General features: G+C 48.1%; 4 protein-coding genes, 2 long non-coding RNA genes and 1 pseudogene across 11 annotated transcripts; 3 read left to right on the top strand and 4 right to left on the bottom strand.

The window, feature by feature from the left end:
• Window positions 1-10,948: 10,948 nt before the first annotated feature.
• On the bottom strand, window positions 10,949-18,631 carry TAMALIN (trafficking regulator and scaffold protein tamalin). 2 transcript variants are annotated; one of them, XM_073213503.1, is made up of 8 exons: window positions 18,265-18,622; window positions 16,139-16,188; window positions 14,478-14,532; window positions 14,271-14,373; window positions 13,045-13,138; window positions 12,854-12,920; window positions 12,575-12,641; window positions 10,949-12,155 (listed from the first exon to the last, which is right to left on the bottom strand). In XM_073213503.1, exons 1-8 carry the CDS (start codon window positions 18,514-18,516, stop codon window positions 11,671-11,673), a joined length of 1,173 nt encoding a protein of 390 aa, XP_073069604.1. In that variant the 5' UTR covers window positions 18,517-18,622; the 3' UTR covers window positions 10,949-11,670. The 2 variants fall into 2 exon arrangements, with proteins under 2 accessions (XP_073069604.1, XP_073069603.1); XM_073213502.1 differs by having other exon boundaries at window positions 12,575-12,673; window positions 12,854-13,138; window positions 18,265-18,631.
• On the top strand, window positions 16,456-86,274 carry LOC118967233 (uncharacterized). 2 transcript variants are annotated; one of them, XR_012121490.1, is made up of 4 exons: window positions 16,456-17,725; window positions 36,705-36,799; window positions 81,813-82,004; window positions 83,454-86,274. It is a non-coding gene; the product is annotated as an uncharacterized lncRNA (long non-coding RNA). The 2 variants fall into 2 exon arrangements; XR_005054127.2 differs by lacking the exons at window positions 16,456-17,725; window positions 36,705-36,799 and adding an exon at window positions 78,413-81,093.
• On the bottom strand, window positions 26,334-59,003 carry ACVR1B (activin A receptor type 1B). 3 transcript variants are annotated; one of them, XM_036992115.2, is made up of 9 exons: window positions 58,807-59,003; window positions 43,133-43,372; window positions 42,101-42,346; window positions 38,975-39,205; window positions 36,352-36,519; window positions 35,166-35,322; window positions 33,839-33,963; window positions 30,950-31,080; window positions 26,334-29,448 (listed from the first exon to the last, which is right to left on the bottom strand). In XM_036992115.2, the coding sequence occupies exons 1-9, from the start codon at window positions 58,895-58,897 to the stop codon at window positions 29,323-29,325; spliced, it is 1,515 nt and encodes a 504-aa protein (XP_036848010.1). In that variant the 5' UTR covers window positions 58,898-59,003; the 3' UTR covers window positions 26,334-29,322. The 3 variants fall into 3 exon arrangements, with proteins under 3 accessions (XP_036848010.1, XP_017517626.1, XP_073069602.1); XM_017662137.3 differs by lacking the exon at window positions 58,807-59,003 and adding an exon at window positions 57,434-57,584; XM_073213501.1 differs by lacking the exon at window positions 58,807-59,003 and having other exon boundaries at window positions 43,092-43,221.
• Window positions 64,111-64,211, top strand: LOC118967323 (U6 spliceosomal RNA; annotated as a pseudogene).
• A 2,466-nt stretch (window positions 86,275-88,740) lies between the features above and the next one.
• Window positions 88,741-101,784, bottom strand: ACVRL1 (activin A receptor like type 1). The gene is made up of 10 exons (XM_036992178.2): window positions 101,652-101,784; window positions 97,094-97,162; window positions 96,309-96,560; window positions 95,874-96,085; window positions 95,532-95,631; window positions 95,015-95,161; window positions 94,448-94,723; window positions 93,676-93,873; window positions 91,016-91,146; window positions 88,741-89,766 (listed from the first exon to the last, which is right to left on the bottom strand). The coding sequence occupies exons 2-10, from the start codon at window positions 97,155-97,157 to the stop codon at window positions 89,632-89,634; spliced, it is 1,515 nt and encodes a 504-aa protein (XP_036848073.2). The 5' UTR covers window positions 97,158-97,162; window positions 101,652-101,784; the 3' UTR covers window positions 88,741-89,631.
• Window positions 101,713-119,868, bottom strand: ANKRD33 (ankyrin repeat domain 33). 2 transcript variants are annotated; one of them, XM_073213500.1, is made up of 9 exons: window positions 119,768-119,868; window positions 117,142-117,244; window positions 114,694-114,943; window positions 114,341-114,470; window positions 114,027-114,167; window positions 112,278-112,965; window positions 105,710-105,823; window positions 104,715-104,788; window positions 101,713-101,825 (listed from the first exon to the last, which is right to left on the bottom strand). In XM_073213500.1, exons 1-8 carry the CDS (start codon window positions 119,859-119,861, stop codon window positions 104,740-104,742), a joined length of 1,569 nt encoding a protein of 522 aa, XP_073069601.1. In that variant the 5' UTR covers window positions 119,862-119,868; the 3' UTR covers window positions 101,713-101,825; window positions 104,715-104,739. The 2 variants fall into 2 exon arrangements, with proteins under 2 accessions (XP_073069601.1, XP_017517608.3); XM_017662119.3 differs by lacking the exons at window positions 101,713-101,825; window positions 104,715-104,788; window positions 105,710-105,823 and having other exon boundaries at window positions 110,884-112,965.
• Window positions 115,419-119,773, top strand: LOC140843611 (uncharacterized). Its single transcript, XR_012121491.1, has 3 exons — window positions 115,419-115,558; window positions 116,068-116,131; window positions 117,177-119,773. It is a non-coding gene; the product is annotated as an uncharacterized lncRNA (long non-coding RNA).
• Window positions 119,869-128,485: the final 8,617 nt, after the last annotated feature.

The following is a 128,485-nucleotide window of genomic DNA, read 5'->3' on the forward strand; positions in this document are numbered from 1 at the left end:
ACACTCCCATAAATGTCCAGACACAGAGTCACTTTGGGACTGTTCTCTGCAGGCTAGGCAGGGCCTCCTCCAAGGAAGGGCGGGGTAACCTGAGCTGCTCGCAGTCCCTCAGATCACTTCAGGGGCAGTCAGCTGATGCTCCTGGGGACCGTTCATCATGCCCCGAGCCTAGCCCAGCACTGCCATGGCTATTTCCAGGCCCTGGGTATGGAGCAGCTTATGTAACAGGCTGGAAGGCAGAGGCTGGGCTGGGGGCACCTGAAGCAAGGGATGGGGGATACTCCCAGCTCCCACTGTCAGGCCAGCTCCTCAGCACCTCCATTCTACCTGTGGAGGTGAGGAGTTGGTGGCTTATGGGCCTGGGTGCAATCACTGTGGACAGCCTGGCATCTACCAGCACACTTTCCCACCCCTCCCTGCCATTCTGGCCCAGAAAATGACCTAGCCTCATTCCTTCCATGAATTTGAGACACCAAGCAGCCTCTCACCCATTCAGCCCTGCATGGCCTCTGCTCTCTCACCCTCCCCTGACCTGAGAGGAGGAAGCCTGTGTGTTTGTGGTTGGCCCTCTGAGAGAACCCTGTACCCATCTCCACAGCCCCTCTCCTGTCTCTGTGGGGACTGGGAGCTATTGCTCAGTGGATAAGCAGGGTTCAAACACATTTGTTCCCATCATGGCTTTAGGCAGGCTTTACAGACTTGCCCAGCCTAGTTTTCCACCTGGGAAATGGGAGGATAATATCTCCTTGTCCTGTGGGGTTGTCACTGTGAGAGATTAGGACCACATTCCGAGAGGCAGATCGCTCAGGCCTGACCTCCAGCCCTGTCTGGGTGGCTTCGGGCAAAACGCCCTGCCTCGGTTTTCCTCACATGTAGAGTGGAGACAGTGACACTGGGTTGTGAGGATCTGATGAGTTTCTGTGCAAAAAGCACTTCAACCGTGCCCGGCTCAGGTCAGCAGCATCGGAGTGTGTTGGCTATAATTAGATGTTTGGAGATCACTTTCCTCAGTCTTGGCTCCTAATAAACTCTTGGTGAAATCAACGGTAGTTGTTATTTTTAAATTCTTCCTTCCCCTTCACTATCTTAATCCCCTTCAAAACCCACCGTTCAGCCTTGCAATTCCCTTTAAGTGCCTTCTAATCTCTCCTCTTTTGTTGCTATTTGCTGCCACTACCAATAAAGGTGTGACAGATTATATTTGTCTGGTGTTTACATTCACAAAACGTTTTTCACACACTCCTGTCTGGGCCTCACCGCAACCCGTGAGCAGACAGGGTAGCTCATGTCATGGTCCTTATTTTGCAGAGCTCAGGACAGGGTGCGATCTGTCCAGAGCCATCTACTGCTAAGGGATGTGTCCGGGACAGCCGTCAGGGTATTCCGACCTCAGGCACCAGAGCACGCCAGAGGATGCAGCCAGGGCATGCCAGCAATGCGCTGCCAGGGCAGATTAGTCCGGGGCGGGAGGGCGGGGGCCTCCTGCTTCCTGTCCCAGCGAGACTGGGCGCGTGCAGAGTGGGAGGAGAGAGTCTGTGGACTTTATAAATCTCTCCCACCCCAGTCCAAGCCCCAAGAGACCCTCAAATGCTATGTGGTGGTGCCCCCTACTGGGAAGACATGGCCTCTACTGGACTGTGACCTCTGGAGGGATAAAGGCTAGTGATGGATTTATTCACATTCACAAAAAAAAATATGTGTAGACCCTGCTACGTGTCAGGCGGTCTTCTAAGAAGTACAAAGGTGGGAAAAGAAAACTCAAAAACTCAAAAAAAAGAGAACTACCTTCCCTGGAGATACATTGGCAGGGGAAGGGGAGATACAGATAAAAACAAACAATGCTATAATGCTATATAACAAAAGGGCTATGAAGACAAATACAGCAGGTAAATGGTGAGAGAATTATAGCCAACGAGGCTGCTATTATAAAGGAACAGTCAGAGAGGTTTCTCTGTGGAGGTAACAATGCAGTGGGAACCCTGGGGGAGTGAGGGAAAGAGCCCTTAAATGGGGAAAAGGCTGGCAAGGCAGAGGAAGAGTTGGAGTGCACTTTGAAGGGGAAATTCTGGGTGCACTGGAGAAATAATGAGACCCAGGTGACCAAGAGCAGCGCTGGGGTGGGGCAAGCTCAGAGACGGAGAGCTCTCCCTTTCTTACCAGTATGGCACATGGAGAAGGGAGAACAGCCCGCTACAAGAATCACGTGGCTGGAGGAGTCCTGCTCAAATTATAAGCACAGTAACATCAGCTAACATGCTCTGAGCTGGCTATGCCCAGGGCTTTACCATAAGCCTGTAAAGTGGGTATTCCTGGCATTATCACCACTTTGAAGATGAGGAAACTAACGCTGAGAAAGTAGAGGTTATGTGCTTTGCTCAAGATACAAAATCATAGAGCAATGACTTGAATCGGGGTTTGTCTGACACCATGACTTACGCACTTGGAGGGCAAAAAGGGCAGGACATGAAAGAGTATGTAGAAGGTGGCCACATCTGTATTAAAATACATTTATGTGTTTATACAGAGAGAAAAAAAAGACTGAAAGGCAATACATCAAAATGTTATGATCCCTAGGGATGAATATACATACCTCTCCTTGCACTGTAGTCCAGGGACAGACAGAAGATGATTTCTCCCAAAGAAGGCGGGAAAGAATGCTCTTAACATTGACAACAACCACACTTAATACGCAGACTCTCCTTTTCGGTACCAAGTGTCTTCTTTCACTGTCCTGCATTCAGTCTTCGGGACTGCTCTTTCTCAGGGAAGCAACCGGAGCCTCAGAGAGGCCGCGACTCTGCCGCAGGTAGGCTGTAGCATAACTGGGACCAGGACCGATATCTGCATATTTGGGGTCCTCCAGGTGTCAGGTCGCGGAAAGAAGAGAGATGGCAGAGAGGTCAAGGAGGATCAGAAACCAGGCCAAGGGGCAGGAAAAGACGCGACGACGAAGAGATGAAGCAGTTCCCAAATATGACCAGCAGAGGGCAATGCCGCCCTAAACTGCGCAAATCTGCCGGGCCACGCCCCCCACCCCACCCGAACCAGACCAGCCCTCCCGAGACCCAGGCAGCTTGGGTCGAGTTCTGAAGTGTCTGCGGAGAGTAAGGATAGGGGGGCGGTAGGTGCGCGCAGCAAGGGAAGAAGGGAGAACCCGCAGGAGAGGCTGCCCGGAGTGGCTCTCTGTAACGGGGTCAAGAGTGGCGCGCCTGCGGCCGGAAGCGCAAACGCTAGAGGGAGCTGGAAGTGCGCGGCGGCGGGCGTGCGGGGAGCAGGCCGGGCGGGGGCGGGGGAGGGGGGCAGAATGTTGGTGGGACTTCCTGCGGCGGCGAGATTTGCTGTTCTGGGGAGGCGGTTACTCACTCAAGCTTTGCCACCTGCTTCCCTCCCTGCTCCCACCCTCCCCGCTCCCAGCCAAACACAACCCAGAGTCCCCATCTCCACCCCCACCCAGCTAATAGCAGCTGCACCCGCGGGCTGCAACCTGCCTCTTCAAAGCGGCCCTCAGCCTCGGAGCTTCAGGGTGGGCGAGGCTGTGTGTGTGGGGTCCCCAGCTGACTCCAGTTCGTGCAGTGGAGCGGTGCCCCGACCCCACCCTTTTCAACCAAGCCCAGAACTTGAAGGTTAATCCTGAAACGTCTCAGGCAGCTCATGGAGTTCCTCCCCCAGCAGCACCGCCAGTCTGGTCTCCCCATGCTCACCCCAAACTACTGGTCCAGGCATGAACCCTGAGGAGCAGGCCCTTGCATGGAAGCCCTAGCCTGCCTGTCCCTTGGGCCTGGCCTCCTCTTTCCTCACTCCAGCCCACCCCCATCCCGCCAGCTCTAGCTGACGCTCAGCCAGCAGGTCTTGGATATGCAAATACCTGGTTACCTTGCTGACCCGACTCCAGCCATGCTGGGGACACACAGGGGTGTGATGGGCTCTCCCTGACCTCCCAGAGCTCCCAGTCTGTGGAGAACACTGCTACCACACCACGAAGTAGAAAGTGCCAGTGGGAGGCACAGGTCCTCAGCTCCCTGAGCATGACATGACCTTAGGGGCACCAGAGTTCTGTCAGTACTTAGAATGCCAAGGTTCTAGGTGGGAGGGAACTCAGAGGCTTCTAGAATCTTCATTCAACATTCATTCAGTAAATCCTTATTGAGCATCTGGGGTGTTTTAAAACATTCCAGTGCTTCAGCCCACCCCAGAACTCCTGATTGAGAATCTTAAAGAGAAGGGGTAGAATCCTATCTGTGGTTAAATATCCCACAGGCAATTTGTTGCTTTTGTGGGTAACCATTGGTCTTGGCATTCACTTAATGAGAGACCAGTTCCTCAGAGAAAGTGGGGTTTGATCCAGTGATCCAGGCCTCCAATCAAAGTGAGATTTGGAGACAGCTGCAAGTGCTATGCATGTTGTTGTTTATGTGGCATGTTGTGTTGACTGATAATGTGAATACTGAATCTTCCTCACCTCCCTGGAATAAATCCCACTTCATCATGGTGTATAATTGTTTTAATGTATTGTTGTATTCAATTTGCGAATATTTTGTCAAAGGAGTTTTGCATCTATGTTCCTCAGGAATACCAGCCTATGGTTTCTTTTTTGTGTGGCATCCTGGTCTGGTTCCGGTATCAGGGTAATGCTTGCCTTGTAAAATGTGTTTGGAAGAGTTCCCTCCTCTTTGAAAGTTTGAGAGGGATTGGTATTAATTCTCCGTTGAATGTTTAGAACTCACCAGTGAAGCTGTCTGGTCTGTGACTTTTGTTTGTTGGGAGGTTTTTGGTTACTCATTCAATCTCCTTGCTAGTAATTGGTCTGTTCAGATTGTCCCTTTTGTCATGATTCAGTCTTGATAAGTTGTATATTTCTAGGAATTTGTCCATTTCTTTAAGGTTGTCCAATTTGTTGGAGTACAATTGTTCATAGTCTCTTATGCATTGCATTTCTGTGGTATCAGTTGTAACATCTCCTCTTTGATTTGTGATTTTATTTATTTGAGTCTTCTATTGTTCCTATTTTTCTTAATGAGTCTGGCTAAAGGACTGAAGATTTGATTTACCTTTTCAAAGAACCAACTCTTAATGTCATCTTTCCTATTGTCTTCTTAGTTTCTATTTCATTTATTTTTGCTCTAATCTTTATTTCCTTCCTTCTACTAACTTTGGGCCTTGTTCTCCTTTTTCTAGTTCCTTGAGGTATAAAGTTAGTTTGTTTATTTGCAACTTCTTGTTTTGTCCAGAAGGCATTTATCACTATGAACTTTCCTCTTAGAGCTGCTCTTTCTGTATCCCATAGGTTTTGGTATGTTACATCCCATAAATTTTGGTATGTTACATTTCCATTTTGTTTCAAGGTATTTTTTATTTCTCTTTTGATTTCTGTGACTGGTTAGTTGTTCAGTAACATGTGGTTTAATTTTTACATATTTGTGAATTTTCCAGTTTTTTTCATGTTATTAATTTCTAATTCAGAACACTATGGTAGGAAAAGATGCTTGATATTTCACTTCTCTTAAATTTATTAAGACTTGTTTTGTGGTCTAACATATGATCTATCTTGAAAATGTTCCATATGCATTTGAGAAGAATGTGTATTCTGTTGCTTTTGGATGGAATGTTCTGTAAATATCTGTTAAGTCCATCTGTTCTAACTGTTGTTTAAGGCCAATGTTTCCTTATTGATTTTCTGTCTGAATGATCAATCCATTGATTTAAGTGGGGTATTAAAGGCCCCTACTACTATTGTTTTGCTATTTCTCCCTTTATGCCTGTTAATATTTGCTTTTTTATATCTAGGTGCTCCTATGTTGGGTGCATAGATATTTACAATTGTTATACCTCTTGTTGGATTGACCCCTTTATCATTATGCCCTTCTTTGTCTCTTTTGACAGTCTTTGTTTTAAAGTCTATTTTGTCTGATATAAGTATTGCTACTTCAGATTTCTTTTGGTTTTCATTTTCATGGAATATCTTTTTCCATCCCTTCACTTGCAGCCTGCATGTGGCATTACATCTAGTGTGTCTCTTATAGTCAGCATATAGAGGAGTCTTGTTTGTTGTTTTAAATCCATCCAGTTACTACTGTATGTCTTTTGACTGGAGCATTTAGTTCATTTACATTTTAAAGTAATTACTGATAGGTATGGGCTTGTTGTCATTTAAATTGTTTTCTGGCTGTTTTTGTATTTCTTCTCGGTTCCTTTCTTCTCTTACTCTCTTCCTTTGTTCTTTGATAAATTTCTTTGGTGCTGGATTCCTTTCTTTTTCTCATTTGTGTATTTACTACAGATTTTTGCTTTGCGGTTAAGATGAGGCTTACAATGTAACAACTTATATCTGTTATAGTCTGTTTTAAATTGAAAGCAGCATAAGTTTGATTGCATTCTAACCCCCAATATTTTATGTTTTTGATGTCCATTTTATATATTTTTACCTTGTGTATCCCTTAACTAATTATTGTAACCATAACTTTTTTTTACTTTTGTCTTTTAACTTTCATACTAACTTTATAATGATTAATACACTACTTTATATTTACATTTCCAGTGAGATTTATTCTTTCATATGTTTTCTTGTTACTAATTGGTACCCTTTCTTTTCCATAATTTTTACTTTTTGCATAAAGTTGTGTGTTCTCTGAACCCCAGGAATGGAAAATTCACTGAGGTTTAGGAGGTTTCCCTTACAAGAATTGCAGTTTAGCACATGTGCCTCCATCTACCTCCCCTGAGCCCCCATCCACAGCCTTCAGACCACATGGGGTTCCACCCAGAAAAGGACTGTTGGGTTGAAATCAATTAAGGTTGATAACTTATAAGTTCTGAACTTATCATTCATACATTCAGATACCTGCTTTCAATCAGTGTTGCCTGAATGCCCAGTTCCAGGCACAGCGAGGCTGCAGAGAGCGGCAGATGGGTTGTGTGGTCCAGGGGAGGTAAGAGTGGGACAGGGCCGAAAGCCTGAAGAGGTGGACTCTAAGGAGGAGAGCTGCCTTCAGAGAGCTTTGCTGATTGGGGAATCATACTTTTGCCAGGTCTCCTGACGGTAAGGTCAAGACTGAGAGAGGTGCAGTGCTCTGAGGTCACCACCAGGGGTCAGGCGCGCCTGCTCTACTTTTCAGTGTCTTTCTCATTTCTTTTGGCTATTATTCCATCGGTCCACTGCCCCTCCTCAGCAGCATCTTTCTCTCACTTCTCTCAGCCCATTACTCTATCCTTTAGGTCATCCCATCCAGGCACCCACGCAGGATCAGGCAGCCTCCCAGTTAGACAACCTGACATTTCTCCTGACTCTTAGGGAATCCCACAGCTTCTCTCACACCCCTAACTCCATGAATGAATGACTGGTGAGCAGAAAGTGCCTCCTACTATCTCACCTCTTCTCCTGCTGCCATTCAGCTCAAGTTCTCTGCTTTTGTCTTCAGGCAAAATGAGAGTGGTTTATAGGTTCACTTCTAACAGGTTTTCTTAATGTGTGTCAACAAAGCTCTTCTAGGAGCCCAAGCCCCTAGTGTGGCCCCCAGAATCTAGCCCCAAGAGTTCTCCCCCCTTTGATGGTAATGTTCACACCTCACCCAGGATAGCATGCTATCCATGGAGCCTTGATCCCTTGAACCTGATCTCCTTCTTTTTCTATCTGGCCCATCTCAGACCCTGCTTCCTCAGGTCCCACCTGTCATACACCATCTATGCTCCCAACTTCTTTCCTCCCCATAAATGAGTTCCACGCTTTAGAGGTTCCGCTCTTCTAAATGATTCCTTACTGTCTTGACCCTGTCCTTACACTCCTTCCTCCAGGAAACCTTCCCTCTGCCTCATCTAGGCTCTAGAGACACATATAAGAGAATGCTGGCTCTGCCAGCTACCAGATATGCTACCTTAACTTTTTTAATTCTTAGTTTCTCCATCTGTAAAATGGGGCAGTGATCCATTGCTCTCAGATATGCTGTGAGGCCTCTGTGAGATGATGAATTTGGAAGTGCTTAGCACAGTGCCTCTGCCTAGGAGGTGCTCTGGGAGAATCCCTTGTGCTTTCCTCCAGGTACAGCTGCCACCCCTGATGCCTCCCAGCCCTGGCCTGCTGATGGGAACCAGCCCTTGTCTCTGCACAGTGGCTGCTTCTGCTTCCCCCACTACCCCTGGGCAGAACCCTGGCCCATGCAGAGGGGAAGAGCCAGGGGTTGCAGGGGCACAACCATCATGCTGAGGAAACTGGGGAAGATGTGGGACTTTGTGGGAACCTCAGCCCAGAACTCTATCTGCAGGGCTGTATCCTCACCCTGCCATGCCTGAGACCTGGAGTGGCCTGTACTCTCCTCACTAGGATAACTAGGAGCTCCTTCTGGCCTGGGGGTGCAAAAGGCTCCCACAGAGTCCCTGAGGTTTTGAGAGGACCAGAAGGCTGGTGGGACGTGGAGGAGGAGACGCAGGGCCAGGGAATACCGACCACACATTACTCCAAGTCCCTGCTTCTTTCCCAGCCACCCCCACCCCTCCACCAAACACGATCCCTGGGTTAATTTTTAGCATCACAGCTCGCACATTAGTCACTCCCTGTCACCCACCTACACGGCAGGAGGCTGCTGTGCGGGTGCTGTCATCGCATCTTCCGAGAGGTGGGATCCAGCCCCGCCCTGGGCACCCTCCTCTGGGTGCATGTGGCCAGCCAGGAGCCCCTTCAGCCTGGATGAGATGTGCTGACATCACTCCCTAGACTAGCCATGTGGGGGGAGGGGAGGTACAGGCTGGCAGAAGAGGGGCTGGGAATCTATTTGGGGAGGAAAACCCAGGGAGGCCCTTGCAGCCCAGGAAGGTGTAGGCTATGCCCAGGCAGCTGGTCTCCTGGCAGCCCTAGGCTCTGGGAACAAAGGTGTGAGAGGGCTCCTCCCCTGGACAGGAGCCCCTGGGAGCTGCTGTTTGTCATCACTGCAGAGCAGCTGTTCAAACAGGGAGCTTGGGGAGGCTCCATTTTCTTGATCAAATGTTCTCCCTCCCCAGGACCAGGGAGGGCAGGCAGCCAGGTGCAGGTACCTTGACTGGAGCCGACACCCAGCCCCAAAGGGACTTCCTGGGAGGGGCCCACATGTGCCAGCTACAGATGGAGCAGGGGAGGGGCCTCCTCAACCCCACCCCCCAGGGCTGACTGGCAGGGAGGTGGTGAGGATCCTTATGCAGGGGTGGTCTCAAGGAGACATTCCTGTTTATTGATCACCTGCTGTGTGACAGGCTGTGTAGACCCTGGAGGTACAGTGTAAACAAGGCTGAGTTTCCTGTCTTGGGAAGGCAAAGGGATAAAAAAGAAGTCAGTATAATTACCAATTGGGAGAAAGTGCTATAAATTAAAAAACAAGAGCTTAAGATAAAGAATGAAGTAAAGGGAAGTACTTCTGCTAAGGGAAACCTCTCTGAGAAGGTGTTTAAGCTGAAATCAGAGGATGGAGGAATCAGTCTTGTAGAGCACTCCAGGCAGAAAGAACAGCAGGGACAAAGACTTGAGGCAGGCAAGAGCTTGGAATATTTGAGGAACAGGGCTAGAATAGTGTGGCTTAAATATGGCATGTGACATGCAAGGACAAACAATTTGCACTTAAAGAGAAAGGCAGGGGCAAATCCTGGAGGGCCTTATACGGGGCATCCCAGTATAGTTGCAGAGGTTGTGTACTGCACAAAGGCTCCCAATTGCCAAATTGTTTAGCCTGTGTGGCTGCCATCAACCCAGAGGAAGGGATGTCTTTTTGTAATTTGTATGCCCAGAGGGACAAGATATTATGGACAGGCCATAGCAAAGAGTCTGGATTTTTATTCTTTTATTCCAGGGGGAGCCTTAATGGGTTTTAAGCAGAGGAGGGTTGTGATCCTTTTTGGAAAGAGAGCCCTGACTGCTGTGTGAGAAGGAATGGTCCAGGGACAAGAGGGGAAGCAGGGAGGTCATTCCAGAGGCAAGAGCAGTGGAGCAGAAGGGAAAGAGTAGGAGGTGGTCTGGCTGGGGGAGGGTCTACTTAGACCTCTTATGGCCACTCCTTATATGCTGGTTACTGCCTGTGAGGACCTAATGACTCAGGAGGCTTAAGTCTCAGGCTGCAGCTCTGCCCTTACTTTCTATGTGACCCGAGGCACGTCACTTGCCCTGGGGTTGCTTCAAAGACCCAGTGATCACCTCTTGGAGATGCTTTGAGCACACACTGTTGAGGTTCCACCATGTGCAAGTAGAGGACAAGATATAAAGCAAAGAAAAAGACAGGAAAGGTCCCTGAGAGCTGCTGCAAGGATTGTCCATACTAATGGGAAGGGGAGCCAGGCCAAAATCAAAACCCATACAAGACCATTTGAGGGCTCTGCCACAGCAGAGGGTGTGACTAGTTTAGACTGGGTGGGAAGGCCTTTAGGAGGTTGAGCTGAATACTGGGGGAAGGGGATCTGAACACCAGGTACAGCAAGGTGGCCAGATCAGGGAGTCCGGGGAATCAAGATATTGAGGCAGGCAGGGGGCAGATACCCCAGCATGGGAGTTAGAATCTTATTCTGGGAGGACTGGGAAACCACTGAGTTCTAGAACAATGGAGTGATCTGTGATGGGGCCTGTCTCAGGTTGGGTGGATGATGGCTAAGGTCTCCTCTCTAGGAGACCCCAGACGCCAGGAAGGGAGGATGCCAAGCACAGTGTTTTGCACAGGGATAGTTAGGGACTTTAGATAAGCCTTGGCCACCACCTGTTGTGCACATTTGAGGGGCGCTCAAGATGCACTTAAACAAGAGGCCCAAGTTCTGAAGAGGGTGTGGGGCCTCTCGTTCAGGCCCATACATGTAAGTCAGAATCCCCCAGACTACTTCCCTGGCTGCAGGATCCAAGCAAATAAGATGTACAATACAGTGTGTGTGTGCTGGGGGCGGGGTGCGTGGAGTCATAGCTTGCCAGAGCCCAATCCTCCCCCTCAAGCAGTCACCACGCTGACACAGATGCAAAAAACCATCAATTTTATACAGTTAGTGGTTCAGAAGCAACAATATGCAAACCGGCGGAACAGTCTGTGCTGCCCCCACCCAAACTGGATGTGGCCATTCCTGTCCCCTGAGGGGCAGAGAATCCAGGACCCCTGCCCAGCAGGACCCAACTTAGTTACGGGCCCCTGGAAGGGGCCAAGCCCTTAGGGGTCAAGGCTGGGAGGAAGAGGACCAGCACCTGAGGCCCCTTCAGGGGCCTACTGGTTAACTGGAACAGTGTATGTGCGTGTGAAGGATGGGAGAACGACTGTCCATAGGCCATTTGTCCCCAAGGCCAAGGGTGGGGAGCAAGTAAAGCTGAGGAGAGGGCTTCGTGGGACAGGGATCCCCGCCACACATGGTGGGAGTTTTCCTGGACATCCCACAAGGCACTACTGACCCAGATGTAGGATGAACAGCCCATCTTTGCCCCCAAACCTCTTGCAAACCGGAGCTCGCCTGGTTCTCCCTGCCCCGCCTAACACTGTGGTTTAGGGTAGGAGCAGTAGAGCGGTCTGGGGCCTGCATTCGTGACTCAGCAGAGATAGGCCAGGAACCAGCCGTCTGGGGCTGGCAAGGACCCTCTCCCGCTGCTCTGGGATCCTGGGGTCCCGTCCGCCTGGGTGTCTGCCTCCCTCCCCCGCCCCCTTTTTGCTGGGACGAATAAATAAATAAATACCATCCCCCGCCCGCCCGCCCCTACAGCTGGCTCTCCTCCTCCTCCAGGGAGCGGTTGAGTCCGGGGATGAACTTGAGCAGCCGCCGACGGAAGCTGCGGTACTTCGTTTTGCGCAGGCCGGGGCCGCACAGGGCCTGCTCACGGGCCTCAGTCCAGAGCGCGCCCAGCGCGCCCCCGCCCCCGGGGCCTGCGCACCGCAGGCTGGCGCTGCGGCTCAGCATCGCCCTGGGCCCCGGGGCCGAGGCAGGAGGCTCGGCGGGGACGGATGAACGGGCAGGTGGCGGTGGCGGCGGCAGCGCAGGTGGGTCGGCGCCCCCGAAGAAGCACGTGTGGTAGACGGCGTCGTCCGCGTCGCCCCCGGCCCGCCGCGCGCCCCCACAGGGGGCTCGGGGCGCTGCCAGCAGAGGCCCGAAGGGCAGAGAGCCTGGGAGCAGACCCGCCCCGTACAGGCAGGAGCGCACGGACTCCAGAGTGTCGTAGATGCTCGGGTCCTTCACCACGAGGCCTGCCAGGGCAGAAAACACAGTCAGAGCGCCTGGGCAGGAGGGCTCGGCACCTTCCTACCGACCCTTGGGCAAGTCACAACCTCGAGCCCCACTTGCCTCATCTATAAAACAGGACCTAGGCACTCAAACCCTTAGGAGGACCACTTATACAAGAGCCATGGAAGGGATCTGAAACAAGCTCTTCGAGTCTTAGTTTTCCCATCTGTAAATTGGAGATGATACTATCTAATAATTACCTTCAGGGGGCAATGGGGGGCATAGCCTAAAAATGTGTGCCTCAGCACAGAGCGGTGTTGCACCCAAAGTAAGTACCTCAACAAACCTTTCTACACAACTGAAGTGACCCACCAGTTCGGAAGCAGAGGATGAATGATGGTGTCAGTAGGGGCACAAACACTTGTTCCCCCAGCCGACTCACCGTGCACCAGCCGCTGCTCCTGCACCATCAGGGACCTGTATTCTCCCCACTTCTCATACAGGGTTTGCTGCAAGACACGCCCCACTTCCCTGTCAGGAGCTAGCAATAAATTAGCAGGAGGTGGGCACAGACCAAGGGGTCAGGGAGTGCACAGAAGAATCCTTAAGGTTAAAGGGAGGTTCCGACAGATAGTGATGCCCTAAAAAAACAGTGGGACCTGCAGGGGCAGGGGCCTGGGAAGAGGAGAGCAGAGACCAGACATTCCCCAGGCTGCTTTACCTTCAGGTACTGCAGGCGTGCCTCCAGTTCCGCTTTCCGAATCGAAGTCCCATACAGAGTTTCCAGTCTGAGGGGGTTGGGGAATCAGAGGCCCAGTGAGTCCGCAGGGCGAGGAAGCACCGACATCAAGACTGTCATCAAGGCTGTCAGGGCTAAAGGAAGCCTGCCGGCCCACAGACACCTGGACATACCTGAGAACGTTGCCAGAAGCCTTGATGATGTCAACAATCTCTCGATGCCTGATCCCTTCTACGTTCAGGCCGTTGACACTGGCGATGGTGTCACCTGCCAGGCAGAGACGAGGTCAGTATCTGCCTTACACATGGGACACAATGGAAGAACTCCAGCCCCCTACTCTAGCCAGAAAGGGCAGGGGCAATAACTCCGAAGAATACTCCTGAACTCCCTCCCCAACTCCTCATGGTTCTGGGGAGACCTTGTCCAGACCCAGCACCCCAGTGCAGGGGCCAGAGCCCACAGACACCCACACCCTAAGCTCTGTCCCCAAAGACTGCCCTCAGAGTTGGTTACTTCTGACCAGCCCACAGGCTGTCAGGAGACTCAGCCACGGCAGGAAGGGGGCTGGGTGAGTAGTACCAAGCTGGGAACTGGCCCCAGACCTCAGCTTCTGATACCCTGTATCACTACAGGGCCTCCTGACTCAGGGCAGGGTAAGCCACCACATCTGAGGGCACATTTCCCATCTGTAAAAAGGGGGTGTAGACCTCTACTGTGGCTACCTTGGGGATCAGGAGGGAGTGGATATGAAACTACTTTGCAGAGTTGCAATATACCTCTTGGTAACTGGGATCTGCTGGTAAGCGGGCAAGGAAGTGAAGGTTTAGGGAAGAAGTGGTGATAGAACTGGGGAAGGTCAATTGGTGCAGTCTGAGGCTGCCCCTTCCTGGGACCTGGGGACTCTATAGATTTGACCAATCCCGAGGGTGTCTTCCTGGAGGCATCATTTCCTTGTTAGAGGAAGTAACACAGGTACCTCAGAGTTGGGCTGGGTCCAGGGGCAGGATAGGACCTGATCCCCAGTATTAAGCAGATCTAATGGGAAGTTTCTCCTTCTCCAATTCCTGCCCTTGCTGGATTGCCACAGTGCTGGCGGGGAGGCAGAACAGCAGCAGTATCTGCCATTTACCAGGCCCTGGCTCTCTGCCCAGGGAGCCCCTCACCACAGTATGATGTGAGCATCTGTTATTCCCCCATTTTGCAGATGAGACTGCTCAAGATCACACAGTAAATGGACATTTGCCTGGATCCAAAGCCTGGATTCTATCCACTCTCTCTGGCTTTCTCAAACTAGGAGGAGGAAGGGAAACTGATTTCAGAAGAGACCTCTTGTGCTCTCTGCTTGGGAGTAAGGTCATACCCCCTTCCCAGAGCCCTGTGTCCTGGACTCAGGCCCTACCTGGTGTGAGCCCAGCCAGCTGGGCAGGGCTGGACTCATGAACCCGGCAGACAAAAGTCACCATCTCCACACGCTGCTCCTCTCGGTGGTGAAGGCCGTAAGTCTGCAACAGACAGGGGGCTCCTCAGCCAGGGGTGGGGCAGGGTCCATCCACCCCTCAGACTGGCCTCGCAACCCCTCACTCCCCCTGCACCCAGCTTCTCCCACCTGGATCTCAAAGCCGAAGGTCTGGTTCTCCTCCTTCTCCAAAGTCAGCACTTTCCTACAGGAGACACGGGCCATGTCATCAAGACTGTCAGGGCTAAAAGAAGCCTGGCAGCCCACAGTGTGGCCCTCCACTGATGCTGGAGTCTGCTCCAGAACGTCCAGGCAGGGCTCACTGCCTTCAGGGACAATTTGCTCTCATCACAGGTTGTTGGAATGTCCTTTCCCAAACCAGCTGAAATCAGCTTCTCAGAGTTGCACACAATCAATCCAGCCTCCTGTGGAGGGAGGCACTGGCGATGGTTGGCCCCCAGAGGGAATGGACTAGATGTTTTTCAGCCACACCTCGGCTTTCTCGTGAGCCCCAGCGTGCTGCTTACTGAGTAGCTCAGGCCCCAAATTCAGCCCCAGCCTACAGCCGCCTCTGCTCCACAGCCTTGGGGAGAGGGCTGGCCCCACCCCCAAAGGCCAGTCACGAGGCTCAGCCCGGACCACAGCTGCTCCTCCCAGCTGCGGTGGGGCCAGCCCACCAGATGTGAGGGGGGAGGGGAGCCTCGAGGCCGCCCCTTCCCGCACTGAAGGCCTGCCCACTGGACACAATGGTCTGGAGCCACTCCAGATCCTCGCCTGCTGGGGAGCCCAGAGTTTCCTTTGCCCACCCCCACCCCCTTCCTTCCCGCCCAGCCAAAGGCAAAGTTAAAGTAGCCTCCGGAGGCCCCTCCAAGTCTCACAGCCTCAGAAAGGCCCTGGACACCCAGGCCCCTGGCTCCCGGCCTGACCCAGACACCCCCAAATGCTGAGCAGCAACTCCCCGCCCCAAGCTGAGCTCCTGTCACTGAATTCAGGCCTTTCCCTGTCTGTGCATGCTAGGAGGGGAGCAGGGTGACTGAAAGTTGTGTGTACCCCAGTGCTCTCTGGTTTTCTGGAAGGGTTGGCAAATACTTTCTGCAAAGGGCCAGATAGTAAATATTTTAGGCTTTCTTTGTGGGCCCCCTTTGGCCTCTGACATCTATTGTTCTTTGTTTTTATTTTTATAATGCTTTGGAAATGTAAAAACAACTCAGCTCAAAGGCCAAACAGGTCAACCTGGCCAGCAGGCCATAGTCTGCTGATCCCTTTTAGAAGAAGCCTGGCCCAAATCAGGACGGGACATAAGCACAGTGGGGCCTGAGGTCAGCACCTACTTCTGCCCTCACCTCAGATTCTTTTTGAAAGGACCACCACAGAGGAGAGCAGTGCAGGACTGAGATTCTGGAGGCAGGAGCAGCCAGCCTCAGGCAGCTAGACACAGCTTGCTCATGGCTGGGGCGCTCAGGGTTGCCGGGGCCGGGAGGGCTCAGGGAAGCCCAGATTTCTCCTACTCCCTCCACCTCCCAGATCCAGCTCTTCCCAGGCAGGGTAACTGGCAGGGACTGGGGGTGGGTTGAGGAGCACCTGATGACTCAAAAGTCCCTACCTCTTTCTCTACCACCCCTTTCACACAGCCCACACCCCCACCTGCCCCCACTCCTAGTGAAGAAGCCCTACTGAAAGGGTAGGAGAATGATACCCCACCCCTACTCCCACCCCATTGGACTGAGATGCTGTGTCATGCTGCCCCCCACAGCCACCCCAGCACCTCACCCTGTTGAACCAGTGCAGGGGTTGGGGTGGTGGTGACTCACCGCTGCTGTTCAGGACTCTGGCTGAGATTCTTCCAGCGGAATCCTGAGCCCTGGTGGAGAAGACAGAGAGGAAGGAGCAGGTGAGAGAAGGGCCATCTTTGGGCAGAAGCTGAGAGCCCTACTCTGCTTGATCCCTCACCTGTGCTCCAGACCCAGCCCCTCACTTTCTGTTACTGGTCTGTGTGGTCCTAGTTCCACACCTGCTTTTGTGCTGGTCTAAGTTCTTGCTGAGTGCCACTATTAGTATCACTCCATAGCTTTCTCCCTAGGTTCTACCTCTGTAACTGGGACTGTGGGGACACACAGTCTTCCAGGGCTCCAGATGCATGAACCTCTGAGCCATGTGCTGTTTCCCAGCCTTGGAGTGGGGAATGGAGTTCATTAATCCAGATAGAAGAGCCTTCACTCCAAGGGTGCATGTCTGCAGGGCATCAGGCCTCCAGACCCTGTAAGCTCAGACAGGGACTCTTTCCAGATGGTTCCAAAGGAGGGGAGGGGGCTCCTGTGCTTGCCTGTCAAGGCAGTCCAGAGACCCTCTGCCAGTTGGGTCTCTTCTTCTGATTTTTCAGCCACAGACAGTGGCTTGGAGGAGTAGGGGGTCAGGGGCCAGGTCTGGAGGGCCAGCGGTGCTAGCCTGAACTTGGGAGGGCAGGGAACAGGAGAGCCAGGCCTCGCCCCCCAAAAGTAGTTTACTTCAGGGACCAACTGTGGGTCCCAGGTGCAGGTGGCCAGCTATGCTCAGCTCTGTGGGATGTCCCAACATTGCTGTATATTTTGTTGCTTTTTAGAACAAAAAAACCTTAGATCTCAAACTTGTCCTCATGTCTCTACCTAAGGAGAGAGATGAGAAGTTCTTTATCTTGGGGGAGGGGTGACAAAGTTGAGTTTCTTGCCACTTTAGTGCCCGTGAGAAACTAAAGCAGTCTCTCTCCCTCCCTAAATTATTGGTCCATGGATGAACCCCTGTCTCAGACCAGCCCGTGCCCCATGTGCCCTAAACAACCCAGAACTTCCCCAGTTGGTGCCCCCACCCTGCCCCCGCCCCCAGACTGCCCCAAGGCAGATAGAGAAGGGGGCCCTCTTTCTCCAGAAGCAGAGTGGCGTTAAGGGTGGGGACAGTTCCCAAATGGGCCGGGGAGGAGGGACTGGGCAGCATAGAGAGACCCCTTTGTCTTTCAACCCAATTTTCATAAAATGCAAATTCTCAACAAGCTGTTCATTGTGTGGGGGGAGCTGGGGGCCAGGGGAGAAGAAGGGGGGGTTGAGCAGGGAAAGGCCACTAGCCCTCTCCCCTTAACCTGGGTCCTGTGTCCCCCTTTCTGAGTGCTCTGGTTCCCCTCAGGCCAGAGGAAGAGCCCCGCAGAGGGGGAGACTCAGAGGGCGGGCGCGGCTCGAATCCTTCCTGCCCCGCGGGTGCCCCGTGACCCCTCCCATCGCGTCCGGTCCCCGCCGGAGTCCAGGGAGCAGTGGCCTTGAACCCGGCACCTCAGATGCAGGGCAAGGAGGCAGGCCCAGAGCCCAGGAATCCGGGCGACCCCTCGGAAGGGTGAGCTCTTGGGATTCGGCGGCGCCGCTCATGCTTCCTCGGTGAGAACGCACGCGGCGCGTCCACCCGCCCTCCCAATCCCCCCGGGCTCTGGGCCCTCAACTTCTCCCGGCGAGCTGCGGGACCCCAGCCCTAGGCCTCCCCACTCCAATCGGGGAAGCCCGGGCGAGGGATCTTGGGGGCCTCGAGACACCTGGACGCGGAGAGACGGGACACAGGCTGGGGTGAAGGGCAGATGGGCCGGACAGAAGAAGGGGGATGTCCAGGAGGAGTCCCGAAGGAGAGCAGCGAGACGGGGAGGCGGCGCGAGGGGAATGGAGTGGGGAGCCACTGAGATTGGGGGCGGCGTGGAGGCGGTGACCGCGGGGGCGGGAGGAGAGGGCCGAGGGGACTCGGCAGGTTCTGAACGTGTCCGTGGGGGGCAACGGGCTGGGGAAGAATGTGGGGGACCCAGTAGACCCCGAGGAAAATGTTGTGGGGGGTCAGCAGACACAATGGGGGACGTTGAGGCCAGAGCCGGTCCCGAGGAAGGGACGCCGGAGGGGACCGAAAGCAGGGGGGTTGGGGGTGGGGGACGCACCTTTCGGCGGGGCAGGGTGCCCCCGGACACAGCGAGCGCGCGATACAGCTCGGCCGGGTGATAGTCCTCCAGCGCCGCGTACAGCTCGTCCCCAGGAGCCCCAGGGCTGGCGGCTGCAGCCCGGGGGCCCGAGGCTGGGGTCGGGGACGGAGCGGCGGGAGCGACTTCCGAGTCGGGAGCCCGGGCGGCGGGGTCCGGGGCGGCTGCCGCCTCCTCCTTCTGCTGCAGCTTCCTGAGTCGGCGGAGGGTCATGGCTCCGGCGCCCCTCAGAGGCAGCGCTGGTTCCGCGCGGCCGGGACACCAGCGGCTTGGGGATGCCAGCCCGGCGGGCGGCGGGTGTCCTCCCTTTATAGGATCGGAGAGCGGGGCGGGCTAGGGGCTGGGCGGGGAGCCGCCTCCGGGTGGCTGGGCTCCCGGAGAAGCGGGCCCCGCCCCCCGGGGGGCTGCGGTCCCAGAGCCCCGCCCACGCCGCCCGAGGCCCGGCTCCCCTGGGGAACTCCTGGGGACGAGAGCGCTCAATGGGGGAAAAACCTAGCCTGGCGGTTGAGGGGGCAGCGCATCCCAGGGCGAGGCCACGGGCCTCCGTGACACCTGGCATTGCGGGAGTGGGGAGCTAGCGGGAAGCGGAGGGTGCCTCTGTGAAGGGGCTTGTGCACGAGATTGATTTGAAATTTTAGGGATGGGTAGCTTTGGAGATTCATGGAGAATCTGGTGGTGGCGGACAGTAAGGGGTCATTGTGAAGAGGTTTGGAGGTTCAGAGTAAGGTTCTAGGAGATCCAGGTTACTACAGGAGGCTTGAAGCAGAGGAGGTGCCTGGGCAGGGGGAGGAGGAGGCCCCTGAAGGAGGGGAGATGCTCCGGAACTAACTTGCTGAAGCTCCCAAGGAGTGAGAACGCCAGGATTCTCCCTTTTCACAGCTGCCCAAAAAAAGGTGAAAGAGGTGGCCACCTTTTCCCGTATCAACAAGAAAGTGAAGTAGTGGAAACCCAAAAAGCATGCTTAATTCTGGCCTGTGCGCTCAGAAGGTGGGGAGAGATCCTTCCTGGATAAGCCTTCCTCAGCTCCCGATGTTGGAGCTGATACCCCTTTCCAGTAGACAGATCCTTACTCTGGCTTGACTCACGGAGAGGGGGATGTGCCTGAGCTGAGTGGGTGCTCATGGTTGGGGACTGTGCTCAGACATCCTCTGACTCTGTCTCAGGGACCATCCCCGGTGCTGTGCTGCAGTGGCTGCCAGGCCGTGGGAGAGGAGGGGATGGCCTAGTTGAAGCCTCTGTCGTCAATGGTGCCTGAATAAGAAGTGAGAGGAGGAAGTGGCAGGCCAGGCCTGGCGTCTAAAGAGCGGATAGCCACTACAGGGCGTCAGCACCACAAGCTGGGGGGCGCCACACCCAACATCAGTCACTGAACAGAGGCTGGGGAGGCATCGTCCCCATATGTCCCTTCTCCTCCAGTCTTCCCAAATCTGTTAGGCCTTTATAGCTGACATTTATTGAGCATTTACCATGTGCCATGCACTGTTCTTTGTGTGCTTTTACATACATATATTAACTCACTTGGTCCTCATAATAACCCTATGAAATAGGTACCATTATCATCCCTTGCAGATGAGGAAACTGAGGCCCAGAGAGGTTAAGTAACTTACTCAAGGCCACTCAGTGGCCTAGACTCAAACCCAGGCAGCCTGCCTCCAGAGCCCGTGTGACACTGTGTTCTTTGCTTCTTCATTCACCCTACTGGGCACTGGGGTTACAGAGGCCTTTGGTTTGGTAGAGAGCTGAACATGGACATGTGCTGTTGGATGGATGGTACGCGGAGTACAGAGAGGCAAGTGGCCATATCCACCTGAGAGGCCAGGAAAGGCTTTGTCTCCTACCCAACTTAGTTCACGGTCTCAGTCTCCTTGCTTCCTTGTGATTTCTCCTTGACTCTCCCTGACCCTTCCTCACTCCTGATGCCCCGGGGGCCCCTAGCCCCTATAGGAGGTGTGGGTGGGAGGGGATGCTTCTCCACCCCTCCCTGATAACACAAGTCCAGATGGCTGGAGGCTTGTTGGGTAGTGGGCAGGGGGTGGACTGGGGACAGCGGAGAGCCAAGACTGGGCTCCCTTAGTGCCCTCCTCTCCCTCCTCCCCACTTGGCACCACTAAGTGGCCATCAGCTGAGGGGCCGAGGGGGTGTCGGTGGGGAAACATGGAACTCTATTGTGAAGCATTAGCCCAGATGGCCCCCTGGCCCGTCTGCTGCCTGCTCCTGACAGATGGCATCTGTGATGGGGGTGGGGAGGCGAGCAAAGGCAGAAGAGGGGATGGTTTCCATTCTCTTCACTCCTGTGCTTATCCCTAATGGGACTTGCCTCTTCTGGGACGGATCCCTGCCCCACCTATCCCAGAGGGTTACCTAATAGACGCCTTTCTGTCTGAAACCTGCAGAAGTAGATGCCAGGGGCCTCATAGCACCTGTGTCTAACAGCCCTGTTGAGACGTTTCTCCTTCAGGCTGATGTGGTCTCCTTCCGAGACTTCCCCTCAGTATGAAGGTCAGGCCTCCAAGTGAGAGGCCACCCCACAGAGGGAGGCACATGTTTTCGCCTCCTGCCAGGCAGGGTGCCCTAGAGAACCCTAGAGTAAGGGCGGGCCCAGGAAATCAATGTCTAGTAGGCTCATTGCATGATTTTCTCAAATCCTGGAATTTCAGGGCCAGAAGGGATATTATGTTGTCTAACCCTATTTAACAGGAGGTTAACTGAGGCCAGGGAGGAAGCAATGGTGGCAGAACAGGCACTAGAACCCACTAGATTCCAGGTCTCCTGGCTCTGGAGATGTTTAATTGAGCTGCAGGTAGCTCCCCTGTGAGCTTAGAGATCCATGCCTGCTTCCCTTTTCCCCATCTCCCGTATCCCTAGAGAGGTGATGGGAAACCTAGGATGCCACATTATGGGGTGGTGATGCCCTCTGGTGGCTGTGAGTTTCTTGGTGGAAAATCTTCAAACCAGCCTCTGAAGGGCTGTCTGTCTGGCTGGTGCCTGCCTCCACCTGGAATCCCAGCTGGGTCTCACGACTCCTCTCCCACCTGCGAGGCTGTGTGTGGCACTGAGACACCAAGCTCCACTCTGGTCATGGAGCTCTGGAATAACACACCAGGCACCTTTAGGAAGTTGGTTTTTGCTCTCAGCCAGGGATGCCTACAAGTGAAATTCTTCAGGGATGGGCCGACAGCCAGTGGGCCTTCCTGGTGTAACGCCACATGCCAGACAGTACACGGGGCCCTAAACCTTTGCCTTTTATCACCCTCCCCGACTTCCTCCTCCATCTCAGTCTCTTGCCTAGCATCTGCTCTCATCCTATCTTCTGCAGCTCCTTAAAGCTTGGGGGTGGTGGGGAGCATGCTGCATGCCCTGCAACAGTGTACTAGGACACCTCCCCTCTGCACTCCTCCCTCTGGAAGGCCTCCTTGCAAAAGCCCCACAGCTCTGGCTCCTCAAGACATCTGCACTCAATCTGTACCTTATTCCCAGAGCAAGTCCCTGTCTTTCTGAATGAGCTTCCCAGGTTTTGCTTCCTTTTGCTCCAGGTGCACTGGCTTCTAGCTCTCAGGACAGGGCTTGGCCTGTGGTGGGGCACAGACAGCAGGGGCTCAACTAACGGACAAGGCCTACATAAGACCCCTTCTCTTTGGAACAAGCCCTTGAGCTCAGATACATAGCAGTCAACAGTCCCCCATGGAGGAAGTTGGGGAGCTGAATCTTGTGCCCACCGATTTGCTCAAGTTCTAGGGTACCATCAGGAAGTCAGGGTACATGGGGAGATAGTTCCAGAAGCTCAGGCCCTCTTGAATCAAACTTGGTGTCAGAGCTCTCACGTGGTCCTTTCATCCCAGAACTGGCAGAAGGGGCTCCTTTCTGGGTATTACCACGGCTGCTCAGCTGGGGAGGGGGAGAGATGGCCAGGGCCTCTGCTGGCTCTCTGGTCAGGAATGAGGGGCTCGGCCCCCAGCTGCATGACAGTGAGGGAGGCATGACAGCCGGTGGGCAGCTGACTGGGCAGGGAGGGATTGATTTTCTTAATGGCGACTACTGCCTGACAGTTTCCACGGGATAGTGTCTGTGTGTGGTGCTGGGGCCCAGAGTAGCCCAGCCCCAGGATGGATCCATCACAGCCCAAAGGACCGATTCTAGGGGGTCTGGGGTAGGGGAAGGCAGATATGGCAACTTATTAGGGTTGGATGTGGGTAGGTCCTGGTTCTAGCCCCACTCAGGGGCCAGGGGCCATCTTACTTCTGGGTGCAGATGGCAAGGTGTCTCTGACTTGAACAGGTTAGACGGGCAGAAGGAAGGGAGGGTTAACTCTCCAGCTTTCTTTACAGCATCCACACATTACCCATTAGACACAGGCTGTTATTCTACCTGCCTCATTTTAGAATGGGTACAGATGTGGGGGCAGAAAATGACAGCTCTCAGGGCCCCCGACTTCCCTTCCTGGAGCGTCTCTCTTTCGGTGAACACAGCTGCTCTGGTGGTCCATCCCTGGTTCCCTGTCCCAGGGGAGAGACTGTGCACCAGGCTGAGGTTCTCCCATCTACTCCAAACTGCAATGACTCCCCTCTTTCCCCTTCCATTCATACCGGAACGTGCCCCGAACCTGTGCATTCTGCACCCTCTCTCCTTTCCTCCAGCTGCTCCCGCTGTACCACTGCCCTGGCCTCCTACGGTCTGCACTGTGATCTTTCCCAAACACAAAGAGGCTCACATCACTCCCCACTGTCCACTACAACAGAAATGACTAGGAGATTGTAACTTATAGGACAACTCCATATAAGTATGATATTAAGAAAAATTTGGAGACCAAGTCCAGACTCAAGAGAAAAACTTACTCATTAGCACAGTCTGAGGTAGCTGCTACAGGGGATGTGATGGCACTGGTGGCCCCAAGGATGAAGTATTGATTTCTCAGCAGGTGACAGCTCCAACAGACTCCCTCACTGCACCCCTGGCTCCACTGCTTTATTCACTGCTTTGACCTTGGTGACATGTTCTTGAATGGTGACTTTTTGACTAAACCCCCTCCTTCTCCTCAGTCAGAAGGCTAATGCCTGCAACAAAATAGATGATGTCAACTCTCTTGACCCCAATCTGTCTGTCCTGTGTTCCCAGGGCATTCTGTGTCTGCCCCTATCACAATACATACCCCACTCCATTGTAGTTGTCTACCTACTAGGCCACCAGACAGGGAGCACGTGGAGGGCTGCGACACATGCTTTCTTTCCCTAGGCACCTCATCTGTGCTTTCATGACGTGTTACATATTGCTCTGTAATGAAATTATAGAACTTGCCTTATTGTTCTCTCCATACAAATCTTTCTCCATCTTGAAGGGCAGGGACCACAGATTGTTCATCTTTGTATTCTGCCTACTTCTTTACACACCAAGGTTGCTCAACAAATGCTTTTAAATAGAGCCTAGTCTATCTGAATGTCCTCAAGCCTTCCTGCCCCATGAGCCCCCATCCTGGGCTCCAAGGGAGCATTCCCAATGGACCGAGGACCATCTGCCATATTCCTTAAATCCCATCCTGTCTGACCAAAAATCTCTGGGTATGTTTGGTCAAACACATCTAGACATTGCTGTGAAGGTATGTTTTAGATGTGATTAACATTTCAACAGTAGACTTTGAGTAAAGCAGATTATCCTCCATAATTTGGATAGGCTTCATCCAATCAGTTGAAGGCCTTAGAAGATGGAGGTCCCCTGAGGAAGAAGGAATCCTGCCTCCAGACTGCCATAGGACTACACCCTATCAGTTCTTCCTGTCTGCCTGAAACCCCATTGTATCAATTCTCTAGCCTGTCGGCCTGATTTCAGACTTGCCAGCCCTCTAGATGATGAGTCAATTCCTGAGAATCAATCTTTTTCTGTATTTATACATACATCCCATTGGTTCTGTCTTTCTGGAAAACACTGACATGCCATCCCTGGTTCGAGCCAAAGCTTTCTTTCCACCCTCAATCCTTCATTAGGCACCCCTCATCTATCCCTGAGTCTCTTGAATTCTACTACACTAAATTTTGTTTCGGTTGTATTTAGCAAGCATGTTCTTGATTATAAAGATCAGAGGACATGGCCTGGTAGGCAAAGAAACTTAAGATGTATGAAACCCCAAAACCTAAGCTTGGTGATACACAATTCATATGAGCTCAGGTCTCTTGTGTCATGGGCTTTGTATGGTGAAACATTGTTAGTAACTTTCAAGAGCACATGAAAAATAGTTGCCATTCTGGTTTTCCAAATGGTAAAGCTGAACCTGCAATCCATAGCCCAGTGAATTTAAGGTGGAGGCCTGGCAAGATGACTGATTTTTCACAGGATATCTTTTGAACTAGGTTGGGATTCACTACAAACCACTTCACCTTTTCTTCTGATAGACAAGTAGACCAGAGATACAACAGCCACAAATACCTTGCCACTTCAGCAAAGCACCTGGGCTACTGGTGTTATCTTTGTCCATAAGAGAATTATGGCCAGGGCACAAAGGCAATTTAATTGCCCCAGTTTATTGGGATATATGCCAAACTTAAAGCCAACTTCTAGAGGTAAGTAATTTTCTCGCGCCCAACAGTCTTACATGGGAGAACAATGGAAAACTCTGGGTAATCATCAGAATTTTAAAATATTGACAGGTTGGAGCAATGGGCAAGTTCTCTGGTAAAATTTAACAGGGTAAACATGTAAGGTCCTGCACTTGAGTTCAAAATACTAACTTCCCTTATATAGGATGGAGGAAGGAGAAGGTAGCTGGATTTTACTCACCCCAACACATGAGATGCAGTCCTGGGATGTGACCTGCAGGTGTGAAGCAGTGTGCAATTCTTTTGCTAGTCTGTACTGTCAGCTCATGCCTGGAAGGAATGTTATGTGTCCTCTCTGGCCCCAGGCTCCAACTAGGTTCAGTGGAGAGCAGCCAGCATGGGGCAAGAACATGGAACCGTGGAGACAGGATGGTGGGAGGCCAACAGGCAGCAGTCTGTGGCCAGACATCCTGGACCCAAGGTCGTCTCCATCCCTGTGAACTACACGGGCAAATTATCTGACTCCCTTAATGCTCATTTCCTAATCCACAAAGACATGATACTAATGCCTACCTCATACTTTGTTTTGGAGATTGAAGCAGTTAACATACATAAAGCAAATTTTGGCACACACTGCTTAGCACACTGAGTTTTCAGTATTTGCTAATATTAACTGAAGAAACTCTAAGCTTTGCCAGTTTCATGATAAATGACAGCTGTCTTCAAGCACTGTAGGAACCTTATATGGAAGAAGGGATAACTGCTCTGAACCACCTATGGGAAGAAGTCACGGGGAGGTTGCCCAGTTCCACATAAGGACAAGCTTTCTCCTGAGCGGACGGCCTGCAGGTGGAAGTTGTGAGTCTGAGTGTTCCAGCACCAGGCCCACAACCACTTGGCAGGGATGCTGCGGAGGGGAGTGCCTGAGGGGCGGTGGACCACACACCCTCTAGGATCCCATCTACCCTTAAGAATCTTGACTGCACAACTTGCTATCCTGGGTTCCCTGGACCTAGAGATAGAAAGACATCCACAGCCATTTTCACAGTGAAAAATATCCCAGTGACCACTGAAGACTCCCATCTCAAAAGTCACCTAAGTGTCCCCAAATTCAATTTTGTGCCCCACTTCATGAGGGGGAGAACAAAACCTGAGGACTGCTCTCAGGCTGCCTGGGGACCAGGTGGTGTGTGACTGGCCAGGGTGAGACCCTCCTTTATCATGAAGAGGAAAATGCTGAAAGACAAATACAGGCAAAGCCCAAGAGAAGGTGTTCGGTTTATCTTCCGCTCCCGCTCACATGCCAGGCACTCCGTCTGCAATGGGAGAGTCTCAGGAAGACCCATGGCATTCAGGTCAGCTGCTCTTCCGCCCCGCCTCTGCTGTGGTGTTAGCATTGCCCCCCAGCGAGTGAGAGAAGAAACACTAGCGCTGCCCCGTCCCCAACAACTCCGCTGGCAAAACCTGGGCAGTCTGCAGATGTAAAACAGATGGCAGCAGAAAAGCTCTGTGAATAAAACTTTAATAATGTACAGCAGAAATTGGACAGGCTCATTCTTATATTAAAACAAAAGATCTCCTATATTACAACTTATTTACACTTGCATACTGAAGAGGTAAAGTGTCTAAGTGGCTATTTTACAGTCCTTTCTAATAAAATGTACAAAAACAAACAGAAGTACCGAGAATGCCGTTCGAGGGCCTTAATGGCGACAGTAAGAACGGGCTTGAACTTGGTCTGTGAATCCAGAATCCAGAGGTGCAGGTAGCCCTATGGATCAGGTTTAGCCTCAGGGGGCCCAAAACCACAGCTTTAGATTTTAATTTCTCCCCAGTTCTCTAACTCCTGATTCTTGGTGTTAAGAGTGGCAGGGGAGGGGCTGGGAACTTCCCCAAAAAACTGCTGTCTTCCCCAGAGGTGGAGGAGCTGGACTGTGTGGTAAGGACAGAAGGGCCACCTGGGGAATGGGCTAGTAGCTTGGGGGTCCCCGCTTCCAGGAGTGTTGACGGATCCCGGAGGCTGGTTGTGACTGGGGCAGAGTGTGGGTTCCATCACCATCTACAACCTGCCAGGTTCTGCTACAGGGCAGACAGGTGGGAGGCCAGCAGGGGTGGGGAAAAAAGGTCCCCCTAATGATACAACTGGTATTCAAGGGAAATCAGTCAGTAGCCGTTAAATTGGCCCAAAGGATTAGGAGAAGATCTCCTTTAATGCAAGAAAAGAAGCATACATCAGGAAAATAAATAGGCAGGCCAGGGGCGTTGGGGAGAATGATGTAAGCAGGGAGAGGGCTCTCCCCTCTTTCTGTGAGCTTTGGGAGAGAATTGCTGGGCTGGAGAGAGGGATGCTCACAGGCTGCGAACATAATATACCCCCTCTGAGGGCAGGAAGGAGACTCAGAATGAATGCAGTGATTGGGGTCTCGTTGCCTACCACCAGTCTCTCAGGTGGTGGGGGCGCACACTTTCTCCTCAGTGGTCTTCTGTAAGAGCAATCATTCCAGGCTCAACTATGAAAACTACTGGTCTCAAAACAGGCACCCACTAACCTGAACCAGCTTCTTCATTGCTCCAAGAAGTAGGACCCAAGCCTGTCTTGTTCACAGATGTATTTCCAGGGCCTGGCACCCAACAAACATTTGTTAACTAAACGCCTGGAGGAGGGGCAACTAGCTGAACAATGCACAAAGCCCAGGGCCTTGGCACAAAAACCCCTCAGGGAACTGGAGGGTGGGGGGCATAATGCAAGAGCAACTAACTTCCAGGGCAAGGAGGTGCTCTAGCTGCTGGGCAGGAGCAGGCTTGGGGGTTGGGGGAAAAGGACAGACTTTCCAGTGTGATGGCGGTGCATTTGAAGGGAGCATCTTTTTTTTTTTTGTAGGGATTTCTTTAAAAACAAGGAGATTGAGAGGTAATCATCACAGAGATGGTTTTCCTTTTATAAAAACTTAATAATATTAAAAAAAGTTAAAATCCAGACCCTCCCAATAAAATTAAAAAAAATAGAAACAAAATCCCAAACCACTCCAGTTAAAAGTTATGGCTTCAAAGTTATTATGTACCTAAGATACTCTGACCAAACCAGCACCCACCACCGTGCTTCTAGATGTTGTCAAGTACTGTATTCTGGCTAAATAACAGGTTTGGCTTGGGCTGTGCCCTTCGAAGGGCCCCTGAAGTGGGTGCCAGCCTCACATCTTCCCTCCACCATGAGGAGATTATCCAGGAAAAGACCCATGCAGATGCCTCCCTCCCACCCCAGCCTCCCCCCACTCCTTGCCACCTTCCTTTTCCCTTCCCCACCCTAAACCCACCACCAGCAAAAATATACATTGCTGTTTCCAGAATCTGGGATATGAAAGACATATGTGACATTCCAATCTGAGTCCCAGGATCTGGGCTTCAAATTCCTTGGCCCTTTCTTGGTGCTGCTGAGGGACGATGCCCTTGGGCTGGCTCACTTCCCATGACTGCCGCTGACCACAGCACCCGAGACTTCGGCCAAGATTCTTCCCCTGCCCACCCTACCCCCTCCTCACATTTGGACCCCAAAGCCTTGCCTGCCATGGACAACTGGGCCAGCTTTGGCTCCACAGTCTGAAATGGAGGAGAGCTGTGTTGACACAGGGTAGGCAGAGCAGCCTGCTGGGAAGGGAGCACCACCGAGGCATGAGGGGGCTGGGGGTGGGGTGGGGAGAGACCTCCGGGAAGGGCACCTGGGAAACTAGACACTGCTCACTACAGAATAGAGGCACCAGCACGCAGAGACAGCATGACAACCACACCCCCGACCTGCACATGCACAGAAAGCTCAAGCAGGTATTGTGCACCTACACACACACACACACACACACACACACACAAACACACACACACACACACCATGTGTAAGGGTGTGGCACAGACCAGGCACAACAAGGGACGCACCTCGGCACATGCACACACAGGCTGGACAGACAGGTGGCAGACCCTGTCTCCACCAGCACTCCCCCTGGATGTCCGTGCAAGAGCGGAGGGAGCTGGTGGCCCAGAGCTGCCTGTGAGGGGGCTGCACTTCCAGTTCCTCGGGGCCACCTCGGTGTGCTGGGGTTGGTCCCTGGAGGAAAACCCTCAGTGCTGTTTAGCACTGGCAACACGTGGCTTCTCCTGGGCCCTCCCAGGCCGCCTCTGTCACCACTCCTGGCTATCCGCCAGATGCACCGGGTTTTGTAGGCCTTCCCGCTGCACCCAGTTCAAGTTGTGGCATTGAGTTCTCCACACCATTCGCTCTCAGAGTCTCCATGCCATTAGGAGGTAAATAGAAAAGGTGTCTGTGTCTCAAACCCAACATGGGAGTGAGCGAGTCTCCCGGGCTCTGACCCTCTTACGGGCCAGGGCTCCTGGCCACAGAGGGCTGGGCAGAAATGAGAGGTAGGCCTCCACTGGATACTCAGCACAGCAGCTCTGGGAATGGTTCTCGAGGCCCAGGGCTGCGTGTAGCGGGAGGGGAGCAAGGTTAGATCTTCACATCTTCCTGCACGCTGAGCTGTGAGAGGGTCTTCTTAATGCGCAGAGCGGTCAAGCGGGCCGCGCCGTTGGCATACCAACACTCTCGCATCATCTTCCCCATCACCCGTAAGGCCTGCAGAGACCCAGAGGCCATGAGTTGGACCCTGCCCCAGGGAAGCATGTGGGATCCCTAGGCTCTTCCTCATTTCTCAGTGCACTTCTGACCCCAGGGCAATGCTCTGCAAGCTTCCCTGTCCCCTTTGTTCTCCCTTCCTTAGGGGACAGGTTGTGCAGGCAAAGGACAAAGCTGCAGCCTGGACAGAGAGACCTGCTCTGCAAGCAGTCAGCGGTCTCCATCATGAGTCATCTGCAAAGACACCTGAACAGCCTAGGATCTGAAAATCATTTCTGACAAGTTTGAGTATCCATTTTCATGGTTGTTTACTATTGTTTTTTTAAGTAGCATATGAACCAGGCACAACAGGGACACATCTTGACATGGCTGTAATCCCACGGCTCATATACAGAGACTGGGGCTGGTGAAGTAGCAGGAAAGTAGCCCCAGAAAAGCCATCTTGTCAGAGACAGAACGCTACACTGCCCTGCCAGGATGATACGGGTGACAGCTACGGTCAGGCCACAAGGTGGATCTGGAAGGCCACCTGTGGACCGCAGCTGGCTGTTGAGGCCTCCCAAGTTCCCTGATTGCTGCCCTAGGCCAGTATTTTTCAGAATTCCTTTCAGTAGTGGGGCTGAGAGTCCCAACGCATAGGGACAGCACAGCATTAACTAGAGTGGGGTGGGGCAGCTACAGGCCAGCTCCTTCAGCCTTTTCCTTGTCCTCTGAGGTAAACCCTAATCCGGGTCCCAAGGTACCTTATGGAAAATGGTAGTAGGAAGGCATCACCTAAAATGTGACTGAGGTAATTTTGTTCTTCAGTGCAGAGATGCCCTCTAGTGGCTATACTCCTTAAAAGCAGAGCCATGAGTGAAAAGGAGGCCCAAGTACATTTAGGTAGGCAAACTGGGTTCCCCCTGAAGAGTCTAAGACCCCAGAATTCCATGTGCATTTAGAATCTGCATCACAAATCTGTCCTCATTTCAATTATTTCCACCACATGTTGTCTCTTTCCCCCTTCATCTGCTCTCTCTCCCAAATTCCAATTATGAAACCCTCCTTCCTTCTGAGTTTTAGAAAGGCCATCTCCCTCAAAGACGTCTTTCCCCTAAGTTCAGTCCATCATTCTATCCCTGCTCTGAGTCTCGTATACGGATGCCTTTTTTTAACTCTTCCAGGAGCTCAGTGCACCCCGGTGGCTCCAGGGCCATTTTCTAGTCAGACAGGTCTGAGTGTTCCCACTCAGTTTTTGTCTCTGTCTCTGTTGACTGCCTCTCTTAACCTTGTCCTCAGGACCAGGTCTTTCCTTCTACTAGGCTGTCGATTCCAAAGGGGACCTTACAGTGCCCAGGATGAAGGACTGTGGCCCCTCAGGGCAACTGACACACTCAGAGGTATCCCTGGAAGTTGGCCCAGTTGCTGGGAAGCTCTTTTTCCTTTTTTTAAATTAGGAAAGCCTTTTCTAAGGTAGAGAAATCAAGATGGAAAAGGTGCAGGAGGCAGGGGAGCTTTCTACCTCATAACTCTGCCACCAGTTGGGGATGTTGGGACGCAGCTTCTGGTCACACACGACCTTTCGCATTTCCTCAATGGAAGGGTCAGACGGCACTAAGTCATAATATGGCAGCTGATACTCTTCATGGACTCCTGGGAGAACAGAAAAAACATCCACCTGAATTATCAATAGCAGAAGGAGATTACTCAAAAGGCAACAGCAGCACCCACACTGTGACTGGTAAGGATCACTTCCCGCCAGGAGGAACTAGGGCTCCTCGGAAAGGCTGGCCGATTCTAGGTGTGGGACAAAATACCAAGATTAGCCAGGACATTTTTTTTTCAGACCAAAAAGGGAACTATTAAAGACTACTGAGGTCACATCCACTTGAAAAGCTCCCAAGGAGCCAGAGATGAGAACATTTAAGCAACAACAGGACAAATAACTTCAATGGAAGCAAATACTTTAAATCCACTAGTTCATAATGATACTAACAAACGAAAACTCTAAAAACCTTAGTCACCTCTGTAGGATGATAGGGAACAAACTCACTGTGGTGAAAAATGGTAAATAAATGGAAAGAATCAAGTATTTTTCCTGCCTTTTCTAGTCAAACTATGCATCTTGGTAATCAGATGGACAATTAGGGGAAGTTTCTCTTTAGAGAAGAAATCTAGCTAACATATGAAGATTGACATAATCAAAAAAATATTGGCATTTTTCAACCTCTAATAAGTTGGGATTTGGACCATGATCAACAATGGCTGTTATCATCACAAAAAGAGAGAACCGGCTCTATGTGCCTTGTAATAGAGGGAGTTTTGAAAAAAAAAAAAAATATATATATATATACACACACACACATACACATACGTATACGACTCTAGTCATTAGATGTCACTATGATAGTAAATTCACAGGAATAGAACATGTGAACCCCATCAAGAGGTAACTGGCAAAATCCAGACAGGAAAATTTTACCAAATGACCTGTATTCTCCAATTAAAAAAAAAAACTGCAAGACAAAAAAAGTATCGAGGGGGAAACCTGTAGATTATTATTTTTTAAAAATTTTTACTGAGGTATTATTGGTATACACTCTTATGAATGTTTCACATGAAAAAACAACGTGGTTACTACATTTACTCGTATTATCAAGTCCCCCCCACACCCCAGGGCAGCCACTGTCCATACCTGTAGATTATTACAAGAGACCTAAGAGGTGTTTCAATATCAATCTACTGCAACGGACAGACATTATTTGAATGTGGATCTGAATAAACTGTTAAAAGAAAAGAGACAACTGGGAATCTCAACACCAGTGTTAAATGATTCTTAATAAGAATTAGTGTTCATTTTTTAAAGTGTAATAAATAGTATTATATTTTTGAAGTCCTTATCATTTACAGCTACAAACTAGGAAATTTTCTGTAATAAAAAGTTAATTTAAAAAATCTAATGTAACTTTCTCAAGTCTTTTCCCAGAAAAAGTCTGCTGTCCTGAGCTGACAGGATAGGTTTATTAATAGAACCTGACTTGGTAATTATCTAAAGGATAGCTTTAAGATCTGACCTAAATCTGCCAGAGTTTGAATCCTAGTTTATTAGTTGTAGGACCTTAGACAAATTACCTGTCTGTGACTCACTTTCTTCATCTGCAAAATGGTGACAATAATAGTACCTACTTCAGCATATAGCCGATAGTACCACGTCATCTTTAGTGACAAATGGTAACTACACTTATGGGGAATGTGAGCATTTAGTAACGTATCTAACTGTCAAATCATCATGTTGTATATCCAAAACCAATGTATTACGGTATACCAACAATATTTCAATAAAAAAATTAAAAAAAATAGTACCCGCTTTGCAGATTTATAGTAAGCATTAAATAAGTATTATATACAGTAAGTAGTGAATGTTATATACTTAGCCCCAACTTCTGGATGGTATGAGAAAGAAAAAAATTAACTTATTCACAGTTTAAAATCTATGTAACCAGAATTTTCTTAATCTGTTGCATGTGTATATTATGATCAAAATTTTAAAACGTACAATTCCATGAGTAATACCTGGATGCCTCCTCCATAATTTGGATCTTGCCAAACATACCAAGGTTGGAAAAAGGTGGTAAATACAGAAAAGGGTTCGCCTGGAAGGCTCATCAGTTCTTTTTAGCTAATTTAATTTAATTTGGTTCACTTCCACTGACATGGAATCTTTTACATCAGAGACAAATGGCTGAAGGCAGGGTTCTAATAGTCCTGCACTTGATCACGGGGCAGGATACTTGGAAGCCAGCATAAAATACTGGCATACTAAACTGATGATAAAACATGTTTTCTGCTTAATCTGATACTACCTTTTACTTTGATTCTGACATGAATGAGCAGTTGGAAATACCAAAGATTTAAGAAAAATATTTCAGGAGAAAATACTCGTTTTGAAAAAATGCTATGTATTAGTAAGCTTTCTCCTCCAAATTGAAGAATTATCACTATTACTTTATCAACGAACCCCCATGTTCCCTAGGAATGTGGCTTGAGAGCTGGTGTTAGAATATACCACCTTCATGTAAAGGAGACCCCCACATCAGTCTTGTGCTATTCCTGCCAAGGGCTTCCCAACCTCGAAGGACCTCTAAGGACCTCTAAGGACAATGTGTTTAAAAAAAAAAAAAAAAGCCCAATGAGCCTCCAGGAAGGGTATTACCACAATGTAAAACACTCTTTAACAAGCATAAACACACCCTTAGTACAGCTGCTTCCAAGGTTCCCTCATCTTTGATGAGGGCCCTAAGTGGGATAGGCTCTGGCACTAGGCATCCAACAAGCTGTAGAAAGAAAGGAGGCAATAAAACCCCAGCACCCTTAGGTCACCCAGAAAAGGCAAAAAAAAAAAAAAAAGTACCTCCAGAATTGCACCTCCGGGCAATCTCCCAATATACAAGCCCCAGGGCGTAGATATCAGCACATTTAAAGGAGTCAAAGTGCTTCATGTTTATGCTTTCATCAAGTACTTCAGGGGCCATGTAGCTGCAACAGCAAAGGAGGCATGATCATGCATAGAAGATGACGCTTCCTCCCTGTAAATCAAAGCCCTGACTAGGCCCCTCTGAATGTGGGAGAGTATCGTGGCAAGAAAGCCCCTTGGGGAGGAGTAAGTGATTAACTGCCAACTGCCTATGTTCTTTGAAGTATTCAAATCTAAATACTTCATCAGAGGTTTGGTGATACTGGACTACACTTGTTTGCACTTCTATTTTTTTAACCGTTAAGATTTCCTTTAAGCATGTTTTGATTTCTTGGCAGAGGCATCTGTACTGTGTGTCACAGGGCAATAATAATACATAACAACTGATTGCTACTGAGGTCTTGGGTTTTATAGAATGTAGCCATAGTGATGGGCTGAGCTTAAATTTCATTCTGAACTTCTATCTTACCTGATTGCAGGTACATGAAAATTAATTCTAGACAGTCATCAATGTCTCCCTCAGTTAATTAGTACTACTTGAGCCAACTGCCTCTCCCTGCCCCACGACACACAGTAAGGCAAACCAGGGAATCACCTCAGGCCTCACACTCTGGGGCCTGGGTAGCTGCAATCATTCAAGTCAAAAGGAAGGAAAAAAGCATCAGCACAAGTCAGTGAAATTCACTGAGATTCAGCAGATAAATAGACCTCCTCTTCTATCCTATTTAAAGACAGTTCCATTCCAACTCATGAAGTTAATCTGCAACCACAATTCCTGACTTCTTACTTCACTTCTGTATGAAGTGGGAAGCAGGCCCATAATCCTCAAGGGTGCCCCCTATTTCCACCCTAAATTACCTCTGCTCTCTAAAGCCCAAGTAAAACATGCATCCTGCCTCCTCAGGGGTCTCTGCACAAGCCGCCCCTTCACACTGGAACATTTTGCTTTTTCCTCCAGCCAAGCCTGGTGCCTATCCCCTTTCCAAATCTTGCTCCAGACTGTCTTTCTCCACTGACTTCCCCTGCTCAACACCACCCCCACCCATGTGTGTACAGTTCTATGGGGCTGAGCTCTCAGCACTTGTATCTGTTAGATGCAACCTGTGTAGCTTTCCAGTATGGGAAGTGGACGTTCAATTCAACTTTCAGCTGAGAGCAAGGACCACACTTCCTTTTTCTCTACCTTTCTCTAGTGCAGATGGGAAAGGGAAATGGGCAGCTCAGTGCAATGAAGGACAAGGGCAGAGGCTCAGGGCCTTCCTACCGTTTGGTCCCCACCCTCTGATTTGGGGCAATGTCAATGGTGTCAGTGACGGCATCATGACGGACAGCCAGGCCCAGGTCTGCAATGGCACACATGCCATTTTTCTTCACTAGGATGTTCTTTGACTTTAAGTCTCGATGAGCAATTCCAGGCTTCCCTGGCAGAGAAAAAGCAGGACTCTTTAAAAGCAGGCTCAGCAACCAGACTGTGGGGGTTCAAGTCTGGCTTTGCCTCCCACCAACCCATAATCCTGGAAAAGTAACTTAACTTGTCTGTACCTCTGTCTTCTTATCCATAAAATAAGACTAATACCAGCACCTACTTCATGGGAATGTTGTGAGGATTAGATGAATTAATGTAGGTTAAGGGAAGAGCTTAGAAAGGCATGTGTGTTCACTAATATGACTATAACTACCACTACTACCTACCTTCCCTGAACTATATGCTCCAGTGTAGACTTGATGAGGAACTCAAAGAAAGGCCACTGCATTGGCTAGGCTCTCAGAATCAAATGGACAAAGGTAGGGGCTGGACTGCTGCTCTCACCCCAGAGGCTAGGAACAGGATCCAACTTCAATGGCCACTTTTCTGCCACGGCCAGCAAAGGATGTTGCCCTGGTCAGCCAGGCCTTGGGGAGCACACCTGCCACCCAAGAGGACCCAGGACCTCCCAGAGAGCTGACATCACAGTGATGAGCAGGGAAGCTCAAGGTCTTTTTCCTGGAGGAAACCTTCCTTGATTAGCAAAGTCCAGGGTCTAGTCTGTCCAGAAGTCTTTAAGCAAGCTGACCCCAACAACTACTGTGGGAAATTACTGAACTGATGCCTCCACCGCGATAATCTTCTCAGTTCCGTTTTTTTTACGTGTACTGTGGGCTGCTGACATCACTACCCAATTAACATCAGCTCACCACCCAACAACTATGTCCAGCTACCAAGTGACAAATAACTTGACATTTACTTTGTGGAGCCCCTACTGGAGTTCTAAAGACAGAAATGAAAACAAACCTGCTGGACGTACCTCTTATTTTCACTCAATAAAGCTCAAACCTCTCTCCTTTAGATGAGACTACAGCTGTTGAGGTCCCACTCCCACTTTCTCAGTAAAAGTTCTGGGAACTAAACAGGATGGTACAGGCTTTTAAGGTGTACCCAACCTCACTGCCCCTCATCTGGGCCCACTCACCTTGGGTACCCACGATCTCCATGTGCAGGTGTGCTAGCCCACTAGCAGCAGACAAGGCCAGCTTAATCATCCCCTCGATTGTCACTGTGTACCGGTTAAGATAATCAAACAGGGAGCCGTGCTCATGGTAGTCTGAGACAAGCCACAGCTGCGTCCAGGTGCCATTATCTGCAGGGAAGTAAAAGAGGGGTTCTGGACCAGGGGTTCTTAGACTCTGACTTCCGGCTTCTCAGCGCCACACTTCCGGAGGCCCCTGCCTATGCGATCTTCATCTACAGCTGTCCACTAGCCCTCAGCTCCAGGAAGGACAGGAACAGTGTTCTTTCTCAGACCTGCTTCCTTATTTCTCATAGGTGGCTGCAGGATTCTGAAGAGTGCTCCATTACTGCAGCAAATTTGAAATGTGAGGCATCCAGAAGAGGGAGCACGTGCTTTGGGAATGTAACAGGTATCATTTCTGTCTGCCACACTGCTCTTATCTTGACAAGGTCCACTCCTCTGGTCCTTGGTGACCACCCTGGCTGCATCCCTGTCACCCAGGAGGAAGGTGTCACAGGTCATCCTCTGTGCAAGACCCACTGAGCACTGCCCAACCCAAGTACCTGTCCTTCTGTAACATTTCGTTTTGGTCCACTGCTTTTCCCAGGCTGTGAGCTCTCTGGGAGAGTAGGAAAGGGCTCCTTTATGCACTATTGTATTCCAGGCCAAAAAATGCTCTTCAGTGCATGAAGAACACACTTCCTAGTATTCCAGAGAGGTCACCTTATCCTGAGAAGAGCACAGAAGGTAGATAGCATGCACTATTACACACGGGGGTGGGGGGCAGTGTGCAGTGGGAATGGGCAAGGAAAAACAGAAAAACCAAAAGCTGGTAATCTAAGTAGGTTACCCTGCTGTCAACAGGGAGACTGGGAACTGGGCTGAGAGCTCCCAATTCCAGGCTGCCGCTGGCTCCAGGACTACACTGCCTGTACCATGTTGTAAAGGCAAGCATGAAGGAGGCTGGCTTTTCTCCTCTGCTGGCCCTAATGTGAGTTTTGACAGCCAGATCCCTACTCACACAAGCTGCCAGAATCAATAAAAGGGGTGGCTCCTGGAAAAGCATCCATCTTGGCCTCTCTGATTATGAATATTATCACCCAACACCCCCCTTACACTCCAACCTGCCCCAATGTCTTGAGGACCCTGGGAATAACTTAAAAGGGAGGACATCTTTTAATCCTTTGTATTATATGTAAGATTAAAATTTTATCAAAAGGTGATGCTATTTTAAAAGGTAAAAGCTTACTCAGGAGTGAAAAATTCTTCTTCCCTGGTGTTTGAGTCTAAGACTCTTCAGCAAGGTCTGTGTCGGGGGAGGGGAGCCGAAGCTACTACAGACCCCACACAATGTGAGGAATCAGAAGTCTGCTGTTGTTTTAGGAAGGAAAATAAATACTTAGCATCTTCCACAGGCTTTGTGGAAACTAACTTTTAAAAACTGTTGTGCCGCACTAGTAGACTGTGTCTCCACTGCCAGGGGACTCTTCTAAAATGTAAACCCTATCACCTCATGGCCTCTGACTTCAGGTGCACTACTGCCCAGGTGGTTGCTATCCCCTCTTCCTGGGAGCTCTGAGGGCAGGGACTGTGTCTTGTTCTCATGTGTGATGGTACAAGCAGCTGGCAGAGATTCTGGCCCATAGTAGTCAATAAATGTTACTGAATTAGTGAATGAAACTTCCGTCACTACTCCCGATCTCAGAATGAAATACAATCCTCTCCACAAGGCCCCTCATAATCTGGTCTCCACCCTGCTATAACACAGCCACGTGAAGTTACCTGCAGGCCCCCAAACACACCTTGCCATTACACGTGTATCTGGAGTGCTCTTCCCACCTGTTTTTCTTCATGACCAACTCCTGCCACCTTCACCTCAAGCAAGCTCACTGACCTCCCCATCTCACCCTCAGTTTGTGCTCATTAGAACAGCCTGTTTGGCCGACTCTGTTTCTTTGCTAGTCAGTGAGGAACGTGTCTGGGTACACACAACAGACTCAAAAACTAAAGAAAAAACCCAGGCTAGAGGAAGGAGGAAATCAGGAACATCAGGTACCAGCAGGCCAAAAGCTGCACTTGAACGGCCATGAGGGGGCACTGTGGAGGCGGGCAGCTCATCCTCCTGCTAGGCCTGGTCCCCAACAAAAGCCTGGAGGATGCCCTCCATGTCACAGAACATGGGCTGCACCTTTTCCGGGGCTGTCCTTGACCAGCAGGAGTTCAGGCCATAATTCTTTATTCCAGTGGTTTTCGGGAGAAACTACCCGGGGCCCCTGCAGGGACTACCCTTGGGGTGTGGCTGGGGCTGGATGCCTCAGGCAAGGGAAGGTGAGCAGGTAGAGTGAGAGGTCTGTCTTGCTTATCTGCTTAATAATTGTTTGTTTACTTGCTTACTGGCCTGGGGTTTTGTACAAGCTTTTGGTAGAATGAAAGTTTATAGACTGTTACTTCATTCAGCTTCTCTTTCTATGGGTAATAATTACAAGGGCAAACAAGGCTGAACTACTACATTTCCCCAGTCACCCCTTCCAACTGTGACCACTGTTGGCTTTGGGACACCCTTTATCCGAACCCAGCGCTTTACCTTTATTGTCAGCAGCAATAAACCCAAGGATGTTTTCGTGCCGCAACATGACAGTCTGGTAGATCTCTGCTTCCCGGAACCAGGACCGTTCTTCACGGGAGGAGAAAATTTTCACAGCTACATCACCACCCCTCCAGCGGCCACGCCACACCTCCCCAAACCGGCCCTTGCCAATGATCTCCTGTAAAACGATGGTTCGGGCCACTGTGCGCTGGACAAAAAGGGGCAACCCTGTGGAGCAAAGAGTGGAAAGAAGGCTGACATTGTAAATTTGCTAAACTTCATAACTCCTACGCTATTACCCCAGGGGGAAGGCCCTCACCACAGTGACTCCATTCTACACTGGTTCACCCACACGGAGGGGTGCCTTGGCCCCAGGTCCAGGTAACCCACAGAGGGCTAAGCCAGGCAGCGTCTGCCAGGGAGCTAACAGAGGAAGGGAAATGTGCATGATTAGCTGTTCCTTATCTCAGCAATTTCTCCTCTCAGTTAGTATGGTGACAGATTTGAATAGAAATGTCCAACCATTTACCAACTCTGCAGCCAGCCTCCTGTGGGCCAGTCCACCCACACTTGCTTCATGCTGATGATAGGAAAGAGGTCAGAAAGATGAAAGTGGGAATTTGAGTGCTGGGAGCTGCCCACTTGCTGTTCTGCTCACTGGCCACTAGAGGGTGGCACTGGGTGGCCCATGAAAGCCAGACCTGTGGTCAGGATATGTAAGGTTCGCACCTCCCTCCAGAGGTCAAAATTGTGCTCAAGGGCAGACAGCTCCAGATGTAGAATGGGTGACTACCCAAGCTTATTCTAAGATTAATTATACTGTCTTTATAGGACTCATTTATTGCTTCATTTGACTCATTCAATGACTCTATCCATCCAATCACCCTTATCATCATGACTCTTAACTCTCACTCCCTTTCCCTGCCCAAGTGAGTTTGTTGTCTATCTCTTAAGTCCTGAGGAGTCGAACTACCATTTACTGTATGCTTACTGTGCATTAGGAACTATGCTAAGAGCTTTCACTTCCTCACAACCACCTGTAAGGTGGGTATTATTATCTCCATTTAACAGATGAGACAACTAAGGGTTAAGGGGGAAAGTTCAGTAACTTACTCAAATTCATACAAGCAGTAAGCAAAGCAGGGATTAAAATCTAGGACTGTCTAACTCCACAGCTTATGCTTTTAACTACAGCAGCAGAGAACCACTAAAATGTATCTCAAATTAGATCCCTGCTCTCCGTCTCCCTCTATGCCTGGTTCTGACCCTTTTAAAGACTTCCAACTGGTTTTTCCACTTCCTATCTCACCCTGCTCCTGCCCTGCATACCTGCACACAGCCCTGCCTCATCCCACCCTCCCTAAGAGGAGGTTGGTAAATGAATGCATCCGCCATAGCACTGCCAGAATTCCTTCTACAGGAAAATATGAACATTTAGTTTCCCACGTGAAGACTCTTAGTAGATGCCTCCTGCCTTCCCAGAGAAAGCATAGCATCCTTACCACATGGGCCACCTGCCATTCCCCAACCTCCATGCAAGTCTCCTCACTGATCCTCAAAAAACTTCCATGTCTTCTGATCTTTTGCTCAAGAGGTTTTCCTTGGCCTGGATGTTCCCTGCCTCTGACCTCTCTTAAAACTTCCAACTCAGTCTTCAAGACCCCTTTAAGTGCATCCTCCTCTGTGAGACCCTTCCTAACAACCCTTGTCTTTTCTATCTAATCCTGGGCCAGCCTTTTTCATCTCTGTTTACCCTGTGTCACCCAGATGGTATTCAGCGTATATTTGCTAAAGTGAGTTGAAAGTCACATAAGCAGCATGGACTTATTACTTATTAAAAGTCACAGTATTAAAACTCCAACACCTTGGAAGCTCTGCATGTGCTGAATTAAGAAAAGACTAAACTATCCAGAGAAATAGGTATTAATCATTTACTCCAGAGGACTAAATAACTGCCATGGACCTTCCCTAGCTTCAGCTAGTCCTGATCTTAAAAAAGATTCCAAAAACCCAAGGAGCTGTCCTCCTGTGGCAGCAAATCAAGTTGCAGAGTCAGTCAGGTAGTTCTAATCACTGCCCTATCTCTGTCAGCAAAGAACAAGCCATGCATTTTCTCTCTTCCTAAAAATATGCAGCTTTTAAATATATCCATCATTTTGGCACTCTCTACTGCAGAGCTTAATAAAGGCAAAACCACTGAAATTGAAGAGATGTCTCAGCTCAAAGTACTCCTTGTATTTAAGGAGGAATGTCTGGCTATGACTGATGGCATCATTTCCCTACAGAATAGTCTTGTCACATGGCAAGGAAACATATATAAACACACACAAAATTCCCACAAATACGACTCGGTTTTAGTTAGAATGGCAACAGTGACCTTTGTGGATTTTTAAAATAAGACAGAATACCACCATCACTAAAACAACTGTTTACCTTCATAAAAAGTCTCTTTGTAGTCAAAGACACATCTGAGAGCTAGCCAAGCTATATGCTAAGACCTGAATAACCCCAATTATTTTTATCTTGAAGTTTGGTCTCAGGTCAAGGGCCAGTGTTTGGTTCAATTTTCTCATTTTACCTACAGGCCATACAGGAAATGGTGCTGATGCCATGCTGGAAGCCCAAAATGCCTTTATTTTAACCCCCACCAAAAAACCCTTGGGCAACTGGTATGAGTAATTGATTCACCAAGCCCCAGCTCTCAGCTTTAGTCAACGTCCTTAAACTCCCCTTGTGGTTGCTCGGAGATCAATGATTAGCTGTCACCACCTCATCAGAGCCAGGCACACTCCTGTTTCTCAAAAGGGGCCCTTAAACTGAGCACTCCACTGGTCAGGTGGAACCAGGTGAATTTTAATAGATGTAGAGTTACCGGACTTGAAGAGAGGCAGGGTTTCTGGAATGGAGTTTTGCACTTGACCCTTGGAATACCAGGGAATGAAAGATTTTCTGTGAACCCATTATCTTATTACATGTCAGACTCCAAAAGAAGGGAAATTATGAAACCAAATGACTCAAGGCTGGTAGAAAGCAGTGCAAGGCCCAGCCTTCTTCACACATGCTCTGCCCTGCTGGGACCCGGTGACGAAGGCCGACAAACACAATGCCTGAAGGACTCAGTACCTGAGCCAGACCCTGATGTAGAGAGATCGTACACCAGATCCTGGAGCGTCTTGTCTTTGGAGAGACACATCTCACACGAGGGATCTTCCATGTCCAGTCTCTGGCGGTTGTGATAGACACGCTGATGATAGTTAATGACAAGGAAAACGATGATTATGAGAAACAGGAGGAACACTGGGCCAGCAATAATGCCTACCAGCTCCACAGGGCCCCACATGGAAGGGTGCTCAGGCTCCTTGAGGTGACCTGGGTCGAGTGAGAGAGGAGAGGGAAAGAACAGAGTAAAAACAAGGGAAAGCTGTGGCCTTCTCTAACCCCAGCACCTCCCTCCAAGTGGAAATGCCCTTTCCCTCATGTGCTCAAGGTGCCCTTGCTCTCTGGTTTTACTGGGCTTGGCTATCAGCCTGGATGCTCTCACACGCAAACCTCTCTAGTTGAGGCACCCTTTTCAACATCAAACCTATAGCCCACTTTGTGACTTCATGGCATTTCACGGGACTACCCTCCCTTGGCCCCCCAGACACCTGTCATGGTATACTTCCCCTGCTCCGGCCTCTCTCCTGCCTCTGATCTCCCTAGTAATACCTTCTAAATGGCAGACCTGCAAAGGGGTGGCATCTAATACTTCTCAGCATAATCACTGTCCTTCTTTTCCAATTGTAGCCCCTCTTCCCATTTGGCAACACCCCCCCTCACCACAGAAGCTGCCCGCACATGGCTCTGGGGCAGTCTCCTTGGGCTCAGGCCCACACCCTCCCACAGAGTCTCCTGCCTGGCTCTTCAAGTCCTCACCAGCTGCCCAAGGCTGCTCAGGCATGGTCCCAAATGTGGCTTTCACCTCTAACTTTGTTTTCTGTCTCCCTCACCTTCTACTCTACAAATCTGACTTGGGAGGAACCTGACCTTGGGGAACATCAAAAAGGTACCTTTACCTATCAGCAAACAAAGGGATTGGGGAAGAGTAGAGGAGGAAATGACAGGGGTGCCCTACCTCCAAGATGAGCCAATAGTCCAACAAGGGCGTCCACTCACCACTGGGCACCCTCAGGTCGATCTTGTTGCAGAAGTCAGTATAGCAGCAGTGGGTGTTGCGCAGATCCTCGGAGCTCAGGCAGTAGAAGGGCTTCCCGGCAGGGACCAGCTCCACTTTAGGGATGCATGTGCGCACGTGGTGCTCCATCCCATCCAGGTTGAAAATGGAAACCATGCAGGCCCCATCTGTTTCACATGTGTAGTTGGCCTGTAGGCAGCTGGTGCACGCACACCGCAGAGCTGCAGGGAATTCAGGAGCAGACCCTGACATCAGTGGGGAGAGCTTATCCTAGTCCTTTTCCAGACTTAGAGAATAATCCCTTAACATACCGGATGTTCCAAAATAAGGAGCTTTTATAGAGATAGGGTGGGAAAGAGGATATCATCAATGGAAGCACAACCATTTCACCTGTTCATTCAGCTCACAAACAAGGCTTCCAGGCGCCCCCCCAGACCGTCTTCCTCTAAATGCTCTATTTTGTGCCTGTGAGAAACAGAAAGGCTACCTTTTCAACTATGCCTTAGCCTTACTACAAATTATTCTGTGGCTGGGAAAGAGGTCTTCTTTTAAATTAGATGCCTGATGACAAGAGGAAAACACCTTCCCTTTGGACATACTCCACCCACAACCACCCAGCGCTCCTTGAAGCCATCATCAACCCCATCCCCCTTCTCTCACATCAGACACGCCCGCAGTTTCCCAAATGTAGTCTGTGTGCTCTCACACGCTCTTCTGCAGCACTGCTTTTATTCCTAGCTACTTCCTACAAATCCTTTAAATTCAGCTTAAGCATCAGTTCCTTTGAAAGGCTTCTCCCGACTAGTCCAACAACATCCTCCTCTTCCCTTTAATCCATGGCAGGTGCTCCTCTCATATGGGGTAGAAGAATATCCTCCAGAGAGAATAATATTAGTGCTTACCTCATAAGTTATTGTGAGAATTAAAGGAGCTAAATGCATAAAAAGTGCTCAATAAATGTAACCCACTTTGAAAGGCTCCTGGATAGTACTTTTAAAATATTATATATATATATATATGTCAAATAGGTAGTGTATGCCATCATCTCTGGGACTAATGATTTTGCTGGGTGTGTATTACACGTAAGTGTGCACTGTTGACAGAAAATTACTGTAAATGAATTTGGCGCCTCTGAAAGCCAGTTCAGCAGCCCTGGAATCTGAAATCCTTTATTTATCCATCCTACAAGAATAGCACAGACAGCAGCAGTTGGTTCCCCCCTGCACTGTCTCCCAGGGGCCTAACTAGCCCTGGCCTCTTGGGACAGGCAGGAGTGTGGCTCTGGCCACTGGATACTTGGGTTGGGACTCACTGCTGAATGAAGCACTCACCCATCACAGGATGCAGATAGTAGAGCCCACCCAATTCTTAAGACTGGATGCTAAGTGAATACTATCTGGATACCAGGTGGGAATATATTCAAAGTAAGGCCCCAGAGAAGAGACATTTATGACCAGTCCCATGAAAACGAGCCTGTTGCAACTCCTTTCGGCTGTAAACAGTCTATCTTTGTCTCTTCCTCCAATACACTGGAAGGCACCTCTTGGCTTTTCAAATCCAAAGACAGATTCTAAATACCTCAGTGTCCAACCCCTCCTTCCCCAGGCTTTCTATAAATGACACACTCCCTTCACATTTCCACCCAAGGAAACAAAGAGAGCACGGACAGGTAAACGGACAGTGTGGGTCTTCACTGAATGGCCTGTGGTATTTTTTCACAGCATCTGATCAGGTCTCTTTCTTCTGGGAGAAATTCCAGAACACACAGCTATCTGCTGAAGGGCTATGGTAGTGTCATACTTTAAGGGCAGCCAATTTAAAGCAGGTACCATTTAGCCTAGGGTCCAAATTATAAAAATAATTGAAAAAGTAAATTCCTCCTAAATTTCAATTCCAGCTCTTTTCAGACACAGGAAAGACTCAGGATCTCCTCACTTTTCCCTCCCAAATACCTCTATTTGTTCCCCCTTTTATTCTTCTTGCTAACTTAAATTTACTTCTGCAACTCTGAGAATACTTGATCCAAGCCTCTTTTACTCACACTGGAGTCCTGACTGCTAATCCCAGAAAGCTAATACCCACTCCCCTTTGTGTCACTGGGGACATTCAGGCACAGAAGGAGTTCCCCATGGAGTGCACACCTCTCAGTACATGTGCCGTGATGTCCAGCAAAGAGAGCAGCATCAGCTCTATTTTGGGAAGCAAGAGGGGAAAACGAACAAGTCCAAGAGGGCTATTCTGAGCACAGTGGGACACACAGGCCAGACCTGCAGCCGCCTTTTGGAAAAAAGCTCGCTTCAGAGCCTGTCAATTAACAGGCAGGAGAGCCAGCAGTCTCTGACCCCAGATACTTATTCTCCTTTCGCTGGCTCACGTCCTCTCACAGTGATTCATTCTGGAGAATGAACACACCCACACGTGGCTCATTATTTTTGGGAAGTACTTAAACAATCTTGGTGTAAGACAGGAAAGAACAAAAGTGGTGAAATCTATGTTAGACGGGACGAAGAGCGGAACTGGGAGCAGGGCCATGTGGGTTTGTGATAAGGAATTGGGCAAGTCCCTGAATCTATCTGGGCCTCAGCCGCCCAGCCAGAAAATACCATTTATCTTAAAGAGATGGTATGAAGATTGGCCAAACATCCGCTAAGTGCTGTGGGTTCTCTGAAAAAGGCTCTCTCTGCACATATCTGTGTGTATCTCTACATTTTACAGAGTGAGTGAGAAGTCTGAAAAAGATATATTTTTAAGATAAGTCCACACCCCTGAAAAGGTTTCAATTACTATGGCTACAGCTACAGCAGGGTGTCATGGCAGGAACAGGTCAGAAAGCCCTAAGGCTCAAATACCAGCTCTAATATTAATCACATGACCTTAAGCAATTTAGTAACCTTCCTGTAACCCAGTTTCCTAATCTGTAAAGTGGGATGTTAATGATAACTTCACCTAACTATGTAAATGTTACATGAAATAACACATGTAAAAAGTGCTTAGAAAATAGGTGCTTAGTAAATTTTAATCTTTCCTCTCAATGTAAAAGTCAAACACACACACACACACACACAAAAAAAAAATGTGTCTTTTTAACCACTAATTAGGAAGTGGCAAATTACACCAAGACCACAGCAAGAAACTTTTGCTGGAGTCTCAGCTCTGCCAGTAACTAGTCGTGTGGCTTTGGGCAAGTAATTTAACCTTCCTGAACCTCATTTTTTCTCACAATTAACCAAAAAGAAAGGATTAAACCAGATGACCTCTAAAATCCTCCAGATGAAATTTGAATTCAGTTTGTTCTTAAATTCACACTGGATAACTGATCCACCACTGAGAGGTTCTGCTCTAAATTTTATATGCCTTTTCCTGAACTTTAAAGACAGACATTATGGTGAATCTTCTGTTAATAGTTATTTTTCATTGATAATTACAAAAACATCTGAATTCACTGTATGTAAATTTACTAGTATACTAAATCACAAACCCAATTTTGATTTCTCTGGAATGCTAAATCTCAACTAATAACAGCACTTTATAATCTGTTCCCTATTGACTCATCAGGTTAAATCAGTCTACACACGTATATGAACAATACATACCTAAAGCTCTCCATATTCCAGGATTAAAGAATTACATAATAGAAATAACACAATTTGGAAAACCAGTCATAGAGGAGGAACCAAATCACTCTACACACAAGCAAGTTAAAAAGTGGTCAGAACAAAACTCCCACTAGCACAGTATTTTGTTATTAATAAGTTAGTCAAACCTGAACTGCAGAAAAAAACCACTTGAATGTGGTTCCAAAGTATGATTAGAAGGTGGTCTGTGGTACAATGTAAATGCAAATTTGATTCATGAGAGGCTGTGCTTTGAAGAAGGCTTACAAGTCCCAACTTGGGTAGACTGTATGGCTGCATGTCACGGAGCCACTAACACAGCCAGGTCTCAGCAAAGATGACCTCACCACAGTCAGGCCAGCTGGGGTCGGGGCCCTCTCTCACCTACTGGCATGTACTGGGAGGATACTCAGCAAGGCGGCTCACTGGGAATTCCCAAGAACCACCATACAAGGCTAGACGCATGGCCACTTAACCCAATATTCTGCCTCAGACCACATCACCAGGGGGAAGGGTAAAGGAGGATGCAGGGTGGTAGCACCAGCCTCTAAAGGTAAGAGGTATGCCTCCAAGCGTCCACACTTGTCCTGGTAGATAATGATCCACCAAAGTTCTAAAATGTTTTAAAGCAACAGTATTTCTGATTTTGAAATTATATCAATTGTTTCTTGCTAATAAGTTCCATCAATTTAGTACTAGTACAGAGCACTGTCCTGCTGAGGAACACCAAACTTGCCTCTTCCAAACTGCACTGAACAACCTTAAAATTCTATAGTATCCAAGATTTAATGTCCAAATCAGCCCATGTCGCCCTTACTCTTCATTATTTCACAACTTGATCATAAACTTCCTCTGAGCCCTTATCACAGCACCCCTCAGACAGCACAAACTGATAAGAATAGCCTTATGACTATTTTAATTAGTCTTCCCTGGACCTTATTCAAGCCCCCTACAGCTTCCTTAGGACAGACAAAGATTACAATTCTAAACAACTCTGGGATTGTGAATAACCAAAATGATCTTGGAGAAAAAAGAAAAACAAAGGTAGAAGACTCAAACTTCCTGATTTTGAAACTTACCATAAAACTACAGTTATCAAAAGTGTGGTACCAGCATAAGTATAGACAGAAACCCACAGAAGAAGCGAAAGTCTAGAAACAAAGCTATACATCTACGATAACTGATTTTTCAAATGAGTATCTAGAACATTTGGGGGAAAGGCTAGTCTTCAATAAACGGTGCTAGACAACTGGACGTGCCTTTGCAATAGAATGAAGTTGGGCCTCCTACTTCATACCATATACAAAAAATTAACTCAAAATGGATCAAGGCCCAAAATGTAAGAGCTAAAACATATATTCTTAAACTTTCAAAAAAGAAAACGGGTAAACCTTCATGACCTTAGATAAGCTAGCCTTTTGTGCACTAAAGGACAACATCCAGAAAATGAAGAGACAACCAAAGAATGGGAGAAAACTTTTGCAAATCACATTTCTACTAATAGTCTAGTATCCAGAATATATTAAAAAAAACTCTTATAGCACAAGAATCAATTAAAAAATGGGCAAAGAATTTGAATAGACATTTCTCCAAAGGAGATACACAAATGGCCAACAAGTACATGAAATGACATCCATCTCAAATGCAAAATGCAACTCAAAACCACAATGAGATACTATTCCACACCCGCTAGGACAGCCATAAAACAATGCAAAAGAAACATAAGAAGTTTGGTGAAGACCCAGAGACACTGGAATCCCCATACATTGCCAGCAGGATGATAAAATGGAGCAGCCACTGTGGAAAACAGTTTCATGGTTCCTCAATAAGTTAAACATTTAATTAGTCAGCAACTCCACCCCTTGGGGTGAAAATAAGTTTTCAAACAAATACCTTATATACAAATGTTCATAACAGTACTATTCATAAGTCAAAAGGTGGAAACAACCCACATGTCCATCAGATAATGAATGGATAAACAAAATATGGTATATTCACACAATGGGATATTACTCAGCCATAGAAATAAACTACTGATATATATATATATATATATCATACTGAGTATATATATATATATATACACTACAGTATGGATGAATTGCAAAAACATTACGTTAAGTGAAAGAGGCCACACATTGTGTGATTCCATTTATATTAAATATCCAGAAAGCATATTAGTGGTTGTCAGGGACTGGGGTGGGGTGGGAGGGAGAATGGGGTATGCTTAATGGGTTACTGGGTTTCCTCTGGGGCACAGAAAAAGTTCTGGCACTAGAGAGTGGTGATGGTTTGCATAACATTATGAAAATACTTAACACCACTGAACTTACACTTTCCAAATGGTTAAAAATGGTAAATTTTCAGTAATATATGTTTTACCACAATTTAAAAAATACCATCGATCTTTGTAAACCAGTATGTATAATATAACCTTGATTACAAAACAAAAACACCAAAATTCAACAGAGGCACAGAAAAAAGACTGGAGGTACAGAGTTCTTTAGGCTGTGTTCTTCCTGAGCCCCTAGGCTCTCCCAGATGTTCCTGGAACCTTTCAACTCTGCAAGGAGGGAACCAGTGTCCTTTTCTTCATCGTTTTCTGGTAAAAAATCTCATTCAATAAATCTCATCCTAATCATTTGAGAGTGAAGGGGGCTCTGCCAGAGTGGCTCAGCTTTCATCTGCTTTATATATGGACCATAGGTTCATTTTTAAACTGTTCCAATGCTTTAAAAAGACCGAAAGAAGAAAGAAAAAAGTTGTTCAGTAAGTACTGATCTAGGCAACTGTCAAAAATGTTTGTGAAAATCCCAAATCAGGTTAAAAAAATGGAAGTGCCTGGCACTGAACTGTCACAAAATAGAAGTAATATGTGGTTCTTCTGGGTGGGGGCATGTAAGGGAGTGAGGGCAGGGAGGTGGCAACCAGGAGCTGATACTGCGCAAACCTAAGTAGAAAAATCTTGTAGCATTTAAGTAATCAGATGTTACTGGTAAAAAAAGACCCGTTACATTTTTAGCTTTCACAATCATCAAAATTAGATTTTAAAAATACATTAAAACAAAACTAAACAAAAAACTCTCAAGCATCAAAGGGCCACAATAAAGTCAAATTTTACTTTTCTGTAGTTGGCAGTACCTAAAAAGAAAACAAAACTATACTGTTAAAATGCACTTATGAAAAAAATATAACTGACTTAATAAAGGAAGCTATTTGTATAAAGAGGGAAAAGGCCCACAGATTTTAACAATAAGATACTTGATACACTTGGTATTTAATTCCAATCTGGGAAAAGGTCTCGCAATGGGGTTTGCATAAGAGAAAGGTGTTTGGAAAGCCAGCTCTACACTCTATCTATTCTACAAACTGCCTTTCTGACGTCCTACTTGGAGACAAACCCAACCCTAGAGAGCTGTTGGAGCAAGTTCACCCTTAAGCCTCAGGTCTGGAGAATGAAAGCTTTGTTCTTCCTCAAAAGAGACGTCTAGTGTTTACTCTAAGGAGACCTGTCAATGCAACTTAATTTACTGCTGACTGTAAAGAACTGAATATCTATCTAGCAAGGGCCCACCTGACGCCCAGGAGAATGTCAAAGTAAAATTGGAATGAGTGGCATCATTATGACAGAGCATGTCCAATGTACCTAGGACCTAAGCATACACACTCAGCAGTCATATTCAGACTACTAGTTACTTGGTATTTCTCCTTCACTAACAGTTTATAATGAACATGTAAACCACTCCGTGGTTTTCTTTTTTTTTTTTATTAAGGTATGGTTGATATACACTCTTATGAAGGTTTCAAATGAAAAAACAATGTGGTTACTAGATTTACCAATATTATCAAGTCCCTACCCATACCCCAATGCAGTCACTGTGCATCAGTGTAGCAAGTTGCCAGAGATCCACTATGTCCCTTCTCTGTGATACACTGTTCTCCCCGTGATCCCCCACACCATGTGTACTATGTGGTTTTCTTTCTTTGCTGTATTTAAATAGACATATTAGTGGCTTACTGGGGTAAGGGGGGATATTCATTCATGGTATTTTGTATTTGCTTCCTGACCTATTTCATACTATGGATGAATGGAGAAGAGGGATAGGAATGGTTGTTTCTGGCAACTGGGACAATTAAAGAGAAAAAAATATCAGCCAGGGCTGAGAATAAAACTAATGAGGTTGAGGTCAAATTCATCAGGCTGGAATAAAATGGGTAGATGGTAGAATAAACAGAGATGAAAGAGGTGAAGTAGGAAGAGAGATTATTATGTTCCAAATAACTCACAAATGTTTGTAGCATTTTTGAGTGACTGGGATAAAAACTGTATACACAGGAGATAATAAAATTACACAGGACAGAAATGGAATTATTTACCTAGGATTTTGCTGAGAGGATGGAAAAGAAATGAATGAATTCAATTACATAAATTTATTAAGTACTTAAAATATGCAAGGCTCTGTGACAGGACAGAGCCACATAAAGAAGAGTAAGCCAGTTCCTAACATCAGCTTGTGGGGGTGGAGTAGGAGGACAGGAGGAACAGACAACTGTAAACCCCTGTGGACTGCCATACTGCCCCACGAGGACCAAAGAAGAGCAGAGAGAATGGACTCACCGCCTGGGGGAGGCAGGAGGACAATGAGGGTCCCATACTGGAAGATGCCGTATTTGACTGAGAAGAGAAGGCGAAGGCTAACAAAAGCACAAGCTCTATTCGGTCCACAGTAAATGGACAGATGCAACAATACCAAGGTTCCAGTCAGTAAGGGAAGCTTGGACAGATCGGACGGATGTGATGCCAAGCTAAGGCGTCTGAAGTTGATCCTGGAGGCCACAAGAAAGCAATCAAACTGCTGGATGCAAAAGGTGTGTTTTCCAAAGTTAAGTCCAGGAGCAGGATGGAGGACCAGTGGGAGACTAACAGCAAAGACTGGGGAGGAAATTACCTGAACAGTCATCACAGTGTATAGTCAAGTACAGTAATTAGAGCACATGCTTTGGAGTCAAGATAGACCTCAGGGCCACTGCTTAACCTCTCTATGCCAGTTTTCTCATCTGTGAAACGGAGATAAGAGTGCTAAGAGAAGAGCTATATGGAGTGAGATGTAACACAAGTGCTTAGCAGAACAGTTAAGAACATATTAAACATTCAGTAAATCAGATGCTTTTATTCCTACAGTCCTCCTGGTGAATGAAATGGGTCTGAACTCTTCCTAGTGTTGTGGTTTTTCCCACAAGCAGAAGAAAAGTCAATTTGTGTGGAAACTTCTAAAGGGCAAGGACAGACTTTCCTCAGTATCCTTCTCAACATTCAGATTGGTCCTGGATATTAGAAATGAACACTGACTGAATCTGATTCAATATTACTGACTGTAAGTATAGAATGTAATATACAAATGCACATGAAGATCTGGGGCAAGGGGGGGTCCCCACAAATACTTCCTAAAAACAATGCTTCAGTTCACAGATTCCTCAACTCAAACATTGCAACCATCTAAAAAACTGATCTACAAAGCACCCACAATCTCTGCTTCAAATTTGCACGTTATCTAGTACAAGGTAACCGCAGTAGATGAAAGCCACTTGTAGTGAAAGGCCTTCTTCTCACATGCGATAGGATGGCTGGGTACCAGGTCTCAAGCACCCTCAAGTGTTCTCTTATTCTCTTCTGCTCTCCTCCTCACATCCCCATCTAACACATCACCCCCCACCCCCACACACACTTTTAAAACACTTATTTACTATCTCATAGTTTCTGTAGGTCAGAAGTCCAAGCACAGCGTGGCTGGTGTCAGCCATGGCTGCTTTCCCATGTAGGACTGGGCCTCTCTCAAACTCACTGGTTGCTGGCAAATTGCACTGCTGCCTTGTAGATAAGCAGAGGTCCCCATTCCCTCCTCGCTGACAGTCACTCTCAGCCCCGAGGGTCAACCTACAGTTTGTGGCCACATGGCCCCCATGGGCAGTTCACATAGGGATGATTACTTTCTTCCAGGTCAGCTGGAGTATCTGACTTCCTCTTCTGCTATCAGCTGAGCAAACTCTCTGCATCAAAGGGCTAGTGTGATTAGCTCAGGTCCACCACAAGTCTCCCTATCTGCTGGTCAATTGATTTGGGACCTTAATTAACATCTACAAAATCCCTCCATAGTAGTATCTAGATTCATGTTTAATAACTGGGAGAAGGTGTGCATACAGCAAGGCAGGACCCTTGGGGGCAGGGGGCACAGGTGGGCAGAATCACCTTCTGTTTTCTTTGTTTATTTCACCTGCTAGAAGGTAAACTTCATGAAGGCAGGCATTTTTGTCTCCTTTTGTTTACTGTTCTATCTCTAGAACCTGCAACAGTGCCTGGCATATGATAGGTGCTCAATGTGTGTGAAAGGAATCTTTAGATCACCACAGTAGTGGCACTCTGTATATACATATTTATATATATGTTTATATATAATATATATAAACACACCTATATATAGATACATATATGTTGGATCAGGTTAGAAATGGGACTTCTAATTCAGTTCAGTGAAACCAGTTAGGAATCCTTAGAATTCCACATAATTTTACCTCTGCCACAATTATTTGTACAGCTTTAACAAAATACAGTTGATCCTCATTATTCATGGATTCCATACTTGTGAATCTGCCTACTTGCTAAAATTTATTTGTAACCCCAAAATCAATATTCTCAGTGCTTTCATGGTTATTTGTGGACATGCACCAAGTGGTGAAAAGTCTGGGGCACCCAATGCCTGTGCCCCCTGCTGAGGCTGGTGGAGGCGATGCTCTGCCCTCTCATTTCAGCTCTCAAGCTATAAGCAAGCACCCTTTTCATGATACTTCAGTGCCATGCTTTCTTTTTTGCTTGATTTTGCTATTGAAAATGGCCCCCGAGAGTAGTGCTGAAATGCTGTCTAGCGTCCCTAAGTTCAAGAAGACAGTGATATGCCTTACAAAGAAGATACAGATATTAGCTGTGCTTCATTCAGGCAAGCATTACAGTGCTGCTGGCCTTGAGTTCAGTGTTAATGAATCAACAATATATTAAATAAGGTATCTTTTAAACAGAAACACATATAAAACAAGGTTTTATACCAGCTGGTAAATGAAAATGTTGTGACCAGCAGCTCACAGGAAACTAACCCTGTATTTCCCCTAGGAGCAATGGTTCAGTATTCACTAATTCAGTGTTTGAGCCAGTTTTATATATAGACCATAACTACCATGAAAAACTAGACATGACTATATTAGACCCATTTTACAGATAAAATAATGCGGTTGCAAGACCTGGGAAATGGCAGCTTCCAGTACATCATCCTGTTATATTTTCTTCACTCATATTTTTTATAATAAATTGTGAAGCAGACAATAAAGAAATAAAATATAAAGTGTTTCTGCCTCCCCACTGTCCACTCATAACTGTCACTGATAATTGCGTGTGTTTATTTTCAGTTTAAGCTGCTGCAATTCTAAGTTCCATGACAGTTGTGGTTAGGGATTTTTGTCCTTTTTCTCTGTTATTTCCCCATGCCAAGAACCATTCCAGGCACACTACCCAACCAAAAGAATAAGAAATCTAGATGTAGCTGTGTAAATACCAAGGGTGATCGACACTTTAACCGGGAAGGCAGTTTCTTTCATTATGTTGAATTCAAAATATTTAGGGTGACAAATGCAGACTTAAGACAAAGTAGAGAGAGAAGAACACCAAAAGGAACACCAGCATTGCCTGCAGTGGCACTGTCTCTGAAACCTGGGGAGAGGGTCGGACTGTCTGGATGGCAGCCCCGCAGAGTGAGGGAAAGAAAGGGACACCTGGAATAGACATTTTTCTTCGTGTTACATTTGTCTGTGACAGAGAAGCCAGCAGGCAGAGAGAACAGACCAGAGCAGAGATGGTGCGTCTGGAGCCCGAGCTCAGGTGAAGCCATGTGTGAGAGAGAAACGGAGGAGCACAAATGCAGGGGCAGGCGTTCGAAGCTGACCATGGGGCAGTGCCTGCAGAGGGAGAAACACGCATGTTAGACCTCGGGCAGCCGTGGAGTCTGAGGAGCTGAGTCCCTAAAAGGTCTCAGCATTCCCAATCCAGGCAGAACTGATGGGCTATGGATGTCTACACCACTTCCAGAAGCAGAGGGACTGATGAGAAAGAAGACTCTAGGATTTTCTTCTTATAAATACAGAGAGGGAAATGAGATAAGACCCTCTTACGTCAGTTCCTACTGTAACAGACAAATAACACAAGAATTCAGGACAAAGAGGCGGGATTCCAGAATTAATGTTCACTGCTGCTCTGAGCAAAAACTGAACAGTAAACAAAAAGGATTTCAAAATTAAAACAAAAGCGCCACTTCAGTATTCCAATTTAACCTTCAAAAATAAAGATCTGACACACCATAAATTGGGATTCCATTCCACCTCAACACCCTGTACTCCTCAGTTCTTATGAGAATACACTGCAACGCCATGCAGCTCATGTTCCAAGATGCAACAAGCAGCTTCAGCAGGACATGCTGGAAGCAGAAGCACATCTCGTTGTCTCCTCGTTTACTGATTCACATTTTGGTAGCAAGGTTACAATTAGCTCACCGGTGGAGAATAAACCTATTTATAACGCAGCAGTCTACCTGAAAGACACAATCATCTAAAAAGGTTTTTAGAGGAAAATGAAGTGCAGCTTCTTCCTGTACTGATTGCAGAGGCCCAAGGTCCTTTAGTATGGATGAGGTCCTCAGTCTAACCTTCCTGTGTTCACAGGCACCATTCCAGACACCTCTCAGCCTCCATGTTCTTATGTAACATTTACATAGTGCCATAAACATACCCAGAGTTGCATAAGAATTAAAATGTTGCCAATAAAGCCTAAAGCAGGTCACTCCCTCCAGACTGTCTTTGATTAGCACAGGTATGCTGCCGGGTCTACGATGTAAGAGCCTGTCAAAAGACAGAAATTAACTTGAAGAAATCTGAAATGGTCTACAAAAATGCACAAATTAACCACACTGTGACATGTGGTACTTCTATCAATTCCAAAAGTATGTTATTCTGCCCCATAAGATAAAAAGCAACCCAACAGTGCTTGTTCACTGAAGTTAGAAACTGTGTCTAAAAATACCTTGCAGCCAACTGGCTATCAGTAAGTCAGTCTCACAAATGTCCCAATAAGAGCGTTGTGGACTATTTCTTTACCACAGGAAAAGTGAGGCAGTCACAGAAAGGTGAAGTGACTTGTTCAAGGACAACTCATAAGGAAGCAAAGTTCTGGGGCTAACAGCAAGCCTCCTCCCTCCATCTGGCTCTAACCTTTAAACCAGAGTAGCCATTTTATTATGTTTTGATCACATCTGTTTCAGGAGCTCTTTTAACAAAACTAATCAGAGACTCTCTTTTTCACTACAAGAGCTCACTTTCACTGAACTTCAAATCCATGTCCACTCAAAATGACAAGAATTGGCCAGAAATGAGATTTTTATTATTCACAGAAAATTCAAAATGTTCCTATCAGAACCTCCAATGTCTCCCTGTTGCTTGTCTTCAGAAATGAATGTCATGTTCTCCTGCTAATACAACTGTACATTTTTAAATACTAATGTGAAAATTCCAAAGCTAGGCCTAAAAACATGGTATGCCTATCAAATGGATGCTGTTTATAACCTTGAGCTCATTCTCCTTATTGCTGGTCTTTTAATTCACTAAACACCTATCCCTTGCTGCCCTCATGTCCTGTCCAAGTACTAGGCCTTAATCAGGGCTGCCTGGCTCTGCAGCTCCTCCAGCCCACCTAGGAGAGCAAAACCAAGGAAGTACAGGGGAGGAAAGCAATCAACTTCTCGTTATCCCACAGCCTCTATTTTCCCAGAACTGACGTTTTACTTTAAGCCTTTTGCAACAGTGGTCTCTGTAGCATGCACTATTGGCAACTAGATGTGTCCCGGAAAAAACTGTAGTGTCTGGCCAAGAAGTTTAAAGGCCTTTGAGAATGTTTGCTGGACACACAATCTAATTTTCAACTGACCAAAAAAAAGAAACTAACTCCCTATTATGCCCACCCATCCTCACCCCAACAAACATCCACTTTAGGAAGGTTACAAAAAATGAACTCTGCCCCATTCAGAACTAGTTGGATTATCAATTAAACATTCTTAAGTAGACTCACCACAAGAAAAACGTCACAGACACTATGCCACCTCAACAGGGGCCTGGCTGTTAAAAATCTTGGATATATTAGGGACAGGATAAAAATGCCTACAGAAGAAATTTAAAGATTTTTTTATACACATATAAAATGACAAACCTGAAAGCTGATTTGCTACCTCACTAGAGAAATAACATTGTTACACATTCCAAAAACATGGCCCATTATAGGGCCCAGCAAACATTACTCAGGAAAATGATTATCTTACCACAAACATCAGGCTGTGTTCAAACACCTTCACCATGTACACCAGACCCCACGGAATATTACCCATGCATAGAACAGCGAAACCCAGGAACTCACACGAATGCTCAACAGAAGCATTAGCCAGTGAACAAAGACCCCACTGCACAGGCTACGCCACTGGGAACAAATACCAAAGCTGGAGATAAAGAAGTTGTTTTTGAGACTCCAAAGTGGGATGATGTCGTTTCTGGATTTTCTGGTTTATTAAAGAAGCCTGAACCCACCTGAGAATCATTACTTTTAGTGGCGAGGAGAGCCACAGAACACACACTTGATCTCGCACTGATGGAAGGTTAGGGGCTGCTGAGGAGTCGGAGCAGCAGGCTTTGTACATCAGGAGCGAACACAATCCTGATCGTCTCTCCCAGATCCAACTGTGGGTCAATAATCACTTCAGTGTAACTGCCAAATATAACCTTCATCTGCAACCCCAGTGCCAAAACACATTCGAGAGGCCTCTCTTAAATTAAATATTTTAGGGTTTCATCTGCTCTTCTCGGCCCCCAAAGCCTCATAAACAGCACACCGGGTTGAGTGTCCCACAGAAAGGTACCGACCTCCAGAGTGGGCAGGGTAGGGGTGGTATGGGGAGAAGGCTGTGGGGGTTGGAAGGTAAGGGGTGTGTGCGGGTGGGGGAGCGCGTGGGGGGCAGGGGTGGGAAGGCAAAGAAGTACTGACCACGGGCAGAGGAGACCGTCCAGTGGTCCGATCTTTAAATAATCTTGGGGGGTGGACGCAGGTTCTAGGATTTCACCTGAAAGGCTTCCACAAAGTGATTAACTGAATGGGCCCCGTGGGGTGGGGTGGGGGAGGCGAGGTGGTAAAGCAAATACACCTAGATGCAGATTACCCGTTCCCGAGCTGGGTTTCCTAGCGTTAGAGAGATTACAAAGCCAAGCTCCAAGAACGTTTAGGGGCCTGTTCGGCTCACTTCCTCCAAACAGCATGTGTATTGGGGGTTTTACCCCAATGAACTCAAGGGAGTGCGCGAAGGGGAAATGTGACTCCCTTTCCCAGAACGTGAGGGAGGAAGGAGAGGGAGTGGATGAGACACCCCAAGTGCAGGACCTGAAGGAAAGGTTAGAGACCCCTTTCCCTATCATCTGAGGTACTCAAGGGCTCTCAACGTCAGGATACCTCGGAGAAGCAAGAACGCTATTGCCCGAGCCCCTCAATCTTGGCGGGAGAAAAGACGCCCCCCAAGAACATCTGGAGGGAGGGAATAAGGACCCCGGCCCCTGGGCAAGCTCAGGGGCAGAAACATGGATATCTAAATCCGGAGAAGGAAGCCCACACTCCCCTCTATGGAACGTAGGGGTGCTGGGAGCACGACCCCCGAGAGCTCCCCGAATCCTGTTCCGCCTGGGAGAAGGCTCGGGTCCCCAGGGGTCTGGTGCGAGCTCGGTCCCCGCTAGGCGGCCGCACCTCGGGGGTCGGGAGACAGCGACTGAGAGTTACCCCGACTCCTCCGCGCCCCCCGCCCGGCCATATTGTGCGCGTGGGGAGGGGGCGCGCTGTAGCCAGGGGCCGCGGCGTGAGGCCTCGCCCTCGCCCGGCCCTCTCCATCCCGGCCCCCGCCCCCCGCCCCGGGACTCACCCTGGATTGCCCGGGGCCCGGACCCGCCGCTGCCGGCGAGCAAGAGGACAACAAGGGGGAAGAAGGAGGAGGCTCCGGCCGACTCCGCCATAGTAACCACCGCCGCCGCCGCAGCCCAGCAGCGCCCAGCGCGCGCGCGCGCCCCCGGCGCCTCTCCTGCTCCCGCGGCCCCGCTCCCGCCTCCCTCTCCTCCGCCCGGCGCCGGCACGTGCGCTCCAGGCAGAGCCGGCGCCGCGACCGCCGCGCGCGCCCCCGAAGGGCGGGGCCGGGTGCGCGCGGGCGCCTGCCTTAAAGGGGAGTGTCCCTGTTAAAGGGGTGGGCGGGGTTCGTGCCGCGGCCACCCTCTCCGGTAAGTGCGAGCGCCGCGCAGAGGAGGCCCGAGCCCGACACGCGGCCTCCGCCCTGGCCTGCACCCCACGCAACGCGGGGCTGCCTTCTCAGCGCCGATTCCCCTCCCCCGCATCGAATGGTCTACGAGTCCCGTGCGATTTCCCTTTCCCTTCATGCCTGCTGCCTGGCCACCGTCTCCTAAGTGGTCTAACCGCCCCTTGCGGCCCCCTGCCATCCGCTGGACGCAGCAACCTGTGTGATCAAAACGTGGGATGCCCCTTTTCAGAACACCCCCTGGCTTTTTAAAGACTGTACTCAGTCCTGGTGAGGTGCTGTGCGAGGCACTCCGGTTCTGCGGGCAAGTAAAACCCTCTTGGTAACGATTTGGCGTTATGTATCAAATGCCTTAAAACGGCCATACCTACTGACCCGGTATGATCCCGTATGCGTCTTCAAGAAATAATAGAGAGGAGGACAAATATTAATGGAAAATGTTAATTTGCATGCTTATCATTGTAAAAAGCTGTGAACTTAACTAGGCAACAATAGGAGACAAGTTACAGCCCATCCCTATGATGAAGCATTACTTAGTAGTTTAAAATTATGTTTATGAAAGCTAATGTAAGAAAATGTTCATGAGAATGTTAAATGAAAAAGCAAAATACTAAACTATTTACAGAATTATTCTGATTTTGTCAATAATATATATCTGTATGGGAAAAGGACTGGGAGGAAATTACCCAACATTATCAGTAGTTATCCCTAGAATAATTTTTTACCTTTTCTTTAAACATATTAGCATTTTCTAAATATTTTACAAATAAGCAAGTGCTCCTTCCAAATTTAGGGAAAAAATGCTTATAAAAGGTAAATTGTATGACCCGTATCTCTTTAAAAAGAGTTCACTTGAGCTTGAAAAAGAGCTTGAGCTCATGAAGGGCAGGGTCTTTGAAGCCAGAATCTGATTCTGAATCCTCATTTTCTTACTAACTGCATGGAAATGGGCAAGTTTTTTAACCTCTCTAAGCATAGTTTCCTCTGAGATCTAGGAGTGAAAGGGTGGCCAAAGGTTGGTGTGGAGGGAGTTACTCAAATGGAATCCTTACCTTATAATTTGTCACCAACACGAAGAATGCCCATCCTTACATCCAGAAAAAAAAAATAAGACTACATACACACTCCCCAGACACAATTTACGCACATGGCCATACCTGCAGAGTCACACAGAGGTACTCTTTACAAGGTGGTCAGTAGCTGGATATAAATAAACACCTTATTTTTATACTGCTCTCCCTCATCCCCTGAAAATGGGCACCCCTCACCCCTGCAGTCCCTGTAACTGGCCTCCTAAACTTCTCCACCCACCCTTAGGGCTCCCAGCTGTGGTAGGCACAGGGCTAGGTTACTGTGTTAGTTTCCTAGGGCTGCTGAAACACAGTACTCCAAACTGGGTGGCTTAAAATAAAAGTTTATTCTGTCACTGTTCTGGAGGCTAGAAATCTGAAAGCAGGTGTCAGCAGGCCCATACTCTCCCCAGATGCCCTAGGGAAGAATTCTTCCTTGTCTCTTCTGTCTTCTGGTAGTTCCTAGAGTCCTTGGTGGTTCTTGGCTCATGGAAGCATAGCTTCAGTCTTCTGCCTCCATCTCCATGGCTGTCTTCTCTCTGTGTCTCTATCTCTATATCCAAATTTCTCTTATAAAGACACCAATCACTGGATTAGGACCCACCCTAATCCAGTATGAGGTCAAGTAATTTTAATTGATTACATCTGTAAAGATCCTATTTTCAAATTAGATCACATTCACAGGTTCTAGGTGGACATTAATTTGGGGGAACACTATGCAACACTGTACAGTCACCAACCCCTGGGTAGGGAAGGGAAAGTAGACCTCTTAGGAGCACATCTCTGAGACCAAGGGGAAGGAACTCTTCTTCCCTAAACCTTGCTAGGTGCTGCTACTGGCTGCAAGGCCAGGAATCCCAGAGGGGACCTGTGGTTGCTTTATTCCTAAACTGCAAGGTTAGCCACATACCTGAATATACAGCTCAGGGAACCAGAACACTGTGTCCGCAGGCCAAATGCCAGCTCCATAAGCTCCCTTGATAGCATTTGATTTTGGGGCATATATCTTACCTCCCTAAACCTCGATTCACTCATCTGTAAAATGGAGCTGGTAATAGTTCTATCTCCTGACGTGTCGTGAGGAAGGATGAAGATATTTTATGTAAAGGACTTACAGAGTCTCTGACACATAGGAAGTGATGTCAAAAGAACAGCTATTATTACGATGATGATTTGACCTTTGAATACAATCCTGTGAAGTGGTTGAGCCCTGTCAGGGTGTACACAATTTACAGGTGAGGCAACTGAGGACCCAGGAAGGCAAGCCACTTACTCAAGCCCCCATATGATTAAGTGTTGATACCACAGCCTACTGGTCCTGGGTTTCTTCAACATTGTAGCATCTCCTGCTTTTCCAGGGATGGTCTTCAAGAGCCAGGTGCAGGTGGGCAATTAGTCTTGATGGGGTGGGGGAGGGGTTGTTAGTCCCTCGCACCCTACTTCTGAGAGTTGGGAGCATGTCCTCCCGTGAGAGCTTGCCTCGGTGATGTGTCTGCCTTCCCTTTTAGGTCCCCAGCTGCACAGACACTGCCCCATCTGCCTGTGCTCCCTCCTCAGTCGGGCTCTCCTGCCATCCCTAAGGGCCTCAGCAGTGTCTGTCTCTGTAAGCCCCTGTAACCTTCAGACTGGACCCACATCACAGTCCATGTACTGTTTATATGTCCTGCTGGGTCCCTTTGTCATGAGCTGCCAGATTTCACTCCTCCAGGAAAAAGTCTCTCTCCAGCTCCACTGTAAATCACCTGGTGTTGTGGCTGCCATCTTGATACCAAGACACCCCACTTCCTAGGGGATTCAGCATAATTTGCATTGGCGAGCAGCAGAGTCCTTAATCCCAAGAAGGCAGTAACTCATCTTCATTCTACAAGCAGGTATTGAGCACCTACAGAATATCAGGCACAACATATAAATGTGGATAAGTCATGGTCTTTGCCCTCATGAAACTTACAACCTAAGGGAGCATTGTTTTCAAAAGCATCACTGCCTTATACAGGCTGTAACACACACCTGTAAAGGGTTCTGTGAGGGCACTCAGAAGGGCCTGGATGATTCAGTTCTGCAGCAACAAGGAAAGGGTTCATGAAGAAGTCATGCTCCAGCTGACACTTGGAAGCTCAAAGAGTGTTCCCTAGATAGACAGCCTTAGGTGGGGCAAGCGAAGGCAGGAGATTGTTCCTGGCAGAGGGAGCAGTATGAGCAAGACACTGGGGTGAAATGGCCTGACATTTAGAGGAAGCGTGAGCAGCATGGCAACACACCCAGAGGGGGCAGAGTGGAGGGGGCTGGTGGTGGAGTGGAAGGGTAATGGAGGAAATAGAGACATGCAGGAGTACACTTGGAAGTATACATTTCTCCAGTTTCCTTGGAAGAATTCTAAGTAGGAGGGGTAAAGCAATCATATTTGTGTTTCAGAAAGACCACTTTGCTAATCAAATAGACTTGCTTGAACGTTGTGCAGATGGTTGGAGGAAGGCAAGACTGGTGGTAAGGAGGCCAAAGAGGAAGCAATTCCAGTTACCTAGACAAGATAGGAAGAGGGCCTGACGGTAGGCAGCAGCAAAGCAGATGGGAAAGGAAATAGATTTAAGGGATTTAAGGAGATAGAAACTACAAGATTGATTGGATGTGGTAAGTGAGGAGGAAATGAGGATTACCCACCCCCCAAAGATTCCAAGATAATCTGACTTGGTTGGCTGGCTGTTTGGTGGCTCCATTCAGCAGATTAGCAAGAGCAGGTTTGGGAAAAAGATAATGAGCTTCCCATCAGCCATACTGAGTTTGAAGAGCCTCCTGTAGGTACCTGGAGCCATGGAGATATGGATTTGGAAGTCAGCAGAATATCATAGTTGTTCAAACACCTCAGGGGTATGAGAGAATTCTGGAAGCACAGCAATGCTGTCAGTAAAGAGGAGACAGGTAAGAACAGTCAGAAATAGGAAACGAACCTGGAAATAATAGAATCCTGGAAACCAAGGCAGGAAAGAGTTTTAAGAGCTCAGTAAGGGGCCACGTTAAATTAGGAACAAAGAATATGTAGGATTTGATAACATAAAACCCATTGGTGACGTTTATCTGAACAGGGTCAGTGAAAGATGGGGTAAAGGCCCAACTTCAGGGAGCTGCAAGTGAATGGGAGGTGAAGGCTTAGAAATGCCAAGTGTCATGTATGCTTTAAAAGAACTTGGCTGTGATGGGAGGGGAAGATTTGGATATCCTTCATTGGTGGACCAGGTTCCCTGAGCAAACCTTCTGTTGAAGAAATAATTCAAAATGCTCAGTAAACCATCAAGAAAATGAAGAATACCCAAGTCAAAAACTAAGGACAAAGAGAGGCAAGCAAAGCACCAAAGCTGGCTTTCACCTTGCAAGTATTTGCATACCAAGTTAAGTTGAACTTAGGTTTTTGAAGTTGAGCAGGAGATCAGAGATAGGAGACCAAGCCTAGGACTACCCAAAACAGGGATCTAATAAGGCCTCTCTGCAAAAAAGCCGTGACCTACAAGGGTAATAATACATGGTTGAAGGATGAACTAGAAATAACTGACTCCTCCAGGAGAGACTGCAAGGAAAAGTACCTGACTTGAACCTTGGCTCTGAGTGAGAATGGGGTCAAATCTTCCCTGAGAATTTCTAACCACAAGCTTGGCCTGCGTGATTTAATTACATGCCAAATTCACCCGATCTGGATGGTCTGAAAAGCTATATGCCATTTAGATTCAAGGGTTTCTGGGCTGGTAGTACCCCCTAGCAGTACCTGGAAGAAGAGCAGATCATTTCTAGAGGAAGCCTGCTTCAACTCAGGCTATAAGGAATCCTTACAGACAAAATTCCAAGAAATAGAACATATATAGTGTTTGCTTTGGCAGCACATACACTATGATTGGAGTGATGCAGAGAAGATTAGCATGGTCCCTGTACATTTCATATTACAAATATATTTTGTAGATATTAAAAATTATATATGTTCTATGTATTTAAACATATGGAGAGAATGTATGTGGTCAAAAATCCAAAAACATGGCTGAGAGAAAAATAACAGTCCAATTAGCATTGTATACAGTTGTTGCTCCTTATCCATGGTTCCAATTTCCCCAAAGGATGTGTGAAACCATAGATAGTATAGAACCCTATAAATGCTATGTTTTTTCCTCTATGTATATGCCTATGATAAAATTCAATTTGTAAGCTAGGTATAGGAAGAGATTAACAACAGTAACTAATAATAAAATAGAGCAATTAAAGCAATATGCTATAATAAAAGTTAGGTGAGGGTGGTCTCTTTCTCTCCCAAAATATTTTACTGTATGGCACTCACCCTTCTTGCGATGAATTGAAAATGCCTACGCAATGTGGTGATGTGAAGTGAATGATGTAAACACTGTGATGTAGCATCAATCTGCTACTGACCTTTTGACAGTATGTCAGGAGGAAGGGTCATCTGCTTCCAGACCGCAGGTGACCAAGGATAACTGAAACCAAGGAAAGTGAAACTGCAGAAAAGGGGGCTACTGTATTCATAGGAAATGTTCCTTAAAATATAAGGGCTAAGTTAAAAAATGCATAATCTATGTATGAATTCATGCATTCTTTATTAATTGTCAGCTTTTCACTAATAGAAGAGAAATAGACTATATAACTTCCAGGTGAAGAGAGGGAAGGAAATAGAATGAGAAAAATAATCCAAAAGGAGGCAAGAAAGGAAGAAAAAGGATAAATCAAGGTGGTATAAATAACACAAAGTAAGATGGTGAAGATAAATTCAAATACATCCATAATCACAATAAATGTGAATGGCCTACAGAACTCATTTTAAAAATACAAATTTCCAGATTGGACAAGACAGAGAGAAAAAAAAGGATTTCCAGGAAGAGACACGTGGTCACAGGGTGTTTGCTGTGTTTTGTTGCTTTGGTAAGAAGGGGAAGATTGCACCTTAGACTGCAATAAAGGAACCAAGAGGAGTGTAAAGATACAGGAAGAAAAAGGGGTAAGTAATGGAGCCAGAACCCAGGGCGAATGGGGAGAACAGAATCAAGATCCAGAGGTATAGGGAGGAGCTTTGGCCTGGAGGAGAATATTAGCTTCTGCTAGAGGAAGGAGGTAAGCAAAGAAAGCTTATAAGCATGAAAGGGTCACCTTGGTGTTCTCAGTCCAGTTGCAGCCTTGGCCCCCTGCTTTGGTACAGTCTGCTCAGGAGGCAAGCTGGCATATGATGGCCAGTGTGCTTAAAAAGAGTGGTGAGAACCTGAATGTAAGTCATGAGACCATGAAACTCTTAGAAAAAAACATAGGCAAAAATCTCTTGGACATAAACATTAGCAACTTCTTCATGAACATATCTCCCCAGGCAAGGAAAACAAAAGCAAAAATGAACAGGTGGAACTATATCAAGCTGAAAAGCTTCTGTACAGCAAAGGACATCATCAATAGAACAAAAAGGTATCCTACAGTATGGGAGAATATATTCATAAATGACAGATCCGATAAAGGCTTGACGTCCAAAATATATAAAGAGCTCACGCACCTCAACAAACAAAAAGCAAATAATCCAATTAAAAAACGGGCAGAGGAGCTGAATAGACAGTTCTCCAAAGAAGAAATTCAGATGGCCAACAGACACATGAAAAGATGCTCCACATCGCTAGTTATCAGAGAAATGCAAATTAAAACCACAATGAGATATCACCTCACACCAGTAAGGATGGCTACCAACCAAAAGACAAACAACAACAAATGTTGGCGAGGTTGTGGAGAAAGGGGAACCTTCCTACACTGCTGGTGGGAATGCAAATTAGTTCAACCATTGTGGAAAGCAGTATGGAGGTTCCTCAAAATGCTCAAAATAGACCTACCATTTGACCCAGGAATTCCACTTCTAGGAATTTACCCTAAGAATGCAGCAGCCCAGTTTGAAAAAGACAGATGCACCCCTATGTTTATTGCAGCACTATTTACAATAGCCAAGAAATGGAAGCAACCTAAGTGTCCATCAGTAGATGAATGGATAAAGAAGATGTGGTACATATACACAATGGAATATTATTCAGCCATAAGAAGAAAACAAATCCAACAATTTGCAACAACATGGATGGAGCTAGAGGGTATTATGCTCAGTGAAATAAGCCAAGTGGAGAAAGACAAATACCAAATGATTTCACTCATATGTGGAGTGTAAGAACAAAGAAAAACTGAAGGAACAAAAAGGCAGCAGAATCACAGAACCCAAGAAGGGACTAACAGTTACTGAAGGGAAAGGGACTGGGGAGAATGGGAGGGTAGGGAGGCATAAGGGCAGTTAAGAAGAAAGGGGGTATTATGATTAGCATGTATAATGTGGGGGGTGGGGGAAAGGGGAGGGCTGTGCAACACAGAGAAGACAAGTAGTGATTCTACAACATCTTACTATGCTGATGGACAGTGACCGTAATGGGGTTTGTCAGGGGGGCTTGGTGAAGGGGAGAGCCTAGTAAACATAATGTTCTTCATGTAATTGTAGGTTAATGATAACACACACACACACACAAAAAAAAAAGAGTGGTGAGAATTTGTATATGCCACTTTGGAGAATGGGAGTGGTGTCCAGGTTCATAGAAATGAGAAGAGGGGTTGCCAGGGTGGCACTGGGGCCCAGCTAGGACTGCAGAACATAAAGTTGAGGTCATAACAAGTCTCTGATGGTACAGTTTCATCTGGAAATTCTCAGTCACCCAGGGTGAGAGCAGAAGAGGGGATTTTGGAGGCTGCAGGAGTGGGGAATGGGTGGTAGGGTTGATGGATGAGGATGGAAGGCTGATGGGCCTGGGAAGCCTGAGGGCCCCAGTCAGAGTCAGCAGCATGCAGTCTGTGCCCAGAGGCCCCATGGCACAGTGCTGAGTGCTGAGCTGTGGTGTTCTTGAAGAAAACCCTCCCCAGGCTTTTCTCACTCACTTTCTGCTCCAGAGGCCATTGCATGATTTTAGGTTTCTTTAACCTTCACGCTGACCTCATTCCACCTCAGTGCTTTCTTAGTAAACAGGTCTTGTGCCCTCAGCCTTGATGATTCATTCTTCGGTTTCTAGCCAGGCACGCCTGGTGACCAGGCAGGATGGCCTTCCTAGTCATTCTCCTTTTGCTGTGGACCTCTGAGCTTTTACCTATCTGGTCTTCCTCTTCTCCAAGCTCTTGGTCAGGTCCCAGTCCAGAGCCTCTTATCACACCTCTCTGGTACTGTTCATGCTGCAACCTCCCTACCTCCTGGCAGCACCCCTGCCATGACCAGGTACACCGCTGCCTACCTGTGTTCTGAGAAAGCCCCTTTCATTTTGTCACCTGCCTTCTTGAGAATACATGGGCTCCCTGTTGCCCATAACACCAAGCCAAATACATGGCATTTCTAAATTGGGAGGGGATTTTAGAAATTATTCTGACCCCTTTGTTTCACCGATGGAGAAACTGAGGTCCAGAGAAAGTAAGTGACTTGTCCAGGACAGAACCAAAACTTGGAGTTAAGACCACTACATCACGAGAACTTAACGTCCATTCAGACTTAACTTTCCCTACATGTAAAAATAGCAAACAGACACTGACTGTTTACTCTGCTAAAAGCTTTATGTGGACTATTGAATCTTTGCAACCACCCCATGGGAGTCCTCACTCATAGTCTTTCCCCTGCCTGGACAGCCCCTGCTCCAGGAGCCTATGGCTCTCACCTGCCTACCTTCCTTTCTGCTCGGTGAGTACATGGTCTGCCCCATGGCCACACATGACTGCACCAGTGCTGGGCATCTGCACCAAGGTAAAGCAATAAATAGACTGGGCTGGCTCTTCAGCTTCTCTCTCATGAGCATTTAGCTTGAGAGCCATAGAAACTGAGTTTAGATGGTGGAAGGAAGTACGGAGCAGCGCCTGGAAGTTACCCTGAGCCATGTGGCATACCAGCGAGGCAGGAGGGAGAGACTGCCGAGGTGTGCCTGGGCAGGGTGTGGGTTTGCACATACACCCTCCAGCCTCACCCATTCTGACTGTTAAGTTGTCCTCAACATATACCCAGCCCAGGGTCTTCTCAGATCCCATGAGCTCTGGCTGGATTTTCTATTACAGTTTCCCTGAGATTACCATGTATCTTTCCAGGAAATTCCCTTTTCACTTCTGCTGGTTTGAGTGTGTTGGTCCTTGTAGCCTAGAAGCCCTGATTAGAACACCAGGTCAAGGAATTCTAGCATCCTGCAGAACAAGCTCACAGCCTGACTCCTCCAGGAAGCCTTCCCCACTGTTTGTCTTTCCTTCCCCAGACATACCATAAACCCTACCACTTCCATTTCCCACCGGATGTTCAGTAAAAACTTACTTAGTGATTAAATCTTCTAACTTAGCCCATTTCTAATTTTGCCGTCTGAAGTTGGGCTATCTTTATTGGTAGATTTTATATTCTATCCAATTCACACATCTATCTATCATTTATTTATCTTGGGAATACGTATTCAATGTCTGTATGTCAGGCACCAGGCTAGGCCTTGGGAATGATTAACATGATTCTTAGTTCTTACCCTACAAGAGTTTACAGTCCAGAAGGGACGTCCAAATTCCCCTTACCCGACTGGTCCCGCCAACATGGCCTCTAGTTTCATATCAGACACTCACACACACACACACACACACACACACACACACACACACACACATCCCATGTGTGACTCTCAACTGTGTCACATCACACACCCAGACACGGGTTCTGTCATGCTTTCTCCTCCCCGTCCCCCAGGCCCTGTCTCCTGCATGGACTCACACTCACGCACCCTCTGCTCAGGGGGATCTCCAGAGTCCTCAGTGCATCCTCCACTCTCCCTCCTTTTTGATCATTCTGTGGTACAGGACTTGACACTATCATCTGAGTGTGTGTGTGTCTGTGTGCTATTTTAAGACCCCAGCACTTTGCGAAAACCTGGTGGAGAATACTGGCAAAGCCCAAGGGTGGGGGAGGGGGCCGAGCAACCTGAGCCTGGGGCCGATGGGCGTCTGGGAGGCCGGGTAACAGAGCCAGCTGCAGAGCCTCGCTCCAACTGCCCTGCTAACTGCTGGCTTCCTGGCCCAGCCCGGCCCAGCCCGACCCGGTGGGGCCTCCACCTTATCCTTCCAGTGCCCGGCCCTCATGCCTCCCCACAAATTGCTTGGGAGTTTGCACACCAGGCGGCATGTAAAATTGTTGTGTTTCTGGAAACACACACACACAGAGAAGCCTTGAAATTCTTCTTGGAAGAGGTCCAGGGATTTATTTATGAAATTCCCAGGGGGTGGGAGAGACAGAAGTCTGGACTTCACAGACTGAGTGCTGAGCTGCCATCTCATCAACATAACCACCAACTCTAGTGGGCACTTACTCAATGCCCACCCGGGCAAGCACGAGAGTTCAATACCAAGGCAGCAGGGATGCCCTCCCCCTCCATCCCCACAGGAGGGCAAAACAAACATAATAGCGACATACTTGGGCCACAGCCCCCTCTCCCTCTCTCCCAGCAGCCCCCGCTCCCTCACTGCCTCACTCTCCCTCTCCCTGACTCTGCAGCCTCTCTCCCCATTGCCCGCTCCACTTTGAAGTGGAGCTGTTTTGTGGATGAATATCTGGGCCTTCTAAAGAAAAGCTTCATGGCTAGTTTCTACCTGAGGGAGAAAGTGGGAGCTGGCTGGCGTTTGTTAAACCTTCTACTCCAATCCCTGGCAGTGTGACATGGAACAGAAATGGGGCTTATGCCTAGGCATGCAGGGTCTGCTGCTGCTGGAGAAAGCTGGGGCATCCAGGCCTTTTAGGATGGTCATCAAGTCATCCCCCAAGATGCACTGTGGGTGCTCCTGAGCGGACTGGGATGGAGGCACGTAGGTTGAGTTGGGGAGAGAACCTTAACTCTCCTTCTAGTAGGAAAGTATGTAGAAGTTTCTTGCTGAAAGATAGGTCTTCAGGTCTCTGCCCCTTATCTAGCCCCCCATCTGAGATGGAATTTGGCAGGACTTGAAGCTTCTGTTTCCTCCCTTGACTCTGCAGAGGTGGGAGGGAGTGGGTCTAAGTGTGTCTTTAGTTTCCTATGTATACACCACCCTTCAGGGGAAATGCATGGGATCAATATCTATGCAGTGACTGATCTTATGCAAATATCATGATTTTACTTCAAGACCTTTAGAGGTAAGCTCCCAGTTGAAAATATGAAATAGTCTATCAGAGATGAGGCAGAATGACAGATAGTTAGACAAAAGGCCACTGTACTTACTGCAGGCATTGTAGGACTTTTAAAAATCAAAGGCCACCATCTAGAAAATAATCAAATCAAGGGACAGGTAATTAAATATATGAAGTAAAAAATGGACACTGGAAGAAACAATAGGGACAGTGTCCTTGAGAGATGACAGAGTCTTCCCTATTTTAAGCAGCCTAGGCTCCAAGCTCTGAAGTTTATTGTTCCCATTCTGTTTAAGAAAAAATCCCCAAAAGTCCCAGTGGTCTCACAGACCTCTGGAAATTTCTCTCTCCCTTAGGAAGCCCCAGCTTGCTTATTCAGAATGAGTTGGGGTGAGGAGATATGCCTTCAAGCAGCCTCTCCCAGGTGAGGAAAGCAGGTGTGGGCAGGCTCACCCACCTGGGAAGCCTGCTGTGAGTAGGTGGGACCATTCCTGGCTGGGAAAAGGGCAACATCAGCCTGCCAGGGCCTGTGTGCATGCACGCGCATGGGTGCATATGTGCACACGCGCATGTGTGTGTGTGCTGGGAAAAGGTTGGCACAGAGCTAAAGGCACAGAAACACACCCTGCACACACCCCTAAAGCTATACCGAGCAATCATGACCTGCCTTCCCGGCTTACGGGCAAATGCAACATGTGAAATCATGAAGGCCCAGATCTATTTTCAGGTATCTGAGAAGAAGAAAGACCTGGGGCTTTGCATTCAGACAAATTTGTGTTCAAATCCCAGCTCTTTTACTTACTAACTGTAGATTTAGGGCCCCATGCTTACTCTCTCTGATGTTTCAGTTCCTAATCTGTAATGGGAGTAATGATCTTTATCTTGCAAAATTTTTGTGAGGTAAGAATGAATCTGTCCTTTGTCTATTGCCAAAGGCTGTGTTGACAGGAGAGTTATGACTTCTTAGAGGTCCATGATGCAGAGACTGAAATCAGACTGCCAGTTTTTAACCTCAAAGTACAGGTCTCCTCACCTGTAAACCAGGGATAATAATGGTCTTACCTTATAGGTTAGTCGTAGGATCAAATGAGTCGATAAATATACAGTGCGTTTAATGGTGTCTGGCCATAGTAAGTGCTCAAGACATGTCAGGTATTGTTCTCCAGACCACCTAGCCCAGAACCTGCAATCACACCTCTGTGCTCTCTCTTTCAGGACCCAGCTCCACTACAGAGCCCCTGTCTCAACTTGCCCTGCCTGTGGCTTCTGGCTAGATTTTCTTGCAGTAAAATCTGGTTTATCCCCTTCTGGGGTGTGCTGTTGTCATGAGAACCTACAAGGGCTGCCTGGGCTTTGGGGAGGAAGCAGTTGTGGATTAAACCAAGGAATCCCATCACTGCTGTTGCAGCCACCACAATAGTAGGCTGGCCACCATTCTGGGCCCCTGGCATAGACCCAGATGGTATGGGGCCAGAGGGAGGAGTTTATGGGTGAACTCTGCTTCCCTGCTGGCCTGGTGGGTGAAAGCCCACGATTCAGCACTGCCATCGTGTCTCCAACATCTCGTAAGAGATGGAGGCCAGTACTGAATGCCACTGTCTCCCTGTGGGGCTGAACAAATGCGTCTGAATCCTTAGAAGAGGGATTTATAATTGATGCATTACTCTTCACCTCCAAGACAAACTACTTGACTCAGGAGTAATTATGATTAGCCTCACCTAACATGTGGGGAAACTGAGGCCTCAGAACACCTAAGTGGCTTGTCTGAGTTATTAGCCAGGAAACTAGCTGTGGGATTAGCACCTGGATCCCAAGTCTTTTGATCTTTGCCATTACCCCCAAAATGCCTGAGACTGGATGGAAGTTTGCCCTGGAGAGTGCAGGCGGAGAGGGAAGAGGGTCAAGAGCTGGTCCCCACAACTGAGTGCACCCCATCTGTCTCCCCTCTGGGAGGTGATTCTGCAAGGACCCCAAAACACTATCCTCTCTCCCCAACTAAAATTACACTCTTGAAAATTAAGACAACCTTTTCTTCAAGAACAAAATAGCAGCATATCAAGAGCATTAAAGAATATCTAAAGTTGAACCTTATAATTCCACTCCTAGAAATTATCTTCTTGACCTACAACTCCAGTTGTAAAAATTCTTCGTAAAGAAAAACACAATCAGACACCTGTGTAAAGATTTGACTCGGGAGTGTCATCACAATTGCAGCTGAAACAGTAAAATGTCAGTGGCAAATGAATTTTCAAAAATAAATAATTGTTCATGTAAGGTACATCTATAAAAGGGGTTGTAGAAATGTATTTAATGACACAAAAAGATGTTCATAATATACAGCTGAAGTACGGAAAAACAGGTTATAAAATATGTATAATTAATATTTATTTTTAAATTATGCATTAAAAGGGGTGGAAGAATATTTATCAAAATGTTTACCAGAGTTATCACTGGGTGATGAAATTACAAATATTTTCCTCTTGATTATCTATATCATCAACATTTTCAAAGATGAATGTACATTACTTTTGTAATCAAAACAGTCAACAGAAGCTAATTTAAAATAGACTTATCCACAAAGATACACATGGCAGCATGATATATATATATATATGGATGGCCAAATAAAATATGTAACACACTATATTAAATATTATGCAATCATTAAAATAATTATGAAGTCTGTGGAGAAATATTAGAATATTTATGATATGTTAAGTGAAAAATACTGGACACGACATGGAATGTGCACCATGATCATAAGTATGTGAGGTATGTAAGCAGTGAAAATATTTGCTTCAGTTTGGTGGGGCAAGATTATGTGTAATTTTTCTCCTTTCTCTCAAAATTACCAAATATGATACTTTGCTTTTTCAATTAAAGAAAAATCCTCATGGGATGAAGGAGCACTAAGCATTGGGCCCTATCTCTGAAACTATTCTGGGGAGATAGGTGTAGAGAGTTCTGACATCCCTTCCTCAGCCCCCATCTCATTCATCTATTGAATGTATTAAAAGATAATATTACTGTTGTTATCTATTGAATACCTACTGTAGGTAAACATACCTCATTTCTAACTTTCACAGTAACTCTGTAAGATAGGTAAATTACTTAGGACTCGGTGGGTTCCAAGTAATAGAAATCCAGTCGAGCTATTTAAGAAAAAAATGTTTTCTCTTTTTCAGTTTCAGGAGGCAGGGGTTTCTCCCCGGCTCAGTGCGGCTGCCCTCAGTCAGTCCCGGGAAACAGGATGCCAACGTACAGGACTCGTTCTCTGGTTCTACCCTCTCTTCCTCTTTGCTTCATCTGAGCATCTACTTCCTTCTTCTTTGAAGCAGATAAGCTTTCTCTGCTTCCCATCCACACAGGAACATATGGTTCCTAAAAGCCACTGGGTCTATGCTCAGGCTAGCTGCACAGGAAAGACTCCAGGTGTGATTCTCTGTGGGTCCCAACTCCTCATTCAGGAGGTAGGTGCTGACACTCTAGCTTGGGCCAGGTGCCAACCTCTGGCCCAGTTATCTGTGGGGAATGGGCTTCATCATGTCGTACAAACATGGCTGCCAGGAGCCACTACTATTCCTATACAAATAGGGAAGTAGGGGCAATTCCCAGAAAAAATCTGTGAGAGTGAATAGGTGGAGGTGGGCCAGGTAGTTGAAAAGAAGAATCAACATATGCTGGATGTAGCAGGCCTTATTATTCCTCTTTCTACAGGAAGGAGGGTACCAAGGCTCAGAGAAGTTAATTGACAGGCCTCAGGTCACAAATACACAGCTGGAATTCAAACCCAGGTCTGCCTCCCTGAAGTCCACTCCATCACACTACCACACACATTTACTTGTAAATGCAAGTTAGTCAGACTAAGAGTGTCCTGGACAGAGGGAACAGTATGTGCAAAGGCCCAGGGGCCAGAAGGAACTATGGGTCTCAGGAGCTGGAAGGAAAAAGTCCAGTGTTGGATAGAACATGAAGAGGGAGGAGGGCAGTGGGCCAGGTCAGATCGAGCAATAAGGGCCTATTTGTAAGGAGTTTGGACTTTAACCTGTGGACAGTGACATTCAGCGGAGAGCATTATGGAATTTCCATTTGAATTTTAGAGGACATTCTCCAGCTTCAGGGTGAAGGATGAAATGTAGGGCCTAGATGGATGCAGGAGGGCAGGAGGAGGTCCCACTGACCTAAACTAAATAAAAGTTGCTGGGACCAGGATAGGAATGGAGAGAGGTGGACAGATGTGGGAAGGGAATTAGGAAGTGGAATGTAAAAGACTGTGATTGATTGACTGATTGATCAGGGGGTGGGGGGTGGGTAATAGGGAGAAGAAAGTCGTGAACAAATCTCATGTGTTTGCCTGGATAGTAATACTATTCTCTGAACATCAGAGACAGAGCAGGTTTGGGGTGACAGATAACGACGTTCCGTTTTGGACATTATGAATCTGAGATGTCTGGGAGACATCCAAGGAGCTGTCCAGAAGCAGCTGGGTCTGGAGGTCTAGCACTCAGGAGGAGGTGTGGGCTGCAGACACAGATTTGAAAGTCAGCAGAGAGCACTTGAGGCCAAGCTGTGATGCTCTCACCCAGAAGGTACATGTAGATGAGGACCTCAGACAGAATGCTAGGAATCTAGCATTTACGGGAGAGGCCAAGAAGAGAGGCCTTTCACGAAGTCTGAGGATGAAGCCCCGGAGAGGCAGGAGGGAGACCAGCAGCGCAGGGCGGGAAGCCAAGAGGTGGGAGTGGTCAGCGGTCGAATGTTGCCGCTAGAGGTCCAGTTAAATAGGGAAGGAGTGATAAGGGGTCAGGGGATTTTGCAACAAGGAGGCCAGCAGTAGCCTCCACGAAACCAGTTTCCATGGCAGAGCCAGAAGGTAGTGGGCTGAAGAGTGAGTGGGAGGTGAAGAAGCAGGGACTTTTCCAATAAATGTACCCATGACGGGAGGGGTTGTCGAGAAAGACTGGGGCGGCCGGAAGGGGTGGAGTTGAGAATTTTTTGTTTGCAGCAAGTTCACACGCTGGTGGGAAGGACTATAGAGAAGGGAAAATTGAGGATTAATTCAGAGGAGTGAAGTATCATTAAGAGTGAGGAACCAGAAAGGGACCCTGGGAGGGAGAGAAGTGGGTGCCGGTGAGTGTACAGGTTTGCTGTCCGGCAGTTGAGAGCATCCTGGGGCTCCCATTTCCTGTAAAGTCAAAGGCAACAACAGTGGAAATCTGAGAGTCACAACCATCTCATATAGACAACTGTGATCAATCTGTTTTTATGTTTTTACCTCAATACTATAGGATCAGATTCTCAAATTTACAGCTGAAATACAATTAAAGTGAAAATATGGAAGAATTGCCAAAAGGCAAGTTTGAGTGAATAATGGTTGAGAGAAAGAAAGGAAGGAAGGAAGAAAGGAAGAATTATATTCATCTCAGGCACATACAGTAACATAAAATATTACCTAGTGGTTGGGAAAGAATCATTTGTGATTAGCATAGAAATTGTTTGGAATGTAAATTAGTTTTTCTGAAGTACTTGACTAGGCTTAAAAACAGTACCTTAGTATTTTAAGAATTCCCCTTGTGGGGTGAAACCACTTTATATCTATTTTAAGACCTTGTTAAGTCTGCTTAAATGTAGTTAAAAAATTTTTTCTGGAAAAGATACCAGCTACATCAAAAACAGTTTCTGGCAAAGGTAAGATTGTGCAACTGTGCACTGAGCAGGCGCTTTCCAAAGGCCATTTCCACCAGAGAGCAGATCTGATTGCCAGAGATTGTTACTAAGGGAACAGTGGGGCGTGAATATAAATTTCATTTCACAAAAGACTTAACTAAGATATTGATCCCCACCCTGTGAGTACAGGATGAGGAGCCTTTTTCTAATTGAAACAAACACACATTTATACATACACATCTGTACACATATATACATGTACATGTGAATGTATCTACAATGTATATATGCAAACATAGGCTTCCATCTTGACCTGCAAATCTCTCCTGTTTAGCTGTCGCCCAGATGAGGTCAGGAGATTCTTAGAGGGTCAGGCTGGAAGAGGTACAGCCTTCTCTCCTCTCGCTCCAGAGAAGAACAAAATGAGATGTGTTGGCACTAAGGGGGCCTATGGCTCAGCAAAACTGAAGCTGTGAACACTGTCGGTGAGGATAGTAGACTATCACTGATATTGTAATTATTATTTATTGAATAACAATTCTGGTCAGGTCCTTTGCCCAACACGATCATGATTCCTGTCATCCACCTTATGGATTATCCCCATTTCAAGGTGAGGAAGCTGTTTTCTGTGCTGTTTCATGCCCAGGATCACAAGCATGTGAGTGGCTGAGTCAGGACTCAAACTCTGCGGGTCGCTGGTTTTGTTTTCTTTCACCCCTGTGTGGGCCTCGGGTAATCACGAGGGGTAGCATGTCATTACTGGCCTGTGCAAGGTGGCAAGGCCCTGTTCTGGCTTTTATTTTCTATCTTTTTCTCCAATCCCCTTTTCAATCTCCATCCACCTGCTCCCCTCACCCCATAGGCACTCCAGTGAGCTTGCTAATTGTCCTTAAATACATGTACACCCTTATGAAGAATATGTATTGTTTTGAATATTGTATGCATTCTATTATTGTTGTGTATGTGAGGTAAGAACACTGGACCTAAGGTCTATCTTCTTAGCAGTTTTTAAGTACACAATACAGTGTTGTTCACTCACTAGAGGCTCTCCGCTGTACGATAGGTCTCTAGGAGTTACTCATCCTGTGTGACTGAAACTTGGTACCCTTTGCCTGCCACCTCCCTGTTTCCTCCTAGCCTCCAGCACCCACCATTCATTCTACTCTGGGTGCCCATGAGTTTGACTATTTTAGACTCCCCATAAAAATGGTATCATGCAGTATTTTTCCTTCCATATCTGACTTATTTCATTTAGCACAATGTCCTCCAGTTTCATTAATGTTGTTGCCAATAGAAGGATTTCCTTCTTTTTAAATATTAAAATCAACTAATGGCTGAATAATATTCCACTATATACGTTATATATTATATATACATTATATATAATATATATCACATTTCTTTATCCATTTGTTTATCAATGGACATTTAGCTTGTTTCCACATCTTGGCTGTTGTGAATAATGTTGCAGTAGACATGGAAATGCAGATCTCTCTCTGGGATCCTAATTTCAGTTCTTTTGGATATATACCCAGAAGTGGGATTGCCAGATCATACAGTAGCTCTAATATACATTCTGTGTTAATATAAAAGACACTGTGCTATAATCCTCATTCTCTTGTTACCAATCAATTCAGAATTTTTAAGATCTATCTGTGTTGTTGCATGTATATCTGGTTCATTATTTTTGATGGATGGCATGGTATTCTGAAATATCTATTCACATTTTATTTATCCATTGCCCCAGGGATGGACACCATGGTTGGCTTTGGTTCCTTGTTACCACAAGCAGCACTGTGTTGAGTTTCCTCATGCATGTCCCTTTATGGACTTGTATGAGAATTTCTCTGAGATGTGGATCCAGAAACGGTATCACCAGATCAAATGGTATTGGTATACCCACTTTGACTAAGTAATGCCAAGAAGGCTATGCTGGTTTATACTTCTACAGGAATTGCATAAGAGTTCCTATTTCCCCACATCCTTGCCAACACTTGGCATTACACACTTTTCTAATTTTGCTGCCTTGATGGGTATTAGTTATTATGTCATTTAAATATGCATTTCTGTGATCACCAGTGAGTGTGAGCATTCCTTTCTATACTTCTTAGTCACTTGGGCTTCCTTTTTTGTGAATTGACTCTTCATGTCTTTTGCCCATTTTATGGGGTCTTGTTGATTTGCAGGAGTTTCTCTTATATTGTTGATGGTAATGCTTTAACAGTTTTAGGAATTGCAAATATCTTCTTTCAGTTTACCATTTATTTATTATTTGATTCATTTATTGCTAAATTTATTTTTGGTGCATAGTTGAAGAATGAGCTGATATTGTCACATCCATATATTTCTTTGTTTTGCATTTTGTGTTTGAAGGGTCTTGTTTAAGTCTTTCCCCACTCCTGGGCCGCAAGGATGTTCTATTACATTTTCTCTTATTAACCTTACAGTTTCGCCTCTCACATTTTGGTCCTTAATCTACCTGGAGTTCATCTTTGTGTATGATAGAAGATAGAGATTCAACTGCATTTTCCCTCAAAACAGTGATCCCGTGCTTCCAACATTATCTAAACAACCTGGTCTCTCTTCACTTACATTAAAATAGCTCTATTGAGATATAATTCATATTGCATACAATCTTCCCATTTAATTCAGAACATTGTTGTTACTCCCCCAAACCACCCATGGTACCTGTTAGCCATCATCTTTACTAATTTTTGATGTCATCTTTATTGCATGTCAGTTCTGTAGAAACAGGTGGATATGCATCTGTTTCTGAGCTCTTCATTATGCTCTACTTGCCCATTTGTCTGTTTGTCCACTTGCCTGGTATTATTCTGTTTCTATTGCTATCACTTATTTTATGTTTTATTATCTGTCAGGGCTCTTTGCACTTCTTCAAAATTGACTTGGCCAGATTCACATATCCTTTGATCTAGGAATTCTGCTTTTTAGAATTTACCCTACGGCTATACCTGAATGAAACAAAATGATACACATATAAGTTTAGTCATCACAGCATTGTTTGTAATAGCCAAAATTTGGAAACAACTGAAACATAGAGGATTGGTTTAATTATGGTACATTCAAACAGAAGAATACTATGCTGTTATGAAAGAAGAACTAAAGAGAGGGAGGTAGGGAGAAAGGAGGGAAGGGAAAGCTTTCTTTCTGCTGATACAGAAAGATGTCCAAAATCTATTATTTAGTGAAAGAAGTAAATTGTAGAATAATCCATATAATATGCTACTTTTGTATAAAAGTTGGGTAGGGACAAGGATCCATATTCAAATTGACTTACATGCATATAAAAAACCTGAACGAATAGAAGCATAAGAAACTAAGACTAGTGTTTTTTTTGGTGGTGGGGTCAGAGAACTTGGGCAGATGGGAGACACAGATGACAGCAAGACATCTCCCTGTGTATCTTTGGTCACTTTTGTCTTTGAATCACGGGCATGTATAGCCTATTCAAAAAAATAACCTAAGTAAGGAAAAAATTGACTTAGCTCTTCATGAATTTATATTCTTCCATATAAAATTTAGAATAAGCTTGTTGAATTGCTAAAGAAAAGAAAAATCTAACTGGTTTGGACTAGGCTAAAACCCTTTGCTCTTCACTACTCTGCTCCTTTCACCAAGTGTCCAAAGTGCAATGAGAGTTATGAGGGCCAGAAGCCATGAGAGGTTCCTGGCTGGGTGGAAACCAGGACTGGAAACAGTGAAGAACTCAGAAGAAGGTCACCAAGTTGTATATGGCTCTTGGTTTTCATTTAAACACGGGCCATTTAGAACAATCTATTCCTATCCTTTCTGTTTGCCTAACTGTTTTGTTAAGGAATTACATCTCTAGAGAAGAAGGAAAAAGAAGTGTCAAATATAATTTTTTGTTCAGTTAGAATCATTTTTAACATTTAAATATAAAAAGTGAGCACTGACATATTTTAGACACACACACAGGTCTAATAGCCAAAACATGCAGAGGAAATGAGCTCCTGCTCTGTCCTCCACAGTCCCCAGCCAATGGTTGAAGCTGCTGCCAGCTCTCCCTCCTTTCCAACATACATATAGAAGTTCACAGCGGTTGCTTTATGTTACGGCTGTGATGAATTTTGCATTTCATATCGTTTGCACGTCCCTCCCAATATCTCCATTCTTCAAAATAAAATAAAAGTCATTAATGGTCAGGGGTGCATCCTTCTCAATGGCATCAGTTCCTACCCCACAACAGAACAGTGAGGAAATCTTCCCGTCATGGGTAATTTCATGAAAGGAAGGGAGTGGGGATGGCCAGAGCTGGAATAACTGTCTGCATTGCTGTGCTCTGGTATCAGACAGAGGACTGAAGAAACAGGACAGTGTGGAGGCACATTTGCATGTTGGGAGTTTACATGAAACAGGTGGGAAGAATTCTCCCCACCAGGTTTAGATAGATCAGTGTGCCAAAGCTAAAAGAAAAAAAATTCCAAATGATCAGAGTTCAAACACTATCAAATTTTCAAACTTCTCCCACGAAGACAGGTCTACTACAGAAGTAATACTCTAGATCTTTTCAGGAAGTGAAGTGCCCCTGGTATTCCTCCTGACAGCCGTGTTAGGCCCTAGAAGTATCTGCCATTGCTGCAGTTGAAGCTGTAGCTCCATCTGCAATTTCTCAGTCTCAGAGAGAACGGCAAGTACCAGGACCGTGCAGGTCCCAATCCACAAGGCTGCCCTGGAAAACCTGCACATTTTTTGAGCCACAAAGGGAGGGATCAAAAATGTCTCCAGCCATGGACAGGATCTTCTCGGGGTACACCTCCGTCAGACCCCATAGTCTCTCTGACAGGGTCTCATCTAGCTCCTCGTTGCCTTCCTCTTCCAGCTTCTCCTCGCTCTTCTTGGCATCGCCTTTCAGAAGCAATTCATCTGGGGACAGGGGCGCAGCAGGGCCGGCAGCGGGGGCGGCCTTGGCTGAAGCGGAGGTTGACTATACTATCTTTAAAGCAACTCCGTGAGTGAAGACTACAGGAAATGCAAGCGGTAGGCAAAGCCTCATCACCCACCTGCTGGCAGGTTTTCTTAACTGCAGGCCTGCAGGCTGAGCGCTTTGAGAAAAACTGCCTTTGTGGAGCTCAGTTTACAAATTCAAACCTGAGAAAGGCAGCTGGGCATGCTTTGCAAACTTGTTTAGTTTTCTAGACATCAGTCCAGCTTCTCGTCCTGCAGAATCATAGGTTCCAAATTAGTAGAGTCAAAATTAATGAGATTTTCCAGTAATGAGCCTGAGACTAAAATTATGGAAAATCCGCTAAGTATAGACTAGGCAGCCGCTTACCCATGACTTGGATCCAGGCCTTTGGGGAGAGGAAGGCGGAGGGATGAGGGAAGGTCGGAGATGCAACCTGTGCCTGACTGTCCTTCCTTCCTGCTGCCACGCCCTTTTCCCTGGACTTGGGGGCCTCAGAGCACCCAGTGCTTCCTGCCTCTGAGCTCCTACCCGCCTTCCCCCAGGTCAAGCTAGGCCCCTGCTTCTACAAGCTCTGTAAAGCTAAATTCCTGGAAACTACAAAACAGAGTCCATAGTGGAGGTGGGAGGGGGGGGCATGTTTTCTCCTCAGTTCTGGGAAGCAGTGGGGGAGGGGTGCTGGGAGAAGGAAGAAGGGTAGGAAAGGCCGACAAAATGCCCAGTATACCCAAGCTTGTCAATTTCCTTTCTTCATCTTTTTATCAGTGTTTGTGACTAAGCTTCTTATCAACAGGAAACGCCTGCCTAAGGGGACGGAGCAGGTCCAGGGGGACTGGACGCCAGGCGCTGGGAATTCTGGGTAGCGCATTGCTGCTGTCCAGCCTGAACAAGGGACCCCATGATTTCTAGGACCCGTAAGTCTCCCAGGCGCTTTGCCTTGGCACGTGATGAATCCTTTGGTCTACACAGTAAGACAGCCCTTGAGGTGAGTCTGCAGGAGGGAGCCCTGGGGAGGGCCCCAGCCCTAGCCCTCTGTAACCAAGGACAGGTCACCAAACAGCTCAAGCTATGAAATGAGAATTGCCTTTGCCCCTAAAATCCATCAAGCTACCTCCTTTCTAGCTGAGGAGAGGCCAAGTGACCTGCCAAGGTCTCAGATGACTTAGTGACAATCATCCCAACTAGCCCATCTATAGTGTGTTTGTCTCGAGCCCTCAGGACAGCACCTGTGCTGGGCATCCCAGCCTGGGACAATTAGGTGTTTGGTACATACTTCTAGATGAAGGAGCAAAGGAGGTCTCTAGTATTCACTGGCCTTCTATCATGTGCCAGCTGCTTTAAAAAGATTGATCATCAGACTAGGAACTGGTCTCCCAGATGGGGCTCGCAGGAGAGGGACAGACTGAGGGTCAGATTTCACAGGAGGCTAAGATCAAATCTTAGTGCTCAAAATAAATGCCCAAGAGAGATATCTGTGCCAAGTAAGCCTTTATGGGTGGCTGAGAGGAACAGGTTTATCTAGACGTCTTTCTTTAAACTGGCAGAAGACTGAACAAGAGTACAGGAACTGGCTGTTCTCCTAGCAGGAGAGATGGGAAAGGTCTGTGTAGAACAGAGTATGGGCCACTTAGCTTCCCATTCCCTGCCCTCTGCCTATCAGTTGCCCTTGAGCAGCCACACTTGGCTTTTGGTGACGGTGATAATAAAGGAAATTCCAATGTGCTGCCGGCCCTGCCCGCGTGTCTCCCTGGACTACCCCACTCTTCCCCCCGCCTCACCACTTGCTCCTGCAGTTGGGGATCTAGGTCAGTAAGAGTGGGTGGGTGAGAAAGAACAGAGAAGAAACTCATCCAGACATGACACCCCGCAGGGCAGCAGTGACAACACTTTAACCTGAAAACTGCCTGAAAATAGACTGTGTGTCTATGACATTATGCAAATCATATGCAAAGTCAAGAAGCCCTCTGTCTCTATTTCTAGCAAACTGAATGTGGCCCTGGTGGAAGCAGCTCGTTCCAAGAGTCGCCCACCCAGAGTGACGGCTGCACAGCTAGCGTCAGTCCCCATCCTGGGAGACTGGGCTCAGGATGTGTGCCCCTCCACTCCACCCCCAGAGCTGGGTCTTTTAGGCATGAGGACTTTGCCATGTCTTGGTCCGTTGATCTTGATGCAAGCGAGGAGTAGAGGAAGCAGAGCACCCTCCTTGAAGGCTGATGTGAGGCAGGACGGAGGGAGGATGGTGACTGGGAGGGTACAGAGAACTGTCCTTGAGGGCCTAGGTACCATGAGGCCTTGGCAGGAGGAGGGGTGGTCCTCAGCATCAAAGCTCCTGTTCCAGGGGCCACCTTCACTCTGACCTGGCCATACTACAGACATGCATCACCCCTCAGGGAACGTCCTTACCACACAGATGATCCTCTCCCTTTTTGTATAGGTAAGGAAATTGGAGCCTGGGGTCCCCAGGAAAACAGGGTGAAGTGTAAAGAAGTCTGTGGGGGCCCAGCCTACGGCCGAGGCTGAGCCCCACTCCAGCTGGACAATGCCCTAAAGATGGCACCTGCTTCCCTGTTGGGGATTGGCCCAGCAGACTTCCGTACCCGTGCACAGCTCATGCTGCCTGAAGGGTCCCCACCAGTAAGATGGCAAACTTCCGGCTTCTCTTCGGGGTCCTCAGTTCCCGCCAGCGCCACCTGAAGCCCAATCACCTCTCGCCCCCCTCCCAATCCCAGCACCTAGCCACGAGCCACCAGCCCCGTAGAAGTGACACCTCAATCAATTCATGCCCCTTCCTATATAACCCAGCACCTTTCCCTAATAAAGTGGAACTCTCCGGTGAATTGCTGCTATGTGTTGCTCCTTTCCTTTCACTGCCCGCTTAGAGTGGCGCGTGACACCTATCCGCTTAAAGGTCACGCATGATACTGTCCTGGATTGGTTGGGTGACTGAATATAAGGGAGCCCACCGGGAGGGAAAAAGAGCTTCCCGACAACTGCTGTAACCACCGTGAGAGATTAGACAATAAAGCCTAGAGAAGAATCAAGACCTTGGGCATGTTGCTTCGGTCCCTGAAGGGTCGCTACAAGTGGTGCCAAACCCTGGGAATCGTTAAACCTCGTCGCGACCTGATCCGCTGACCCTGGCGCCTGCCGATGAAGTAGAGCTTGTAACTCTTCAGGAATGTCGCTGGACGCCGTTCGGTCGGCTGGCCAGACCGGGAGAGGGAACTGAGGAGGGTGAGTGGATCGGCGAGTAAACTGAAAGTATACGTGGCAGGGCAGACGGCAGGCAGTTGCGGTGGGTGTTTATGTGTAGTGTGTGTGTCCTGTTAGCGTTTGTGACATTGTTTATTATAATATATGGAATGAGGAGGCGCCAGTGAAGGTTCGCAGAGTGGCGACGAAATCAAAAGGTTCGCAGAGTGGCGACGAAATCAAAAGGTTCGCGGAATTAGCGATGTAGTCCATCTAAATCATAACTAGGATACTTCCCCCTTTAGAGAGAGGATGGGGACGGAGGACCAGGATTGGGTTTTTCTTCGGGGCCACTGAGGGAAAACAGCCTAAAAAGGCCTGTGTGTGTACCTCAGTGGCCCCTCACCAAAGAAAAGAAGGAAGCAGCCCACACTTTAGTACAAGAACAGATAGCAGCTGGTCACCTCCAGCCCTCTACCTCGCCATGGAACACACCTATTTTTGTAATTAGGAAAAAGTATCAAAGACTGTTTCTTCTCCATCCCGCTTCACCCCAGAGACTGTCAAAGGTTTACTGCCACAGGGCATGGCTAATAGCCCCACCATGTGTATGTAAAGAAGGCCTTACAAACTGTCAGGAAACAGTTTCCCCTGATAATCATCTATCATTATATGGATGACATCCTTTTGTGTCATGAGAGCAGCAGGGAGCTAGAGACAACCCTCAGGGTCAGGGTATGGTGGAACGCACTCACCTCACCCTCAAGAATGCCTTATATAAACAAAAAGGGGGAATAGGAGAAGACTTTAGATCCCCCAGAGACAAATTAAACATCATATTATTCATTTTAAACTTTTTAACATTGGACAAAAATGGCCGCAGTGCAGCAGAGTGGCACGGCCAACAATCCAATCCAAAACACATGCCTAAAGTTTTGTGGAAGGATGTGTTGGAAGGAACATGGAAAGGCCCGGACCCAGTGATAATCTGGACCCGAGGCTCGGTTTGTGTTTTTCCACAGGACCAGCAGAACCCCGTTTGGGTGCCTGAACGTCTGATACGCAGAGTGGAAAACCCCGGAGCAGAGGTACAAGATGATCGCACTGCTTCTGCTCCTGCCGTGGATCCTACAGCAGGCGACGGCGGAGCTGAGCTGCAGCTGCAGCCACCGCCGCGCTGACTATCACCATTCCTACGGCAGAGACGCTGAATGGTCTGTCCCAGGCCACTGCCTTGGCAATGACAACGCAGAACGCAACCAACGCATGAACCTTCTTCAAGAACAATTGGACCTCTTGGGGGAGGTTTTGTCTGTGGGCTGCGTCCATTCTTATACGGGGGTGTACTGGTATTCCTTTTCATAATTATTCTAAAGCTGCCAACTTGTCCAGACAGTTAGGCAAGATGTTAAACGCCACCAAAGCCTGGTCAGGTGTAGGTGTCATAGGAATATTGCTAATTGTGGGCCTCCTCGTGCTTGGGAGGAAAGTCTGTTCCATACAAAAACAGCAATGGGGAGAACAGAAGGTCCTGTTGCAGGCCATGGCAGTGCTAGAGGAAGGCATCTCCCCTAGAGTATGGCTTAATATGCTGGATCAGTAGTCAAGGACGGGTAAGATTGGGAGCTGCGCATATCAACCTAAGACAGGGCGCAGACCTAAGCTGTCTGTTGCCTGAGGACGGGTAAGAATGCCGCAGACTCCGGACGACCTAAGACAGGCATGATCCCGACAGCCCTTTGGTTATAAAACAATAAAGGGGGAGATGTGGGGGCCCGGCCTACGGCCGAGGCTGAGCCCCACTCCAGCTGGACAATGCCCTAAAGATGGCGCCTGCTTCCCTGTTGGGGATTGGCCCAGCAGACTTCCGTACCCGTGCACAGCTCATGCTGCCCGCTTAGAGTGGCGCGTGACACCTATCCGCTTAAAGGTCACGCATGATACTGTCCCGAATTGGTTGGGTGACTGAATATAAGGGAGCCCACCGGGAGGGAAAAAGCTTCCCGACAACTGCTGTAACCACCATGAGAGATTAGACAATAAAGCCTAGAGAAGAATCAAGACCTTGGGCATGTTGCTTCGGTCCCTGAAGGGTCGCGACAAAGTCAATGGGTTTTCTTCTTTCAAAGGCAGGCAGGTTCCCTGAAGCTATTCATGGAGGCAGGGGCATGGACATGGTAACCTCCCCAGGACTCTTCTAACCCTGGAGGGCAATGAGATAATTCTTCTTTCCCAGATCCCAGCCAGGCTTCTTGTAACTCATTTTCTGCAATTTTCCTTTTGCCTTTCTGCCCACTCTTCAACCATAGTGTGGACATCAGGGTAGGGATGTAAGGACCAGGATTTGACAGGCACAGAAAAGGGGAAATCCTGCCTTTGTGGGATGCCAGGGACTCAATTTCCCTAAAGCTGGTTTAAGAGGTCCTCTGGGAAGGAGAGCACGGTAGTGGCACCAGGAGACTGTAGCAGGCTCCAGGCCTGAGGCCAACTTGGGAGCTGCAGGGAATCGGGAAGTTCCTCTGTGGTAAATGGAATTGGGATGCCCTTTCTGTGGCTTCCTAAGAGGACCTCTAATACAAGGATTTTTCTAGGCTGGACAGCCAGATGAGTCCCCTCTCTGCTTTTTTCAGTACCTGTCTCCCCCAAGGCATTTCCCTGACCCTAGTATCCCAGAGGATGGTGATCTTCCCATTCTGGGGATGAGGACAGATTCCAGTCAATGTGCAGGCCCCATTTGAGGAGGGAATCTAGAGTAGGGACTAGAGGCAGGTGGGTTCAAGCTGCCTCCCAGGATGACACAGAAAACTCCTTTCTAGGTGTGGCTTTCCAGGGATAGTCCCTGCAAAACAGGAGCACCACAGAGCTCACACAGCTGTTGCCCTCTCTCCCCACCCCCCTCTCCTCCGAAGGTCCCCGGGATCCCTGCATGGGGGCGGGGCAGGAGACAGCGCCAAGCAGGCTTTTCGCCAGCAGAGGGCGATGTGGCAGGCGCCTGAAGCAGGCCGCTTCGAGCCCAGGTGGCATGTGAGATTTGGGCAGCTGCAGGGGTCTAAGCAGGCGTCTGTACCTATGGTGACTTGTGTATGAAGGATGAAGCCCAGGTATGATACCTCCCCTTCCCCATCCCCTCAAGTTCCCTCTGCGACAGACCACTTATTGAGGCACCGCCTAGGAAGACTCAGCAGGAGCTCAGGATTCAACCACGTTTCACTGAGGACTTACTATGCTAAGCACGAGGTTAAATGCTCCCACCAACAAAATCTCCAGGAAAGAGACTGTGTAACTTCTACCCTGGACCACTTCCTGCACTCAGACAGAAGCATTATGCAAACTGCTCTCACCAAGGCCACCTCCCTCCCTGACCACACAGGCTATTCTCCCAAAACCAGCCCCCTTCTCCCGACCATCCCTGTCACTCCACCTCATGTCTCAGACTTTCTCCTCCTAGGGATTTCCCAGCTTTGGGGGAGCTGCTGCCTTCAGTTTCTGGCTGTGTAGTCTCATGGGGAGACTTTTTGCCTTCAAGTAGAGACTTTTTCCAGTAGAGATAAAATCCTTGAGGGAGGGATGGGGGACTGATTTCTGGGCTGAGTGGGTTCCAGTGACCAGAAGACATGAAACTGCCAGGAAGCAAACTGCCCCAGGATGATCTGGGAACGCAGCAGGTCCATCTAGCTTTCTGTTCTCACCCAGTTTCACTTCCTGGTTCTCCTCCCGGCCTTGCACAATGCTGGGAGTCAGGCCTGGGAAAGTGCTGCCACTATGGTGGAGGAAACACACAAGAAGCCTGCCTGGAAGTCTGTGCTAGGTCATTTACAGCAGGAGGGCAGAGGCTGTGTCTTCTTCACCGCCTGTGGAGAACTGAGGGTCCTTCTCCAACGGGCCCCAAGGGCTGGAGGCCAGGCCTTCCTACACTTGGGGCTGTCCTTGTCCCTAGCCTAAGCCTCACCCCTCCAACCCCTCCAGCTCTACCTCTAACCCACAGCCCTCCAGCCTATCCACCCACCAGCGTTTGGGATAATCTCATTACATGGATATACACACTTGACGTTTCCAAACACTGATCTTTCCCTGTATTTCTCTACAGCCACCAGATTCTTCCTAGACACATGCGCTCTGAGGCCTGACTGGGGGTGTGGGCCTGGGCCTGGGGCCATGGGTGCTGGAGGCTTATTGGTTACGAGTCAAATTTCTTCTGAGCCTTGGACACCCTGCCAGAAACCAGCCCTTAATTAGCCCTTCTCAGTCCTGGTCAGAGAAAGCAAAGCCAGAGTGGGTGAGCAGCTGGCTTGCCTACCAGAAGGCCACAGGCTGTCTGAGCCCAAGGATGGCCACTGCATGACTTAAGGCAGGAACTGGGGCCTGTAGGTGCTTCAGATATTCCTGACATCAGATAAAGTTATTTCCAAATCCCCATCTTCAGGCAAATTGCCAGGGGCTGGGGTATAACGAGTAGAAGGGACTGATGAAATGAACTTTGACACAGGCTGAAATTTCAAAGACAATTGGAGCTAAAAAAACTCAAAGGATATTAGGATCAAATCTTTAAATATGTAAATGAAGAAACCAAGATCCTGGGACAGTGAAGGCCTCAATCCTGTCACTGAGAGCAAGCACGGACACCAGAGCCTGGGTCTCCTGACGCCAGCGGAGCCTTTCCCGGGCCATGCTTAGCCTCAGCATTCTCTCAGTTATTCTGGAAGTCCTGGGACTTACCCATCTGACCTGCCACCTCTCCACTGACCCTGCCATACCCACATCAGGACGCCGTAGGTTTAATGCCCTAATAAGTCAGCTATGATGGGGGTCATCAGGAGAGGCCCATGATCAGGCCCCAGCACTCCCAGGCAGCTGGCAGGCAGCTGGCCAGGGTCTTCTCTGCAGACAGAGACCCAAGGCATCATGGAGCTCAATTATAAGCCCACGGAGATAAAATAATGGGTGTCTGGAGCTTATGCCAGAGGCTGAGGCCTGGCAGGGCAGGGTGTCTACTGAAGGCTGGACAGGGCCCTGTGCCATCAGCAGCTCTGGTGGGGCAGTGGGGTTGCCCAAGGGCAGGAGGTAAAGTGCAGGCCCAGGCTCTAGGCCCAGGATTGGGATTTCCTGGCCAAGCTACCCTATCCCTGGGGACTCTTCTGCATCTTGTCCTGGGGGTGTGGAGGGTGCTCCCAGGGCATGGGGGTGGGGAGGGAGCCAGGCGTCAGGGAGCCTGCTGCTTTGAGCAAGCCAGACTGGCGGGGGATCGGGTTTCAGCCCAGCTGTATTTTTGGCTGGACAGGCTGGCAGGCACAGCCGCCTGTAGAGGGGCACCCCCCTCCCCAGCACACTCGCTCTTGCTACCTCTACCCAGATAGACCACCTTCCACCACCCACCCCCACACGCACTGCAGGCAGAGGGGAGGCAGGCATCTGGCCCGTGGCTAGTGAATCACTTTAGGCTTCTGGAGACCATTGCTGAGTTTCTGTAGTGTCTTCTTGATCCGCAGTGCAGTGAGGCGGGCGGAGGGGTTGGGGTACCAGCACTCCCGCATCATCTGAGCCAGGCCTGAGAGGACCTGGGGGACAAGAGAGAAGGAGGCAAAGGAGAGGAAGCAGAGGCATGGATCAGGGAAGATGGAAAGGAGGAGGTGAGGAGGATGGGCCAGCAGTGGGAGACACAAGCAGGACAGGAAGGACAAGAAGAGGGAGATGACGTGTTACAGAGGAGGGGAGAAGAAAGAAGTAAGAAGGAGAATGAGAGGCATGCAAAAATGAGAAGAGAAAGATAAAGAACAGAAGAGGAAGGGAGTGGATGAGAGGAGGTGAAGAAAGGGGGACAGGACAAAAAGAGAGATGTAACCCAGATCTTTAGGAGCACTTACCCCCCTCTGGTGGGTAGTGTCCAAGAAGCACCTCACTCCCACCCCACCCCCTGCCAAGATTCAAGAAAGGCGAGATCTGCAAGCCTTGGGGCTCCCGCATCCCCAGCTGCAGCCAGACCCCAGTGCAGAGGGCAGTGTCTCCCAGCACCTCCATCAATCCTGGCTGCACCCAGTGGATGCCAGAAGAATGGTGGTGGGCACTGCCCTAAAAATGTATGTGCCCAGGGAGGAACCCATCCCAGGAAGCCCAGTGGTCTCAGAGTGAGCTAGCCTCAGAACTCAGGCTGGTTCCTGACAGGTGGTGCATGTGTGTACACATAGGGATGCATACATGTGGCTTTTTGTAGATATGCATACTGTGCAGAAATGTACTTGTCTATGTATATATATATAGGTATATATATAGGTATATATATATATATATATGTACAGTTATTCATTCTTTCAGGCACCTATTGTGTGCCAGGCATTGTGATGCGTAATGGATATAAGGGCCAGCAAAGGAGACAGGCTGTTTGTCTTCATGGGGCCAACAGTCTGGCATATATGTGCACGGGGAGGTATCTGTGTATGTATGATGTTTATATGGAAGTATGTGCATGCCTGTATGTGTTTATATACGTGTGTGTGTCTTGTATAAGTATGTGGAGCATTTAGGAAAACAACAAAAACAATCATCAGAAACTTCATAGTAATAAATGCAGCAGAGAGCCTCTGACTTTTCAGGCAAGGTGAGGGGTTCAGAAAATCTCCTAACAACCAGAAGGCCCCCACAGCATCCACAGGTCAGGGATGTGGGAGGGAGTACCCAGGGAGGTACCTTGGAATCTATCCCCCAGAAGCTCTCCAGTGAAGTTGAGGTGTCAGACACAAGTTCCCAGGCCCAGAAATCCCAGCTGGGACCCGCTACCCCACACCATCCTGCCTCCCCGAGAGGCCTCACCGGATCTGCAGCCAACCGGTTGGGGATGGTGGGGGTCTGCTGGTCAACACACACCACCTTCTTCATGTCCTCAAAGCTGGGATCATTGGGCACCACATCATAGAAGGGTGGCCTGTAGTCCTCCACAATGCCTGGGGATAAAGGGGGGATGAAACAGTCACCCAGAACCCCAAGAAGGCTCAATACCACCCAGAAGAGAGCCTTGGCCACCCTCTCTGTACTAAGGTCCAGGAAACATGCTACTCTTGGGAGGGACACCATAATATAATAAGTATATTTACAAATATTAATTGCTGCCATTTATTTTGCACTTACACATGCCAGCCTTTGTGCTATGAACACTTTACATGCATTATCCTCATAACAACCCTAAGAGGTGGGTAGTAGTATTTCCCCTATTGTAGTATAGATGAAGAAACTGATGCTCAGAGAAGTTAAACCCAAGGCTACATAGCTAGTAATGACAGAGTCAAGACTTAAAATCATCTCACTGGATTTCCAGGCCAGGTCTTGTTCCAGTCTTTCCACAGATCTTGTTCCAGCCTCCTACCCAGGACCTGAATACTCCTCTCCTGTGCCAGCTATCACAGATGCCCAGAAATACCTAATGCTTATTGAGCACTTACTACGTGCCAGGCACTGTCCTCACTGCATTGCATTAAATCCTCAAACAACCCTAGGAGGTAAGCAGTACTATTAGCTCCACTTTATAAGCAATGAAATTAAGCACTTAACTACCTGTCTCAATTCACTCAGGTAGTTACAGAGCTGGGATTTAAGCCCAGAAAGTCTAACCAAAGTCCATGCTCTTGACCCCCAATCTATGCTTGAGGGAGGACAGCTAGCTGACAACTGGGTGATGATGTGGAACCAAGGAGAAGGGGGAGAAAAGACCTCTCCTAAGAGAAAAGGGTTTTACCCAGGTCCAAATAACCTTCAGCCGTATTCAGGGATGGTACAGGCTTCCTCCGACCCCCACAGCCAGCAGTACCTCCTCCCCTCATTATCCCAAGTGCACAGTCCTCAGCAGGTGCTTTCTGAAAATGATGCCATGGAGTAGCAGACAGCTTGGACACAAAAGGCCAGACCCTAAAAATGTGTCCCATGCCCCACCCTGCTTCCTAGCCTGAGGCTGGGGGCCATGGCCACACAGCCACAACCTCAGGAGAGCCTGCACCAGCTGTTGTCCCCATGGCGGGCTTCCAGGCCGCCCCTGTGCAGCACAATCCTAATCAGTGCTGTGCAGAGGCCTGAGCGTGTCTAATGGGCCTTTAATCAGCGCCGGGGCTGACACCAGATTACAGTGTTTATAATGGGTTGTGAATCTGTGTGGGGCTGACAGAGCTTCCCTCTGCCCCAGGAGCTGGCCGTCGGCCTCCTCCTCCCTGGCTGGTTCAGCCTTCTTTTCCTGCTTGCGGCCTGATCCAAAGGGCCTTGGCCCCTTCCAGGTGCCCTCCTCCCTGACCCCAGCCTCTAGAGCCAACTCTGGAAGTTCACACCTGAAGGGACAGGAATCTGGGCCCCAAAGGGACGGGTTACACCCCAGCCTCCACAAATCGATGACTGCTGAGGGCATGGGGCCAGCTCCTAGCAGATGCTCAGGAAATGAGACTGTCCCAGTTCCTTGAGGAACAGAGCTCCAGTTATACCCTGAGGGTTGTTCCCAACCTGTCAGAACCTCAGGCAATGCATAGACGGCCTCCACAGAGACTGGCAGCCTCCCCACCCAGGCCAGACTGCCACCCATCATCCATCTGCCCAGGCTTGGAAGGGCACTGCCCACAGGGATGCCCCCTGTACAGGGCCAGCAGGAATGAGATCTCTGCCTGTTCCCAGCACCCCCAAGTCTGAGTTCCCTGTGGCACCCACAGTAAAAAGGAGGCAGCAATAAGCTGGCAGTGCAGGCACTATTATGTCCCACATTTTTGTGGCCAAGGAAACCAAGGACCAGGGAGGTTTAAACAACACAGTGATAAAGAGCACTGGCTCCAAAGTCCAATTGCCTGGTTTCAGACCCTGGTGCTGCCTCTAGTCAGTTGTCATTCTGGGCCTTAATCCTCTCATCTGTAAAATGGGGACAATCCTATGTTAGGCATTCATTATTACAACAATAATTGCCACTAGTATATACTAGCTCCAGCTCCAGATACTGTCCTAAATACTCTATTTGGATTATCTCAACAACTAGAAATTATTCTCATTTTACAATGAGGAAACTGAAGCACAGAGAGGGTAAGTAACCTGTCCATGGTCAATGGCAAAACCAGGAACTGAACCTAGGCAGTCTGATTCCCAACCCATGCTCTTAACCACAAAGCGACACCACCTCCCTGTCAATACAGAATGATTAAGTAAGATAATGAATGTCTATAACATGGCATCTGGCACATACTTAACCTCAACAAATGTTAGCTGCTTTAATATTTGTTATTGTTATTTACCCAAGAATTTACAGCCAGAATCATAGACTCAATGACTCAGAAGAACCTTAAAAGTTCATTCAGCTGTACCAGCTGGTGAGTGGCAATGAGGGGAGGTCTGGCCACAGCCCCTCACACCGAGGGCGCCGGTCACAGCAAGAAGCCCGTCTCCTGCCTGCCTGTCTGTCTGTCTGCTTGCCCCATTCCCTTTTCCCCACACTGTGCGGAGCGGGTCCTCACCATTGACAATGGTCCGGCGGGCAATCTCCCACAGCACCAGGCCAAAGGCCCAGATGTCCGTCCATTTGTAGGATTCAAAGCAGTCAGTGCGGATCTGCTCTTCCAGCACCTCGGGGGCCATGTACCGCTTGGTGCCCACTCGCGGGTTGTTTCCGATGTCCAGGTAATCGCTTCCTTGGGAGTGCATCACGGCCAGGCCTGTGGGGACTAGCACGGTCAATCCTGCTGCTCACCTGAGCCCACAGACAGGGTGGCCCCAGAAGGCCTGGTCGGTGGAGCAAGGTGGGGCTGGAGGGAGATGGTGGCACATAGAGGGGCAGGCAAATGGAGACCTGCCCCGAGGTGAGCCGGGAGAGAGCAGCCACAGGGAGACAATGCCTGTTATGCTGGGCCATGTAGCGCTCTCTGTGTGCCCAAGAACCCAGCAAGTTGTCAACAGGCACAGCAGGCATTATCATGCCCATTTCACAGAGCAAAACCCCAAGGCCTGGTGAGGGGCAACAATGCAGTCAGTGAAGCCCAGAGGAGAACCCAGCTCCCTGGCTCCTGGGCCTTTCCCCGTACTCCTGGAGCTGGGGTGGTGCGGTGGAGGAAGGTTGCTGGGCTTAAAGAGTGGCAGCTTGTGGGGCTCTTGTGGAAGTGGAATGAGACAACACACACCTCGGTAAGTTTTAACGTGCCTATCAGTATCATTGCTGTGGCCACGCATTCAACAGGCAAAGGCAGAACAGAACTAAGGGCAGAGGGAGCACGCGAGTCCCACCCCGCTCACCCAGGTCGGCGATGCAGCACTGCAGGTTGCTCTTCACCAGCACATTGCGACTCTTGAGGTCGCGGTGGGCAATGGCGGGTTTGCCCTGAGTGCCGAAGATCTCCACGTGCAGATGTGCCAGGCCGCAGGCCGCGGACACAGCCAGCCTCAGGGCCAGCTGGGACTCCAGTGTCTGTCTCTGCAGAAAGTCGTAGAGCGAGCCATGCTCATGGTAGTGTGTGATGAGCCACAGTTGCGTGCTAGAGTTGCGGGAAGTCATGTCTGAGGCGATAAAGCCTGTGAGCAGAGGGCCAGGTGGCTCAGCGATGGGGCTAGGGCTGAGAGAGGCTGGATGGGTCAGGGTCAGGGCTGGTGACAGAGGATGGACAGGATATGGGCAAAGCTGGGGCTGGGTTAGAGGCTGAATTGGCTTAGTTCAGACAGCAAGTCAGAGTCAGAGATCAGGGCTGAGGGCTGGCTGGGAGTTCTTCAGCACTAAGTCACTGTCAGCAGCCTGGGGCCTCCAGCCCTTAGTCGGGGGTGGGGAGGAGTAGGAGCTCTGGACCTGGTATAGCACCCCCAGCTTGCCTAGGATGTTGTCATGTCTGAGCAACACTGTGTTGTAGATCTCAGTCTCCCGGAACCAGGACTGCTCATCCCTTGAGGAGAAGATCTTGACGGCCACACTCTCACCATGCCACAGGCCCCTCCACACCTCACCATAGCGACCCTTTCCTGATCCAGTGGCCAGAGGGGAGGGAGAGGGTCACATACTGGGCACACAGAGTCCCTGGGCACACTATTCCCCAGAAGAGCCCCCAGTCTTGATGCTGCATTGACCACATCTGCAGAACCTTTGGGGCTTATGGACAACTCAATTCAGATCCAAAGCCAGCTGGCAGGCCACCCCCATTTGCCTCTTGTTCTACTCCAGCTCCTGCAGAAGGATCTAGTCCTGACCCACCCCAGCGCACCCCCTGCCCAGAAGAATCCCATTTCTGACCCAGGGGTGGCTCTGCCTGTACTCCGGAAGCCAAGAGCTCCCTCCCCCAAGAGAGCTCATGCAAGCCCTTGGTCCTCATCCCTTGGGTCCCCCACTGCTCACCCACACATTCCACCAAGGCAACCTGGCGTGCCACTGTCCTCTGCACCAGGAAAGGGAGCCCCGAGCCACTGCCTGTGGTGCAGTCGCTGTCCAGGAGGTCCTGGGGGTACCGAGAGGCTGCTGAGAGGCTGCCCCCACCCACACCAGCCCTTTTCTCCCTCTTCAACCTGGGCCCTACTGCTGTGTCTCTGCCTGGTCCTCACTGGCCCAGGCCCCCACATGCCTGAATCTCTCAGTGTCTGTAATTGTGCCTTTCTTGGCTACCTGTCACTGTGCACCCCCTGATTCTGCAGTTCCTATATCCCCCCCAACCCAGTGTCCCAGGTTCTCCCAAGCCCATACCCCTAACATGCTGTCCCCCTGCTCAGATGCCTTCAGGATGAGGCTGGAGTCTCCCAGCTCGCTGTGCAGGCCACGCTGCTTCTCCTGTCTCCGCCGGATGTGCCACAGGCCCAGGGCCCCCAGGGCCATGAGGACCAGCAAGGCCAGCACAGGGCCCAGGATCAGAGGCAGCTGGCCATCTACTTGCTGCTGCTCCGGAGGAGTTCGGGTGGCTGGCAGAGGGGGGACCCTGAGGCCCAGTTTCCACCAGGCCAGATACCCCCACCTTGCCACTCTGCCGGTCAGATCCCAGTGTCCTGCTTCCCCTACCCTCTGGCCAGAGCGGGAGAGAAAAGCAGAACGGTGGGGGGATGGGGGGCGGGTGCCGGTGGGGTGGGGGAGGTGCTGGGCAGGGCCTGAGAAGATGGGGCGGGGCTGCTGGGGCAGCAGACATACCCTCCAGCCACAGGGACACGTTGTGGTTGCAGAGGGGGCTGTAGCAGCAGTAGTGGTTGACGAACTCAGTGGGGCGCCCCCTGCAGAGCTCCTGGTGCAGGTTCCCGCAGCCTCGGTGCTCCTGGGGTTGTTGGCCTTCCTCCCGCACCAGCACTACTGTGCACCAGGCCCCCTGGCAGGTAGGCCCCCTGCAGTGTGGGTTCTCACACGTGCAGGTCACCAGGGGGCCCCGAGAGGGCTTCACAGGGTCACCTGAGAGACACACTGGAAGCTCAGCCACTCTGGGCCCAACTCCCCAGGCTGAGCCCAACATCCATGTCTGTCCCACTGCCCCCTTCCTTCTGACCTCTCAAACTAAAGGGCCTTGGCCCTTAGTCCCATCCTCAGATTATCCTTCCCTCTAGTGCCTTAGCACCACCAGGGGCAGCTGACACTGAGAACCAGGCTTCTGTCCCCTTCCCCAGCCTAGGACCTCCCCTCCTAGTTCCAGCTCCAACCCTGAGGCTTCTTCCTGGGCCCTCCGGGCCATCACCCCCACTCTCTGCACCCCTAGTTAGAGGTTCGCTCCGTGGAGCCTTACAGAGCACCAGCCTGTGGATCTGGATCAAGAGGATAGCAACGGAGGGTGGGGTAGCTGGGGGCTGAGTCTAGTTGAGCCTGTCTCCCACCCTTCAGCCAAGCTCCTAAGTATCCCCTTCTCCTCAAATGCAGCTCCAGACAGCTGAGCTCAGATAGCCCTTCCTCTGCCCAGGCTCCTGTTCCTTACCTGCTCCCCCAGTACTCACCCTGGGTCAGGCCCAAGGCCATCAGTAGCATCAGAAGGCTGCTCTTGGGGGGGTCCAAGGTCATGGTCCCTGTAAAGGAGGGGGTGTGCAGTAAGACCTGTGAAATGTGATCCCCACAGTGTTTGCAGCCACTGACTGTGGATCCCTCCCATGCAGAGGAAATCACTGGGAGTTTTTTGGGGGTGGGAAGGGAGGCCTCCTCCCTACTCCCTGCATCTGGCCTTGGGGCGGGGCCTGCAGGGGAAGTCCTGGTTCACTTCCCCATGGAAACCAAAGAGGGTGAGGAGACATGTTTAAGTGGCTGAGAGCTTGGGGGACTCCCAGCTCTGCACCCCTGCTGGGAGTTCAGACTGGAGCACCAGAGAGCATGGGGCTGGGGTGGAAGAAGCATCTCTTCTGCAGCCCCCACACCCTTCCGTCTTGTGGCCTGGCTTCTCCCTGCCTCCACCCCTGCCCACCCCTTTCCCAGTGTGTTGTCCTGTCTCCCCCCACCTCCCCGCCACCCCAGCCCTGGCTGCCTCAAACATAAACAGGCTCCTGTCTTTACTTCCTGCCATTCAGGGTCCCGCCAAGCTAGTAACAGGAATCAAGATTGTTTAGATTGGGGTCTGGATAGAACAGGCAGGAGTCACGCATGGCAGGCAGTTCAGGGCATATTCCCAGGGCTGGCTGGAGAGGCTGTGGGGTCTGCAGGAGCCACCAGGGGCTAGGACACGCCCATGACAGAATCCTAGAGGGATACCTTGTGAATTACAAAGCCCAACTCCTTATTTTAGAGAAGATGGGGATTAAGGCTCAGACAGGGGAGAAGACTTGTCCAAAGTCAAACAGGATTAGTAGCACTACTGTGAGTACACCCCAGGTGTCCAGACTCCCAGTCCAGTGCTTTTTCCACTCTGTGTCCCCGACCTGGGTGGCAGCCCATGTCTGAGCTCTCAGGGTTGTAACAACCATGCAAAGCTTGGACAGTGCTGGGTCATGCCAGGGGTGAAGGGACCTCTCTGCAATCTCACCAGAGTGTAAGATGCCCCCTCTGAGCCAATCTTTGGCCCTCTTCTCTCTCCTTGCTGTCCTAGGAAAGGGTGGGGGCAGAGCCAGTGATGTGGGAGGGGAAGTGAAACATACTTGGACCCTGAATGTTTGACCTTCAGTGACTAAGGTTGGACTTCTCCAGAAGTTTGGTGGAGAGCATTAGGGCAGTAATTCTAATCTACAACAGTCCCCAGCCCAGCTCCCAACCCAGCTACTGCTTCAGAAGCCACCCTCCTGTTCATTTCTCAAAGGCTTAAAACAGGGAGATAAGTGCTGGGGCTCCAGCAAGAAGGACAGAGGTCAGACAGCAAGAAGGACTTTCTGAATGGTGGGGAGGGAGCATGCAGGTGTGTGCCTGGGGGTGGGATCCCAGGCAGAGGCCGCTAACATTAGGGAAGAGTGTCTTCTGGCATGACACATGAGTCTGGTAGGCTGGGCACAGGACCACATAGGCTGCAGAGGGCCCATGATCTAAATGAAGATCTGTGATGCTGAGGCTCTGAGGGCAGGATGGCTGGGGCTGGGGTGGGGGGGGTTTCACGGGCCTCTCTGCCTGGTGGCAGCTCTGGCCTTCCTGCAGGGTTTCCTCTGCCCCAGAGGCCCAGGGCTGGGGGAGGAAACGGAGCCCTGGGCTGCTGCAGCTGTGTCCCCAGCCTCTGCCTGACCTCCTGCCTCTTGCCCCTCCCGGCAGGCAGTGAGGACTCTGGCAAGCACTCTGCAGTGGGACTGATGGCTGCAGAGGGAGCCCCAGACAAGCTGAGTCTGCCCACAGGGGTAGGGGTGGGAAGCCATCCTGGGAAGCCTCGCTTTCTCAGAAAGCAGCTAAAGAGAGAGTATGGGGCAGGAAGGAAAAAGTGGATACCAAGGAGCAAACTTGGCATCCTTCTAGGATCCTCTAGCCAGGCTTCCACTTCTGACTGTGCCCCAGTGCAACCTCTTCCCTACTTTATTATGCACCAGAATTACCTGATGTGCTTCATTAGCCTAAATATTCTCTGGTCTCATCCCCACTCCAAATTCTGATTCAGTCCATCTGGGATCATCAAGAAACATGCATTTTTAAAAGTTTCTCAGGTAATTCTGATCAGTGTGTGTGGGAAACACACTCTGAGAAACATGCCTTACACAACACTAAAACTGGTGCTTTCCTTTCACTGTGTGGGGCCCCGCTGGGTGAATGGCAGAAGGCAGGGACTCTCACTCCCACCTGGGGACCTCCTCTTCTACTGGAGAAGGAACAGACTGGGCTAAACATCAATGCCAGGACTTGGAGACACTGGGGGCCGAAGGGAGCATGTGGGCTTTGCTCTTGACACTTCAAGCTTCCCAGGCCCAGGAATGGGGGAGAGAGGGCCTGGCAGCCTTTACAGAATCCTCCTCTGATCTGACCCTGGGAACGTGGTGGAGTGGAATTGTGTCTGTCTTGTTTTCACCTGGGCCTACCATAATGAGAAGTACAGACGGGTGCTGAGTCCTGACCAGCCCAAACTCAGAGCTGACCCTGCGTGCTTCACCCTGAGACCTGACTCTAGCACAAACAGACTACTGGGGTCTGTCAGTATTCTTTCACTTCTAAGCAAAATTCCCTGAAAGATCTCCTGCTGACAGAAGCATCACTGTCATTGGCCAGAAATCACAAATGTTAAACTAATTTCAAACACTGACTTACCACTGTGAAATCCTTAATAAGAGCTAACCTTGTCTGAGTACTACTTATGTGCTGAGTACTGAACTTTGACAGTTGATCACATTTAATCCTCACAAACTAGTGGGGGAAACTGAGGCTCAGGGAGGTCAACTTTCTTGTGCATAATCATGTGTGTCTTGACCAACTTAAATCATTGGTAATAAATTTTTGTTTGGTCATTTTATGCCTCCAATTGTTTGGTATTGGATGAGTCCCTCGAAGGCTGAAAACGAGCAAGGGGGTCTCACAGATGGCCCTCTGCTGTTGTCATCACCGAGTGCCCAATGCAGGTTTGTTTAGATGAGAAGACAAATCATCTGTAGGCTTAGTCTTACATGGGGAGAACCAGAGCAGGACTGTGCTCAGAAGGTGGTTGTTGATCTTTTTCTCCCCAGCACACCTGACGGCTTGATAGAACAGGCTCCCATCAGCAGCAGTAGCTCAGCACAGCAGTGACTGTCACTGGGCTGAAGCACCCTGTTCTGCACATCAGCAGGACTTACCAGAACAAGAGAGGAGCAGACAGCTGCTCAAACGGGGTTGCCCCTTACCACATCCAGGGCACTTTTATCTGTATCAACTTCATTAGCCCTTCACAGCAGTGTGATGTAGCACCAGGCCTGGATTTTAGGGTCTCAGACTGAATGCAGAGGCAGCACCATATAGTAACAGAGGTCAGAATGTGGGCTCAGAATCACACAGATCTGGGTTCAAATGCTGCCTCTGCTACTTAGAGCTGTGAGATTTGGGAGCAAGTTATTTAAACTTTCTAAGGCTTAGGCTTCCCTGTGAAATGGGACTAATAACAGTGCTCATTTCACAGGTATAATGTGGTAAAATTATTTAGCAGAGTACTAAGTGGTACACAGCAAACACATTAACAAATGTTACCAAAACCCTAACTGTATCATTTACACATCCGTGGAGCTTTGGGCAAATGATTTATGTCTGAATCTCTTTTCTCTTCTGTAGGATGGACATAGTAATACCTCTTCTGCTAGGTTGTGGCCAGGATTACATAAGAAAAATATATCTAAGTGCCTACATATTAAGTACTCAATAAATAGCAGTGATTTCTAACTACCTGATGAAGTGGAAGGACAAGTACTAGGACAAATGGGGCAGTGAAGGATCAGAGAGGACAGACCCTGACTCAGCCAGAGAGGGTGAGAGCTGTTGTCCACTGCACTCCATCCTTGGAGGAGAGTGGGGTGGGTGAGCTGCCACTCCAGAGATCGGCTTAAAAGCCACTAGCCTCCAGGAGTCCCATCGTGGAGTGGAGTCGCAGCCCAGAGGGAGACAGAAACCCTCTCACCTGGAACCTGAGGAAGGCCTTGGCAGGGCGATTATCTGACCATGCAGGGTTGGATGTGAAGCTTGTCGGGTGGAGTCAAAGTGTCACATTCCTTAAGCAAGAGTTGCAAGGGCTGGTCTGGGAAAGGTGGGCTTCAGGGAAGCTCAACAGCATTAGACATGAACACTCACTCCCAGGTCAAGCCTCCACCTAGAGGCACATGTGACCCTTTCTCCATAAGTGAAGCAGGGCAGGAATCCTGCCCATTTTGTGGATGAGGATAGGAGAAGTGAGAAATTAACTGACTGGCCCCAGACTGGAGTAGTTTCTGATTCTCCATCCGGGTTTGGTCCAGCCCCGTCCAGTCTTAGGTGCAGTAATGGGCAGATGTGCGGGAGGGCAAGGGGGCAGCCAGCACTAGAGAGCTGGGGCTGACCCCGCAGGGACCTGTCTGCAGGGCTCTCTAGCACCTGTTCCGAGAAGGGCTCAATCGGGGTAGGGGTCAGGCCGCCCACCCTGAGCCCCGCCCGCGGACCGCGACTCACCTCTGGGCCTGCGGCGTCGTGGCGCGGCGGAGCGCCTCTCCTCGCCGGCGGCCGCGGTCGCACGAAAGGCGCTGGACCGCGGGCAGGGGTCGGGGTGCCCGGGACGGGGCTGGGACCGGCCTGGGGCTCGCTCGGCGCGGCGGGCGCGGTGGCCTCCCGGGACTGCGAAACGGGCTGGAGCAAAATGTTACTTATTCCAGCGTCTTCCTGCCTGGCCCGACTCCACCACTCCCTCCTAATAAACCGTTTCCTATTGCCCAGCTAGCCGACGGGCCGCCGCTCGCCCCTCGCTGAGACAGTGGGGCCGGGACCCTCCCCCGCGGCTCCCAGACCCCGAGGGCAGCGCCCCTCAGCCGCCCCCAGCTGCCGGGCCTCGGCCGCGCCCCCGCCCCCGAGCCTCCCACATCCGCCTCCCCGAGGGGGCGGGCCTTGGGCTCCGGCCGCGGGGGTCTCACGGGGTCCAGGCCCGGAGCCATGGGGACCAGAGCCGCGATGAGAGGCCCAGTCTGAGGGCCAGCAGGGTTCGGGGTGGAGGTGGGGGCACCCCCCTCTCTCTCGGAGCCTCTGAGGGGGCGATCTGGAATCGGACTGGCGGGGTGGGCAGCGCGGGCAGGACTTGCGGGGAGGGGAATGAGGGGGGCAGTTACCTGTTCTTTGACTACCGTCAACCCCGGGTCCTGGGCCTAAAAGGCTTATAGCAGCAAGGGCTGAGTTTGGGGCTGGCAGGGTCCAAAATATTTTGGCTCCGCCCTCTTCCTCCGCCCCCAGGGACTCCCCACTCAGTCCAAATCCTTCAGCCTCCTCCCTCTGGCCTCTTCGCCCCCTCAATTTCCCTCCCCTCTTCTGCAGCCTCTCTGGGCTCCGTGCGGGGTGAACAGGCCCAGATGGGGCAGCTATAGGTCGGGGGTGAGGACGGTCTGAGCCCCTCCAGCCGCAGAATAGCTCAGTGACAAGGACGCCTCTCCCTGCGGTGGGTGGCCAGAATGGAGGGGGGCCTGGGGACTGCCTTGGACTGCCCTCTTCAAGGCAGGCTCCTCACCCCACCAAATGGAGCTTTAGAGATGAGAACTGGAGGCTCCCTTGGGACAGTGCTGGGAAAGCCATTGGGTGGGGAGCAAAAAGGCTTCCCTCCAGGGAGGAGCAAACTCTTCCTCCTGATGCCTTTGCACAGCCTCAGGTACTGACATCCTTGCCTTGCTGACAAGGAACCCTGAAGCCAGGACTCGGGTTTTATTCCTAGCCTCCTGGTTATCCAGAAAGACGCTGAAGTCTGGAAACCCAGACTGGCTGGGTAAGCTTAGACAAGGGACACCTCTCCATGCCTCAGTCCCCCATCTATAAATGGGCATGATCAACAGTGCCAGCCTCCTGCAGTTGCTGTGAGAATGAAGGGAAATGATGCTTATCTCAGTTTATGGCAAAAATGCGGGCTGGCTCAGCCTGACATAGGGCAGGCCCTCCATGAAAGTGTTTAATTAAATCAATAAAAGAAAAGCCTGGGGAGGTAGTGGCCTCAAAGCCAAGCAGAAAGACTGGACATTAGAAGCAGAAGTGGACCTCTGAGGTGCTATAGTATGGGGATTCTGTAAGATGGGCCAGGGCCCCCCACCCTTTGGCAGGAATAGAGGCTGGGGGACACAATAGCTAAAGGCTCAGACAGGCATCAATTGTTGGCTTACCTCACTTCCTCTGCTGAAACCCTCCCTGGCCCCCATCCCACAGCTGCTTCACAACTTGTGAGCATTGTGAATTCCAGAACCAAGGCACACCCAAATTTCAGTGTCAGGACAGAACTGTGTCCTGCAGCCAATAGGAAGTACTATGGGATTACAGTATCTGCTCTTTCAGATTATAGCGGCCACTTCGGCACTATGAGCAGGAGAACTGGGAGTGTGGCCGCGTGTCCATCCTTCATACCCACCCTCCCCCCTGCCCTGCTATGGCTTCTGATAAGCTTCTCCCAATCCCAGTCCATGGATCTCCGTCCTAAAGGGTGGAAGTGGGGGCTTCCCCAAGGGAAGCAATCAGTCTGAGACACACGCTCAGAACAGAAACCTAGAGAAGGAGAAGAGCTGGGAGTGGCTGGTGAGAGCCCGTGGGGCTGGGGGACTTTAACTAGAGAGGGTTTGCGAAGCATGAAAGAGTAGGGTTTGGAGGAGAAAGATGGCCCGATGGGAGACGGGCTTTTGATGAGTGCTGGCGTCTCCCTCCCTTCCCAGAGCAAAGAGCCCTCTAGATCCCGACTGGTGCTCCTCGGAGCCTTCTGTGAACCTCATGCCTCCCAGAGCACACAGAGAACCTGGGGGAGGCATCCGAGGAGGGACACAGAACTGGAGAAAGCACTGGAGACTCAGGCCAGTGAGGAAAGGGAAAAGGAATTAGAGACTGTGTCCAAGTCTACAAAATTAATTACTCAGAAGGACCAGCTGTTCCCCATATTCAGTGAGGACAGAACAAAAGGAAATAGGCTCAAAGGGCTAAGATTTAAATTGAAATATTTAGAAGGATTTCCCAGCAGTGTGTGATGCTGAGGCTTGGAGATCCTGGGAAGGGTACGTGGGGTAAAACCTCAAGGCAATTTTTATCTATGGAAGGCAGGTGACACGGAGCCTGGCACGAAGGCAATGAACTAGACAACCTGCATTTTCAGGAGCAGCTAGGAGTATTGAGTTCAAGCTTCGCTCCTGACACCAGGGCAGGGCCAACTTCATGGGTGACATACCCGTGCAGATGCACAGGACCCCCTGCTTGGTTTGAAGCTCTACTGTTGCCGTCAGGAAATTCCGGATAATGTTTGAACAAAGGGCTTCACGTTGTCATTTTGCATAGGGCCCACAAATCATGTAGCCAGTTCTGCACCAGGATGAGTAGGAAGAAAAAGCAAGGGGGGAAATTTTGCAGAGGGTGAGCTAGGCTTTATTCCATTTGAATTGTGAAGTGGGGGGTTTAGATCAGACAGCCTAGGGAATTTTCAAATGTGAGAGACATGAAAACAGAAAAGGGTACCCTATGTGAGGAGGAAGAACTGTAAGTGTCTTTTAAGGGAGAAGTGGGGCAGAATACCTGTGAATTCTGTTTATCCATCTATTCAACACAAGGAGAGAGTCTCAAGTTTGTGAGCTGGGTACAGGTTTTGCCTGAGGAAGAGAGAGAGAAGTGACCTTTTTAGGTCTCCTTTGGCTCAGGGCAGAAGTCACCCTGGTGTCCCAAAAAGGGCAGTTACTGGGAATTAATGGGGCCTGGGTTCCAGGCCTGGATCACCTCTCTGGGCTTCACCTTCCTCTTCTTACACTGAGGGCTTAGGCTGGGTACTCCCAAAGGTCCTTCCCAGCCTTACATTATCTTCATTGGCTTTCAGGTTCAGGAAACTACCTGGTCCGAGGCCTTGTCACCACAGCTCAGGCAAAGAGGCACTTTGGTTGCTGCTAGGGCTTGCGGAGGGTGAGGACAGCCAGAGAGCCCTGCCCAGCACCTCAGCAAGAGGCAGGCAGGGGCCAGACTGCCGGACTTTGAGCCACCGTGTCACCTTCCTTTTCCTCTCCAGCTCCTCCGGGATGTCCTCTGCCTGGGTTCACCCACTCCCTGCCATCCCTCAGGATGACTCATCTCAGGATGGAACCTGGTAAGGAGGGGATGGCATGTCGGGGCAGGAGTCTGCGACTAGGCGGTGCCCGCACAATGCCTCGGGGTGAGCTGGCAGGCAGCCTGGGCTCAGCTGAGATGCTGCTCCAGCGCCGTCCCCTTCCCAGGCAGGCCACTGACCTCCGGCCTGCCCCTCCCTGCCTGCCTTCTAGAGGCCCTGACTTCCCTCCCAGGCTTGGAGTTGGAGCCCCGGTATATATGGCTCAGTTTCCACACCTACAAGAAAGGGGCTGGTAATTCCTTCTCGACCACATTCTCAGAACAGAAGCAAAATATCTGTGGGAGGCTTCTGCCAACTGTAAACAAAAGACAGAGATGTCTTTTGAGGGAGGAGATGGAGCTGTGGGGTAGGAGGAAGAGCATGAACTCTGGGAGTCAGGAGACGTGTGTATGTGATGGCGCCTCTATTTCCTCACCTGCTCAAAGATGAGGACCAAATGTTCCCACTTCTACCACCAGCTGCCAGAGGGGTTGTTAGACAGACAAATGTACAGCCACTGCTGAGGACTTTGACGTAGGAAGCAGCCATTCTGAAAAAAATTCAACCCCAAACAAGCACAGAGTAAATAAACTAAATAAATGAAATTCTGCAGAAGAGTTGATAATGAGAAGCAACTAGACCTACCCCCAGACCTTCTTGCTGGAGCCAGCCAGTGACCCAAAATTTAAGCTATTTGTTTCTCTGACTTTTACTTCAATAACTCCAAATAATACATTCACACTGCTATCTCTAGATTTTTTTTTCCAGGTTGATTGAAGTGTAATTGACAAAACTGTAAGATACTTAAGGTGTACATTCTGATGATTTGATAAACATATATAGTGTGAAAAGATTCTTCCCATCTAGTTAATTAACACAGTCATCACCTAATATATTTATTTTATCTTTATTTTTTTTTGATGAGTAGAATATGAGGTCTGCTCTCCTGGCAAATTTCACTTTTCCAGTACAGTGTTATCAGCTATAGCTACCATGTTATACATTAGCTTCTCAGACCTCATTCATCTTTTAACTTAAAGTCTGTGCCCTTTTACCAACCCCTGCCTGTTTATCCCACCCCTTGTAATTATTGATCATTATTATTATTATATAGGTTATTATTTTTCAGTTTAAATAACATGCCTTTAGTTCCTGTCCTATTTGTATCAGGCAATATCTCTTGACTCTTTGCTAATTAAGGATAACGGCATCCTCACCCTTCCTTAGCACAGCAATTTTGTGGCTGCTAAGGAAGGCATGTCAGTTAGTTGAAGTAAAGGATTTTGTGATTGGGGAATGTTCAGTTGAAACTCAGGGCAGTAGAGAAGCCTTGAGGGCGTGGCCCAGCATTTTGGGTGGTACAAGCATTCCCAGAGGCGTCCAGACTTTTGTTCACTCTAAGAAAAGCAGGGCCTGAGTTTGCTGGGGTGAGGGTGGGCAAAGGTGTCTGGCAAGGAGGGGAGGAAGCTGGCAGGCTCTTGGGTGCTGAGGGGACCCTTGCTGCCTGAGGAGGGAGTGTGAGGGTTAAGGGGGCCAACTCCAAAGAGGAGGGTGTGATATTTGGACAAGAAGGGTTTCCCAGGCCCCGGGTGCGAGCAAGATTGTTTGAAAGAAGGGCTGAGTGGCTGGGGGAGGCCAGAGGCCAGCGGGATTTCCTTCAGCTCCAGCCACTCGGGTGGGTGGGACCGGATTGCTGGGGCTGGACACAGGAATCTGCCTTTGTTTCAGCTGGAGGGGAAATGCCATAAATGCTACCCCTCTGGCATCCGTGCCCAGGCTCTGCCCTACCCTACACCAGTGGGCCTGGTACGGAGGGCCTTCAGCGAGCTCTTGAGTCCAGGATCCCCTAATCGGCAGGTGCCTAGCTCCCTGAAGGCAGATCATTGGCATGGATGTACAGAACAGGGGTTAGGGGTATCCAAGGCTGGTCTGGAATAAATAGTCACCAAGTAGGATGGAGTTTTCGGCCTGCTCACCTCTCTCCCGTCTCTCAGAGGGACGGTGGCTTTTCACAGTTAAGGAAGATGCCTAGGTCTATGGAGAGAGCTTGAGGGGAAGTCTTGGCCCTCTTTCAGTGCTGTAACTCCTGCTCCAAATGTTTAGACAGACCGCAACTTGGGCTATAGTCTCACAGGCGATGCATAGAGCTGAATGGTGGGGGAGTGTACAGTGTTTAGCGCTGGCAATGCTCGGGGAGGGGATGGGCCAAGAACCTCAGGGATTGGAGGACCCCTGTTTTTGTTTTCCCCTTTGTCAGTGAGTCTATGTATTTGTGTCTGCGTGTGGTGGGGTGTGCGCCTGTGTGTGTGAACTCCCTGTAGGCAACTAGGAGCTTGTGGGCCAATGGGCCTGCGTGTGCTCCTGTGCCTGGGCGGCTGCAGGGCCTTGTGAAACTCTGGCTGGCACATCTGCGTGACACTGTGTGACCCTGCCACGAGCCACAGAGCCCACCCGTCCCCGAGCCTTGCCCTAAAGCCCACCTTCAGGTTGGTGTCTTCCTTAACCGCAAACAGCCGTGCTGCCTCTCAGGAAACGGAGAGAGGTGAGCAGGACTGAACGTGGGCCTGAGCCCTGGCCAGATGGGTTTCTCAGCAGAGCTGGCTGAAATCTGACTGGAGGAAGGTCCTCAGCAGTCAGGGCGAGGAAGGGCCTGGGGGGTGGGGGGAAGGTGTGGGGAGGGTGCGGCTGGCAGGGTGGTTGGTGTGCTGGAAGGTGTGCTGATTATGTTCAACCATTTAGAAGGCATGACTGCTGGAGAAGGGGGAGTCCTGTCTGGGTGCCCCAGTTTGGGAAAAGGGGGACACAGACCAATGAGTTCCCACCTGTCCTTCTCTCCTCCCCACATACATGTACTTCTTTGTCTTCCCTTGACCCACCAGGGGATTCCTGGGGCGTGCCCTGGGCTAACTGGGGACACTGCCACTCCTGGAATCAGGGCAGCCCCTGAGAGGACTAGGTGATAAAGGCTCCTTTAAGCATCCCAGGCCTTGGTGGAACCTGAATTCAATTCTTTTCTCTTCAAATTTGTTGAGCCTGTATGTGCTGAGCACAGAACCAGGCGTTAGGGGGATAGACATGGCTTCTCCCCACCCAGGGCTGAGGGGACGGTTCCCAGGGGCCCCGGCAAGCCTGGCTGGTATCCCAGTGCTCCTCAGGACAGCCAACCTTCCTGTCCCTTCTGTGAGTGCCCCCATCTGCCAGGGTGGAGGGTGGACACTGCAGGGAGCAGGTTGGCTGGCCATCTGTGCCGCAGTGACAGGGAGCAGACTGGGGGCAGGCTGGGCTGAGGGCACGGAGCTCTGGGGCCCAGAGAGTAGTTTCTGTCTGGGACACAACAGCTGCTCTGAGAAGGCTCTCCGAGATAAGGGTGTGTTTTCACTTCAGGGGCCACCAGCATAGTATCCTAGAATCACAGGGGAGGCCATGGGGTTCCAAAGACATATCCGTGGGCCTCCTCCACTGAGCTGCCCGCTTGGCCGTTTCCTCACCCGGTACCACCCAACACAGTAACACGAGCTGCCGTTTATCAGGCATGCACAGGGCCTCACACACCTCTCTGTGTCCAGGCCCAATAGCAACCCTGGGAAGTAGCAATTATATATTATCACCATTGGATGTTACAAATGAGGAGACAAGGGCTGAGAGAGGTCTTTGGGCACAGAGATGGTAAGATCCAGGGCCAAGATTCAAGCCCAGGTCTGTCGGCTGTAGCAAGGCGTCTTTACCATGGCCCGTGTTTTGCACAGCCAGGTACCTTATCCTGGGTTCCTTGGCCTCTGCTAACAGGGACTCAGTTTGGAAGCCTCAAGAGCTGGACTCGGGGAGGGGAGAAGTTGGGACGTTAGTGAGAAGTTGACTGAGGGCCAGGGCAGAGCAGTCCACAGAGGTGCCTTTCCTCTCTGGCAGCCTGAAAGGCCGTCGGGAGCTGTTAGAGGACTGGGAGAAATGGCTTGGCCCCGGAAGAGGAATGGCAGGATTGATGGCCAGAGATGGAGGGGTGGGTCTTCATAAGGTAGACAGGCTGCTGGGAAATGTAGTCCAACCTGGACCCAGGTTACCACCTGCCCATTGAGCCTCCCAGCTCAGATCCACCCCAGGCCGCCTGGGATGGAGAGATCCACAGAGGGCTAGTTCTCTGGCCCTGAAGATGCCATGGTCACTCCTATACCCCTGTAAAACTCAAATCAGTTGGAAGTGAGAAGAAGAGGCTCAGAGAACCAGGGAAACTGGGCTGTCAGCAGAGGCCAAATGCTGCAGTGGAAAGAAAGGACACAGGCTTTGGAGTCCCACAGACTTGAACTCCAAATGCCACTTAGCCACTTACCAGCTGGTGACCTTGGGCAAATCATTTAATCTTCACAGCCTCAGCTTCCTTAACTACAGAATACAAAGGTTGTGAGGATTAAACAGGATGATTCTATTAAGGCCAGCACAGTACAAGTGTGGCCTTGTCTCATTAAAGGCTCACAACAGGCCTGTGCTGACGTGTTATTATCACTTCCATTCTCCGCGTGGGAGCCCTGAGGCTTAGAAAGGTTAAATAATTTGCCCAAGGTCACAGGTCAACTCCCAGGCCAAAGCATATACCCACCATGCTCCTCCAAGCCTGTCGATGTAGTTTCTCTGTTATGCCCAGTGCCAGCGCTGGCTTCCTGCACTTTGATTTCAGCATTGGGTAGGGAGGAAATGATTCTAGCTCCACCCAGGAAGCCTGGAAGTAGCTCAGTAAAACTCAGCTTACCAGGGCCCTTCCAAAGCATCTCAAATCTCACTAGCACTTTACAGTTCACAGGGCTTTTATACCCATATTATCTAATGGATCTTCCAGTAATCCTGTTTTCCCCCATTAATTGATGAGAAAATGGAGGCAAGAGAAACTTTAAGTGGCCAATTCAGGATCATACAGGTAGGAAATGGCAATATTAGCCTTGAACCTACTGCAGTTCAGCACAGCTGACTTCAGACCCCTGTTGGAGAAGTCACATACCATCTAACACTGTTGGTCGTTGTCACCTCACTGTGTGTGTGCTGGTGGTGGTGCTTTCCCCTCTTCAAAGGGCAAATTTATTTTTTAACTTTTCAAAATCTGGTAATACGTAACTAAAAAGTCAAAACGTTCTGTGCAGCAGAATTCCAAATAATTTATGTAGATACTCCACCCCCAAGGAGATGCAACAGAGCTCCCCACTCCTTTAGTGTGGGCTTCATCGAATGCTTTCCTTCCAAAGAGTACAATATAGAAATGGGGAAAAGGTAACATTACAAGGGAGAACCCAACAAACACTCCCTCAGCCAGGTGCTCAAGGTCAACTCTACCGTGATAAGTCACGTTCATAGTGTGTACCCTTGATATAATGTGACTGAGAATGGCACAGTGCCTCTGTGATCTTTCTCCTGAAAATCTAGCCCCAGGCTAATCAAGAGAAAAACATCAAAGACCAATTGAGGGGCACTGTACAAAATACCAGTACCTCTCAAAACAGTCAAGAAACAAGGAAAATCTGAGAAACTATCATAGTCAAGAGGAACCTACACGACAACTAAGTATAATGTGGTATCCTGAATGGAATTCTGTACAGAAAAAGGATATTATTTTAAAAACCAAGGAACTCAGACTAAAGTATGGACTTTATTAATAATAATGTGTTAATATTGGTTTGTTAATTGTAACACAATGTACTCTACTCATGTTAATAAGAGGATACTGGGTATGGGGTATATGGGAACTCTTGGCATGATCTTTACAACTTTTCTGTAAATCTAAAACTGTTCTAAAATATACAATTTATTTTTAAGAGTCAAAAGTTTCAAAAAGATTTTCAGTGGAAAAGCTCCCTTCCAGCCTTGGTCAGCTGCTCAGTCTCCTTCCCAAGAAAAATGCCATGTTTCTTTTCACAGTGGTTCCACTAAGACAGCATGCTTTAGTGTTAAAAATCTGGCCTCCACAATTGGATGGTGACTCTCAATCTTGATCTCTGCCAGTTTCTAGCTGTGTGACACTAAGCAATTCGTTACCCTCTCTGTGCCCTGTGTGCCCTGTGTCCTCAAAGATAAAATCCTCATTGGATTATTGGGAATATCAAACATATGAATGTATACAGTAAGCACCTTATAAGTAGCTGCTTTTATTGTTATGAATAAGTAGGCAAATGTATTTATGCAACCAATGTGTTAAGAAATATTCAAAACTTGTAAATAAGGCACACACAAAAAATGACTAAGTGCCCTTTCAAAGATATTTTAGATCATTGGCTAATAACCCCACCTATGGGTCATCTAAGGGAAATAACTTTGTTTGACATACTATTTATTATTGATAAGGGCCCAAACATTATGAAATTAAGAGGTTAACCTGTAGAAGATTGGTAAATAGCAAATTATTTTTGTCTGGTAGAAAAAAAACAGTTATGGTTTTATTGCTGGGTAGGAATGAACCTTTTTTGTATCTAACTTTGTTACCTTATTCAAGCGTTCTTATTTCCACTGACTGTCAACAATGGTTTTCATTTCTTCCTCTGATCCATCCTTCCTTGACCACTCATTAAGTAGTTAAATAAATCTTGGTTCTCACTCTATGTCTGTATTAGTCAAGTTTATCTTGGTGGAAATTTTACTTTGACAAGCAGTAGCATGCCACACATACTGTTCTACCCCTTGGCTATGCTCATTAATACGTCTTGAAGATCAGTTTCATAACATAAAGAGCTTCCTTGCTCTTGTCTTATTTACCACTGTATAGAATATTTCATATGGGTATACAGTGACTACACCCATAATCAATTTGGCTAGTCCCCTATCGATGGACACTTGGGTTGTTTCCACTCTTACACTGTTGCAAACAATGCTGTATGAATCACCTTGCACATAGGCTGAGAGTAGAGTCACTTAGACAAAGGTGGATGTGAAGGCAAAAGGGGCTCTAGAGGACAACGGAGCCTAAAGGAGGGGCCTGATGAGCTGCTCCCAGGCCAGCCTAGCCCATCTTCCCCTGGCTCTGTGCCCACCTGGCCTCCTCCTCCTGCTGCCTCCTCATCATTCTGAGCTCCTGGTATCTCCAGACAGGAAGGGCCAGGCTTTGGTGCCCTGCAGGCCTGGGCTTCAGCTGGCGCTGGCTGGAAGATGAGGGTGCCTTGGAGAGGAGGATCTTGGGAGCTTGGGGCTTGGAGCTGGCACCATCCCTAGGCTGTAGCCACTGAGGGCACATACTCAACATGCCCTGAGGGCCCTGGTAAGGGATGAAGAACTGGGGGCCAGGGACTATCTGAGGAGATTGGGGGGCTGGGGGTGGGGGAGGGGCAGTGCCTAGCAGCTCTGGCACAGACTTGCTTCGGGTGCCCAGTTCAGGCGGGCGGTCAGGGCACACGGTGTGGCAGGCAGTGGTGAGGAAGGGACTGGCCAGACTGGTCATGACAGTCACAAGGTGGTCCAGGACACCCCCCTCCTGAGGAGACTGGGCAAAGGGCAGGCTCAAACGGGCTTGCAGCCGGTTTAGGAGAGATGGGGCAGCTTGGGCCTGGGCCACAAGCCCGGGCAGGGCTGGCCACTCAGGCTGGAAATGCTCGCTGAGCTGCTCCACTCGGGGCCGCCGCAGCAGCTGCCAGATCCTTTGCACAGCATTGAAGCTGTCAGTCAGCACTGCCCACTCCAGGGCCGTCTTACCCCGAACAGGATCCACCGCTGTCAGGTCAGCACCTGGGAGGGGGCACAAGGATGATTGGGATGGGACGGGGTTTAGTGACTTTCAGAAGAGCAGATTCTTTAGCAGCAGGACTGATTTGGGGTAGATTTAAAACCACAGAGGCCCATCCTGTTGCAGCTGGAATCTGAAAGCCCTCAGAGGCTACAGCCCAGGGATAGTACCATCCCCAGATCCCAACCTCTTGTTTAAAAATGATGAAAAAAACTGAAGTCCAGAGAGGGGAAATGACTTCAGAGTGACCTACTGGGGGCTTCCAAGCCTGGAGTAGAATAGGGAACACCTGAACCAAGGAACTAACCAGAGGAGTGATGTGTAGGTTGCCCAGGTCAGGGGATGCCCAAGCTGCACCCTCTGTGGCAGGTAGAGAGGGGCCCTACTGGTTCCCACTCCAGGTTCTCCTCATCACAACACCCCTCGGATTCTGGTGGGGAGCAGCAATCACTCTGAGCTAGAGGAGGGGTGCAGAGGTCACTCCCTTCTCACCCCAAACCCAGTCTGATGGTATGGGGAAGGGAAACCCTGGGTGACCAACAGAGAGCAGCGCCACCTTGAGGAATATTGAGGGACTGACATGTCTTGAACAGGGTGGACTTTCCCCTACAACAACCAACCCCACACCTCAACTACACATCACTGTGTCCCTGGGACTCTGGCTGGTCAGAGCTCAAAGTCATTCCAGAGAAGGCCAACACCCTTCTTTTACAGCTGAAGGCCAAAGAAAAAAGCCACCTGCTCAGGGTCATTAGTGGCAGAGCCAGGACTAAAGCTGAGAGTCTGGTTCCAGAAACGAGCCTTTTTTGCTTTAGGTTTTCCCGCTGATCTAGGTTATCCTCCCAAGCTTTCTTTTCAGGGACCGCCTTTGACAATATAAACAGAGCTATCAATGGCAGGACTTTGTTGATTGTGAGAAGCCCAAACACATTCCCCTCTTCTAGGAAGTTGACCTAGACTGATCCTCCCTCTCTTCTCAGCAACTATGACAGCTGACTCTGTCTGCCAGGGAATCTTGGGGGAAGGACTGGAGGCCATAGACCCCCATCCTGGCCCCATGCACCTGCCATGAGGAGGGCAGCCACGCATTCGGAATGGTCCCGCATGGCAGCCTTCATCAGTGCTGTTAGCCCCCGCTGGTCCCGGCGCTCCAGGTCCAGGCCTGAGTAATAGTTGAGTAGGAGGCTCACCAGAGGCACATGGCCTGCAAGGGACAGAGGACAGAGCTTAGCTCCCCAGAAAAGGGAGTGATGAAACCCCAAACCCACTCCCAACACAGCAGAGTCTGGGGTGGGAACATCACGCAGAGTGTGGAGTGTGGCTCTGTCTGAGGCAGGGGGACTGGTGGTGGGTGAGGTCAGCAGCCTGGCACCTCACCTGCCTGGGCAGCCAGCATGAGGGCTGTGTCCCCTTCTTTGTCCTGCTGGTTCACATCAAGGAAAGGACAGCGGCTAAGCAGGGCCACAACACTCTCAAAGCCGTGGTAGCATGCAACCATGAGGCCTGTCTGGGGAAGGAGCAGCTCAGGCCCTGTGCTTTCCTCGGGATCTGCTTGGGGCCCCGGTGCCTTCTAAACCCACATCTGTCCCAGAGAAGACCCACCCTCACTCCCTCCTTTCCTCCCAGGGATCCAAGCAGTGGGTGTTTGACCCTGAAACCCTCCGGATGTGTGTGGTGTGGGGGACAAAGGGTTGCCCTAGCTGCCCTGGGAAGCACTGGGGGTAGCTCACCCTCCCATTGCTGTCCACCTGGGTGGCCTCCTCTGGGGAGACCCCACCATCCAGCAAGGCTTGGAGCTGGGCAGAGTCATTGTGGACACAAGCCCGGTACAGGGCCCCCAGACGGCAGCCTAGGGTAGGGGTCCCACTGCCGAGGTAGGATGGTGCCTGAGACATGTCAAGCCCTGCCCTTCGAAATGGCGACTCTTTCTCTTCCAGCCTGGGGACAGGAAGGTGAGCCCCCTCCTCACGCAGTTGGCATCTACAACACAGAATGGAGGGGAGCAGTGTTTCCCTGAATCCCAGGGAGGGGGGTCCCAGCAGCTGCAAATCACCCAACCCTTGCCCAGGCCACGGGTGGGAGTCGGGGTAGGGCTTTTTCCCCCTGGGGTGTCCGGCCCCAACCGCGCCGACACAGGGCGAGCTCTGGGTCGGGAGGCTGAGAGTCAGGAGCCCTAGCAGGGCAGAGGGGGTTCCCTGTGTGCTCCAAGGAGAGGGCGGTCTTCTCGCGGGGTCTGGAGGCTCTCACGGCACGCCCGCACTCCCTGGGGCACACTCACCCGCTCTCTGGAGCGACCCAAAGTGGACTCTTTCTCCCCAAGAAGTAACGCAGGAGACAGATGGCTGGACCTAGGGAAGGGCTGCCGGGAACAGCCCGGGGCTGAGAGGATCAAGCCGAATTAGCCGGGAGGGGGGCGGGCGGGGCGAGCACACTCCCCTGGGAGCCGGCGACGCGACCCCCAGCGTGCTCCGCGCGGGCGGCCCGAGGCCCGGCGGCTGCGCCCCGAGCAGACAGACGGCTCTGCAGGGAAGATCGCCGAGAGGCGCTCGCCTTCCGCCCTGTGGGGCCAGCTGCCCCGAGACCGACCCCTCGAGGGTGCGTGGGCCCTGAGGGCCCCGACCGCAGGCCTGAAAGCCTGGGGCCCCTTCCCCTTCGGCGGGGCTCGGTGGCGGTGGGAGAGGCACCAGTGCGGACCTCTAAGGAGGAGCTGGGACCGGCGGGGCAGGGAGCGCGGCCGGGGGTCACCAGGACCTACATTTTGAGGTTCTAGGGAACTGAAAACAAAAAGAATTGCCTAACTAGAAGTACAGAAATTATGATATATTAGGTTTAGTGGACCAATTTCGGGGTAGTAAATTACACATGATACATTTAAATTAAAATTAATATTAGAATTATTTTATCTAAGTATTTAAATTTATAACTTAAGTTATTACTAAGTTACTTTAAAATTAATATTAAATATTACATATAATGGATTGGTTTTGGACTCAGGTGAGGAAAATTAATCCAATCATACTCCTCTGTTTATATCACTCCTACCATCATCACATACTAGATCTCACCCCTGTTTCATTTTACTTTGTTTGGTTTATTTCTTTTAGTGCCTGATCCCCACAGTCTGTTCTCCTTCGCTTTACCATGAAGCACTTATATGTCCTTGAAAAGGTACATTTCATTGAAAAAGGTAGTGTTGATTTTGTGTATGTTTTGACTAACACCCTAAAATTGTGTTACATAGCTCACTCAGTTTTTTTTTTTCCACTTACTACTGTTTTTGAAGTCTCTCCTTGTTGCTTTCTGTGCAGTGTATCAGTTAGGAGTCCCTTTGGTTTTAAGTAACCAAAAACTGACCCTGGTAGTGTGGTGGCTGCCATTGACTGGCTTCTCAACATCAGTCCAAAACTCCTGTTAGGGTTTCTTTTGAACTGCTGAATCTGGAAACTAAAATGACACTTCCCAGATTCCTTTGAGCTAGGATTCTGTGATTTAGGTTCTGCTCTTGTGTAAGATATAAATTTGGAGCACAGCTAAATACCATGAGACATCTGTTTTGCTGTCACAGATCACAACAGATACAGTGGGGCTTCTGGTGAGCAGCTTCCTGATTCATCAGCTTCCTGTAGTAGTGACTGTTGTTTCCCTGATCACATGCAGAGATCATGTGCCTCTCATAGCTGGTAGTTGTTCCTGGACTTAGAGCTTATTTCACCACCCCTTTATGTTGGAACTAGCCAGATATATTTCGGTTGTCTGCAGTTGAACCCTAACAGACACAAGTGACTTAAGTGAATAGAGAGTTGTTCTTCGTACAAGATAAAAAGTTCAGAGATAAGAAGCTGTTGGTGTTGCTATAATTTGAGGATGTAAGGACCTTCTCTTGAATTTTCCTCATGGTCACAAGATAGCTGCTCCAGTTCTAGCCATCAGAGTAAAATGTGGTAAATGCACTCTTTGAAATTCTATGTAGCAGCTAGAATAAGTCTACTAGATTATGTGTTAGACATCACTTACTAGAGGACACAGTCGCTATCTATAAACTCCCTTCTCTCTAGTCACCTTTTAGGCATGACCAAGGAATGGTTTTGGCCAATGAAATTCAAACAGCAGTCTAATGGGTAGGGCTCCTGGAAAAATCTTTGCTCTCTTGGTAAAAGATGTGGGGTAAACCTTATTACCTCTTTATTTTCTCCCTCTTCTTCCTGTTGCATAGAATTCCACTGGTGCATCCGTTTGGAATGCAGTCTTCTAGAGATGGACACCTAGGTTGCCTCCAACTTCCTGCCATTACAAAGAATGCCGCAGTGAACATCCTTGTACATATCTAGTTGTGGACCTGCAGGGGGGCATTTCTGAAACCACTGGGTGATAGGGATGGACACCATGTGTTGGGGAAGAAGAATTTTCCTCTTACCCTTCAAGGTTCCTCTAGCTGGCCTAAGAATCAAATTGACATGAGACAGATTAACAGGAGAAGAGAACAAAGCTTTATTACATACATAGAGGCCCAGTAATGAAATTGGAACCTAAAGAAATGACCAAGGCAGGCAGTTATTATACATTTTAGACAAAAGAGACAAATCAGTCAGGAATTGACAGGACAAAGAAAATTTAGGTTTGGGAGCTTTAATTAGTAAGGAATTCTATTCAGCATTTACCCTTGGGTAGTACATTAGTAAAAAAAGTAACAAGATTTGTTTATGAAGCCCTCTCAGCTCTGAATTCCCTGTCTCTGGCCATAAGGATGTATATCTACCTTATACAGATAGGGTACCCTTCACATGGGAGATTTCTTTCTTGGTTTCAGGGAGGGGCTTTGGAGTGTCAGAGCCATCACACCTGCATCCACTGTTTCTCTGCCCTTCCTCCCTACACGTTTATTGATCACGTGCTGTCAGATTGATCATTTTGCAGCATACCCTCCAACAGTGCATAAAAGCCTCCCTACATCCTTGTCAACACCTGTAATGATACATCCTTCTCATTTTTGCCAATCTGATGGAACATAACTATAAAGTGGTATCACCATTTCACACTGGACTTTTCTGATTATCAACAGGTGAGCATCTCTCCATATACCTGAAAGCTATTGTTTCCCCTCCTGCAAATTGCCTGCTCATAGCCTTTGGCCAATAATCTGTTGGATTTTCTGTTCTCTTATTGATTTTTCATGAATTCATTTTAATATTTTAGGTAATAAGCTCATTGTCAGGTGGGTTTTATATGTGGCCACTGTACTATAAACTTTTTTGTAAGCTTTATCTGTGGTGAGCTTCATTGAAAGAAATCCTGAATTTTGATGTGGTTAAATTCATCAAACTTTCTCCTTATATTTTGTGCTTTTGGATCTTGTTTAGGAAGAATTTCCCACTCCCAGATCACATCTTCATTTCTTTTATTAATATTCCAGCTTTATTTTTAATATCTAGTCTTTAATCAATCTGGAATTTACTTTTATATATGGTATGAGGAAAGAATCTCTTATGGACTGAATTGTCTCCTTAAAATTCATATGTTGCAACTCTAATCCCCAATATAACTGTATTTGGGGCTTTTATGGAAGGACTTAAAATTAAATGGGGTCATATGTGGGGCTCTAATCCAATTAGGCTGCTGTCCTTTTAAGAAAAGGAAAACACCATAGTGCTCTCTCCCCACCCCCTGCTTCTTGCTGGCACATTGATCTTGGACTTCCAGCCTGCAGAACTATGAGAAAATTAATTTCTGTTGTTTAAGCCCCCCAGTCTGTGGTGTTTTGTTATAGCAGCTCAAGCAGACTAATACAAGATCCAACCTTGTTTTTCCCCAATTAGTGAGATAACCTCATCTATTAAACAATGCTCTTTCCCTGATTTGTGATCTTTATCATATGTAAACTTTGAGTTCTTTTTAATGTTTTATGTTGTGTTTGAGTTCTCTTAGGTCATGTTATTAGACTGTGTGCTGATGCTACACTGATTTTATTACTCCAGCTTTGCAGTCTGTTCGATTACCTGAAAGGGTGAGTTGTCCATATTTGATTTTCTTTTTCAAAACTGACATTTATTCTTTCATATAAAATTGCAAATAAGTTTGTTGAATTCTTTAGAAAAAATTTTGCTGGCATTTTAACAGAAATTGCATTGAATTTATAGAGTAGTTTGGAGAAAATGGCCTCACAATGTTAAATTTTCTCTTCCATGAACATGCTGTATTTATTTCCCAGGTTTTACTTTATGTCCTTCAATAGTCTAAATATTTTTTTTCTCCAGAATAGTTTTATACATTCACTGTTAGGTTGATTCCTAGATTCTTTATAGCTTTTCTTGCTATTGTAACTCAAATCTGTCTTTCTCTTTTTTTGTTCTTATTGTTGATATAGATGTGCTTTTTTCCTCTTTCTCTTCCTCTTTCTTAGACCTTATATATGCCAAATCAGATTAAACACATTCCCCAGATCATGACATATTCTCATTTATTGGTCCCTGTGTAGTCTGCTCTTGTTTAATTTATTAATTAGCTAAGTACTTTAGCAATAGGCAATAAGCACCTATAATAATACCACCCTCCAAACAAAAGCTAGAACTTGACAATACACTACATCTTAACATGATTTCCCCAATATACCCCCTGCTCCTCCCCACCCAAGACAGCTATAATCCTGCATCTCATGTCCATTAATTCATTGCTTTCCTTTATATATTATTTTGCATCTTTAGACATCCCTTCAAAGTATACATATTATATATACATATATGATTCTAGTTCTTTTTTATTTTTATTTTTTTACTAGTAACTATTCTCCAGACTTTATTTGGATTTTACCAGTTTTTGCATTGATGATCTTTCTCTTTCCCAGGATCCAGCTCAAGGTGCCGTATCGCATTGGCCACCACGTCCCCTTAGTCTTTCCTGGCATGTGACAGTTTCTCAGGCTTTTCGCATTTTTCACGACCTTGACAGTTTTTTTGTTTGTTTGTTATCATTAATCTACAATTACATGAAGAACATTATGTTTACTAGGCTCCCCCCTTCACCAAGTCCCCCCCTACACCCCATTACAGTCACTGTCCATCAGTGTAGTAAGATGCTGTAGTGATTCTAGTTATTTTACTTGAAAGAATATAATGCCTTATGTAGTCTTCTGCTGTCCTTTATCACTGAATATATATTGGTAAGGTTCACTTATATTGTTGTATAAATCAATATGATTCAGTTCATATTGCTGTAGTCCATTCATCTTGGTTGCTATATAATATTCCATTGTGTAAATATACCACAGTTATCATGCTGCCTTATTGATGGATATTTGGGGTGTTGCCAAGTTTCTGCTACTATAAATTGTGCTGCTATGAGCACTTTTTGAGTGTTTGTATATGTAAGAATATCCCTTGAGTATCTACTTAGGCATGGAATCGTGGAGTGAAAAATCACATAATTATGCGATTTTAGGAGATAACACAAAACTGTTTTCCAAATTGTTTATACCATTTATACTCCAACCAGTAATGTGAAAGAGATCCTGTGGGTCTATATCTTCTTCCACCCTTGTATTGTCAGACTTTTTAATTTTGCCAATTGGAAGGATGTAAAGTGGAATCATATTACAGTCTTGATTTGCATTTCCCTAATAACTAATAATGTTGGATATCTCTTCATGTGTTTGTAGGCTATATGTAATAGAACTCCTTTGAGTTCTAGCTGGGCAAAGGCTATCCAGCTAGAGAGTACATTTTCCAGCATCCTTGAAATAAGTATGACCATGTTGCAAAGCTCTAGCCTATGTAAGTGGAGGTGATGTGCTCAGTTTCTAGAAGTATCCTTAATGAAACAGGAGCATGCTCTTCTCATCTTCCACTGTCTTTCCTGCTGGCTGCAGAACTTATGGCTGACATTAGATCAGTCATCTTGGATATGAGATACAAGCCATGTGTTGAAGGAAACACAGAGAAGGAACCTGGTTTATTTGTCTATACCTGGGCCAAAATCACACTATCCTAATTACTGTAGCTTTAAAGTAAGTCATATCTGCTGGGGCAAGTACTCCCATTTTCTTTTTCTCCTTTAATGGTATCTTGACTACTCTGACTAATTTGAATCCATTAATCAAATATGGCAAATTGAAGATGGCCACTAATTCTTTGACATGCCTCCTATTGAGAGGTGGTCTGTTTATCTTCCCCTTGAATCTGACTGGCCTTAGTGATTTATGGTGGAAGTAATGCTGTGTAACTTGTGAAGCCTCTCAGCTTCCACCTTGGTCTCCTGGAGAGCTCACTCTACAGACACTCTGCCAAGTTACTCCCTCTCAGGTTATCCCTCCCGGTTATCCCTCCCCATCTTGGGAGAAGTCCAACTTACAGACAGGCCACCTGCAGGCTCTACAGCTGACAGCCCCAGCTGAGTTGCCGCCTCCAGCCAGCATCAGCAGCACCCTGTGATGAGCCACCTTAGATCTCCAACCTCCTTAAGCCTTCAGATGACTCCAGCTCTTCAGTCTTCACCTATCTGCAACCACATAAGAGACTCTGAGAATGGCTTACCCAGCTGACTCTTTCCTGAATTCCTCACCCACAAAAGTGTGAGCAAAATAAAATGATTTTTAAGCCATTCAGTTTTGGGATAATTTGATATGCAGCCCTACGTAACCATGTTATCAAATTCCACTAAAAAATGTATTGGGATTTTGATCAAGACTCCACTTGTACCCTTATAATATTGCATCTTTTAATTCTTAAACCTGCTACAGCTTCCATTTATATAGAAGTTCTTTAATGTCTCTCAGTATTTTAGTTTTCTTCCTTAAGGTCTGTGCTAGAGACATCTTGTGCCCACCTATATCCAGTTCTTCTATTTCTTCCAGACACATGGGGGTATTATACTTCCTCATCTCTCTTGCAATGAGGCAAAGCTATGTGGCTAATAGGTTGTGAGTGGAATTGACATGTATCCTCCTCAAGTCAAGGCATCCACTTGCCAGTGTAGGATTCTCCAGCATGCTCTTACCCTGCCTTGGTGCTATTGGGGGATGCTTCACATCAAGATGGCAGAGCCACAGGACCAAAGCAACCTGGCCTGCCAAGCTGCTACATGGATAATTACCCAGACACACAGCAGAGTTTCAGTGAGTGAGAACAAGAAATCAAATTTTTTGTGTGCCTTAAAGTACTGATATGTGATTGACAAATAGAACATTTTAAACATGTTTTGATAGTTCTGTTCCTTCCTAGATACATTTTTGATGGTAAGTAAACAGAATCCTTTTATTAATTTTTATTAATATTTCTAACTGCTTGCCCTGGAATATAGAAATAAGATGTATTCTATTCTATAGAATATCTGTTTCTGCATATTGATTTTGTTTCAAATAATCTTTCTAAACTTTCTTACTAATGTTAATTAAAAAATTTTTTTATTAAGATATTATTGATATACACTGTCATGAAGGTTTCACATGACAAAACAATGTGTTTACTACATTTACCCATATTATCAAGTCCCCATCCATACCCCAATGCAGTCACCATCCATCAGTGTAGTAAGATGCCACAGATTCACTGTTTGCCTTCTCTGTGCTACACAGTTTTCCCCATGATCCCCCACACCATGTGTACTAAACATAATACCCCTTAATCCCCATCTCCCTGCCTCCCAACCCTCCCACATCCCTCCCCTTTGGTAACCACTAGTCCCTTCTTGGAATCTGTGAGTCTGCTGCTATTTTCTTCCTTCAGTTTTGCTTTGTTCTTATACTCCACAAATAAGGGAAATCATTTGGCACTTGTCTTTCTCCACCTGGCTTATTTCACTGAGCATAGTATCCTCCAGCTCCATCCATGTTGTTGCAAATAGTAGGATTTGTTTCTTTCTTATGGCTGAACAGTATTCCATTGTGTATATGTACCACATCTTCTTTATCCATTCATCTACTGATGGACACTCAGGTTGCTTCCATATCTTGGCTATTGTAAAAAGTGCTGCAATAAACATAGGGAGAAATTGTATTCTTTGGGTAAATTCCAAGAAATGGGATTCCCGGGTCAAATGGTATTTCTATTTTTAGTTTTTTGAGGAACCTCCATATTGCTTTCCACAATGGTTGAACTAGCTTATATTCCCACCAGCAGTGTAGGAGGGTTCCCCTTTCTCCGCATCCTCACCAGCATTTGTTGTTCTTAGTCTTTTCAATGCTGGCCATCCTCACTAGTGTGAGGTGATATCTCATTGTGGTTTTAATTTGCATTTCCCTGATGATTAGTGATGTGGAGCATCTTTTCATGTGTCTGTTGGCCATCTGAATTTCTTCTTTGGAGAATTGTCTCTTCATACCTCTGCACATTTTTTAATCAGGTTATTTGCTTTTTGGGTGTCGAGGCATGTGAGTTCTTTATATATTTTGGATGTTAATACCTTGTCGGATATGTCATTTACAAATATATTCTCCCATACTGTAGGACGGCTTTTTGTTCTGTTGATGGTGTCCTTTGCCATACAGAAACTTTTTAGTTTGATGTAGTCCCATCTGTTCATTTTTGCTTTTGTTTCCCGTGCTCGAGGAGATGAGTTCAGGAAGAAGTTGCTCATGCTTATATTCAGGAGATTTTTTGCCTATGTTGTCTTCTAAGAGTTTTATGGTTTCATGACTTACATTCAGGTCTTTGATATATTTTGATATATTTTGTGTTTACTTTTGTGTATGGGGTTAAACAATAATCTAGTTTCATTCTCTTGCATGTAGCTGTCCAGTTTTGCCAACATCAGTTGTTGAAGAGGCTGTCATTTCCTCATTGTATGTCCATGGCGCCTTTATTGTATATTAATTGACCATGTATGGTTGGGTTTTATATCAGGGCTCTCTAGTCTTTTCCATTGGTCTATGAGTCTGGTCTTGTGCCAGTACCAAATTGTCGTGATTACTGTGGCTTTGTAATAGAGCTTGAATTTGGGGAGCATAATCCCCCCAGCTGTATTCTTCCTTCTCAGGATTGCTTTGGCTATTCAGGGTCTTTTGTGTTTCCATATGAATTTTAGAATGATTTTCTCTAGTTTGTTGAAGAATGCTGTTGGTATTTTGATAGGAATTGCATTGAATGTGTAGATTGCTTTAGGCAGGGTGGCCATTTTGACAATATTAATTCTTCTTATCCATTGGCATGGGATGTGTTTCCATTTATTAGTATCTTCTATAATTTTTCTCATGAGTGTCTTGTAGTTTTCAGAGTATAGGTCTTTCACTTCCTTGGTTAGGTTTATGCCTAGTTATTTTATTCTTTTTGATGCAACTATGAATGGAATTGTTTTCCTGATTTCTCTTTCTGCTAGTTCATTGTTAGTATATAGGAATGCCACAGATTTCTGCATATTAATTTTGTATCCTGCAACTTTGCTGAATTCAGATATTAGATCTAGTAGTTTTGGAGTGGATTCTTTAGGGTTTTTTATGTACAATATCATGTCATCTGCAAACGGTGACACTTTAACTTCTTCCTTGCCAGTTTGGATGCCTTTTATTTCTTTGTGTTGTCTGATTGCCGTGGCTAGGACCTCCAGTACTATGTTGAATAGAAGTGGGGAGAGTGGGCATCCTTGTCTTGTTCCCGATCTTAAAGGAAAAGCTTTCAGCTTCTCGCTGTTAAGTATAATGTTGGCTGTGGGTTTGTCATATATGGCCTTTAATATGTTGAGGTATCTGCCATCTATACCCATTTTGTTGAGAGTTTTTATCATGAATGGATGTTGAATTTTTTCAAATGCTTTTTCAGCATCTATGGAGATTATGTGGTTTTGTCCTTCTTTTTGTTGATGTGGTGGAGATTTGCGAATATTGTACCATCCTTGCATCCCTGGAATAAATCCTACTTGATCATGATAGATGATCTTTTTGATGTATTTTTGAATTTGGTTACTAATATTTTGTTGAGAATTTTTGCACCCATGTTCATCAGGGATATTGGTCTGTAATTTTCTTTTTTTGTGGTGTCTTTGCCTGGTTTTGGTATTAGAGTGATGCTGGCCTTATAGAATGAGTTCGGAAGTATTCCCTCTTCTTCTACTCTTTGGAAAACTTTAAGGAGGATGGGCATTAGGTCTTCACTAAATGTTTGATAAAATTCAGCAGTAAAGCCATCTGGTCCAGGGGTTTTGTTCTTAGGTAGTTTTTTGATTACCAGTTCAATTTCATTGCTGGTAATTGGTCTGTTTATATTTTCTGTTTCTTTCTGGGTCAGCCTTGGAAGGTTGTATTTTTCTAGAAAGCTGTGCATTTCTTCTAGGTTATCCAGTTTGTTATCATATAATTTTTCATAGTATTTTCTAATAATTCTTTGTATTTCTGTGGTGTCTGTAGTGATTTTTCCTTTCTCATTTCTGATTCTGTTAATGTGTGTAGACTTCCTTTTTTTCTTGATAAGTCTGGCTAGGGGTTTATCTATTTTGTTTATTTTCTTGAAAAACCAGCTCTTGCTTTCACTGATTCTTTCTATTGTTTTATTCTTCTCGATTTTATTTATTTCTGCTCTGATCTTTATTATGTCCCTCCTTCTACTGACTTTGGGCCTAATTTCTTCTTCTTTTTCTAGTTTTTTTAATTGTGAGTTTAGACTGTTCATGTGGGATTGTTCTTCTTTCCTGAGGTAGGCCTGTATTGCAGTATATTTTCCTCTTAACATGGCCTTTGCTGCGTCCCACAGATTTTGCAGTGTTGAATTATTGTTGTCATTTGTCTCCATATATTGCTTGATCTCTGTTTTTATTTGGTCATTGATCCATTGGTTATTTAGGAGCATGTTGTGAAGCCTCCATGTGTTTGTGGGTTTTTCATTTTCTTTGTGTAATTTATTTCTAGTTTCATACCTTGTGGTCTGAGAAACTGGTTGGTACAATTTCAATCTTTTTGAATTTACCAAGGCTCTTTTTGTGGCCTAGTATATACTCTATTCTTGAAAATGTTCCATGTGCACTTGAGAAGAATGTGTATTCTGCTGCTTTTGGGTGTAGAGTTCTGTAGATGTCTGTTAGGTCCATCTGTTCTAATGTGTTGTTCAGTGCCTCTGTGTCCTTACTTATTTTCTGTCTGGTTGATCTGTCCTTCAGAGTGAGTGGAGTATTGAAGTCTCCTAGAATGCATTTCATTCTATTTCCCCTTTTAATTCTGTTAGTATTTGTTTCACCTATGTAGGTGCTCCTGTGTTGGGTGCATAGATATTTATTATGGTTATATCTTCTTGATGGGTTGACCTCTTTATCATTATGTAATGTCCTTCTTTGGCTCTTGTGACTTTCTTTGTTTTGAAGTCTATTTTGTCTGATACAAGTACTGCAACTCCTGCTTTTTTCTCCCTATTAGTTGCATGAAATATCTTTTTCCATCCTTTCACTTTTAGTCTGTGTATGTCTTTGGGTTTGAGGTGACTCTCTTGTAGGCAGCATATAGATGTTTTCTTTTTTATCCATTCAGTGACTCTTTGTCTTTTGTTTGGTGCATTCAGACCATATACATTTAGGGTGAATATCAATAGGTATGTACTTATTGCCATTGTAGGCTTTAGCTTCATGGTTACCAAAGGTTCAAGGTTAACTTCCTTACTATCTAAGAGTCTGACTTAACTCACTTAATATGCTGTTACAAACACAATCTAAACGTTCTTTTTTTCTTTTCCTTTTTCTTCCTCCTCCATTCTTTATATATTAGGTATCAGATTCTGTACTCTTTGTCTATCCCTTGATTGACTTTGAGGATAGTTGATTTAATTTTTCATTTGCTTAGTAATTAGCTGTTCTACTTTCTTTACTGTGGTTTTATTACCTCTGGTGACAGCTATTAAACCTTACGAACACTTCCATCTATAGCAGCCCCTCCAAAGTACACTGTAGAGATGGTTTGTGGGAGGTAAATTTTCTCAGCTTTTGCTTATCTGAAAATTGTTTAATCCTTCCTTCAAATTTAAATGATAATCTTTCCAGATAAAGTATTCTTGGTTCAAGGCCCTTCTGCTTCATTGTATTAAATACATCATGCCACTCCCTTCTGGCCTGTAAGGTTTCTGCTGAGAAGTCTGATGATAGCCTGATGGGCTTTCCTTTGTATGTGATCTTTTTTCTCTCTCTGGCTGTTTTTAATAGTCTGTCCTTATCCTTGATCTTTGCCATTTTAATTACTATGTCTTGATGCTTGATGTAGTCTCCCTTGTGTCCCTTGTGTTGGGAGATCTGTGCACCTCCATGGCCTGCGAGACAATCTCCTTCCCCAGATTGGGAAAGTTTTCAGCAATTACCTCCTCAAAGATACTTTCTATCCCTTTTTCTCTCTTCTTCTTCTGGTACCCCTATAATGCAAATATTGTTCTGTTTGGATTGGTCACACAGTCTCTCAATATTCTTTCATTCTTAGAATCCTCTTTTCTCTCTGTACCTCAGCTTCTTTGTATTCCTCTTCTCTAATTTCTATTTCCTTTATCGTCTCCTCCACCACATTTAATCTGCTTTTAATACCCTCCATTGTTTTCTTCAACAATTGGATCCCCATCCTAAATTTGTTCCTGAGTTCCTGAGTATTTTTCTCTACCTCAATGAGCATGTTAATGATTTTTATTTTGAAATCCCTTTCAGGAAGATTCATGAGGTCAATTTCATTTGAATCTTTCTCAGGTGTTGTATTCATAATTTTACTCTGAACCAGGTTCCTTTGGCGTTTCATATTTGTGTATGGTGCCCTCTAGTGCCCAGAAGCTCTACTCTCTGGAGCTGCTCAGCCCCTGAAGCAATGTTGGGGTCTCACGGGAGTGGTATTGGTGCCTGGGAGGAGGAAAGAGCTGTTTCCTGCTTCCAGGCTGCTATGCCTGCCTCCACTGCCTGAACCAGTGGGCCTAGCACACAGGTATAAGCCTCTATGCTTTGCATTTGTAATTGCTATAGATTGGGCATCCCTCTAGCTGGCCTAATGCCAGGGTAGGGTTTGCTGGTTTGGGAGCCAGGTGGGGCTGGCTGGGAGAAAGGCGCTGTAGGCTATGTATCATGGAGGGGGTCCTTCAAACTGTGTAAGCCAGGGAGCTGGAGCCCCTGAAGATTGAGAAAGTTCCCAACCTGCTGGGCAGAGTGCCCCCAGACAATTTTGTCTATCTGTCCTTTCTCTTGAGCAGTAAGCTCTGTGGAATCCTTGCCCCTTTAGCAGCCCTCTTGCTGTTAGGAAGTCTCTCAGACTGCAGGCCTTTCTTTTGTCCCAGAGCAGCCGGATATAGATCCCTGCTTTCCACAAGCAGCTGGAATCTCAGTCTCTCCAGGAATTCTGCCTGTGTTAGGTTTCCAACTCCCTAATCATGAGAGTCTCATGAAAGCACCATGAAATGTAGGTTTGTGCTCCCCGAGCAGATCTCTGGAGTTATGTATTCAGCAGTCCCAGGCCTCCACTCCCTTCCCTCTCCATTTCTCTTCCTCCAGCTGGTGAGCTGGGGTGGGGGAAGGGTTTGGGTCCCACCAGGCCATGGCTTTGGTACATTACCCTGTTCCGTGACGTTTATTCTTTTCTCCAGGTGTATGCAGTTTGGC

Source organism: Manis javanica, chromosome 10 (genome assembly GCF_040802235.1).
Source record: "Manis javanica isolate MJ-LG chromosome 10, MJ_LKY, whole genome shotgun sequence".
Lineage (NCBI taxonomy): Eukaryota > Metazoa > Chordata > Mammalia > Pholidota > Manidae > Manis > Manis javanica.

Coding starts and splice junctions, on each gene's coding strand:
- TAMALIN (XM_073213502.1), bottom strand. CDS start 18,516: ATGACCCTCCGCCGACTCAGGAAGCTGCAGCAGAAGGAGGAGGCGGCA. Junction 12,674..12,853: donor CACGCCTGCAGTACCTGAAG/GTAAAGCAGCCT, acceptor ATTTATTGCTAG/CTCCTGACAGGGAAGTGGGG. Junction 12,156..12,574: donor GGAGCAGCGGCTGGTGCACG/GTGAGTCGGCTG, acceptor CTGCCCTGGCAG/GCCTCGTGGTGAAGGACCCG.
- ACVR1B (XM_036992115.2), bottom strand. CDS start 58,897: ATGGCGGAGTCGGCCGGAGCCTCCTCCTTCTTCCCCCTTGTTGTCCTC. Junction 43,373..58,806: donor CGGGCCCCGGGCAATCCAGG/GTGAGTCCCGGG, acceptor AATTCCCTGCAG/CTCTGCGGTGTGCGTGCACC. Junction 36,520..38,974: donor TATTGCTGCTGACAATAAAG/GTAAAGCGCTGG, acceptor ACTTCCCTGCAG/ATAATGGCACCTGGACGCAG.
- ACVRL1 (XM_036992178.2), bottom strand. CDS start 97,157: ATGACCTTGGACCCCCCCAAGAGCAGCCTTCTGATGCTACTGATGGCC. Junction 95,632..95,873: donor AGGGGGACAGCATGTTAGGG/GTATGGGCTTGG, acceptor CGGTACCCCCAG/GACCTCCTGGACAGCGACTG. Junction 89,767..91,015: donor ACCGGTTGGCTGCAGATCCG/GTGAGGCCTCTC, acceptor CTTGTCCCCCAG/GTCCTCTCAGGCCTGGCTCA.
- ANKRD33 (XM_073213500.1), bottom strand. CDS start 119,861: ATGCCAGGAAAGACTAAGGGGACGTGGTGGCCAATGCGATACGGCACC. Junction 114,168..114,340: donor CATGCTGGCTGCCCAGGCAG/GTGAGGTGCCAG, acceptor TGTCCCTTGCAG/GCCATGTGCCTCTGGTGAGC. Junction 112,966..114,026: donor GGCTGCCCTCCTCATGGCAG/GTGCATGGGGCC, acceptor GCCCCCTCCCAG/GTGCTGACCTGACAGCGGTG.